At 45.0% G+C, this 138,421-nt stretch overlaps 38 protein-coding genes across 38 annotated transcripts in view; 22 read left to right on the top strand and 16 right to left on the bottom strand.

Moving 5' to 3' along the window:
- AOL_s00110g310 (uncharacterized protein) overlaps positions 1-1,191 on the top strand; it is a gene marked incomplete at both ends in the record, with an annotated part of 2,089 nt that extends 898 nt beyond the window's left edge. Inside the window, 2 exons of the mRNA XM_011127000.1 lie at positions 1-1,012; positions 1,079-1,191. The exon at positions 1-1,012 is cut by the window's left edge and continues 126 nt beyond it. Coding sequence (XP_011125302.1) covers positions 1-1,012; positions 1,079-1,191 — 1,125 coding nt within the window. The remainder of the gene's footprint in view (positions 1,013-1,078) is intronic.
- A 4,460-nt stretch (positions 1,192-5,651) lies between these two features.
- AOL_s00110g309 (uncharacterized protein) lies at positions 5,652-6,740 on the top strand (the record flags this gene model as incomplete). Its single annotated transcript, XM_011126999.1, has 1 exon — positions 5,652-6,740. One exon carries the CDS (start codon positions 5,652-5,654, stop codon positions 6,738-6,740), a length of 1,089 nt encoding a protein of 362 aa, XP_011125301.1.
- A 448-nt stretch (positions 6,741-7,188) lies between these two features.
- On the bottom strand, positions 7,189-8,882 carry AOL_s00110g308 (uncharacterized protein; the record flags this gene model as incomplete). The annotated part of the gene is made up of 11 exons (XM_011126998.1): positions 7,189-7,219; positions 7,284-7,703; positions 7,760-7,888; positions 7,946-7,957; positions 8,016-8,053; positions 8,107-8,129; positions 8,189-8,327; positions 8,385-8,407; positions 8,469-8,554; positions 8,650-8,690; positions 8,802-8,882. 11 exons carry the CDS (start codon positions 8,880-8,882, stop codon positions 7,189-7,191), a joined length of 1,023 nt encoding a protein of 340 aa, XP_011125300.1.
- A 3,672-nt stretch (positions 8,883-12,554) lies between these two features.
- On the bottom strand, positions 12,555-14,030 carry AOL_s00110g307 (uncharacterized protein; the record flags this gene model as incomplete). The annotated part of the gene is made up of 5 exons (XM_011126997.1): positions 12,555-13,009; positions 13,084-13,617; positions 13,680-13,716; positions 13,773-13,792; positions 13,853-14,030. 5 exons carry the CDS (start codon positions 14,028-14,030, stop codon positions 12,555-12,557), a joined length of 1,224 nt encoding a protein of 407 aa, XP_011125299.1.
- A 2,936-nt stretch (positions 14,031-16,966) lies between these two features.
- On the top strand, positions 16,967-17,875 carry AOL_s00110g306 (uncharacterized protein; the record flags this gene model as incomplete). The annotated part of the gene is made up of 1 exon (XM_011126996.1): positions 16,967-17,875. One exon carries the CDS (start codon positions 16,967-16,969, stop codon positions 17,873-17,875), a length of 909 nt encoding a protein of 302 aa, XP_011125298.1.
- Positions 17,876-18,811: 936 nt separating this feature from the next.
- Positions 18,812-19,540, top strand: AOL_s00110g305 (uncharacterized protein; the record flags this gene model as incomplete). The annotated part of the gene is made up of 1 exon (XM_011126995.1): positions 18,812-19,540. One exon carries the CDS (start codon positions 18,812-18,814, stop codon positions 19,538-19,540), a length of 729 nt encoding a protein of 242 aa, XP_011125297.1.
- A 563-nt stretch (positions 19,541-20,103) lies between these two features.
- AOL_s00110g304 (uncharacterized protein) lies at positions 20,104-21,108 on the bottom strand (the record flags this gene model as incomplete). Its single annotated transcript, XM_011126994.1, has 4 exons — positions 20,104-20,160; positions 20,287-20,525; positions 20,617-20,985; positions 21,045-21,108. The coding sequence occupies 4 exons, from the start codon at positions 21,106-21,108 to the stop codon at positions 20,104-20,106; spliced, it is 729 nt and encodes a 242-aa protein (XP_011125296.1).
- A 2,942-nt stretch (positions 21,109-24,050) lies between these two features.
- On the bottom strand, positions 24,051-26,120 carry AOL_s00110g303 (uncharacterized protein; the record flags this gene model as incomplete). Its single annotated transcript, XM_011126993.1, has 1 exon — positions 24,051-26,120. One exon carries the CDS (start codon positions 26,118-26,120, stop codon positions 24,051-24,053), a length of 2,070 nt encoding a protein of 689 aa, XP_011125295.1.
- A 2,430-nt stretch (positions 26,121-28,550) lies between these two features.
- Positions 28,551-31,775, top strand: AOL_s00110g302 (uncharacterized protein; the record flags this gene model as incomplete). Its single annotated transcript, XM_011126992.1, has 1 exon — positions 28,551-31,775. The coding sequence occupies one exon, from the start codon at positions 28,551-28,553 to the stop codon at positions 31,773-31,775; it is 3,225 nt and encodes a 1,074-aa protein (XP_011125294.1).
- Positions 31,776-31,874: 99 nt separating this feature from the next.
- Positions 31,875-32,957, top strand: AOL_s00110g301 (uncharacterized protein; the record flags this gene model as incomplete). The annotated part of the gene is made up of 1 exon (XM_011126991.1): positions 31,875-32,957. The coding sequence occupies one exon, from the start codon at positions 31,875-31,877 to the stop codon at positions 32,955-32,957; it is 1,083 nt and encodes a 360-aa protein (XP_011125293.1).
- Positions 32,958-34,952: 1,995 nt separating this feature from the next.
- AOL_s00110g300 (uncharacterized protein) lies at positions 34,953-35,508 on the top strand (the record flags this gene model as incomplete). Its single annotated transcript, XM_011126990.1, has 2 exons — positions 34,953-34,996; positions 35,052-35,508. 2 exons carry the CDS (start codon positions 34,953-34,955, stop codon positions 35,506-35,508), a joined length of 501 nt encoding a protein of 166 aa, XP_011125292.1.
- Positions 35,509-36,286: 778 nt separating this feature from the next.
- Positions 36,287-37,228, bottom strand: AOL_s00110g299 (uncharacterized protein; the record flags this gene model as incomplete). Its single annotated transcript, XM_011126989.1, has 1 exon — positions 36,287-37,228. The coding sequence occupies one exon, from the start codon at positions 37,226-37,228 to the stop codon at positions 36,287-36,289; it is 942 nt and encodes a 313-aa protein (XP_011125291.1).
- Positions 37,229-41,431: 4,203 nt separating this feature from the next.
- Positions 41,432-43,633, top strand: AOL_s00110g298 (uncharacterized protein; the record flags this gene model as incomplete). The annotated part of the gene is made up of 1 exon (XM_011126988.1): positions 41,432-43,633. One exon carries the CDS (start codon positions 41,432-41,434, stop codon positions 43,631-43,633), a length of 2,202 nt encoding a protein of 733 aa, XP_011125290.1.
- Positions 43,634-43,894: 261 nt separating this feature from the next.
- AOL_s00110g297 (uncharacterized protein) lies at positions 43,895-45,396 on the bottom strand (the record flags this gene model as incomplete). Its single annotated transcript, XM_011126987.1, has 2 exons — positions 43,895-45,051; positions 45,117-45,396. 2 exons carry the CDS (start codon positions 45,394-45,396, stop codon positions 43,895-43,897), a joined length of 1,437 nt encoding a protein of 478 aa, XP_011125289.1.
- Positions 45,397-45,871: 475 nt separating this feature from the next.
- On the top strand, positions 45,872-53,105 carry AOL_s00110g296 (uncharacterized protein; the record flags this gene model as incomplete). Its single annotated transcript, XM_011126986.1, has 4 exons — positions 45,872-47,339; positions 47,400-48,836; positions 48,935-49,271; positions 49,325-53,105. The coding sequence occupies 4 exons, from the start codon at positions 45,872-45,874 to the stop codon at positions 53,103-53,105; spliced, it is 7,023 nt and encodes a 2,340-aa protein (XP_011125288.1).
- An 862-nt stretch (positions 53,106-53,967) lies between these two features.
- Positions 53,968-56,987, top strand: AOL_s00110g295 (uncharacterized protein; the record flags this gene model as incomplete). Its single annotated transcript, XM_011126985.1, has 2 exons — positions 53,968-54,113; positions 54,185-56,987. The coding sequence occupies 2 exons, from the start codon at positions 53,968-53,970 to the stop codon at positions 56,985-56,987; spliced, it is 2,949 nt and encodes a 982-aa protein (XP_011125287.1).
- Positions 56,988-57,886: 899 nt separating this feature from the next.
- On the top strand, positions 57,887-59,359 carry AOL_s00110g294 (uncharacterized protein; the record flags this gene model as incomplete). Its single annotated transcript, XM_011126984.1, has 1 exon — positions 57,887-59,359. One exon carries the CDS (start codon positions 57,887-57,889, stop codon positions 59,357-59,359), a length of 1,473 nt encoding a protein of 490 aa, XP_011125286.1.
- Positions 59,360-61,252: 1,893 nt separating this feature from the next.
- On the top strand, positions 61,253-62,587 carry AOL_s00110g293 (uncharacterized protein; the record flags this gene model as incomplete). The annotated part of the gene is made up of 2 exons (XM_011126983.1): positions 61,253-61,867; positions 61,931-62,587. 2 exons carry the CDS (start codon positions 61,253-61,255, stop codon positions 62,585-62,587), a joined length of 1,272 nt encoding a protein of 423 aa, XP_011125285.1.
- A 789-nt stretch (positions 62,588-63,376) lies between these two features.
- Positions 63,377-63,829, bottom strand: AOL_s00110g292 (uncharacterized protein; the record flags this gene model as incomplete). The annotated part of the gene is made up of 1 exon (XM_011126982.1): positions 63,377-63,829. The coding sequence occupies one exon, from the start codon at positions 63,827-63,829 to the stop codon at positions 63,377-63,379; it is 453 nt and encodes a 150-aa protein (XP_011125284.1).
- A 584-nt stretch (positions 63,830-64,413) lies between these two features.
- On the bottom strand, positions 64,414-65,368 carry AOL_s00110g291 (uncharacterized protein; the record flags this gene model as incomplete). Its single annotated transcript, XM_011126981.1, has 2 exons — positions 64,414-65,136; positions 65,204-65,368. The coding sequence occupies 2 exons, from the start codon at positions 65,366-65,368 to the stop codon at positions 64,414-64,416; spliced, it is 888 nt and encodes a 295-aa protein (XP_011125283.1).
- A 3,187-nt stretch (positions 65,369-68,555) lies between these two features.
- AOL_s00110g290 (uncharacterized protein) lies at positions 68,556-69,899 on the top strand (the record flags this gene model as incomplete). Its single annotated transcript, XM_011126980.1, has 4 exons — positions 68,556-68,679; positions 68,813-68,970; positions 69,048-69,641; positions 69,723-69,899. The coding sequence occupies 4 exons, from the start codon at positions 68,556-68,558 to the stop codon at positions 69,897-69,899; spliced, it is 1,053 nt and encodes a 350-aa protein (XP_011125282.1).
- A 974-nt stretch (positions 69,900-70,873) lies between these two features.
- AOL_s00110g289 (uncharacterized protein) lies at positions 70,874-71,905 on the bottom strand (the record flags this gene model as incomplete). Its single annotated transcript, XM_011126979.1, has 1 exon — positions 70,874-71,905. One exon carries the CDS (start codon positions 71,903-71,905, stop codon positions 70,874-70,876), a length of 1,032 nt encoding a protein of 343 aa, XP_011125281.1.
- A 1,210-nt stretch (positions 71,906-73,115) lies between these two features.
- AOL_s00110g288 (uncharacterized protein) lies at positions 73,116-73,832 on the bottom strand (the record flags this gene model as incomplete). The annotated part of the gene is made up of 3 exons (XM_011126978.1): positions 73,116-73,523; positions 73,589-73,747; positions 73,821-73,832. The coding sequence occupies 3 exons, from the start codon at positions 73,830-73,832 to the stop codon at positions 73,116-73,118; spliced, it is 579 nt and encodes a 192-aa protein (XP_011125280.1).
- Positions 73,833-79,249: 5,417 nt separating this feature from the next.
- AOL_s00110g287 (uncharacterized protein) lies at positions 79,250-80,000 on the bottom strand (the record flags this gene model as incomplete). The annotated part of the gene is made up of 3 exons (XM_011126977.1): positions 79,250-79,612; positions 79,673-79,837; positions 79,905-80,000. 3 exons carry the CDS (start codon positions 79,998-80,000, stop codon positions 79,250-79,252), a joined length of 624 nt encoding a protein of 207 aa, XP_011125279.1.
- A 6,750-nt stretch (positions 80,001-86,750) lies between these two features.
- AOL_s00110g286 (uncharacterized protein) lies at positions 86,751-87,410 on the top strand (the record flags this gene model as incomplete). The annotated part of the gene is made up of 1 exon (XM_011126976.1): positions 86,751-87,410. The coding sequence occupies one exon, from the start codon at positions 86,751-86,753 to the stop codon at positions 87,408-87,410; it is 660 nt and encodes a 219-aa protein (XP_011125278.1).
- A 415-nt stretch (positions 87,411-87,825) lies between these two features.
- On the bottom strand, positions 87,826-88,155 carry AOL_s00110g285 (uncharacterized protein; the record flags this gene model as incomplete). The annotated part of the gene is made up of 1 exon (XM_011126975.1): positions 87,826-88,155. One exon carries the CDS (start codon positions 88,153-88,155, stop codon positions 87,826-87,828), a length of 330 nt encoding a protein of 109 aa, XP_011125277.1.
- A 1,735-nt stretch (positions 88,156-89,890) lies between these two features.
- Positions 89,891-91,279, bottom strand: AOL_s00110g284 (uncharacterized protein; the record flags this gene model as incomplete). The annotated part of the gene is made up of 5 exons (XM_011126974.1): positions 89,891-89,950; positions 90,023-90,720; positions 90,785-90,904; positions 90,963-91,018; positions 91,170-91,279. 5 exons carry the CDS (start codon positions 91,277-91,279, stop codon positions 89,891-89,893), a joined length of 1,044 nt encoding a protein of 347 aa, XP_011125276.1.
- A 2,308-nt stretch (positions 91,280-93,587) lies between these two features.
- On the top strand, positions 93,588-98,586 carry AOL_s00110g283 (uncharacterized protein; the record flags this gene model as incomplete). Its single annotated transcript, XM_011126973.1, has 5 exons — positions 93,588-93,598; positions 93,654-93,773; positions 93,840-95,005; positions 95,088-96,300; positions 96,966-98,586. The coding sequence occupies 5 exons, from the start codon at positions 93,588-93,590 to the stop codon at positions 98,584-98,586; spliced, it is 4,131 nt and encodes a 1,376-aa protein (XP_011125275.1).
- A 1,480-nt stretch (positions 98,587-100,066) lies between these two features.
- Positions 100,067-101,191, top strand: AOL_s00110g282 (uncharacterized protein; the record flags this gene model as incomplete). Its single annotated transcript, XM_011126972.1, has 2 exons — positions 100,067-100,573; positions 100,652-101,191. The coding sequence occupies 2 exons, from the start codon at positions 100,067-100,069 to the stop codon at positions 101,189-101,191; spliced, it is 1,047 nt and encodes a 348-aa protein (XP_011125274.1).
- Positions 101,192-102,014: 823 nt separating this feature from the next.
- Positions 102,015-103,428, top strand: AOL_s00110g281 (uncharacterized protein; the record flags this gene model as incomplete). Its single annotated transcript, XM_011126971.1, has 2 exons — positions 102,015-102,584; positions 102,664-103,428. The coding sequence occupies 2 exons, from the start codon at positions 102,015-102,017 to the stop codon at positions 103,426-103,428; spliced, it is 1,335 nt and encodes a 444-aa protein (XP_011125273.1).
- A 523-nt stretch (positions 103,429-103,951) lies between these two features.
- AOL_s00110g280 (uncharacterized protein) lies at positions 103,952-104,967 on the top strand (the record flags this gene model as incomplete). The annotated part of the gene is made up of 2 exons (XM_011126970.1): positions 103,952-104,806; positions 104,881-104,967. 2 exons carry the CDS (start codon positions 103,952-103,954, stop codon positions 104,965-104,967), a joined length of 942 nt encoding a protein of 313 aa, XP_011125272.1.
- Positions 104,968-105,945: 978 nt separating this feature from the next.
- Positions 105,946-106,975, top strand: AOL_s00110g279 (uncharacterized protein; the record flags this gene model as incomplete). The annotated part of the gene is made up of 3 exons (XM_011126969.1): positions 105,946-106,134; positions 106,205-106,795; positions 106,916-106,975. The coding sequence occupies 3 exons, from the start codon at positions 105,946-105,948 to the stop codon at positions 106,973-106,975; spliced, it is 840 nt and encodes a 279-aa protein (XP_011125271.1).
- Positions 106,976-107,607: 632 nt separating this feature from the next.
- AOL_s00110g278 (uncharacterized protein) lies at positions 107,608-111,487 on the bottom strand (the record flags this gene model as incomplete). The annotated part of the gene is made up of 6 exons (XM_011126968.1): positions 107,608-109,174; positions 109,225-110,830; positions 110,888-111,061; positions 111,116-111,252; positions 111,317-111,391; positions 111,450-111,487. The coding sequence occupies 6 exons, from the start codon at positions 111,485-111,487 to the stop codon at positions 107,608-107,610; spliced, it is 3,597 nt and encodes a 1,198-aa protein (XP_011125270.1).
- Positions 111,488-113,393: 1,906 nt separating this feature from the next.
- On the bottom strand, positions 113,394-115,154 carry AOL_s00110g277 (uncharacterized protein; the record flags this gene model as incomplete). Its single annotated transcript, XM_011126967.1, has 5 exons — positions 113,394-114,123; positions 114,193-114,408; positions 114,479-114,551; positions 114,604-114,763; positions 114,834-115,154. The coding sequence occupies 5 exons, from the start codon at positions 115,152-115,154 to the stop codon at positions 113,394-113,396; spliced, it is 1,500 nt and encodes a 499-aa protein (XP_011125269.1).
- A 1,228-nt stretch (positions 115,155-116,382) lies between these two features.
- On the top strand, positions 116,383-118,803 carry AOL_s00110g276 (uncharacterized protein; the record flags this gene model as incomplete). Its single annotated transcript, XM_011126966.1, has 1 exon — positions 116,383-118,803. The coding sequence occupies one exon, from the start codon at positions 116,383-116,385 to the stop codon at positions 118,801-118,803; it is 2,421 nt and encodes an 806-aa protein (XP_011125268.1).
- A 311-nt stretch (positions 118,804-119,114) lies between these two features.
- AOL_s00110g275 (uncharacterized protein) lies at positions 119,115-121,692 on the bottom strand (the record flags this gene model as incomplete). The annotated part of the gene is made up of 4 exons (XM_011126965.1): positions 119,115-119,231; positions 119,297-119,392; positions 120,432-120,796; positions 120,861-121,692. The coding sequence occupies 4 exons, from the start codon at positions 121,690-121,692 to the stop codon at positions 119,115-119,117; spliced, it is 1,410 nt and encodes a 469-aa protein (XP_011125267.1).
- Positions 121,693-122,208: 516 nt separating this feature from the next.
- AOL_s00110g274 (uncharacterized protein) lies at positions 122,209-122,544 on the top strand (the record flags this gene model as incomplete). The annotated part of the gene is made up of 2 exons (XM_011126964.1): positions 122,209-122,238; positions 122,305-122,544. 2 exons carry the CDS (start codon positions 122,209-122,211, stop codon positions 122,542-122,544), a joined length of 270 nt encoding a protein of 89 aa, XP_011125266.1.
- A 6,742-nt stretch (positions 122,545-129,286) lies between these two features.
- AOL_s00110g273 (uncharacterized protein) lies at positions 129,287-129,602 on the top strand (the record flags this gene model as incomplete). Its single annotated transcript, XM_011126963.1, has 2 exons — positions 129,287-129,346; positions 129,417-129,602. 2 exons carry the CDS (start codon positions 129,287-129,289, stop codon positions 129,600-129,602), a joined length of 246 nt encoding a protein of 81 aa, XP_011125265.1.
- Between the last annotated feature and the right edge of the window lie 8,819 nt (positions 129,603-138,421).

Raw genomic sequence — 138,421 nt, 5'->3', positions numbered from 1 at the left:
GTTATCACCTCCAACGGTCGCGCGACAGGTGTAGAATGCATTCCAAATATATGCGTTCAAACAATAACACCAGCAACCGAGGCTCTCGCAAATCCCAAAATTATCAAAGCCCGGAAATACGTTGTCGTATCTGCGGGCTCGCTAAGTACTCCCTGCATCCTCGAGCGATCGGGTATCGGCTCCAAATCAGTTCTTGATAAGGCTGGTATACCCGTTGTAGCTGAAGTCCCCGGCGTCGGTACGAATTACATGGACCATAATCTCTATCTTATGGCATACGATTCCACCCTAAAAGAGGGAGAGTCTTTCGACCCATTCCTCGACGGCCGCCGCAGTTTTGACGCCGAAATTGATGCATTCTCCAAACCCGGATGTTCAAACCAAATCGCCTGGTCAGCCATGGATGTTGCCGCTAAAGTGCGCCCTAGCGAGGCGGAAATTGCGTCTGCGCCCGAGTCCTTCAAGAAGCTGTGGAGACGTGATTATGAATCTCGTCCCGAACGTCCACTCATGGTTGCAGTGTTTGGCCCAATACACTTCGGCGACCACTCAGTTCTTCCTGTATCACAATACATGACATCTGCTATCTTCCTTTCGTATCCTTACGGTAGAGGATACATCCATGTAACTGGTCCAAATGTTGATGATGAAAGAGATTTTGACTCTGGAATACTTAGTGATGACTGGGATCTCGATGCTCTAGTAATTGGGTATAAACGCCAACGCGAGATCGTCCGTCGTATGAAGTCGTTTGTTGGAGGAGCTGAGAATGTTATTTTGGGGCCAAAGTTTAGAGAAGGTAGCAAGGGTAGCAAATGGGATTACCCTACCGCTAATGGTGCGGTGACACAATATGACGCGGAAGATGATGAAGCGATCAAGAACTTTATTCGAGACACCGTAGCGACGACATGGCATAGCTGCGGTACCTGCGCTATGAAGCCACTTAAGGATGGTGGTGTCGTAGACGGGAAGCTAAACGTATATGGCATTGAGGGGTTGAAAGTCGCGGGTAAGTTTTGCGCCGCCCTTTAACTTATCACTATTCCATTCCTAACGAAGTTTCGCAAAACAATAGATCTTTCCATCATGCCATCGAACATATCCGGCAATACTTATGCAACTGCATTACTCGTAGGAGAGAAGGCAGCGACTATCCTCGCCGAAGAATTGGGGATCCAAAATTTTTAATTTAATGAATATGTGTTAGCTAGGAGGTGTCGTAATTTGGAAGCGGTCAAGAATGGGGACTTGACAGGCTGGGGTCTTTGGTTTTGTTTGGGGATAATGTGTTTTATCATCAACCTTAAGAGTTGATCAATTGATTAATAGGTTGAAAACCAATTACCAATGCATCCACCCTCTGACGAATTTTCAGCCCTTGCTACCCATCTTAGATCCCACATAGTAGCTAAAATCTCAGCTGAACAATTGATTAGTTTCAGGTGACTGCCCCAAAAAATAAGGTTTGTGAATTCAATGGAATCTCCATTTCGTGGAGCTATACCATGTCGAGGGCTAGCGTCGCGCGCAGCTAGCAGCATAAAGCCTTGGCGCCGACTCGGAAAGTTCGAAAACCGACACATGTACTCCGTACATGCACACCATAATATTCCTGGGTTCCAAAAATCCTTTTTACCCATGGTTTCAAGTCTTCGGCTAGTTCGACCTACGCATATGAAAAAAAATCTCCAAAGCAAAGCAAAACAAGCGTGAATCTCGTAGGGTTATCTTAGAAAGTGATTTGACGAGCACGGATTAATCAATATTCTCTTAGGAGCAATGGAGGAAGGGCCAGCTGCTAAGTTCTCGGGTATATCCGAATATATTTTCCCCAAGTTGATGAATCCAGCAAAGACATGGACGCGTATTTGGATAGCAGGCGCCTCAATATATCAATATATTCAGAAGGCATTTGTCTATACATTAACCTAGCCGATTGTAAAACTTATCCTAAGGAAAATGCGATATCTAAATATTAAGCTTGTATCTATGTACAACTGTAAGTTTCACAAAATCGAACAACTCCTCTTACAAAACCAACCCGAAACTACACATGACAAAGAACTTTTTATGCCGAAAGCGGTCGTGTATATGGCGAGATCGAGATGATGTCATGTATTAATAATAGGAGTCTCAGTTACAGACCTTTCGCATATCGTAGGAGGATCATTATAGCTATAAAATAGTAACAGCAGTCTATTGCGGCCTTCCGACCATGGTTTTTTTTACCATCATGGATGTTCGCTAAACCTAATAAAATGCTGGTGACAGAATGGCCTTGATCTCCAAGCTAGATAATAGCTTCATCGATGGCTAACATGTTCGTCGGAAATTCGTTAAATTATAATCCAAACGCAGTCTCGCTTTTTTTTTTTTGCCCCGCCTACCCTCAGTTCTTAAGGTGTATTGTAGAAGTATTCGGAGGAGTCTTCCATGTGCAATTTTCGTTGGTAGAAATTTCAATCTGAGCGAGTCATAGTCTCACAAGCTCATATGATGGCTGGGTATGCTGGTAGTCATTACCCAGCATCCTGCGGCCAAAGTCCCAAACCACCGATATGTCTTCATACCGATGTCAGTTCCTTTCAAATCAGCACTTTGTATCATTTCGCTCCCAATCATATGAGTATCACAATCCGTCTATATGTCTCAGCCAACCAGAATCGCAAAACCACCCACCGGCAGCCACAATACCCGCCATACATCCCATTTCCAAACCGCCTCCAGTGTTTAACACCGTCCCCCTGTCAAAAGAACTAAGACACCGCCTTTTATGCATGTCTCGGAAAAGCAGGTCTGAGACAGACAGTAATGCTTACGCACGGGTCATATGTGGAGTGATGTCTGACTTCTGAGATATTGCCTAGACAGGTGTGTATTGGAATGAACAGTACGGGGTATACACCGTGTATTACAGGACAAGAGAGGATCGGTAGATCTTTTAGTCCAATGAAAGTGTTCTAGACTTCGTATGCACGTCTTGATGAGAGTGCATATGTCGATGTCTTGCAGCGCCGTTATTTCATCGATCGGCAGTGTCAATTGGCCATAGGACCATATAAATATGAGTTAGGGAATTGGGAACCGAGGACAGCTGGAACGTACAGAGACATCTTGGCCAGTAAATTCTCATTCTTGGTGAAATCTAAACATCGAAAGTCACAAATATTAAATTTTAGCGATCGATGGAATTGAATATGGTGCACTTAATATCCTTGATGGTCTTTACGGGGAATCCAGCAGATTCAGCTTCGGCTGCAACGCTTTTGTCGCGATAGTTTACAGATAACATTCCGTTCACTCTTTCAAATTTACTAAACCTCATCCGGACCGTTCAGAGGACTCCACAAAAGTACTCCTACGACAAGCGAAACACTCGAATACCAAGTCCGACTCGGTAGTCCTTTCTCCGAATAATCATACCAATTGAATCAAAACAAATCATCCGTAACAAAACGTATGTCCATACACCTTCGAACCACAAATGAGGCGTAAAGTCTCATATGCAGCTCTGCCGCGCCTATGTATGTGTAATTCCGTTAACCGACCGCATGATGTATTGCAGGTAGAATGTATGTATGTACATGTGTATAGACCTTACTTTCTTTCTAATGCTTTGAATTCTAAGACTCTAATTGTAAATAATACTTCTAAGCTTGCATTCCACGCATGTTTAATCCCATCCAATAGGCTAATTTCCACAAGAGTTGAAGAGTAAAGGGGGCTAGGGAAAAAAGATTGAGAACACAACTAAATCACCAATGTCTCAGATTCTCGATCACAGGAGTGGTGAACCAAGCGAGTGCCCATGTTCCTTAAAAACGGCACGGAAAAAAAAGAAAAAGCACGGACTCAATCAAAAGGAACCAAGTTCGTCATCCTACATTTCCAACTTAGGTATTTTAGAACTAACTTTCCTTCTTACCTATACGTACATCGTAGAGGAAAATCCTAGTCTTCTTTGATGACGTGCTACTAGAAGCTTGTATTTTCCATCATAAGCTGACGTGAATTCGAAGGGTCGCATAAAATGCTCCGTATTTACAAGCTGATTCCGGGTTCTAGCTCCGACACACAAGCGATATCGATACCAACGGCTGTTAGGAACCGGCTACGTAGACATCCATTTGAAGATGTGGCTAGATTAGACATTCGTGATCCGCATACTGCCGAAACGTCACACTCTTTCCAGTTACAAAGTCCCTCAGTCTAATCATGAACCCCAGCAAGGCGGCCTCTCAATTGATCAAATCTGCGTTGTCCTCGCCAATATCCAACATTCGAATTCTCGTAACATACGATTCTCATCATGATCACAATAACAACATTACAATCCTCCTGAGCTCTGGAAGGAAAAAAAGAATTTAAAGACAAGTTGACTGTCTCCACCAACGTCCCATCATCATCGGCTGCACGCCCCCGACTTTGTATTGGTTTTATATTGTCGAGTTCCCCACTTACCCAAGAAAAAAGAATCTGGAAGAACGAACCGAAGAAGCAGAAAAATGTCTTAGCCGTGGTCTCGGCTGTCTCAAAAAGTAAAAACTGTCTCAGATTGACGGTGTCACTTCTTGCCGAAAACAGGCTGGATCCGCTGGTGGGTGTCTCAGATTCACGTGGACGAGAGCTATCTTAACTTATTTGCATGCGCAGGACCTTTTCATATGGCTGGAATCTTTCAATCTGTTATTTGCTAGATCGCGATCGAGATGCCTCTTTCGATATAGGATTCAAAGATTCTGGGATGGGAATAACTATCGGAATTTAAACCTTCATATGCAAGCCATGATATATATCTCCAACCTCAAGTTGATTCTATATACCCAGGCACTTAGCCATATCGATCCACTTAACAGTGAAGTGTCTAGAACAGATCCCAAACAGTCAATTAAAGCTCAAGAGTTCTCCGCATCCAGCAAACAAACCCAATGTCTCACATCAAACACTTGCATCAAAACCCAACTCCACAATGAATTACCCCCCAGCCAGCAACTGGCAGAAAGCCAGCTGTATGTATGTCTAAGATCCAAAAAATAAGAAAAAATCCAAAATGTCTCGCCTGAACCCCATTTACCATTTAAGACGCAATCTAACGGAAATGCCCACTTCCATATGCTAACCACCCCCCAGTCTATAAGGCAGAGACCACCACTTAGGTACCTTCAAAAGACATAAAGACTAGCCCTATATCAGCATCTGCGAAAGGGAAAAAAATTAATCAATTGCACATCTTGTTTTCTATCCAACATCAATCCCAACATCCTGTTGGAGTTGTCTTTTTTTCTTCCTGTTTGTTAGATGAAGCGCTTTTCGAGCTTGTGACCTTTCTTCCACGCCACCAAAAAGTTCAAGGGACTTGGGGACTAGGTTTAAATGGTCATGGGAGATATATACCCTTCCTATTCCCTCCTTCTCTTAATATAATATTCAGCTTCTTTTTCTTCTTCTTCTTCTACTTCACCATCTTCACAATTACTTCGACTACATTGAATTCAAAAAATTCTTCAAGCAAGAATGAGGGGTCAATAACATAACGCCAACCAACAATCACCGTATCCTCATCCCGACTCCGACAAGCCAAACCTCAACCAAACCGCCCAACCCAACCCGACTTTAAAATACCACACCACCAACACAGAACCGCGAAAATGCCAACTCTCTCAACCCTCATAACTCCTCTAGCCCTTCTCTCCCTCTCCCTTCCCTCTCTCATTCTCTCCGAGTCCCGGGCTATCTATTTGGGTTCCGCAATTTTCAAACTGACAGCGTCCAGCGCCTTCGTCTGGCGTTCTCTCCTCTCCTCTCCCTCATCAACCCCCCTCGACCCATCAGTACTTGCCGCAAAATGGTGGATCACATTTTCCTTAATCTCAGGCCTGATCGGTGACTTCTGCCTCATCCCTTCTAAGAAATCCTACTACAACCCTTCGGGAGGTCACGAAGGTGATTCTATCTGGTTCAAACTCGGAATGTTGGCGTTTATGATCAACCACGCTGGATACATCGGTGCCTTTTTACAATTTATCAAGGGAGGAGTAATGGAAAACATCGACTGGAAGATCTTTGGCGGGGTTTTCATCGTTTGCATTATTTTGGGAGATTTATGTGGTATGCCGGTACCATGGAGAGATGATGCATCGTCTCCTCTTCAGAGTACCGCTGGGAATGGAGAAGGAAGGACAAGAAGTGGTTCACCGAGATTACCAACATCATCGGCGGATACAAAACCCCTTCCAGATCTTTCGAACCAAAAGGCCTTTAAGAAAGGCCCTAGGCATACTCGTTCCGACTCTGGTGTTACCGATCTATCGATTTCAATCCCTTCGACTCCAAAATCCGGTTCTAACAATAACTCACCTACGACCTCAACACCTCTACTCTCTTCTACCACCACCTCATCCACAACTATCGGAGGTATAATCCCTAAGATGGCGATCCCATCGGATATGAAACCTCTGATTATAATTTACCAATTAATCATTACAACCATGGTCGCATCTGCAGCCGGGACTCGAGGAGCTTTGTCGGAACGTCTGTTAGGTGCTTTTATGTTTATGGTTTCAGATGTTATGGTTGCTTGGGATACATTTGGGATTAAACCTGTTACTCCAGTGTCAGCCTCCACTAAGGCCGAGGAGAGGGTGGTGAAGTCAAGGCAAGGGTGGAAGAGCAGAGGATTCGGATGGGTTTTGTATTTCGGTGGGCAGTATATTTTGGCTGCATATGGTGCAAAATAAAGTTGAGGTTGTAACAGTTAATAGTGGAGGAGATACCCGATTTTCTATTTTGTCTGTCTTTTTCTATTACATCATCGATATATATATATACCCGTTGCCTTTTCTTAGGTATAGCACATGAATTACGAATTTTCTATCTCTTTTTGCATCTTTCGGTCTTTATTTCTATAAATGAACGTGGCATGGGTGATAACGATATGAATGGCATTATACAATGTATTGGTTCTATTAAAATGAACTATATCAAATTAGAAACATACATGATGGCTAAGTAGGAATGAATTCAATTCATGAAACGTATGTCGCACGTAAAGTCTTTTAGGAAAATAATAACAGTGTAAGAAAAAGCCAGGTCATTCCATCGCTCAATAGCCTTCAATCGTGAAAAAAAAAGTCGCCTCAAATCATTCTTTCTAGTGTGGAAGATAAAGAATGCTTAAGAGCCATCCTACTCTGGCTTGCGGCCATAAACACGGTGCCTATATTCAAATTTTGTTAGCTGAACCTTTCCCCCCATAACGAGAAATCATGGATGGAGCATACAAGTCATAATAAGTATGATAGTTCCTATTCTTCAAGTCCTTCCTAACATCCACGAGCATCAACTGGCACTCCTCCGGTGACAGCTTCAAGACGCCAGTGAACAACCTCAACGTCAATCCTTCCAACGCCTCTAGAAAGCTAGCCATATGGTACGCCCCGACTTCCTTAAGGTACTTATCCTTAGGCCAGGGGGAATTGGGGAGCTTGAAGATGTCTTCGTGGATATCAACGAATCCGGCCTCAACCATCCAAGTTTTGTGTTTCGGAGCGGCAACGAGGGAGCGGCCAGCCTTTTCGACGGCCTCGATGAAGAGATTATTCCATTTTCGGAGGATGCAGTCCTCGGGGAGGGAGCCGTCGTCACAAAGGATGAAGGAGCTAGGTTCGAAGATTTCGAGGTAGCCGCCGGGTTTAATGGCCCTATTTGCTCCGATTAGCATTGGCTGACTCATTCGGATATAATTAAGTAGACTAACTGGTAAGCTTGTCCTATGAGCTTTGGCCAATCGGCGATGCTACCGAGCATGTAACGAGCATAGACAAAGTCGAAGGAGTTGTCTGGATGGGTCCATTGGCTTTCTGCATCATCGATTTCGAATTTGACGCTAAATATCCGGTTTAGTTAAGGATCGGTCGAAAGCTATGACAATTGGCATACGCACTTTGGGGGAACCCTATACCGTTGATTATTAATATAATGAATTTCTTTGAATCAATTTCAGAAGGACATACCAGGTGGGTTGGATTGGACTTAGGTCGTTGCCAATGACCTACGATGATCAGCTTCCAATCACGTGCCTTCCATACCAAAAATATTACTTACGACAGCGGATGGGTATTTGTCGGCTATGCAAACGTCAGTAAACCGGCATTTCAATTCCCGGGGTAAAAAGTATTTTACTAACCCATTTCAATTGCCCAAATACCAGTTCCAGTGCCGATATCCAAGACCTGCTGCGGCGCATCCAATGGGGCACCATGCAGCTCTCCCTTCTGGACAATCGTCAACATGTGATGGTGCATGTCCAAACGATCTTGTTCAGTCTAGTTTCATCGTTAGAAACCTCCCCAGCCAAAACCCAAATACCCGTTGCCTCATACCTCATCATTAGGGAATGCATATTCTGATTGGTCTCATTAGCATGCGACACATCGATTGGATTGTGTTGAGTGGTTGCGACTTACGTCCTTCGCGGAACTTATGGTAACGGCGACCGTTTTCATATTGATAGTCGAAGGCTGAATCCGACAAGCTAGTCGTGTAGGTCTCTCTGCGGATATGTAAATCGCATTAGCCAACCTCTGTTCCCAAGATATGATGTCCAGAATCGGCTCCAGGAATTCCCGCGAAAGGGTAGAAACATACAGGTCAGAATCACTATATGACGAATCGACGTCGCTGGCGCTCTGCATGGTCGCATAACCTCGTCAGAATTCCACTTTTCAAACTCTCCCAAGACTTATTTATATACTATCGGAAGAGATCAAGGGAAAGAGAGGAAGACAAGGCATAGTTACATCAGCTTCGATTTCAGGATGATGTGTCGTCGTGATCTGGCCTTCAACGACCACATTCGGCGGGGAACCTGTGGTCGCCATTGCGTGTGCGATATGGGATGGTTGTCGTGGTTGTCGTGGTGGTGGTTGCGGTGGGAAGCTGGTTCGGGAAGTAGCTAAAGGGAGGTTGGGGGGGTGATGGAGGTTTGTGGTCCTGTCGTAGGTCTTTCACCGGTTTGAGAAGTTAAAATTATCGTGCTCAGGGCGTACAGGCCTAAAGTTCGGTAAGTTGACTGAGTAGTGAATGCTGGTCGATAGTCAGCTGGGGATGATGTCGGGTATCTGATGTCGGACCGAAGGAAAGAAGAAGGTCGTTAACTATCCTCCAGCTGGCACTTGGCACTCGGTTTGGGTTTATCGGTGATGTCGTGGGAGTCGATGATGTGAGCGATGGAGGAAAATATAAATTCAACTGAGCTGTAGCAGAAAAATCTCCTTTCAAACTTACTCCCCAGAAATATTATGCAGCACACGGACCTATTTAAATTAAGCACTTCTTGAAGGATGTTTAAATCCAACAGACCTGCACCGCACTGGCCGGCTTGTTGGTCAATCAGAAAAAAGCCCACTTCTGGCTTGCGCGATGGCACATGGCACGGTGGGCATGGGCAGGACAGGGCAGGTAAGGCGGCTGGAGGGTCCTCAAACAACCACACCCGGGCCACGTACTTGCATGGTTTCCGTCTTCCCTGCAACAGGAACTGTGCACTCATGATCTCGCCCTCTATCGATGCACAAAATCGGCATGGGGTTTGAGTACAAGTGGCGTTAGGTACAGTCCTGCTTAAAGAAAAACCCGCGCATGTTCCTCTCCCCCCTTTAGCAAATGCTGGGGAATGTCCGCAACTTAACTAACTGGTATCGTATCTAGAGACTTTAATTGTGGAGCGAGTTTGACAAACCGGTGCATCTTTCTAACGGAAATGAGAATCCCAAGCGTAAGTCGCAAAGCTTGGGCGAAAGCTGATTGGGAGATCACAAGCGAAGGGCAGCATTGTGGCATGATTGATGACAATGGCGGCCTCTCTGTCTACGGGAAACCACCAAAACTACCGCCCCTCCACAGAAATGAGTGCCGACGTGCGTCTCGCAAGATTTTCTCCTCCATGCAAGAGCCTTTTCACGCCGGTTACTTATCTTGCTTCTTCGTGATAACGTGTCAGGAAAGCAACTTGCAAAAAGGAAAGGCTGTTGGGGGCCCTTGTTTCCAGTTGGCGCTAGACGGGCTCATAACTTGCGAAAGAAAGAAAAAGAGACGAGAAGGCATGGTCGCCGCTGCAGGTATGTACTCTGTAGTAAGGCTATAAGACCCATGAACCTCGCAAAAATGAGGCAAATACACAGTATACTGAATCAATATTCTCTTTTCGTTGAACTGCAGTTGCAAGAAAAAAATGCTGTCGATGCACCAACAGCATTATATGTAGATGGACCCGAAGCTTTGGTCGACCCAGTTTCAAAAGCTGCACGAGCTCTGTCGGTTTTTTTGCAAGTGTTCAGTTGGATACCACCCTCAAGCGAACAAACTTTGCTAAAGTTGGGGAAGTAAATTCTGGCCCCACCTTAGTTCGAGTCCAGCCCCGTTTGCTTGGAAGCCCGGATTCGCCCAAGGGCTCTCGGAGCTGTTTGGATCGAATGCAGGCAGATTGGGCAATGCATGTCGGGCCTGCCTAATGGTAATGCCAGCACAACAAAAACTATATCCATATCTGGCCGATATACCTTCGTTTTCAATCTCCAATATTCGACTCGGAGTTGATACTCAAAAGAGGCCCTTAGTCGTATAGAACAGAGCATTATCATGTCAAAGCCGGAAGCTCAGACGGATTCCTGGTGGAGTCGGGGATGATAGCAATGCATCCGAATCCACACCAGGGTTCAGGTTCAAGGGAACAGCTCCACTGGACCCGTTCCGCCAGCCTAGCTCCAAGACCCAGCTAGCTTGGTCCCGACAGAAACAAAAAAGCTCATTATTGTGATTCCCAATATCTGGGATGCATGAGATGTGATAGATATAACCACACAATGGAAGCAACCTTGCTTAGCTTAGGCCTCTCTGTAGGCGATCGGCTGGGGCGGTGTGGATTCGTGTGTGCAACCCTAGGTCTCTCCTGGGAAAGAATCACCGTCAGGCCAATTAGCCGACCAATCGTAAGCTGACCCGGCGAAGTGATAGCTTCGTTCTCTGCGTGGGGAGAGCTCCAGATTTCGTGAAGTCATCCCCATTCCTAAGCAACTGCTGTGGGGGTCCGCGAATCGAATCGAAAACAATGACAGATTGGCGATATCGCTAGTTTGCGGAATCTGCCGTCTTTTGACAGCGGGAAATCTATTGGCGTAGAATTGAGGAGTGATCATGCAATTTCCTCGGAGTCGCCAGCCTTGAGACCGAGATCGAGATGCCCTCACAAATGGGGAAATTGAATGAGGTAAAACTTTCGGCGTCCGCATTCGAACCGGTCTCGACTCCCGCCAAGCCAACAGCAACGCTTTCTCTTCGATGCCTAAGAATTCAGAACTTCATGAGCTGCAATGCGCTGCAAGAAGCTATAGGAATCTAAGCTACAGCTATGATCCCTAGGTCTTAGGACATATAGGTAACTTTCGGTTCCGAGTATCTAAAATATAATTCCAGCTCCGCAATCGATGCTCAGACATACGCTAGCTGGTTCACGAATCCATTTCCCGAGCTGCGCCAACTGGCCAATTGCATCTGCAACCCATCTGAGACCTCGATCTAAATCTAACCTAGATCCCAACCCGGACAAGGCCCTTAACTTGCCCTCAAATCTAGCTTTCTCCGGCCATAATTGAATTTTCAAAATCTAGAGGAGGATTATAGCAATTTATGAAAAAGCCCATTAGTTTATAATATGACTAGTACTAGTGTATAAACATCTTAGGATCTTCTGTAGACTAGCCTGCACTCTCCGATCGTGTATGTTTTAAATGGGCTTCGAAACTTATAGCTTATCCGTTTCCGAAGTCGGCCGGTGTATGAATGTGATATAGTAAACAACTTAAAAGTCTGAATTTGTATTTATTCTCGCAGGAATTCGGCTAGCCAACTGCTAATAATTAACTTCATGACCAGCCGGAAGCCCCCTGCCTCACGCGTCCGATCCTATCGAATCCGCAGAATTTTAGGATCGCGATCGATTGATTTACGATACGTAACTAGGCATCTGCGAACACCAGAAACCACCTTCCACTATACAAAAGCTCATAATTAAATAATCTCGAGCTCCCATCCGTACAATCATTATCCTAGCCCGAAATTAGGGTATATACATTAATCTTAAAGGGAAAGGAAAGGAAAATGAAGGAAAAGGAAAGGAAAATGACGGAAAAGGAGTAAAGCTCGAAAGAGAAGAAAACCTTGAAAACATTAAAATAAAAGACCACCCAAGGGTATAAAGAGATATAATTACGTACAATGAGAAAGAAAAGGGTATAAGAAATAAAGCCACGAATTCTCGGGCTAGCCAATTGGCTAACAGACGTATTCTAGCGGCCTGTCTATCCAGTCGCCCGACTAGAGTCTTTTGTAGAGAGGAAATTAAGAAGGAAGAAAAAAATTAAAAGAAGAAAGGAATATAATAACCAGCTGACCACGGTGCAAAACTGACAGGATGTCCGGGCCCTTGAAAATAGAACCTGCACCGGTGCACCTCGTTAACAGGATTAGAGAAATTCAAGGACCTCGTAGACGTATTAAGTAGTCTTAACCCTCTCCGGCTCTACCGGCATCTCCATATCAACCATATCAATCACCTCGCCCTCCTGAACGCCCTTCTCAACATCAATATCCCTCCCCACCAGCTCCAACTCTCTCACACTACCCACCTCACTCCCGCCCTCCAAGTCATCTACCATCCCTGCTTCATAAGGATGTACACAACCCGAAGAGCCTCCCAATGTCGTCGATCCATACCTTGTAAAAGTAATCCTTCGACTTTCACCAGGACTTACACCGTTTCTAACGGCATAAGAACTTCGGTCGTATTTACTAGTACAATCTGGATCCGAACCTCCGGCACAGCAGAGGAAGTGAGAGATTACGGGGATTGGATGACGTGTAAAGATCGTACGGATTGCGGGGCAGGAGGCACAGATCAGTGCTATATTGACCTCTATTACTGACCAGAAAAGAGAGTTTGCCGTCGTATCTATTCTAGTATTTAGTATGATCATATCATGGCTATATATTTTTGAAAATTAAGGTGGAGGGGAAACCACTCACAAGTAATGTCTAAATCCTGTAATGTCCTCAAACTCACCATCCGAATAATACTGCTCGCGCATGAAAAGCCGCCAACTAAAAACAACAGACAAACCGCAATTTTTTTCCTCCTTGGTAATCTCAACCTCGTAATCGGGACAATAGGTAAAACTACCACAATCCCATCCGTAAAAATATTCACTGCAGTGCTAGCATACAAGTAAGCCTGCATATCCACACAACTACTCCTCCCGAGATACATGATTCGAAAACTCCAAGCTCCATCAATAGGATTACACTGAAAAACACTTATAAAGATTGTGAGAATAAACATTGTCCAGCAAACTGATAGAATGCACCACATTGTCCGACGGAACCAGGGGTGTGCGTCAAAAATGCGATTGTACAGGATTATTATGGAGGTTTTAGCGAAAGAGAGGGAGAAAGAGTGGAGTATATTGCAGACTATTAGTTCTTTGATGATCTTTTCGGAACGTTGGATCATGGTGGAGAAGGGGCCGTCCCAGAGATGCTTGCCGTAGCCACTTCCTATCACTAAAATGTGGTGTTAGTAACACTCGAGTATTCTTCTCAGTAGAGATGAATGAGAAACCTACTATGTAGCGCGACGGAAGAGAGGGCGAGAGATCCTGCCTACTCAACGTCAGTATCCAGTCCTCATCCATCGAACTCGACTACGATGCGCTTACGGTTCCAATAATAGCAGCCACTATCAAAAGTATCAGTCTTAATATAGTCCCAAATCTCAACAATTCACAAAGCGACATACCATCATCACTCTCCAGTTTCCTAAACACGGAAATCTTCGAATACAACCTCAACCCCAACGCTATGAAGATCAATACCATAAATACGATATTGACTACAAGCACCGGTTCCTGGAAGACTGTCTTATCCTGCCAATCGACATTCTGGTATCTAATCCAGCGAGCAGCGTCGGATGACATTTTGGGTCGATAGTCGTGAAGTACATCCAACAGGCGCTTTCCCCCCAGTTCAAAATCGAACTGTTTTAAAGAAATGTTCTATTTTTTGACTTGTTCAGGATTAGTAAGATCTCATGGCTGGCGTTTAAATATATAATCAAACGTTTTTTCAAAAGGGAAACGGACGATGTAACGACGGTCGATAGAAGATACCTACGACCGGGCTAATAGACGGCTCGATCTGAGACGTCCAGTTGGGAGCTTTGGAGGGGTAAGGGTGGGGTATACGGAGTGTACCGATATGTTCCATGGATGGTAGTAGTACTTTACTTTGGTAAAGGTATTCTAAGAGATCGAGGGGGAGGGGTAGTGTTAAGTTCGACTTCGGCAATCGAGTCGATTGAGTTTTTTCGGTTGAATTTAAGTGGCGAGAAATTAAGGTAGGTTGAAAAAAAGAGAGAGAATATATTTTTCCCATATAAAAATGTAAAAGAAACAAAGTTTTGGAAGCTTTTGATACTTTTTTTTGTTCTTTGGAAAGTGAGATAGTGTCGACGGCGATAATGGAGCTAGTAGTTAGTTCTGTCTCTTGCGGGTACACCGGCTTGTATATGTAACCCTTCTGGACCAGTAGACGTTGGGAATAGGTTCCTTGTAGAACCTAAGAAGAAAAAAATATATTCAACGGTCGACGGGTAGAAATTGAGGCCAAAAAAGAGTTTCCAGGATCCAGTCCATGGATCCGACTAGTCGGCAGGTACTTGTCTTCCCCTGGCATATATATAGATGCCGCCGACAGGTACTAGTATACTCATAAACCTGCAGAAAATTCACGCGGAAAGGTCCATTCAAACGGGTTGTATAACAAACAAAGCATCAGCCCGTCGAACGGCTGGTACTGAGACCTTATTTGTTGATTTCAAGTCCGTGATCACGCTAGTGGCTGGTTATCTGGGCGCTCGGGCGCTCAAAGGAAAAAAGAGGGTTACGGGATAAACCGTCATTACCTGCACTGACGGCTGTGGCGACACGATCAATATCCAAGTGGGAACCCTCAAATTTTACCTTGGCAATTTCCTTTAAGATGTTTTCGCCTTTTGAAATTGATGCTGATTTGAAATTCGAAATCGAAATGCAGAAAACTTTAGCACTAACCGTAGTAACGCATCTATGGCGCTCAAGCGGCTGAATTTTTATATCTCGAATCGCTCGGGCCATCCTGACTAGATTTGAAGCCTTTGCAAAAACCATTCAACCTGGATTATCTCTCATATCTGCATATGTGGCTGCATGGCGATGTGAAACCTGCAGTATCAAGGACAGCTCTGGATGTTCACCGGCAACAGGCGAGCCGCCTTCTGTAGACGCGAAAAGCCACCCATCCACGATGCTCACCCTACACCGTGCTCCCGATGTAACACTACAGAATTTAACATCTTATCTTACAGGATTCACAAGAACTTCGACGAACCGAAGATTTTGTGGCTCGCCGGCCAACTGACATGGCTTGAACAAAAGTGGGGCCAGACCTTCTCAACGCATCCAAATCCGGTAACGGCCTTAATCGGGTTAGGGAAGCGGAAGACACCGTGTAACCGACAGCGACAGTGGGTTTCTCCAGACCCTTCGAATATAATGGGAAATATATTGGGCTAGTGGAAGAAATTGCATCTAGGGTCAATGGCTGCTATGTTTTGATTTCTCATCATGATGGGGCAAATATCATTCATTGATTTCTTCACTCTTGACTCTTGAGTAAAAAATTTTTATTTTTTTTTGGCTTCCAGTTTTGGTCTCGTTGGGAAGGATTATGACACCATCTTGCGGAGGTGCTTGTCATTTGGCGATTACGTCTAACAACCTCGTTTCGACACTGAATTCTCCGACGATATCCATGTTTTCATATTGACAATCATCTCCATAGACGAAGATATTTTGGCCGCTATAAAAAATACTTTCCGGAAATAACAACAACATGTTTCTAAATGGAAAATGTTCTATTGAAAATACCATAATATTGTGAAGCTAAGAAGGAAAAGGATGACGATGTTCTGCCGGCATCCGTTATCCGTCCGTCAGATGTGAACTAACCAGCCCAGTGAATTTCGCATGCATCCCAAACATATTCACCAAACAAGCTTCAAATCGTCGCATTCCATAGCGGGACAAAAAAATAAAAATCACTGCAAACCAGAAAATGAGGTCACGTTTTTTTTTTTTCGTTCTGAGAAACAGTATGCACATGCTACACGCAAGCGACATGAAGAAAGGGAGAGAAAAAGTACTTTTAACATTCCTGGCAATTTCCACATACGGCAACCCTTACCTTCTCGCCTAAAAGAATGAAAAAAGTATGAACAATTACGATGAACAATGTTCCTAACCCGGTCTAAGTTAATACTATGCTATCAATACTACGCAATCGCTGAAAACATTAGAGAATCGAATATCTGAATGGAAGGAAGCTCATGAAGCTACCTTGGCTCGGGATGCTCGGAAAGTGAATGCGTCCAGGAATATTGTCATTTTACGGAATATGGCGAGCTTTGATTTCGAAGCACGAAGGATTCGATCAGGAGCTATGGAAATGAAGCGCATTTGGGGGGGGGGTGGGACTAAGCGACTAAGACCGTGATGTGTAAGTATGTGCATACTTTGAGCACGAGGCCGTATGTACTGTACATTGATGAATGCTTAGCTATCTCTGAATATGACGCTACGAGTATTCTCAAGATCAATGAATAGCGAGAAGTTGGAGCATAAATAGACGCCTCAGTCCCACTTCTCAACAGTTTTTTTTTCTCCATCATCATCAGCATCTCCATCCTCAAGGACTAAAGAGCTCTGAACGATCATACAAATACCTTTTAGTATTTGCACCACATTCGCTTCCGCCCTTCAATCATATAAAATATAAAAACAGCCTTCGCACGAAGCAGAACAGTCAATCGCCCATCATGCTTCGCAAATTTGTTGTTCTCACCGCCAGTATGGCCGCCCTTTCTGGGGTCTCCGCCAACCCGGTTGCGAACCCCGAACCCGTTGCTGAGCCCGAAGCTGTCGCTGAGGCTAACTACGGATACTATCAACCTCCTCCACCTCCAAAGTACTGGCAACCACCAAAGGAGGAGTACAAGCCAAAGTATGACGAGTACAAGCCAAAGCCATATGAGCGCAAGCCGGAGCCATACAAGCCCAAGTATGAGCCGCCAAAGTACGAACCACCAAAGTACGAGCCAAAATATGAACCACCAAAGTACGAGCCAAAGTATGAACCGCCAAAGCCAAAGTACGAGCCAAAGCCCTACGAGCGCAAGCCGGAATACGATGAGTGGAAACCGGCACCATATGATGAATGGAAGCCAAAGCCCTACCAGGTCAAGGCATATAAGCACAAGCCCAAGTATGATGATCACAAGCCCAAGTACGATGACCACAGGCCCAAGTACGATGACCACAGGCCCAAGTACGACGACCACAAACCCAAGTACGACGACCATAAGCCCAAGTACGACGACCATAAGCCCAAGTACGACAACAAGCCAAAGTATGAACCACCAAAGTACGACAATAAGCCAAAGTACCAACCACCACGAAAGGAGTACAAGCCAAAGTACAACGACTATAAGCCAAAGCACAACGACTATAAGCCAAAGCACAACGACTATAAGCCAAAGTATGACGACCATAAGCCAAAGTACGATAACAAGCCAAAGTACGAGCCACCAAAGTACGACAACAAGCCAAAGTACGAAGCACCAAAGTATGAGGCACCAAAATACGAGCCACCAAAGTATGAGGCACCAAAGTACGAACCACCAAAGTACGAGCCAAAGCCATACAGGCCCCCAACCTACTACGACTAGACGGTTTTACCGCCTATCAATAATAATGATTCTCGGTCAAAAGACGATTGGGTAGGCAGCAGATTGAAAGAGAACGAGTAGTACGCACGCAAAAAATTTCAGAAGGATGATGGAAATGACTTTCTATAGTATAATCATTTACTATCTCCATAATTCTAACTATCCTTAATGTAATTTTAATACTAATACCAGGGGCGTCTCGAAGCATCTTTTTGCATGAGAGATCCTCTTTTTTTTTTCCCGGTTTGATTTGGATACATGCGAGGAAAAGTGGTTTAAAACTCGGAGCTTGTAGTTTTAAATAGTTGCTTATAATTAGTTAATGGAAAATGCAAAACCGCAGTGTCGTTAGTCAATATCTCTTCTCCATTCTTGATAGCCCGTGAGATCCCGTCGCTTCATCAGGCGCTTAATCATCCCTGTGAACCTTAATACATATGGGATGTTTTCCAGCCCGAAGGGGGTGACTCGACTGTAGTATTTTATGTGTTGCTGAGCCTCAAATGAGGTTATACCCATTATTGGTATATATTCCTCCTAATCTGGACGACCCTTCTTGCGTTTGTTACTCTATTCATTATAACTACTTAAGTACTAAGTAGTAGATTCAACTAGTATGTAAATACCGAAGTAGATATAGATTAGTAGTTATTAACTCGATCAACGTGCAATGGGCAATATGACGATAGGTGCTGGCAAGAGAGGTTTTATGTTAAAGATATTGAAGATAGTAAGAGCCTAGTACCTAAGCTAAGTTAGCTAGGATACGCACTTAAATACATCTTAGGCGTTATATCGTGGTCTTCTAGCCACTATTTAATTCCCACCTCATCACATCAACAGAACCCCATCTTCATCTCTATCTTCGTCCTAATAATTCTTCTCGTCTAATCTTTCCCTCCCAGGATATCTGGATCCTTTGGCATCTTTGTCGCTATGGATCCAATGAAGGGTCGCACCCCACCACCCCCTCATTCTTCCTCCCCTCACAACCCTTCCTCTTCTCCTTCCCAAATCGCCTGCTCACCGACCAGTTTCCCATCACCTCAACCGCCTTCGATGCAAAACTCCATCCTCGCCTCTCCTCCTCACAACTCCTCATTCCGTCAACAAACCCCATCAATTTCTGTCCACGAAGCTTTGGGCCTAGAAGAAGAAGACGGACACGAAACCGAAACCGACACCGATACAGAAATCCAAACAGGTAGTAACGGACATATGGACTACATCATGACTCCATCTCCGACTCCGTCTTCTCGCGATATAGGCAGACTCAGCGTTCCTCCAAGCAGCAGTATTGGGAATGCTCATACTAGATCATTCGTTAGGTCTACTGGAGCTCCTTCACCGTCCCCAAATGCTTATCCCATGTATGCGAGTTCTTTCTGTGGTGCATCTGACGATGGAGAAGAGACATACAAATTTTCTCACAAGGGAGATGGGTCTGATGAGAGTGATGGTGCTGTTGATGGCATTAGAGGTATTTGCTATGATCTAAATATGTTTGAAAAGGTTTATGGGGATTATATTAATCGTTTCGATGGTGTAGATATGATACGTTTGAAGAAGTCACAGATTCGAAAGTTGGAAGAAGAGGTGAAGTATTTGGAGAAGGTTTGTGAAATGGCTGAGAAAAAGAAGAAGAACGGGGTGTCTATCAACTAGATGACCTTTTATCCAGTTCTTCTCGTTACTTCGCTTCTTTTCCAGGATAGGGTTTCCTACTCATGGCAAAACTATCCAACGTATCCTATATTTTCCTATAGGAGACTTATTCATACTATTCTTTCTCGATCATAGAATCTATGTTCATAGAGGATCATGGTTTAAATTTCGTACCCCACGATTCGTTAAGCGATATCTATGTTTCCAAATGATATTGATAACATCGATACAAGATGGTTTAAATGCAAAATATGTACTTCTAATGCAAAATGCAAATATTTACAGGTTCTCTCTATAATCTCTCTCCCCTTCCAAACTCTCTTCGAAATCTTCTTTACCGTAACTACGCGGAACGTTACAACTATCCAGTTGCAAGTCGACTGCCAGGACCTTGCAACTAGCCAAGGCGAACAACACAAACTTCCTCAAAAATCCAACAAGGTGTTCGGAATTGCCCGTTCGAACCTCTCTGTTAGGAATGTAAGATCACCGATGTATACCCTCAAAGGTATACAAGGAGGAATGTGACGACCACACGCCCGCGCATACCTCACCCCTCACCGCTATAGTCCACAACTCCATACCGGTGGTCCAGGAACTTCGTATTCTTCAGGCAGCGTCTACTCAACTGCGTTAGCATCATCAGATATTCACTATAGTACTATACTAGTCTCTTGAGAGCTCTCTTTTTCTGGAGAAAAGATCGAAAGATCAACAGAAGATCGGAAAAAATTGAAGGAGCTCACCCAATTTCTATGTATATCCAGGAATAATCCAGGATCATTGGAGCTGTAGGCTCCAGGGAACGAAGTATAAGGCCCTGGAACTCCATTTCCGCCATTGACAACTTTCAACTGCGCACATGCTCCAAAGAATTCATGTTGTCCTTCCTCAAAAGCGATGTGGAGTGCAATATGCTCTACTCTGAGTAGATAGTCACCTGTTGATAGACATGGTGGGATTTGAATGTGAACTTCTGCCGCGTCTGTTTCGGATTGATAATACCATATATTAGCGTCCTAAAATATCGATCGATCGACCTCGGAAAAAAAGACCCGGGGGGGCGGGGGTATTACTATAATATGGCCATTTGTATAGTTCCAATTCCTCAGGAACATTAGTAATCACTGGTTTTGTCTCGTTAATCTTAACCCAAACCGCCCCAGCGCCTGTCATACTAGCGGCCGTTTGTCTAAAGCCTGCTTTCGCCATATAAAAGAGTAGAGGACCTTCGTGTATTATTCTCCCGCTGACCTTGAAACCTACTGTGTCGCCTGCTGATACAGTTAAAGTACCGGGATTGGGGAAGCTGCCGTTTGTGAAGCATTGGAGGACGGGTGAGGTTAAGTCGAAGAGGGGGTAGTAGTTTTGGTAATTCCAGGTGCGACGGATGTAGGTATAGTCTGGGTATTGGGTGCCCTTATACAGAAGGTTTGGGAATGTGTCTAGATAAAGGTGTTAGGTGGGGCTGGCCGTGGTGGGGTGGAATTATTTGGGGACATACAGTGGGCTGTTGTGGTGGAAATTATAGTTGCGAATGCAACTGTCAGGGCAAGGAAGGACAGCATTGTGACGTCGGACCAATTGAAGGAAAATAAGACCAACAAGCAGCACCTGGCCGGTAGTAAACTAAAGATGTACAGTGAAGAAAAGAAATCGCTTTATTCTGTTCTTACATATGAATTCAAGTCGAAGAGTTGGGTTATATACCATCGGTCGTAGCCGTACGATATAGCCGCATCGATCCCAACGGCGGGGTTTCAAAAACACGCATACAAAGCCGGTCCATGCTCATAAGCCTTGAAACTCGTGGCCAGAAAGGAAAAGGTTCCGGAAATCGGAAGACCTGCAACAAGGGAGGCTCTACGGTCCGGAGAGAGCATTTTTACAACAGGGTTGTGTGTATATACCACTAAATCTCCAGATTGAATATCTGCAAATATATGTAGGGTTTTGCATATATGGATAGTATCGGTCGGAGTTCCCACGAAGATTATGATGTAGTCTGACACGGATATATATTAATAATGAGGGAACTTGAGAAGGTATAGCCTTATGTCGGCTAGAGGCTTCCCTGTCAATTAATATAATCTATATTAGCCTACTCAGTTAAAAGCCCTTGTGTATACATGTAGATTTATACGATTACTGGGCTCTTAAAAGATTCCCCGCCATAGAATACGTAGCCACATCTACCCGGCCGGCATAAAACATCGGAAATATAAATCGGCATATAGATTAAAAGTTATACGATCGTCGAGCTAGGGCTAAGCTAGTATTTTATATGTTTATGTGGAGCTGGATACATAAGCCTTTCCCCGCGATATTATGGTCCGGGGTAGGGATTGTTAATTTTTTTGGAGTTTTAAAACGTTTTTAGCGGAAGCTAGGACCTTTGAGCCGTCGGCGTTGTCGCATGTTTATCGATAGACGGGGAACCTAACTTGAAGGCTCGTAAAAGGATCTCTTAGTTCGCCGACGTCATCTTACAAGGAAGTAATAACTTGGTTTTACATAGAGTCTTTGGAGTGGAATATATCAGAGACCAGAACGTCAGCTGATTCTGACGGAAAGAAGAAAAGATTTTCTGAGATTTATACCTTTTGGAAAGGGTAAAAAAGAAACCGGGTAGGTCAGTTTAGGATATATTAGGATCAGCGTTTTGTGAAGTCTAGAAATTCTGGAAGGCCGTTGAGGGTTCCGACCGGCAAAAAGCCAAGCATTCGGATCGACGAGCCAAGACCCGTGATGAATTTAGAAATACATGGATTAGTTAGCCGGGATGAAGCGGAGGGGTGGGGAATCGATAGGATCTGATAGCATCAAGATTTGAGGTCTGTGCGTCAATGTATTAGTCAGAGGGAATTATGGGACCATGGGCTGGCAGTCAACACCGAAAATATAATGACGCTGTAAATGCAGCTATGAAAGTCAGATAAATACTCAGATCTGCAGAGGGAAAAGTATAGAAAAGTTATCAGGCCCAATGTACCCATTCGCCGTACAATCTTCCTGCATCTGATCCACAGTCGAGGAGTCTGGCGACGAGACAACATCTGATCCTATGATCCTTGCGGCCTCGCCATATGTGCCATATGTGCCATATAATCCGGTATGTCGTCCGCAAACCGTCACTTCTAATGGCTCTTGCTGTTAACTTCCAAGACTATCCTACTCTAATCTCTTACACCCTTGCTATGCCTCTGTACCCCGAATGAGATGTGCTGAGTTAGATTAGGTTAGGATAGTCAAGCTAGTTTTGATTTTAAAAAAGGGAATTTTACAATCGTGTGCCTATGACTTGGCCTCGAATCCGGGCGCGCTGGTAATCGCATATGTAGGAATATTGCATATACGCATACATTGAGAGAGGTATTAATACATATTGGCGGATATCTAGATTTTGGAGGATATATCTTGGCCTCGAGAGGTATTTTTCTTGCATCCTTATCTCCGTAGTAGTCACGGGAAGGCAGTTCGTTCAACTTTATGGTGGATATGCGTCTGTGGCTGGTCCTTTGAATTGAAAATTTGGCCAATAGTACCATAGTTAACAGGCTGCAATGTTCGGCCGTTGCCCACATATTCACACCTAAGCTTCCTCTGCATGTACATACATAAATCGGTACCGACTTCGTTAACAAACCATACGTGCATACGCATATCCTATCCTGCTGCGGATATGTTGGTGACACCACGCTTGCATACAAACTAATTCCATTTGACTTGAGGAGTTAACCACGACGGCACCAAAAATTTTCTCCATAGAGGTCGTCGAAGTAATGTTAGTGGCCGTTTTCGAAATTTTCAATCTGGCGGCATTAGTAGGCTGGAGTACCCTTGGTAAGGGTATCTTTTTAATTTAACACCCGCGCGATCAATCGGGTATTTGCACGATGCCATGTATACTAGTCGTGGGCCAAGCCATCTGCTATTCTGGACTCTGCGCAGATATTCAATTATATTGGATCTGAATCCTACAGTTATATCGATAACTTCAGCTCAACTGGGTCAATGTACAAACGTTATCTTACTAGGTGGTTAGTACCTTAGGGCCTTGTGAGCTTCTAGATCTACAGGGCTTCCTTCGTCTCACAACTAGACGAACTAGGCGAGTGATCATATTTCAGGTTTATCGGTCCATATTTCTCTCTGTGCTGTGGATTTACAGGCCCTCTTACCCAGAGTTCCCAGGCTCTTTTCCGTCTCTCATATCTCGAAAAAAGTGAAAATTGAATGAATTGTATTTAATTGAGGTTGAGTTCTGAGTTCCAAAAAAAAAGATTATGATAATATAGTGCGTAAGTTTTCATCCACTATATATAGCGATCGCGAGATTGTTCCAAGAGGACGCCCATAAGACCCCGCGGGCAGGTTACTCAATCTCAACCCCGAACAAATTGCCGTATAGCGATCCAAGGCCAATTGTCTGCAGTGACACGTATACTTTGCATTTGCATTGAATATTGGGTTCGTCCTTTGATCTTGTTCAAGGATCCTTAGACTCCCTCTAAGATCTGTGTTTGGGCGTTTCCACGATGCATGAAGCCGTGTCCCACCCCGTAGGGATGTACGCAGATATAGACACCTTCCGCGATTTGGGGAGCATCATAGATTCTTGTAAGACCTCGAGCGCATTCTTTGGCTTCATGTTATTTGCACGGCCCAGTTTCCCCTCATCAAGTTCCGGGAGCTCCAGCCACCGGAAACTGGTAGGATCAGTTGTTACAAAGACTTTTATAGTGTCGATAAGGCCGGTTGCACCATCAGGTACCGTCAGTTGTAAGGGAAGGTATAGAACTTCATCGGATGCCAGTGGCTGGTAGATCACGCCAGGGGCGTAGGGGTATATTTGATCTATCGCCCAAGACCGGTCAAGATCCATGACTGTGATGTATAGTTCTTTCCTTGATGTGTTCTTCGCCTTAAGCAATAGCCACTCATCGTTTGTTGTTTCGCAAGTTTTCGAATATGGGAAAGTAGCTGGGCCTGATTTATCCTTGGCCAGTCGCGGTTTTTCTGGGAACGAACGGCGCTTTTTCTCCAAGCTGAGAGAGAACCACTCGTCGGGTATGCTTCTTTCCGCATTGGATAACTGGAGTATATTATAGTACCTTGTCAAGTGAATTATACGACGGGCTAGTGTTTCTGCCGCACGGTCGACGTCTATGGCAAGTGGTGGTACTGGGTTTCGAAGTTGTTGGTCTTGACCACTTAATATCACGTAGTTGCCATTTTTCACATGAACTCGGAAGGAAGTATCGGCTGTATTATCCGATAAGAGGATTCCGTGCTGATGAAAAGCCTCTTGTGCTTTTGTTATGGCATCCTGGTAAGCGCCGAGAGGTTCGGGGCGGACCAATTGCACATTCATTCGCGGTACCACATGCGGCCGAGCTAGAAACCCAGATTGTAACGGGAGCTTCGGAGTTCCATAATGTTCTGTTACCTCGGCCTTTAGCGCGCTGTTTTCAACTTCCGTTACCCTAAGTAATGCTAGTCGTTCCGAAGGCTTAAAATCGAAGCATGACGAAGGCCATACATCTATTCCGGCACCTTCAAGGATCCCTTGCGCTGCTCCGACTTTCATTTCCACAATGGTCCCCTGTTTGGTTTCGGTGACTTTCGTTATGGGTACCACGTAAAAAAGTTCGCGGCGGCCAGATGCGAAAAACAACCGGTCTGCTTCACCACCCAGTATCACATTCTGCTCGTCATTATGCTCACGGACCTTCATAGCGACGAGGTTCCACAATTCATAGTATGTGAGATGTGATGGGCTGTTTTTGAGCGCGTCTATCATGGTATGGGTGAGCAGCCCTTGTGCTTTGCCGTCGAATATATGCTCCGCTGCATACTCGTGCGCGCGGCACGCGGCGATGAAGGTATATCTCCGAGTTTCCAACAACCAATGGTTCTCCACTCTAACAGTGCGTCCACCACCGGCTCTAGACTTTCTCCAAGCTTCTTTCAGCTCTTCTTGTGAAGCCAATAAGGACTTATCGGATTCAAGCTTGTTATTGTCCACCTTTTTAATTCCTCTTACAAGACCAGAAGAACCGCGGTTCGCCCCACCAGAATGGCAGCAATCCAGCACTAGTGTAACGATGAGACCTTTATCCGCCATTGCTTCAAGCAGATATGCGATTTCTACGTCTCGAAGATAACGTCCGGTGGAGGAAATATCGGTGGGTACGAGAGCTTCGTCGATTTCGTTGGGTTTGAACTCTTTAAAGGCGGTTTCAACCTGCGCACCATGCCCTGAGTAGTGGATATAGACTAAATCATTGGGCTTCGCTTTCTTCGTTACTTCTTGGATCTTATTGATGATATTCTCGTACGTAGGCCATTCTGACTGATCCTCTTGAGGTTCTTCCTGCTTACCGCTAGGACCAGGACTTGTGGCTGTTAGTCGATAAATGAAAGGCTCCTTCAAGCCGAAAGACGTACGGAGTAGCTCTTCGACTCGACGTACACCCTCCACGCAGCCGTTCAGTGGAGTAAAGTTCATTCCTGGTCTGGCATTGCCGCTGCTGTAAAAGTTCACTCCGATCAATATAGCCCACTTGTTTGCCTCCATTGCTGCGTTCAGGGCTCTGTAGGTTTGTAATTTTGGGGGATCAATGATTGATGACCTCGATAAGAAATAAAATAAAGAAGATATCGAACGGATTATTGAGAGATTTATTGAGAGTCCTGCTGGTTTTTCAGATTGATAGACTTGACGGCCTGAAGCCTGTAATAGGGAATTTTGCGGGGCACTGCATGATTTCAATTGGCCGGGCCAGCAGTTCTCGTGTCAAGATCGGATTGATAATTCTGGCAAATTTTATTGTTACGTTCGTGAGGTCGTATTATAGGCTTGACTTTGCAGAGATAGTTCTCGAATAATAGTGCTGCAGGATCCCTCGAGATTATTTCTGGAGCGCCTCGCAGGTACCATATCCTAGCATATGCATATGGCATTTGTGGAGGAAGCCACCGTGAAGAGAGCAGCAAGTTCGCTGCTCCAGCGGGGTATTGAATTAAGGACCGTCATGGTTTGTGTTTGTTCTCTCATTGGGAAGTAGTCTGCTGAATTCTGATCTTGATCCTAGCTTCTATCCTACGTGAGATCAGTTTTTGCGGATAATATACTCAAGGATATCCCACGGTTGATAGAGAAGGCTGCACGCCTCAGCTGCAACAAAACTGCGCTTTTGGTTTATTTTTTCACCTAATATGCAATGGTAACTTGCTTAACAAACGAGACAAATAGCTAGCACATGCACCCAGATTCGAAAGTTTGCGCCTGTGTTGATGATGTTGCAAACTTTATCAGGTCGACTTTGGTTACGTTTTGGAAGTTTTCGTTCGATGTCAGTCGGAACGATTACCGTCCAGATCATGCACTCAGGTGATCCGAGGTTCAGAAGGTCTGGATATGAGAGAGAAAAGTACATGTATAAATGCACCTAAGTCGTTATTCTGTAGCTATTACGGTCGTCGGACAATAAACTAACTCCCTAGGATTTCATGCATCTAGCATCTATATTTATCATCGGTAATAATGCAATCTGCCTTCCATGATCACTCCATAATGTTTGATAATGATCTATCTTTCATAAACCGTTATAGCCTCCTGTGGATAATTCCTAGATTTTCGAGTTCGCCTTCTGTAAGTGCGGCACAATTAACTAACCCTAAGCACATATTTTTCTTCGCTGACACCCGACTCCGAATTTCTTAAGTCGGAAATACGCGAGGCCCTTGTTTTACTGTCTAAAATCCAGGGTTTTGCTTCGGGATGAACGAAGTATCTGGTGAACGTGCTTGTGTACATATACCTACATTGTTTTTGCATTGTGCGTACTGGCACGATCGTTTACAATTTTGAGTCTGGTTCTGACTGAGGAATTTGATCCTCACATATTCTGGGAACTCAAAGCTATATTCCTGGCTGTAGCCATGGCTTGATCCTGCATGCGCATGCCGTTCCTAGAAGTTTTAAAATTTCGATGCAGGATTTTCTGCAGCTGCGAGCCTACTACATTATCTGATATCATGATCTAGAGCCACCAGCCAGTTAAACCGCACCAAACCTCGTGAAAAGCCGTGTAACCTGCCGTGTCTTTCCAATGATAGCTGATAATGCGCCACCTTAAGCTTCTGCACTCCAGGATATCCTGACGCGGATAGTTACCTGGTTTGTGAATATGCTTTTAAATTTCTGCAAACGCGAGACAACTATAATCCTGTTATACGTCGAGTTAACGCTGAATTGCGTTGCATTTCCATAACCAGTTAGATGGCAACACGTCATGGTTACACTGCACAGACAATTATAATTATATGTATATTACAAAGCGCTGTTGAGATAGAGTGGAGGTTAACTTAACTTTTGCGATCCTTCACAGAGTGCTATTGTCGATTCCAGGATACCTGTAGAACTGGAGTGCATGCATGTAAAGTTGGGGCTTGGTAATACCCTCTGACTTTGGTTTTGCGCCACTTCGTCCGCGTCCTGGCTTCCCCGGTACTTCGGTCCCTTTTATAAATATGGGTGCTCAAGCTTCCTGATAATTTTATTAACACAAATAATAAACTTCATCGTGTAGATACACAACACATTCATTTTGGTGGCCCTCGGTCGCCCGTCTAAACTAGACTAATCGTGTACCTAAGCTGACAGTCGGATACATCTTGTTCTATCATGCGAAAATATAGTTTTTGATATATCTCATCTCTTATATATACGGATCGATTCTCTCATACATTACTTTGATTCCGGCATCGGCACAAAGATCGGGGCTCGGTGCCAATCTAGAGCGGCCCCAAATACAAAGATCTTGACCTCTTCTTTATAGAGTGTTAGGCTCTAGGCTAGTAAATTGGGGTGCTATAGTTAGTAGCGCTACTAAGGCAAGCGTAAGGTATGTCCAATATCTATTTTAAGTGGGACAAGATTATATTAGCCCACTCAGCGACCAGATTGACTAAATTTTAAAATTTGTAGACTGGTAGGCTCAAGATGTCATCAGCTCAATATGTGGGCGGGAAGGAGCTCCATGTATCGGCACAAACGACGAGAATTAGGGACCTCGAACACGAATTAGAAGAAGTAAAAAATGACCAAAAGATCAGGGAGCTGCAGTACCAAGCGGAAACAGTCAAAGCTGCATGGAAAATCAAAGATATCGAATACAAACTGCAAAAGCTGAAGGAGCTCGAGATCGAAGAGGCGAAAAATTGGAAGGCGGAAACAGAAAGGGAAGGAGAGGGACTCGTCTTTACGCCAGCTGAGAGTACCGAGAGTTTGAGCTCCATGGTGGAAGAGGTGTCCGAAGCACATCGTGAGGCTCACTTTGATGAAGCGAAAGTCTTGATTCCTACGATAACCAACGTTGATGCTTCGGGCGAGACACGCATTTTCAATGCTCTTGGGGAAGCTTCCGAGATTAGTGCTTCTATCGACGTAAGTCAGAGTGGGAGCACCGAAAAAAAGACTGGCGTGGCAAAAGAGATGGCTCAAGAGATCGAAGGAGTAAATCACAGCCAAATAGCATCTTTGATCCAACCTAATTCGAAGCCTGGCCGGACCAATCCTTCATCAGACCCCTTTCTCCCAGCGTCGAGCACTCTAGAAGACGGTAGTCCGGAGATCGACCTCTCGCTACAATACTACGGAGACTTGGATTTCCCCGAGGACGCGATTGAGATGTCATTTTTAGACATGGATCTAGAACAGCTTTATGAAGTTGCAAGCGATGTAGAAGCGGCTCTGGAATCGGACGTCGAAGTGGACCTAAAAACTGATGCTCAATGTGATCAGCTCAGCCTACTCGGCAATATCCACTATTTCATCTTTTCGAGAACTGGCGCAGTAGACGACATCGAAAATGCAATTAGAAACAGCGAGGGGGCAGTAGATGGTGCAAATACCGATGGTCCGAAATATGCGCCCCGTTTAAGAAATCTGATTACGATGCTGATGAAAAAGTATGAATGTACGAATTTGTTGGCCGATCTCGATCAAGCTGTGCTCCGAGCCGAAACGATGGCGACATTGGGTCGCCCTGACTGGCGAGCTCAATTTCTCGACCTAGCTAGAATGAAGGGCAGAAAATGCTTGCGGATGGGCTCAAGGGAGGAGATGGAAGAACTGATGGTCATGTATGAGATGATGGGCCAACCCAACCCAGTTCGGCTGTCAACACACGACATGGAAGAGAAAGTAAGAACCCTCAACAGACTTACTGAGAACATTAACAACGCGAACGAGTCCGGGGAATCTCACAATTTTGATGAACTAGACACGGCCTTAAAACTATGCGAAGAACTTGTGGCATCAATAAACGACCCCCTTAAAAAATCAGCCTTACTCTGCGGTCTATTCCAAATCCTTCTGGTTAGATACCGCCAATCTCACGATCTCGATGATATAAACAAAGCTATGAAAATAGGCGAGGAAGCTCTGGTGATAATACCTGATGATCATCCGAGCAAAGCAAAGCTCCTCAGAAACTTAGCAGAGTGTTTTGACACTAGATTCGAGAAAACAGACAACCTTGAGGACTTAAACATGGCTATCGAATTAGGCGAAAAGGGTGCAATAGCAGCTTGCAAAAGTGGCCCTGAAGAAGAAGAAGAAACATTGCGTTTCTTGGCATCAGCTTTTTTCCAAAAATATAAGCGGACTGAAAATCTCGAGTATTTGCGAAAAGCTACTGAATCAAATCAGAAAGCCCTCAAAATGCTGGAAATTCTGCCCAGAGACGATTCAAAAATATTCAGCGCATTGTACAACCTAGCAAGCTGTTATGGTGTTAGATTCGATCGCGCTCGCAACCTCGATAATTTACATGCGGCTATCCAAGCGAGTACAGAAGCTCTAGAGTTAGCACCCCACAACGGCACTTACAGGGCAGACTTGTTGGCAAATATGGCCGAATATTTTCATTCAAAGTTCGAAGAAAGTGGCAATCTCCACGATTTACATATTGCCATCAAAAAAGCAAAAGAATTTCTAAAATCAGCTGGTCTTGATCATCCGGAGAAGGAAACAACCATAGCCAATTTGACTGGCTACCTTGTGAAAAGATTCGAATTAACCGGGAACCTCGATGATTTACAACTTTCTATCGAGGCGAGCCGAGGAGCCGTGTCTAATGGAAGTTTTGGAAATCTGGCGGTAGCCCTTATTGAAAGATTCCAGCGAACCGGTAACTTTGATGATCTGAATTCAGCCATTGGCGCTACTGAGGAAGCCATCAAAATGACATCAAACGACATCGTTAAGGAAGTAGCTCTTCTAGTTAATCTTGGTTCATATTTGTCAAACAAATTCGCCACAACACAGGATATAACCGATCTTAATAAGTCCATCGAAACCTATAAGCAAGCTCTGGAAATGCTGCCTCAACACGCCAAGGACAGGCCAACAGTGCTGACCAATTTGAGCGGCGCGTACCACCATAGATTCGACAAAACCAAAAATATAGATGATTTCCAACTGGCTATACAGACAGGCGAAGAGGCGTTGGCAGAAATTCCTCACAGTCATCCACACAGGGCAATCATCCTGCTCAACCTAGCTACGTCTCAAGCAATTAAATTCCGGCACTCTAATTCAATTCATGATCTCGAAAAATCACTTGCCTTTTCCGAAGAAGCATCAAGATTTTTGCATGCGCCGCTACCTATTCGAATGTCGGCGGCACAATCTACGTTCAGGCTCCAAACCAGCAACGAAATGTGGATCGAAGCAGCTTGCACGGCAGAATTTTCAATAAACCTTCTTCCGCTACTTGCTCCACGCCAGTTGAAACAGAGAGATCAACAGCATGTGTTGGAAGAATTTGCTGGTTTGGCCTCAGATGGCGCCGCTACAATTTTAAAAGCGGAGAAGGATGTACATCGGGCCCTACAATTGCTCGAGCTAGGTCGAGGCGTCATTACAGGCCTGCGGTTTGGTGCTCGGACGGACTTATCTGAGCTTAGGCTGCAGTATCCAGAGCTGGCGGGAAGGTTTGAACAACTCCGGAGTATACTAGATTCTGGGACGGCTGCTAGCGCTCTAGTTTCTCTCGAAGAGATAGATGTCAGCTATGATGCAAATATTGAGTTCGAGAAAATCATTGATAGCATTCGCTCGCTACCTAACTTTGAAAATTTCTTGCTGCCTCCAGGAGTCGATGAACTAATGGACGCCGCATGCCAAGGACCCATCGTTGTTATTAACGTCAGCGCCTTTTGATGCGATGCATTTCTCATTGAAAGTTCCGTCATTCGATCCTTACGTCTTCCTAATTTGCGAAAAAAAGATATCGACAAAAATGTCGAATTCATGAAATCAATGCGCTCCATTCATGCGTTGCCCCTCGATGTTATTCGCCAGTTGTCCCGCATGCTAGAGTGGCTATGGGACGTAGCCGTCAACCCTATCTTGAATGAATTGAAGTTTTCGGCCCCTCCACTAAATGATAACTGGCCTCGTGTCTGGTGGATCCCAACCGGTCAGCTAAGCTTGCTCCCTCTACACGCAGCAGGGTACCACGCCCAGGAGGCTATCAGTGGATCTGGTCCGACGCCCGGCAAATACAATACAACGCTTGACAGGGTCGTATCGTCATATAGCTCCTCCATCAAAGCGCTTCTATATAGTCGGCAAAATTCACAAGCTTCTAAACTCGGTCTAGATGAGGCACTGCTCGTTTCAATGGACAGAACACCGGGACACCCCGATCTTGAATATGCTGCGGAGGAGGTGAACGCCCTAGTGAGCCTTCTCTCGAGCCAGATTACAACAACAAAATTGGAACGGCCATCCAAACAAGCTATCCTAGACAGCTTAAAGTCATGCTCAATCTTTCATTTCGCCGGACACGGCGAATCAAACCCGTCAGACCCGTCAAAGAGCTCTTTACTCGTCAGCGATTGGCAAGAAAACCCATTAACCGTTGACGACCTCATTGAGTCAGACTTTAGACAGCAATCTCCTCTACTTGCATACCTTTCAGCATGCTCAACAAGCAACAACAGCGCAAAGAAACTACAGGACGAAGCCATACATTTGGTAACTGCGTGTCAACTCGCCGGTTTCAAGCATGTGGTAGGATCATTGTGGGAGGTTTCCGACAAATACTGCGTTGTAGCTGCGGAAGAGATTTACAAAATGATAATAGAAGACGGCGTCATAAATGGCGACAAAACCGCGTTAGGTGTGCACAAGGCTACAAGACGCATAAGAGAGATTACGAGGGGTAGGGGTGAAGACAGCCCCACAAATCCTCCGTTAACCGAAGGTCTATCGAACGAGGAATCTGGTGCGAGAGGTCCAAGGAGTGCTAGGCCCGCCGGATACCAGAATCGAATTGATACTAATAGCGAGCTAGGTAACCCGCTTATTTGGGCAGCCTATATCCACGTCGGGCCGTAGGGAGTGGTTTTTGGTGACATTGTGTATAGGGATTAGACTTGACATCTTCTATTGGGGTATAATATTTCCTTCAGTTAACCTCTTTTGTGGAATCATATGTGTCGGCCAAATATATCTGGGTTGGAGGTGCAATATGTGTTTTCTTGGTGATGTTATGCATGGCGGGGCGTGTATAGTGCTTAAGGGTTTTCTAGGGTGAGGTTGTCTGATTGTCGGGTTTTAGCTTACATCTTAGCTCTGTTTCTTTTGCATTCTAATTGCCCTCATACCAATATTGTTTGTTGAATACTTCTACCCTTTTCTTAGTTTGAATTCATGGCCCCGTCGCCTCCAGACCAGGTTTATCTTTGACCAGGTCCCGTCATGTCTTGATATAATTTATAATGTCATCTCGCCAAAGAATGTTGTTGTTAGTGTTGCAAAAATATAGAGAGTCGGATTTACTGCTTAAGCCCGAGAAGACCACCCCAATTAGGCAATCTTACCTTTCAGGAACCCCTGCTCGGTTTGGGTGCGCAGGTTTTCTAGCATTCTGCGATCTATCAAATCATACCGATAGATCAAGTACATACGCCGGCCAGGATTGTATTATTATCAAATCGAAGATATAGAATCTAACTTTAACTAGGATGCAGGATTCCCACGTTGCCCCTATGCCTAGTTAGTAGCCAAACAGTCAGGCGTGACCTGCCTACCATCTTCAATCTCGAGATCTCTAGTAACTACTTGGCAGACTTCATGGTCACGTAAATGTATAAACCTATGTGTTAGCATGCGCAGGTGTCCACCAAAATCTTGGAAGTCGTCTCGGCGCTCATATCCCTGAATGTGGAGCTTAGTTCGTTTTATTCTTCCGGCCATCTACTTGCATTGTATGCTTCTCTAAATGTAAACCGTCTGAAAAAATCTGAAAAAATCTTTATCTTGATATAGATCTCGCATAAGACAAAGAAGCTTAAACAGCACGAGTATCTCAAATTAAAAGACAACAGAGAACGGATAGGATCCAGATTTCAGCACTCTCTGAATATCCACGAATGACTTTTCGTGACATTACAGCTGGCGGATATCCGGATAGCGCACAAAATACACACTGTATCCAGTATATTAGTTAGAATATCCTGTCGCATGCGAACTGCACGCCCATTCTGCAATAAAAACCAGCGCTAGTCTAGAACGGAGGCTAGCTCGTGCCCAGATTGTGAAAACGCCACTCTTGAGGCCGCTGCGAGAAGGTGCATGCCTCATAGTTTGCTACTCCAAAAATACAACACGTTAAGGTATTCCTTAATTAATGAAACCCGAAGGTAGATACAAGCCGCCCCATGCACCGGCCCTACCAGCCGACGGGAGAGGCAAAGTTCCCGTACAACTTGCGCATGGTACCTGACCAAGGCAGTCCCAAAACTCGCCTAGATCTCAAAATGATTGGTACCCAATTGCCAACCGGTTAGCGAAAAGCCCCCTTGGTTAAAACCTGGGGTATAGTATCGCATTACGAAGGACATCGAGATTTGAGGGAATTTTGTGTTACCGTCTTCTGAAGCATAGAAAAAAAGTCGCATATTAGCCGGTAAAGGCCGGCCGGCTTCGCTAAGATCAGTTTTCGTTTCACCGGCCTAGCCTAATATAATATCCAAAGATATACTTCCCGCAGCCCGCTTTCTAGCTTGGCTTGGTATTGCAGCTGGGAGGATTCCGACTCCGTTGCGTTTATCTAGCTTATGAGCTTTTGGCTTCTCGTTATGACAAAGGGAAAAAACGAAAGATAGTGTAACGATAAGCTGTGTGCGAACAGCTTATGTTATCTTTACGGCTGAAAGGTTCCGTGGATAATTTATGATTAGAAGTGCAGATGTTTCGTTTATAAAAGGGTGAAGTCGTGCGCAGATGAAATCGAAGTAGTTGACAATTGATATCTTCAAAATCTTCAAGTACAAGTAATATACCCTAGATTTTTCGATACCAAGTTTAAAATCAAAAAGAACAGACAAGATGAAGATAACTGCTTTATTTACTACTCTAACCCTCGCGGCTTGGTAAAGTCTCCTATCATACCCAATTTATCACTGTATATATACTAACCCCTCACAGCATCTCCGCTCAAGCCGTCGACCCAGCAGAACCCATCCTCCCTACCATAGTCACCATAAAGCCAATAACCAGATCCCTCACTCTCGTAACAATCTCCCCACGCCCAACCCTAGTCACCACACGTACACCCCTTCCCACCAAAGACTGCGGACCCTGTCCGATCTCGACCACTTCAACCGTAACACTCATCTACAAACGACCACCAATCTGTCCGGAATACCTTTGTTATCCATGTAACTACAGCCTCCTCGAACTCGAGAAGCGTGAGGCCGAAGCCGTGGAGAAGAGACAGTTACCGACTACGACGGTGTTGGCGCCATGTTGTTGTGCGACTTTGCCGCCGAGTACGACTACTATTACGAAGGATCCTTGTCCGAATCCGTGCGCTTGTACGATTACTACGACGGCGGTTCCGACGACTTGTTTGAGGCCTAGTGTTACTCCTTTTTACGGGTAAACGGCCTGATATCATATTGGGAGGACGTTGGTTTGGGATAGTAGCATGAGGTCTCTCGGATCTAACTCTTGTCATTTATAAGATTCATGAATTTATTTGATTATAGTTTATGAGTATCGTGGATGTAGTCGCCATGACTCCAGAGAGATCATTTTCTAGGGGCCCATATGGCTAGTATGTATAAACAGTCGCTGATAATAGCATATACTTTTATATAAGTCACGATGAATAAGGTGAAGAATCATAGGCCAAATTTATAAATGCTCAGAAGCCATAGGCCCAATTAATTAAATATTTCCACTGAGCCGGATCCGGGGATAAAACAGCGCAGTAGCAATATTAGTCTCGAGGCTAGACACTAGCATACCGGGAGGTAAGCTGCTCGCACGATCACCCATCGTTCTTGATCGTTGGGTGAAAGCCTGACCTCGAGACTGTAGCAATATATAGATCAGGTATAATTCGGGAAATAATATATTGCAACGCTGAATAATAATATAAAGTTGCGCATGTGCGCACGCCTCCCTTAGTAAACATTGGCTGCGTGGAAATGTGCTAGGAAAGTACAACGCTCGCCAATAAAAGATCGATTCCTACGTATGAGGTTAGAAAAAGTTAGTTCATTTATCCGTAGTATATACCTTTAGGTTCTGCTAGGATAATTACCTACTATATATACTACCTAAGTATGTTATATACCTTCGCGCATAAGACTTTGAATGCATCATAAAATAGCTGATCTAAGTCATCAACCATGTTCCGTACCATTGTAAAAAAATCATGTTCTGCGACACAACAATAACGCCCCTTCAACGCCCTCCCAAACCAACTCTTCCCCTTTCCCTACCCCAACGCCTCTCAAAACCTCCTCAACACCTCTTCTCATCTTTCTAACAACATCCTCCTCAGTCCTGACTTTCTCCTTGTTCGCCTCTCTCCATCTAACAACCGCACTCCAAGTCCCCAACATCATCTCCATAGAATCTAAGCTCTGCGGTTTATGTTCCGCAAGAAATTCGTTCCCGGGGAGGGCACTAGGAGTGCCCGTCCCCCATTTCACCCGTCCGAAATGGCGTTTCTTGAAAGCCATCACAGGCTTCTCTAACATCCACGGCATCCGAAGGTCAACGTACAAGCCGACATTAACTTTATTCCCTAATGTCTCGTAGGGATTCAGCTCTTGCATCATCTTCTGCATGACCTTCGTAACCTCTTCATATCGTGGCGTCGGTGGTGCAGCCTTTAAATCGCATGCACCAGTCCAAATCGCCACTGTGCCACCAGGTTTCAACAATCTTGCCGCCTGTGTCCAGAAAACGTTCATATCGAACCAGTGCGCCGCTGTGGCGACGGTGATAACGTCAACCGAACCGTCAGGTAGGTTGAGATTTTTTCCAAAGTCCATGGAGACTTCGAATCGAATGAGTTCTGACGTCGATGTTTTGCCGCCTAATGATTTGGCGGTTGCGATCATACCTTCTGATGCATCGATCCCGATCGCGTGCTTGAAGGATTTGGCGAAGGTGCGGACGGCGATGCCGGGGCCGCAACCTATATCTAGGAGGGTGTTTAGCTCCCCATGCTTTGAGGTGTGATAATCAACGATCTCGTGATAGAGGGAGGGATGATAGTCGCGACGATATTTGGCGTAGTCGGATCCTTGTGAGTTTGTGAAAGCACGGAATGTGGTTTCCGGCTGGGTGGTTGAGGGAGAAGACATGGTTGAGGGTGTTTGAGGATGTTTTGGAGATGGGTGGAAAAGAAGATCTTGATGTCAAGAAAGAACGAGGGAGAAGATACTAATGAAGCGTTTGGAGAATATAAATTGAATAATTGAACTAACAAAGGACCTTTAATTAGGCAATAGCTTTGAGGAAGCTCGTGGAGATGGGAAGATGGTTTGGAATGATGGGATGAAATACAAGAAATGGAACAAGAGCTTCCAATTGAGGGGATTATATACCCCTGCTAGGATTTTACGAGGGTTTGAAGCTACATTCATGATATTCCTTCTTCGGAAAGTTTCAGTAGGTGCGTACAAAAAGTTTTCACGATTCCTACCCGTCTTTGAGGGTTTGTGGGGCAAAAATCACGGGATTTGAAGATTCGTGCAATGGAACTTCAAAGCGAGCAAGGTGAGTGTTGGGGCTGTTGCATTCTGGTTGCTTCGATCAGCTCGCATGGAATAGTTCTCTATGACTGTCTATTGGAGATTCCCCAGGAGCGTGTAGAAATTTCACGTGAGTTCCACCTTTTCTGAGGTAGGATGGTCCAAGGGACCTCGCAAATCCACGCCACAAGACTTCAAGAGAAAGAGGGGTTCGCTGTATGTCCCGTTTCGAAGATGCTAGCTCTTGCGGATTAGTACTAGACTCGACAGCGCTACTAACTAGCCAAAGGCAAATTAATTCCTCAACGCTAAATAGGGCTTCTCAATGCTATGGGCTTTCTCTCTTCTGGGTTAAATGATGAGGTTAAATCAAACCAATAGATTTGTCTCGAGAGTTACTAAGAACAACATTTTGCGATTTGATTTTCACTATCACCGCGCGATAGCAGTTAGCCGGCCGAACTCGGTTACTTTCGGCCAGTGTAGAATCACTGTGTGGAATCACTACGTAGAAACAGTGCTACAGGCAACAATTCTCAAGATCAACAGGTTATCTTCATAATAATATGTCCCCTAGCTGATGATTCAGTACCTAGTTTATGCACGCAGGTATACTATACCAAAATGTTAATTATTCCTTGAGTATTACTATTATCATTATCACGTCCTCAATATCGCTTCTCTCGTTCTCGAGTTTGTTCTCATTGCCATCCGGCGCTAGATATCAAAGAAGTATGAAGGGTCGGCCCTCCAGCTAGATATACAATGAGGGCTAAAAATGACGATAATGAATTAAGATAAAAGTATTGGTTAGATCAATGCTATCGCCAGGCGCTTCGTCCCCTTTTGCAAACCGTTTCGATGCTACCAATTTTTTATGATAATAACATGTAATTAAGTTTTTGTTGCACCCACGCAAGAGCTACGATGAGCATATACATGTATGCATCGTACAAGCGGGGTCGAACTGACGACCTCGTATACTCTGAGAGCCAAAGTCCTTCATACGCGCTCTACCAACTGAGCCACAGTGCTAAGTAGCCTTGGACTTCCTTTTTTCTCTGACCGAGTTCTGATTTTGCCATACGAACATCTATAGCTAAGGTCGAAATTTTAGCTATGCTTGAGGCTAAATTAGTTGTAGCAATAATTATATAGACTTTTACCCCTGTTCTATTAACACAATTGGTACCCATCCCAGCAGTCAAGAAACGGGGCCTCGAAACTGGGATATGATCATTTTATTAAGCCCTTTTGACTTGTCTCGTACCCAGCCCCACGCCAAAAAATCTCCTTCTGACTTGATTCTGATAGGGTCTGTTTTTTAATCCCCGACGTCATTGATCAGCATGGACTAAGGAAATTATTAGTAGGTTTTTAGAAAGAAAATAACGGCCTGTAAAGGGAACCAAGTGCCCGGAAACTTACTGGTTGATCAATGTAATAGGGGAGAAGGCGGAGAGAACTGGAAAGGAGGGTGGCGCGAGAAGTGATGAAGGGGGTGGGAGAGACGAGAGACGGACAAGACGATAGACGATAGACGAACGAGATTTTTGATTATGATTTTGATAGTGATATTATTGATGGATGGATGGTTAGATGGTTGTAACCTCGAATCCAGGCTCTGGGTACGAGGCTAATATGCACACAGACTCGTCCAAGTTAGCAACAACACAAACTAGTCGACCCCAACGAGCTATTTATTAGCTCTTTTTAGTGGAATTCGATCGATCAGGGGCTTGCCTTAATTAATTTGTATCTAAAAGACGACCGATCGTTCAACGGTTCTACCGAATCCAGCGGTGTATATGGACATCGCTGGACTTCAGGATGATTGTACATCGACTCACCGAATACGAGAGGCGTCACGTTTGTATCGATCAGCAGCTTGCCAAATTTCTAGTCGTAAGCATGTCTGTGCATGCCTGTTCGTCTGTGAAGAGTGGAGAAAGTGAAACATATAGTTAGGAAGAAGGAAGAGGAGGATGTAAGGAGGGCGGAGGAGTCAAATAAGGGAAATATTGTATGTTATAGCACACATAACATGTGGACTAGACTTACTAGTATACTAGTATACTAAGGTATTTATGTAGCTATATCCGTACGTAGTACTTACTCATATAGCTATGCAAAATAGATCAGCAAACCACCCCAAGTTTACTCAATCTAAAATTTGATTGAATTATTTCAGATAGTCTTTCTATGTTTGAGTTTCCAAAGAATAGGTCGATCGCATATGCCGCTTAGGCGATTTATATCTAGTACTAGTTCATGGATTCGATTTTGATTCGAAACGAAGACATTCCACCACAAATAAGTTTACAACAATAGAAGTTTACGGGATGCTTTAAGGTAGCTACGTAGTTCCTACCTAGAGGGATATTTACACGACTAGGCGCCTTAAGTGGCTAGCTAAGTAGATCTAGATATCGACATAATTATAAGTGGGTATACGTTTTTACCCAGGTAATTATAGCTAGTACGTAAGTAATTATATTAGAGAATGGTTAACCTTCGGCCCGTTCTACCTGCATACCTATGTAGACTAACCACTAAATTATAGGAATAATCCAACGACACTAGAACAATATATGATCACAGGAATCTCTGTGTTTTATTTACGTAGAGTTTGTACTACGCCGACCCTAATAAGCATACGTGCACGATCGTTCGGTTTATCTAGATCTACGAGGGAGTCCTCCACAATATATTAATAAAAACAACACATAAAATACAACAAACCCGTCTTCTCTTTGCCTTCCTATTCCATCCACGCACCGACACCCTAAATCCTTGAGGTTTTCAAAACCTCCCTTTTTGAGGTCAAAAGTTGAGAATGATAGGCAATGTAGGTGAACTAGACTAATTAGATTAACCTGCTTTCTCCCGCAGCGTTTGGGGGGGAGAGGCTGTGTTTGAGTTAGGTTGCCCATTTTTTAATATGTTCCCTTGTCCTTTGTATTTTTGATTCTGTCGGCCGGAGTCGAGGGTAAATTCTGAAGGCTGCTAGATGTTATCTTTTTGATGGGCGGGGTTTAATGCATGTGTACATGCATGATGCACATGTCAGGCACCCTATCGAGATTCTTAGAATTCCCACGCACGCGGGGAGTTTTTACACGCAGCTATTCAAAGTTAGTATACCGATAAAATTACACAGGCAAATTCTATGGAAGAAGCTTTTCGCGCATAAATCTCTTGATCGATTGGTCCAAAATCTCATTTTCTACAAAAGGATCGACCACTAAGCTATCAACTATCGATAACTCCCCACCCCTGTCAAAACCAATCCACCCCCCAGGCACCACCCCGGGTTCATCCAACCTCCCACATCTGGCCAATAAATCAATGCGTTTTATCCCACCGTTACTTTCGAATTAAAATACCATAACTGGTTCATTGGATGCAACCGAGCAATCACGTACCCTCAGTTATCAAGGATACTTTTTTGAGACGTTAGAGGGGATGCCAAGGTTGGTATAGCGATTATCGCAGGTGTGTAGCGTGTGGTTGACTTAAAAGGCTTGGAGTTGGTGAATGTTATGCTTTTTTTGGGAGGTGTGTATTTTATGGATTTTTGGGGGGAAGTGCGGGGTGGGATCTTTTTGGGGGAGCGTATAAAATATTCAATTGTTCCCGTTTAATGTTCATCTTTTGAAGCATTGAGGATTGAATAATTGGTAATTGTCTGACTGGGATCGGGCAGGTGGTTGTTTTGATACCTTTGCTCTTCTTATATATATACTATATGCTGGCATATCTTCATCCTCAATAACAGTAGTACTATTGTTCAATCACAACCAAACCGCCAAAATGCGGTCCTTAATTCCATTTCTCATCTCAACAGCCACTGCTCTGGTCGCCGTCCCCCGTCCACCGCTTTCGGATATCAAAGATCTGGATTTCTACTCCCTCTACGATAAACGGTCCACCAATGTCTCTACCGCCCGTGGTCTCGGCACCTCAGCCGACATGTACATTTTCAACGACTGGTCCACCCCAATAACCTTCTCCTCATACTCTCACTCTCGAATGTCAAAGTCACCGCCTGGCTCAGTTCCATTATCCACCTTTTCAGCAAGCTCGGGATATGCAATCGAAGCTAGCGGGTGGATTCCCTTACAATCTTCATTTCAATATTCATTTTCTACACCTTCTACTGAAAAGGGAGAGGTGAAAGTAGATATCGGGATGGCACCTTGGAAGACCGGGTATTCAATTAATAGCGGGAAAGAGTTCGAGACTGGGGTGTTATTAGCCCCCGCGAAGATCTTGGCAAAGGGGAGGGACTTTGATTTTTATTTCTTCAGTGGACCGGGTGTTATGGGACCTTTGATTAATAGCGTTTTGGACGCGAACCTCGGGGCATTTTTTGCGGGTATTAAGAAGAATCCGCAGAAGGTGGCGGTGAATGGGGATATTGATCTTACTATTAAGGAATTTTTGAATCCGGCGGTTAGATGCAAATATTCCTCTGTTACACCCGGGACCGGGGCGAATTTGTGGACTGTAAATGCCATTCTTGATATTACTTCAGAAGTCAAGATGAAGGTTCGGTATAAAAAAGTTAACCAAGACGCAGTTTTGAAGTTGAAGAATCTGTCGATCTTGGTTAGCGCGAATATGGACTTCAGCGGGCTTTCTTCCGCCAATCTTGCGAATGTGGCGAATATCAAATTGAGCGTTACGAGGTTTCAAACATCGGTTGAGGGGATTGATGTTGATGGAGATATTTTGGTTGATATTGTTGGAGTGTTATATCCGGTTTTTGCGCCGGTATTGAGGTTACCGTATAAATTGGCTTCGATTGTTAATACGAGTGAGAATAAGAATATTTTGGGGATGATAAATGCTGCTATTAGCAGTCTCGGACTACGACAGACCACTATCGCAGGAAAACGGTGGACGCTTCCTGAACTCCCAGGTTTACATCTCAAAGGACTTTTCAAACGGTTTATTTCGGCTTTGTCGACAAAGAAGACTATTCGGTCGATAGAGAATATCTCGACTTGGATGTCTAATCCAAAGATCCAGGAGTTAGCCTTATCGTCACTTTATATACCCGGAACCCACGACTCACACGCTTACGACTTCGATCACGTTTTGTCGTCAATGAAGTACTCTGATATCGCTTTCCTATGGGATTTTGATTACTTCCTACCTGCTCCGTCTGATGGATCGTTCAATCCTTTGACAATGACACCGATACATTTGGGACCGGTGTTGGGACAGTACACCATGAATTCCGTTGCTCATATCGCAAAGGCGCAAGGTAGTGATATCCTATCACAACTACACGGCGGAGTCAGACATTTTGACCTGAGAATCTACTACGACCCTACCGCGGATACATTTTATTCCCAACACGGTCTTCGTGCTAAACCTACGTTGGTTGACCTATTGACGCAAGTTCAAACGTTTTTGGAAGCGAATCCTTCGGCTGCAGAACTGATAATCTTGGATATCTCGCATACAAATTTCAATCAAGATTTTACGCTAGAAGACGAGACGGTAATACCTTCTGTTGAAGTACAATTCAAGTATTTGGGAATAATCCGTCAACTGGAGTCATGGGCGTACATGCCCATCAACGCCCGTGGTACCAGGAAATTCAACTTCCAGACGTTAAAGGATACCAAACTCTCTCAGATCACGCAGGGGTCTAATAAAGTTCTGTTCATCAACCCCGATATTGTATTACCGGAGATATCGGTCAATACTGATGGGTGGATGTATGTTCCATCGTCTGGGGTTATGCCAAAGGGAGGATTATATGAGATTAGTACTGCGGCGGCGTTGACACCTGGGGAGATATTGGGGAATGTATTGAATGGATTGAGTGGGCAGGGGGAGAAGGATATGTTGAAGGTTAAAGCGGAGGAAGGGAATGGGAAGGTGGTGGAGATGGTTAAGAGACTGGAGGGACAGAAGGGGACGAAGGTACAGTTGGTCAGTGTGGATTGGTGGGATGTGGGAGGGGTTGTGGACGGCGTCGTTGGGTTGAATTATAGTTAAAAGTATGTTAAGGAGCGATTAATTGTAAATACTGTATATACCCGATTGGAGTATCTATCTAAATACTTATAAACGCGCGTAGTTCTGGAGGTTGTTCCGGAGCAGTGGGCGCCATTGAACTAAGCATATTATCTTAACATCATGACTAGTCTCTATACGATTTCTTCCAGAAATAAAACCATTGCTAGATTGTCAATTTACACAAACAGCCGATTATTATGACAGACATTGTGACGGGCTACAGCCAAGAAACCCGCTGTTTCAGTAAGTGCATCTCCCGCAGTACCCACAGTCATCCGCAGAACAAGCTGTGAAATCTTTGGCGTCATCATCGTCGGAATCACTGTCGAGATTGTAGTTGTAGTAACCACGGGGTAGGTGAACCCCTTCGCTCTCTTGCAATGACTCTTGATCGGAGTCGGGCTCGTCCGCGACTTGTAAACCTGCATTTTCCCATTCCTGTCTTAAAGACAAGGGCAATACATGCGACTCATCCCCATGCTGCTTGCGAATCTCAAGATAATCAAGGGAAGGGCGATAAATCTCGAGCCGTCCGCACTCATCCATCTTTACAACCTCGATGATCTTGCGTAGGAGAACAGAAAATCTTTCCAATGCAGACTTGTTGTCAATTTCCCACTGCCGGATTTTCTTCTCATAGTTCTCAACTTTGATGTCTTTTGTCGGAAAAAGACCAGCGCCATTGTGGTACGCGACGATAAAGTTGGGAATTTGCTTGAGGTAAAGTAGAGGGAGGATCTGTTCCATATCTATTGATTGAGCATGCTTTCCTGAACGAGTCTTGAGGTCGAAAATCGAAGACTGGGGAACTTCGGACCCGCCGGTTTTGATGTTGAGAGTGTTATTCTGCTTTGGGAGGGACTGACTGACTGATACCGCTTTCAAGGCTTGAGCTAGGTCGTCATCCCCCTTACGGATTGATTTTCGCGGTCGGGCGGTATTAAAATAACCATCGCATTCGAAGCGCAGTAAGAATCCGAGTCCGCCGAATTTGTATTGCACAATTCGTTGATGCGTCTCAGAACCCTTGACATCCGACTCCCAAGTCGTATACGCCTCCGGGAACGTATGTCCGAATCCTCGCACCCCGGTGATAAGTTCAGTTGGGGATCCCTCTTTACGGACGAAGAAGACAGTGTTTCCGATCAGCTCAACCGTGAAGCGGAAGGGTTTATCATCATGTCGAGCGAAACGAAGGAGGTTGCCCAGGGTACTACCACAGGCGAAGACGTCAATCTCGGATGTTGAAAAAGCAGTGTCGACTCTGAATATAGCCTGAACGGCGGGTTCAATGGGATACGATGGAAACCTAGCAGCATTTGGATCTCGGTAGAAATCGCCACTGTCTTCATCTAACTGACGCGGCACCGAGAGAGGTGTCCACAATGGAGGTTTTCCTTTTGAGGAAGTCAGCTGTCAGCTTGTCTTTTTGTTCGTGTTCGCCATTAACTTCAATTCGTACCAGGTGCCATGATAGTTGAAGCGCTCTCATTCATCCAATTGTAGGATGCAACATATTCACAATCGGTGATAACAGCGGTCGCAGAAAGGGTATCACCTGAAGCGGTAAGATCGATATCTTTACTAGTGATTTTAGCAACCAAATTCCCAAGAGGATGCTTGACAATATCGGGCTGTGGAGCACTCTGCCGTCCGCCTCGTCCGCTTCGACCACCACCTCGACCACCTCGAGGCGCGAAGCCAGCCCTACCGCTAGAGGAAGCACCTCTCCAGGTCGACATTTGAAGCTTTTTATAAACTAGACTAGCTTTTTATGTAAATTTTCAAGAGGAGTTCAGAATTGAGATAGAGTAAGAAGAGATATGATACAAAGCTGAGGTCCAGTAGATGACCAGTCGACAGTCAAGCGAATTAAGTGGTGGGGTGTTGCTGGTGGCACAGCATTCAGCTGATAGGCCTCAAATGATGCCTGAAGATGAATTGATGACATTCCAACAGATGCAAGTAGCAGATACTTAATTAACAAACCGGTCTTAGAAGTTGCATCAAGTCCTGGTTACGAGACTGCGTCAAGTCCTTTCTACCCCTCCTACCCCTCCCTCACACCTCTCATACCTCATACACGCACTCTCTCTTTCACATACATTCTCTTTTTCACACGCTCTACTATTATACATACTAGTATTTGTTGACCCGACTCTGTTCAGGACTCTCTCGCACTACAAAAAAAGTCTGGTCACGAGACTGCTCGCACTAATGGGTGATCAAGAGGACTCCGCCAAGCGACTGGTGAGGCAAACGAAGCTCTTCAATGCCACCATACACGGACATCGTGAGCTCAAGACTGCCGCAGATGGAAGCCGCTTTTTGGAGTCGTTGTGTGCCCAGGAAGACGTGGGGAAATGCGTTGAGAGTGTTGTCGCCGCAACGGGCGGAATCAATGCTGTTGCCAAGTCTTTTCGCTTTTCCCGGGAAAGCGTCTTCCTCAACGGGGTGGCGGCCTTAGTTCTCCACCGCCTGGCTGATCCATCGCTCAAGCAGCTCTACGCCGGAGAATTCCTCAATCGCATTCTCGAGGCCATTGTTGAGCCACCGACGTTCTGGAACACGCTTGTCGAGGCCCACCAGGCCCAGATCCTCAATGATACAGCCACCCACGCGTTCGCTTGGCTTTTACTTGAAGTTCTCTCCTCCCGTTCTTCTGAGAGGCTGCCAGATGTGCGGGGTGTCGCTGAACGTGTAACGGGGAACGAGTCCTTGATCAATGGCTCCTCGCTCGAGATTCGCAACCTGGGCCAGAAGATCAAGCACCTTCTCAGTAGCACTTCCTCGAACGGGGTTGAAGAAGGCCCCGGTGGACGCCATGATAACGACTTTGTTGACTATCGTAAGGTCAAATTGCTACCTACCCCGGATGAATTCGCCTCCCGCGAGCGACCCTTCTATCGCCGGGCTGATGCCGTGGAATCCGTGGACGATCCAAGCAAAAGCCTCGTACATCTGGACAATCAATTTCGTCTCTTGCGTGAAGATTTCCTCGGCGAGCTACGCGATGATTTCCACATCGCCATCGGCCAGAAGAAGGGAAAACGTAGATTCATCCTTGAAGGCTTGGAATTCAACGGTGTTGATTGCGGAACCATTAAGAAGCGTAAACTCTGCTCTGTAAAGCTACGGTGCAACGGTCATATTCCTCAACTGAAGGGCCTCAAAGGTGTGACTACCCGGAAGGACTTTCTTCGCGAGAACAAAAAATTCATCAAGCATGATTCCTTCGGATGTCTCATCAATGGTGATGAGATCGTTGCTTTTGCAAACGTCGACCGCGATGAAGATCTGCTTGCCCAAGAAAAACCGGTCATTGTTCTTCGCATCGAGGATGAGCAATCTTTCAACAAGGTTCTTTACATGTCAAAAACCTCCAGTGAGCTCAAATTTGTCCAGGTTGACACAGCATTCTTTGCCTACAGTCCAATTCTAAAACGGCTTCAATCGATGAACGAAATCCCATTGCGAGACCAACTTCTTGGCCTCGGCCCCGGTTCAAACGAAGTCCTCTCTGGTATTATGCCTACAAGTGTCGTCAACAGCATTCGGATCAATTTTGAGGACGACCTTCAAAGTATTCTTGGAACGAGAAAAAGCGTAAAGCTTGATGTTGCTCAAGCCAAATCGCTTCTCGCTGGATTGAGGAAGAAAGTAAGCTTGATCCAGGGGCCTCCGGGTAAGTTGATGATGATATCTCTACGATCTTTCGGTAGTGAAGTTGACTAGACTCTTGCAGGTACTGGGAAATCCTTCATTGGTGCATTGATCGCGAAAGCACTTCACGACCACACCACGGAAACAATCCTTGTGCAAACATACACAAATCATGCGCTTGATCAGTTTCTCGAGGATTTGATAAATATAGGCATCCCAATTGATTCTATCGTTCGACTTGGCTCGAAGTCTACCGCCAGTACGAAAGCTTTGAGCCTTTTCGAACAACAGAACACCTATAAAGAAAGTGGGCCCACATACAGGATGAGGCAAGATCAGAAGGCACAAGCGGAAAGCTATCACGATTCTCTGATTAATAAGGTCAACCAATATATGACATTTCGACCGACGGAGAAGATTTTGCTCGATTACCTTGAGTTCTCAGATCATTCCGAATTCTTCGATGCCTTCGTAGTTCCAGAAAACGAAGAAGGTATGACCATGATCGGGGGCAAGGGCAAGAAGATTACCGCAAATTATCTACTCCAGCGCTGGATTTCTGGACATGATGCTGGCGTGTTCCATCACAGTGCGAAGCAACAATTTCCGACCGTATGGGCCATGGACACCGGCGTACGTGCGACCCATTGGAAGAAATGGATTCGAGAGGTTTTTGAAGAGCAGACTTCTGAGATTGGCAACTTAATGCGCAAATACAATGAATGCCAGGAGCAACTTAAACGGATACGCCAGCTTCAAGATACTCACATCATCGAAAAGAAGCGCATCATTGGGTGCACCACAACAGCAGCCGCGATGCACACGGACCAGTTACAGAAAGCTTCGCCTGGAGTTGTACTGGTCGAGGAAGCTGGCGAGATTCTCGAGAGCCACATTCTCACAGCCATGACGCCGAACACGAAGCAACTAGTTCTCATTGGCGATCACAAACAACTTCGCCCTAAAGTTAACAATCATGCATTGACGATTGAGAAAGGCGATGGTTATAACTTGAATCAATCACTTTTTGAAAGACTTGTACTTTCTGGAGTGCCTCACATTACCCTCAATCGACAACACAGGATGCGTCCCGAGATTTCATCGCTTGTCAGGAATCTCACGTATCCCGAACTTGAAGACGCTGAAGGGACCAATGGGAGGCCCCGATTGCGCGGCTTCCAAGACAGCGTCATATTCGTCTCTCACAATTGTCCTGAACTCAACGCTACACGAATTGCCGACCGTCGTGATGATGGATCAAATTTGAGCAAGGAGAACAAATACGAAGCTGAAATCATCATCAAATGCGTTCGCTACCTTGGCCAACAGGGTTACGGTACTAACAATCTTGTCGTGTTAACTCCATATCTTGGCCAGCTATGCGTGCTGCGCGAGACCTTGTCTAAGGACAATGATCCTGTCCTGAACGATCTGGATTCGTTTGAACTAACACGGGCTGGATTGTTGTCGCCCGCGGGAGCAGGCGTAGGGAAAAGGCAGATCAAAATCTCAACCATCGGTAAGATAGAAACCAATTCGCTTTGACTTGTGGCAAAATGCCGCCTAGACGTGGCAGCTCGGCATTAATGGTGCTGTTGGCGACTGACTCTGGCGTAGATAATTACCAAGGCGAGGAGAGCGACATCGTCATCGTGTCTTTGACAAGAAGTAATAGTATTGGCGACATTGGCTTCATGGCTTCTCCCCAGCGTGTCAACGTTTTATTGTCAAGAGCGAGAAATGCCTTGATCATGATTGGTAACGCCGATACTTTCATGAATAGCCGTAAGGGCAAAGATGTCTGGATTCCGTTGATGGAGCAGCTGAAGAAGGACGGGCATGTCTATGATGGGTTCCCCGTTCAATGCGAACAGCATCCTGAAAAGAAGGTACTGCTGAAAGACAAGGAAGAATTCGAAATAGCATGCCCTGATGGAGGCTGCTCTGAGCCCTGGTAAGAACGTGACCGCCTACCCTATTTTTACAATACCTCTAACACCTAGAAAGTGGAATACTACTCAATTGTGGGCAACACAAGTGTCCTCATCGTTGTCACCAACTCCAAGATCATTCGAAGATGGAATGCCCTGCGGTTATCAAGTCGAGGTGCTCCCGGAAGAAGCACAACATCTCGAGGGAGTGCCACGATAAAGCCGCTGCATCCTGCAGAAAATGCGAGGCCGAAGACCGGGATCAAGAGAGACGACAGCAGCGAGATCACAAACTTGACCAGGAGCGCCTGGCAAAACAAGTCGCGTATGCACGGAAGCTAGCTGAGATTGAAGATGAAATCGATCATCAGAAGCGCTTGCTCAGGGAGAGGGGGGACGATCGTGACCGAGAGAACGGTTTATCACAGAAGCAACAAGACTTAGCAAGCTTGAAGACACAAGTTAAAAGACTTTCTGAAAGGGGCGATTCCGGCGCTTCGTCTAGCGGCCGAGCGACTTCTTCTATCACTACTGCAAATACTCAACCCGCACCTCAAACCAAACCAACCACACCTCAAACCAAACCAACCACACCTCAAACCAAACCAACCGCACCTCAAACCAAACCAACTGCACCCCAACCAGGCCAAACTTCTATGAAAGGGCCGGAGAACAATGAAGACCACAGCGAATGGGAAATCGGCGAATCGAAAGATGATTGGGCATGGCAAAAAGAGTTTGAGGGCGCTGAGAACGAGGCTCTCGATTCTTTGATGGACATGATTGGTCTAGAATCAGTTAAGCAGGAATTCCTTGGGATCAAAGCCAAGGTTGACGCCGTGGTCCGACAGAATGCGTCTCTCAAGGACGAGAGGTTCGGAGCCGCATTATTGGGAAATCCAGGCACTGGAAAGACCACAGTGGCACGGCTCTATGCAAAATTTCTGGTAAAAGTCGGTGCACTGCCTGGCAGTTACTTTCACGAATCATCCGGATCTTCATTAGCCAACGATGGCGTCTCCGCGTGTCAAAAGCATATTGAGAAGATTCTAGAAGAGGGCGGAGGCGTTTTCTTCATCGATGAGGCATATCAGCTCGTGTCTGGTAACAGTTATGGCGGCAAGGCAGTGCTTGATTACCTCTTAGCCGAAATCGAAAACCTCACAGGCAAAATCGTCTTCATCCTCGCAGGCTACCATAAGCAAATGGAGGCTTTCTTCGCGCACAACCCTGGGATTCCTAGCCGCATTCCAAAGCGTATGGAGTTCCAGGACTACAACGACAAAGAGCTACAGACGATCTTTTGCCATTATCTCAAATCCAAGTACAAAGGAAACATGAGCGTCGAAAATGGCATGGCCGGACTATATGTTCGAATCGTAGCCCGACGAATTGGTCGAGGACGTGGACGCGACGGATTCGGGAATGCCCGCGAGGTCCAAAATAGGCTCGCCCAAATTACAGAGCGTCAAGCCAAGCGTCTTCGGAAGGAAAGAAGAAAAGGACTCAAGCCGGATGACAATCTATTAACTAAGGAAGACCTTATTGGACCAGAACCTTCAGCAGTTCTTAAGAACAACACCGCGTGGGCTAAGCTGCAAAAGTTGATCGGGTTGAAGGCTGTCAAGACCACAATCCGTGTCCTTTTGGACGGCATTCAGTTCAACTATCAACGCGAATTGGATGAAAAGCCTCTCGTTCAGTATTCGCTCAACCGCTGCTTCATCGGATCACCAGGCACTGGCAAGACATCCGTTGCGAAACTTTATGGGCGCATATTGGCAGATATCGGCCTTCTTTCTGATGGAGAAGTGGTCGTCAAAAATCCAGCGGACTTTGTTGGAAGCGTGCTCGGAGCCTCAGAAGCGAACACGAAGGCCATCTTAGCCTCGACAGTCGGCAAAGTTCTCATCATTGATGAAGCATATATGCTAGCAGGTGGTGCTGATCCATACAAGACGGCCGTCATCGACACGATCGTTGCTGAGGTACAGAGTACGCCGGGTGAGGATCGTTGTGTGCTCCTCCTTGGGTACAAAGATCAGATGGAAGAGATGTTTCGGGATGTCAATCCCGGTCTTGCTCGACGTTTCCCGTTAGAGTCGGCTTTTGTGTTCGAGGACTTCAGCGACGATGAGCTACGCCGGATCCTGGATCTTAAACTCAAAGAAATAGGCTTTGGCGCTACTGATCAGGCTAAGAATATTGCAATTGAAGTGCTCAGTCGCGCGCGAAACCGACCGAATTTTGGAAACGCTGGCGAAGTTGACATTCTTCTAGACCGAGCCAAGGCGTTGCACCAGAAACATCTGTCAGCGGGGGAAACAAAGAATTCAGATATATTCGATGCTGTCGATTTTGATCCAGACTTTGACAGAGGTACACGAGCTGCTACTAACCTTGTACAGCTATTCCAAGACGTTGTCGGATGCGAAAATGTAATCAAGCAATTTGAGGGTTACCAAACCACCGCCGCAAATATGAAAGCGCTCGGGATGGATCCACGAGAACAGATACCATTCAACTTTCTATTCAAAGGGCCTCCAGGCACCGGCAAGACAACAACAGCTCAAAAGATGGGCAAGGTCTTCTACGACATGGGTTTCCTTGCTCACGCGAAAGTAGAACAATGCTCCACCACTGATATGATCGGAGAATATGTTGGACATACCGGACCAAAAGTCAAGAAGCTATTGGAGAAGGCTATGGGCAAAGTTCTGTTCATAGACGAAGCTTATCGCCTTGCTGAAGGAGGATTCGCAACCGAGGCAATGGACGAGCTTGTTTCCTCTCTTACGGACCCCAAGTATGCTCAAAAGCTTATCGTCATTCTTGCCGGCTACGACGAAGACATTGACCGCTTAATGTCAATCAACCCGGGTTTAACCAGTCGATTTCCAGAATCTGTCGTTTTCAACCATATGGAACCCGGATCCTGCCTTGAATTGCTCATCAAAATCTTAGACGACCTGAAGAAGAAAAATAAGGCACCGCTTGATCTCTCGGTGCTTGAATCTCCAACCGCAGAGCTCCGTGAGACTATACTGCGCCTCTTCAGAGACCTGTCGCAACTAAAGTCCTGGGGCAACGCGCGAGACGTGAAATCTCTCGCTAAGAATATGTTCAGAGAGCTCATTTCTCAAGTAACTGAGCCTATCACCAATCTGGTACTCACGGAAGATATCATAATCAAGGTCATGGGATCCATGTTGGCAGAGCGTGTTCGCCGAACTGAAGCTGCAGGAACTACACGGCACGGACCGAATCACACAACCCCATTTCCTCGGCCCATGAAACAGAATGTGCCAAATCAGCGTGCAAAGGAGACGAACATCACCGCTTCATCTTCTGCTCAGAATGGTAGCAACGAGGAAAATGGGCCGTCGCCGAGTGGTCCTCCTCTAAATATTGAAGAGAAAGCGGCCGATCCCTGGGATTCAGCACGCCAGCCAGGACGCGACGCGGGGGTATCTGATGAAGTATGGAATCAGCTCGAACTCGACAAGAAAGCCGCTATCGCGCGCGAAGAGGAATATCAACGCCTCCAGAAAGAAAAAGTTGAAGAAGAAAAGCGGATCGAAGAGATGAAGAAAGCAGAGCTACGGGCTCTTGTTGACGGAGAGAGGCGGAAGCTTGAGCAAGAGCGTATTCAGATGGAGTTGGCTAGGAGAGAAAGAGAGCGGATTTTGGCTGCTTTGGAGGAACAGCGGCGGAAAGACATGGAGACGCAGAAAAAATTGAGAACAATGGGACCATGTCCAGCAGGCTACCACTGGATCAAGCAGGCTGGGGGGTACCGTTGCGCTGGAGGAAGCCATTTCCTATCCGATGGGGACGTCGATCGCTTCTGTGTCTAAGTCCCTTTGCTAATTATTTTTTGGGGTGTGTTGAATATTTACTATAGGTGCACTTGAGTATTCTTGAAAAGTATTCTGAGATTGAAGTTTAGTATTTAGAATTATTTGGGCAAAAGTTTCATATTAACTTGAGTACAGTCTGTTCCAGTCCGCTCATGTAGTATGCCCGACTGAAAGGAAGGGTCTTTAATGGTCCTCCCCGTGTCCGTGCCCCGCCCCTCCCAGCAGAATTTGGTGGGTGGGCCTCTCAATTTTCTATATAAAAAAATGTGTTGTTTTTTCTCGGCGTGGTATGGCGTTCTTGGCTTAGTCTCGGCACCAACGAGAAAGAAACTTTTTTGCTGATAATTGAGTTATTTATTTAATTAAACATATACTTTGTTTTTGAGTTTCAGATTCTGAATTGAGGGAAATTTAACTTTGTGTTATTGATGTTGTATTCTGAAAGATATTGATGTTGAGAGTTCTTTCTTGTTTCAGTCGGGTTTAAGTGCGACCGGAGGAAGCCTCAAGTTTATTATATTAGATCAAAAAATGTGTTGCTAATTTGACCGACTTTTGAAGTTTAAAATTGTCACGTGATATATACAAACAGCGATGTGTTGCTAAACGTGTTATTCCCAAACGGGAATTTGGCGACAACACGTTAGCTTGATTGAACATTCGCGATCTCCCAAATAGACTGTGCTAGCTCTTCTTCTTCGCTTCAACTTCATCCTCATCCTCACCTTCACCTTCATATTCATCGGATCACCTACATCGTCTCCATCACCATCCCTAATATACCCACTATAATTGTCTACAGCCTAATCTATAGCTGGTAGACAAGAGGGCATAAGCATGATACCATAAGAGCCACACCATGTTCCAATTCATCCCTCTGCTGGGTGCCCAGTCCGCCTCACGCGCCTCGGCATCTCTCCTGCTCCTCGACAATGGCATCAAAATCCTCGTAGACTGCGGTTGGTCCGAACCGTTCAACGTCGATGACCTCCAGCAGATCGAGAAGTATTATTCCTCATCTCTCTGGTTTGTTTTGTAAAGAGCTCTTGTTAATATGATACAAACGTATAATGTAGACACGCACCAACCATCTCCCTCATCCTCTTAACCCATCCGACTCTCTCCCACATCGGCTCGTACGCTCACTGCTGCGCCCACATCCCTCATTTCTCTCGTATCCCCGTCTACTGCACCTATCCTGTCGCTAATCTCGGTCGCTCCCTCTTGCAAGACGCATACCTGTCCACCCCTCTCATCACCTCAACCTACCCCCCCACCTCCGATCTATCGCCCTTAGTCCTACGCAATCCTCCGTCATCTGATGATATAGACCGATACTTCGACTCATTCAGCTCATTAAAATACTCCCAGCCATTCACATTCCCTTCTCCACCTCTAGCGGGACTCACGATCACGGCATACAGAGCTGGTCATACACTCGGTGGAACAATATGGAGGATCCAACATTCGCATTCTTCGGAGAATATATTGTACGCGGTATCTTGGAATCATCTGCGTGATGCGCATTTATCATCTGCATCTTTTTTACCGGGCCCTACGGGTGTTTCTGAGGAGTTCTTGAATCCGACAGCCTTGATATGTTCGCCCTATAATTGTTTGCCGGGACAAGTTTCCACGCCTAGGAAGAAAAGAGATGAATTGCTACTTTCAGCGATCAGGAAAGCGGCTTTCGCAGGCGGGACGGTATTGATTCCCACCGACTCCTCAGCAAGGATTCTGGAATTGGCGTATCTGCTAGAACACGACTTTCGTTCGAAATCCTCAAACTGGGGTTCCTCGGGTGCCACAATATCTCTTGCAGTTCGTACTGCCGGTCGAACATTCCGTTACGTCCGAGCTTTACTAGAATGGATGGATGAAAGCATGGTAAAGGAATTCGAATCGGTAACTCATAACAACAACCCTTCATCCCGTCGAAAACCGAAATCTTCAAATACAGGAGCTGGTGATAAGGAGGACGATAAACTATACGGACCCTTCGATTTCCGACATTTAAAACTGGTGGAACATAAACACCAGTTAACCAAGATCCTGTCCCGAAAGGGCGGAAAAGTCGTGATTACGAGTGATAAGTCGCTAGAATGGGGATTCTCAACGGAGGTTGTTAAATCCATCGCCGATGACGAACGAAACCTCATCGTTCTAACAGAAAGAGGAAGTGAAGGCACTGCCGGCGGCTATCTCTACAAAAAATGGCGAGAACTCTGTCTTCCCGTCTCCAAAAAGGAAGAAATAGGCGACGCGAGCATCATGGGACAAGTCGTCAAACTCGATAACGTTCTACTAGACATGAACGTTGGCCTCAAAATTCCATTGAACGAATCTGAACTCCAAGCACACAATGAATTCCTAAAACAGCAACAACTATCTCACGACATCAAAGACGCCGAAATTTCTCTTTTGGAAACAGCAGAGAATATAGCTGGCGCCGTGAACGCCGATGACGATGACGATATTGCCGGCGTTAGCTCCTCAAGTGACGAAGAAGATGAAGATGAAGATCCAACGTTACAAGGGAAATCACTATCTACTGGTATTCAGGCTCGGAAAGCCGTCGGCGGCGGGGGGATAGTGGATGAAGGTATCAACGTACTTATGAAAGGGAAAGGGGTTCACGATTGGGACGTCAGACATGCGAAAGGTAGAAACAGAATGTTTCCTTTCTCCGTTCAAAGACGAAAATTCGATGACTATGGTGAAGTCGTCAGAGTAGAAGACTTTGTCAAAGCAGAGGAAGACGTTGCAACGGGTGGTGGTACTACCGGTGTTAAAGGCGAGAAAATTGAGTTCTTGGGAGGAAGAGGTAGTGGAGTCGTTTTACCGGGTACGGACGAGGAAGGCGGTATAGGAAGGAAACGAAAATGGGATAAAGTCTCCACTACAGCCAACAAACGTGGTGGTAACATTCACGCATCAAAGAAGTTGAAGCAGGGACGAAGAGGGAGGGAAAGGAGTCTTAGCGTCGAATCTGAGGATGGGCAAATATCCGAAAGCGATGAAAGCGATGACTATGAACCTGAGGATGTTACTAGTACGACAAGCGGGGTTTGTAAATTGGTCATCAACACCACAACAGTGATGTTGAAGAACAATCTAGTCTTCATAGACTACTCCGGTCTTAGCGACGGACGAAGTTTGAGGATGCTGCTACCTCAGTTGAAACCCAAGAAGGTTGTGTTAATCGGGGGGACTATAGAAGAAACCGAAGTATTAGGAAAAGAAGTCGAGGGAATGATGGAGAAAGAAAGAAGAAAGTTGAGAGTTGATAACGATGATGGCGAGGAAGAACGGGAAAGGGAGGTGTTCATGCCAAAGATCGGAGAGGCCGTGAATGTGGGTGGAGAGACAGAAGTATGGAGCTTGAAGCTCAGCGATGGATTAGTCAAAATGTTGAAATGGCAGAGCGTGGGTGGATTAGGAGTTGTCCACGTCGTCGGCCGAGTAACCGTCGATACCTCCACCGACCTCATAAAAGCAGAAAACATCAAGGACGAAGACACAGCGATGAAAACAGAAGAAGAAGAGCCCGACAAGAAGCGACAGCTGGTTTTGGACATCTTACCAACAACGACAAATACACCTGTCAAATCGGCGAAACCTATTCATGTTGGGGATATAAAACTGCCGGAGTTGAGAAGGGTATTGCTGGATGCGGGACACACTGCTGAACTTACCGGCGAGGGAAGGCTGTTGTGCGATGGAGTGGTGAGCGTGGTCAAGGAAGGGGTAGGAAGGGTGACCATCGAGGATGTGGGAGGCAGTGGAGGGTTGTTGAGCGGTAGAGGCAAAGGGAAGGGGAGGTTTTGGGAGGTTCGGAGATTGGTCTATGAGGGGTTGGCGAGGGTTTCCGGGAATTAATCTGCATATGGGCGTAAATTCACATCTGTCATATATCTATGTCGACTTCTATATTTTCATCTTCATTTGCATCCGCATCTATCTGACGCGGATCTCAAAATTTCGATATTCAATTCAAGAACTTGTGATTTGTTTCGACTCACGTATCGCTCGCTGCAATACTTCTTGTTTGTTTTTACACACCAAGCCATAATGAGGCGAAGGCACCCACGCATAATGTGGCTTCCTCACAAGCAGAAGCAGGGGTGGGCTTAAAAGAAGGGTGGTTTCAGAGCAGATATGATACAGGAACACCGTCGAACAACGGAGTCTCTGAGACTAAACTATGAATAGTAAGGTAGACTACCCCAACTAGTTTAGCTTGAAGTATGGAACTACCAATTTGAGGTTTTCAATGCACGCCATAATTTCGAATTTTCTGTGCGGCGTTATTTGGACTTTTTTTGACGGCCGTAACATATAAAATCTTTGGATTGCAATTGCAATTGGCAGGGTAAGCCACCGCGAAGTTGAAAGGATTCAAGACGCCGTATAGCTGTACCTGCATACACTTTCACTAACCCGTAATTGTGCTCAGCTTTTAACGTGAATGAAACTGCCATGGCCTTAAGGAGTCTAGAATAGTCCTTGAACTAGAATAGATGATTATTTAATAACTAGCCGTACCCCGAAGAACTAACAGCGAAGTCTAAGGTCTTCAGGACTTACCCTCACCCACGATCCTTTCATTACAATTCTACAACAAAAACAACTCTCAGGTAGAGTTTGTGTATAGCAGTTTCCCTTCTATTGTCACTTTCATTTTATATATTTTTATATCGCAGTGCGATTCATTCTACGATCCTGCCGTTTTCTCTTACTATCCTTTAATAAAAGCTATCAAGTCAGATATCATCAAGATGAAGTCATTAACCCTCCTTACCACTTCCCTCCTCCTCACCACCACCCTCTCCGCTCCCGCAACCCCATCTCAATCAGAAGACGAATACATCGTCCTCCTAGCCTCTGATAACAAAGACTCCTGGTCTTCAATCTTCTCCTCAATGGGTTACAACCGTACAACCCGTCACGTTTCTGCCCACAATACCTACGGCGTGCGTACCCTCGGTGCCACATTCCTCACAAGCCACGGGATCAACATCCAAACCTTCGGCAATGGTGAAAATTTTCGAGGGTTTACGATGAAGATGCCAAGAACGCATAGTGTTAATGTCGCTGGGATGGAAGGGATAGCGATTGTGGAGAAGAACCATAGGAGAGGGAAACAGATGCCTAAAGTTTCTTTGACGCATTCCGTACGGAATATTAAACATTCTCCACCTTCTTCTTCCTCTCCTTCTTCATATTCTTCTCAGGGAGTTTATAGAAGATATCTTCACCGTAGACAACAGCAACCGGCTACGAACCCGAATTCTACGACAGGGTTTACGACGGAATTAATCCAACAATCTACCGCACCATGGGGTCTTCAACGAATCTCTTCTCAACCCCCAATACCCGCGGATGGTCGTAACATCACGGAATTAACTTACAAACACCGTTTCGACCGAACCGCAGGAACAGGGGTTGACATCTACATCGTTGACTCCGGTATCAAAATTGACCATTCCGACTTCAACGGTCGTGCCAAAGTTCTATTTTCCGCGTTTAACGACAGCGGAGATGATAAAGACGGTCACGGAACGCATGTTGCAGGAACAGCGGGGAGTTTACATTACGGAGTTGCCAAAAACTCGAATTTGTGGGGGGTTAAGGTGTTGGATGATAATGGTGGTGGGAGTGATTCTGGGATCGCGGCAGGTATTGACGCTGTTTTGGCGGCGCATAATAAAAGGAAAGGAGAAAAAGAGTTTGCGGGGTCGGTGATTAATATGTCACTTGGTGCGCCCGAGACTTCACAGATTATATTTACGGCTATTAAACGGGCTGTGGAAGCTGGTATTCATTTTACGATCGCACCTGGGAATGATAATAAGGATTCTTGTACAGATTTCCCGGCGGGGTTTGTTACACAATTACCATCGTTGATAACGGTTGGAGCAACGGATATTGATGATAATCGCGCGGATTTTTCTGATTTTGGAAAATGCGTGGATATTCATGCTCCAGGGGTTATGATTGTTAGTACTACTAATGATGGGAATATTGCGGATAAAGATGGGACTTCGATGGCTACGCCTGCTGTTGCTGGTGTTGTTGCGGATCTGTTGGCGCAGAATGAACGGTTTAAGTTGGATCCGATGGGGATGAAGAAGTTTTTGCTGGAGAGGTCGTTGAAGGGGGTTATTAAGTTGAAGGCTGGGGATAGGGCTACTGATGGGGGTACTGAGAGGGTGTTGTTGAATACTGGTGTCGGGGGCGTTCCGAAGTAGATTGTATTTTTGTATTCATTAAGATTTTATGACAGGTAGATTGGTTCAGCTCCTTGCAATGTAATATATCTGTTTACAGGGTTAGGATGTTATGGGAATCGTTCGGAATGTAATACCGTCGGTATAAACTCAGTGAATTCCATCTGTGAGTGTAGAGGGGATCTAGAAGTAGTGTTTTAACTTTCCTTTCATGGTTGGAAGTCAAGCCATCAAGAGACTTGGTATTTAAATTTATCCTCACGTCCTGTCAGCCTTACGTTATGGGAAGACATTCGATGGGGTATTGATAATAGCTTAACAACTCAGAAAGAGGGAAGCTCTCCAATAACCGGAATAACTATACATCTTGGGGGGGTTTGATATTATGACGAGTTATAGGGGTTATTGGACTGTGCTTTTCCCTTTTCTACCTTTCGACTTTTATGCGAGAAGCCGCATGATACCACGGTGAGCGTAGATTTGATCCCATATCTGGTTTATAACGTTGGCTATATTATGACTTAACGATTGATATATCATGATATGATATTAACCGGCGTGCGCGTGCATACCGGCCTGTTATCCTACCCCACAATCTTAATCATCCGATTACAATCGAACACAAGTTTAATTCCGTTCATACCACTCGAAGATTGATATATCTATGCAGCGGCATATTCCCGGGCGCTATGGATTCAGGCGGCCTATGACCGTACAAGCCACATGACCTAAAAAGATGTCTTTGAAGAATCGCATTTCTCCGAGAAACTTTCGAGTAAGGCAGACTTACAAGGCCTGGGGTTTTAATGGCCATTTCGAGTTAAGGTGTTGCATGGTGTTGCATTTCTTGGACAGTTCAGCAGACTCAATGTTACAGAATTGAGCGCCTCAAGAGAAAAAGCTCCACCGAGGCAAATGCTTGAAGATGCTTATGAAAGCCTCCCAAGACGCTTAAAAACCAACTAGTCAAGATGGATGATAGGATAAACTCCCATAAAACCATGTAAGTAATTACTACATGTTCCCAACCTCCTTGACATGATTCGTGGTGGTTATAACTTTTTGTTTTAAGGTTCTTCTAGAAGCCTTCCTTCCCTCGCTTTTGTTTCCAAAAGTCTGACCACCGACGGATAAATATCCTTGTCCATAACTACAGCATTTGGGGAGGGGAAAAAGTTACTCCACAACTTTAAGCAATCCTTGTCCCATCGGCACTCCGGGTGTGGATGCAGCTTTTAGCTCTATTTCCCTGGTACCAATCCCAGTTCTGGAGTTGCGGGCCTTTAACCCGACAGCCCAATCCGAGATCATGACATCGTTACCAAACCCCAGATTTTTGTATCGGTGTGTCTGGTGCTTGGACTCGTGCATGGATATATCCCTACATTGCACAAGATATTTTACATACTTTTGTAGATGGGTATGAACAGGGAGACGCGTGGTTCTCGGACAAACTTTCTGGAAGGGAAATAGAAGATCCTTACGATATTCAGGTGTTTTGTTTCTTATTATTCATATGCGCCTGCCAGATTCATTGGATCGAACTCCACCAGTGGTGCTTTAGCGATCGGTAGGAGTACCTCCGATACCGATGGCGGCTATATACAAATACTTCGTATAGATTGATAATGGACATTGGCGTTTGCATTGGCATTCTTTTGGATCTTTTTCCCCCTTTACCCCCGCGCGCGATCAAGGCCCGCTAGCTAACTAGCTACTAGCTTCGGAGAAAAAAGGCTGGGGTAGGGACTTATACGGATATTCCTCCAGCTTCGAATGCATATATAAGTCCACGCGAACGAAGGTTGTCTTTTTTTCCCCCTCTCTTTCTTTCTTTGTGAGATCATCAGTTCCTTCTAGAATTGTTCCTCTACATATCCTCCCTCCGTCAACGAAAGAGAAATATAGTTCACGATGGCACCCGCAATTCCAACTATCATCTGTTCCCTCCTCCTCGGCCTCGCGTCCGCTCAAGGACTTGCCGGAAAAACTAAGGAGAAGCACCCAAAGCTCGAAACCTACAAGTGCACCAAGAAGGGCGGTTGCAAGAAACAAACCAACTATGTCGTCCTCGACTCCTCGACTCATCCAATCTACCAGAAGGCTAACCCAAGCCTTGGATGCGGTGATTGGGGTAACGCACCAAATGCCACCGTGTGCCCCAACGAGAAGGATTGTGCTAAGAACTGCTTGATCGATGGTATCAACGACTACTCCAAGTATGGTGTTACCACTTCTGGTGATAACCTCTTCTTGGATATGTTGAAGGATAGCGATGGGTCTGTTCTCAGCCCCAGAGTTTATCTTTTGGCTAAGGATAAGCATAAGTACGAGATGCTCAAGTTGACCGGACAGGAGTTCTCGTTCGATGTTGATGTTTCCAAGTTGCCATGCGGTATGAACGGTGCTTTGTACCTTTCTGAGATGCACAAGTATGGTGGAAATCACCACTTGAACAAGGCTGGTGCCGAGCTTGGTGCTGGTTATTGTGATGCTCAATGTTATACCTTCCCATTCGTGGATGGTGTCGTAAGTTCTCACCCCTCCTCTAATAACTATACAAAAACTGTCGGGTACTGATAAACATATTAGGGAAACATCAAAGGAAAGGGTGCCTGCTGCCCAGAGATGGACATCTGGGAAGCCAACCGCATGGCTCAACAATACGCCCCCCACCCTTGCAACATCACTGGTCCTTACAAGTGTACCGGCGAGGAGTGCGGCTGGAGTGGAGTCTGCGATGAGTGGGGTTGCGGTCAAAACACCTACCTCAACGGAGACCCAATGTTCTACGGTCCCGGCCCAGCCTACACCCTCAACACCCTCAAGCCATTCACCGTCGTTACCCAATTCGAGTCCAACAAGCGCAACAAGCTCATCTCTTACCACCGATTCTATATCCAGAATAACAAGAGAATTGACCCTCCTAATGCTACTAAGGAGCACTTGCCTGCTGTTAACCATATGGATGATGCTTATTGTGCTACTACTGGTGGTGCTGAGAGGTACCTTGCTCTCGGTGCTACTGAGGAGATGGGTGATGCTCTTACCCGCGGTATGGTCCTTGCTATGTCCATCTGGTGGGATGAGGGTGGTCATATGCAATGGTTGGACGGCGGTAACTCTGGTCCTTGCAACCCTGAGGAAGGTGCTCCATCTGTTATCAGGGCCAACCAGTTCGATACCAATGTTAGATTCAGCAAGATCAAGTGGGGTGATATTGGATCTACTAACCCTAAGTTCTGTTAAAGAATTTTAGAAGGGGGGATTTTCTATCTTGTATTCTAGACAAAACTTGTATATTATAGAAGACGGATAGAGGAAGGGAGTTCTGTACTATAGTCTTTTTTGTAGAGGCAGTAACTCACTTTTTTGTATATAAACCTTTTGGATTCTGATAATTGATACTGGGCACGAGTGGTTTGGTAGAGTTACATTGATATTCTTGTTCTTACATAAATAGGTCACTTATGGGAGTGCGCGAGAGATTAGGTTGCCTGAGATAGCTACGTATGGAAGAATATCATAAAACTGTCGATCTCGATTTGGAATTTCGGCGGTAAGGGGTACCGGTTACTGAAAGACCTCTAGAGCGTGGTAAAATCGAACTCTTATTTTCATCGTTTGATTATAAACTTGCACCGCATACGTATACATTAGCCATGGCCCACTTAGAAGCTTCCCGGCGTATTTACATTCAGCCTTTTGGTTCGAACTCAGCTAGATTCATTCCGGCAAAACTACGGATGTCTACGAAAACTACGGATGTTTACGATTGGAACTATTGTTATGACTAGAAACCCAGATCTTATATTGAAATTTGTATTGAATGACGGCTTAAAGTTAACGATTTAAGAAAGCAGCTAGCCTTGAAACACTACGCAGTTTTCTTTGCTTTATGCGTGCGTCTTTTAGATATATTCTAGTCTCTGATCTAGAAGCATATCTCTGTAGCTTTCCAAAAAAAAAAGAAAAAAGAAAAAAGCGAACAAAAACAAATGGGAAAAAAATTACAGATGTGAAATCAATCCCTCGCGCTCACATAATTCCGCATTTCTCTTTTTGTGGTTCCTTCCCAAGGGAACCTTCAGACGAGGTTCCACCAAGGGACCCCATAGACGAAAACTTCCCAGACGACCCACCACTCCCAGAACTACCATCACTCTCTTTCTTCTTCTTCTTCTTCTTATTGTCATTCAATCCGTAGTTAATCTCCATACCCCCAGTACACGGGACAACTTCGATTTCACACTCTCGAGGTCCGTCTACGGTTTCAACTTTCTCGTGGGACATGATAACGGTTCTACGTTTCTTCATGGCCAACATATCGCGTTCAACATCCTTTGTTCCATGCTTGCAATTGGTACACTTCTCTGGGATAGTGTATTGTTTCTTGAGGAAGGTTTTGCATTTCCTGGGAGTCGGGCATCCGGTACGGACGTCGACGACTTTGTGACCGCAGAGAAACTTTCCGGAGTGTGTCTTACACATTTTGGGAGGGCTTTTTTGATGAGTATTATAGAGGTAGATGATGGTTGGTATATAATACTGTGGTTGATATATTAGATTGGGTTTTGGGGGAAATGGCGTGGAAGGGAATGGGCAAGAGGCTTAGTAGTATGATTATTTCGATGGAGGCTATATGGTTTGATGATGCTGGTAGATGGATCAAGATCTAGATGAAGTGTAGTGAAAAATAAAAAAAGGAAGTGGAGATGATAGGTGGTGGAGTTTATATTTAACCCTCAGCAAGTAGGGATCAATCTAATAGTTTGGCCGATCAGTTTAGTTATCGAGTTAAGTTGAAATAATTTGTTTGAATCCGTATGGAAGAATATACGACACTTCATACCAAACTTCGTGAATTCGATTGTTGTCAACGGAACTCGATTATATCATAAGAACCTTTAACATACATAATATTGATCTCAATTTAGTCTAACTTAATATTTCATCGGGTGATATCTTTTAATTCATGTACATAAAAGGACTATTTACACGCCGGATTCATCTAGGAAGTCGATATGATATTGGCGATAATCGACGGGAGATACATATTCACCTCGAGGATTACACTATGGGATTCCAAAGAAAGCCAGCAACCTGCTTTCCCAGAACGGAGTCAAATGGTCGACTCCAGCGATCAGATATCCAACAAGCTTATTCCCAGTACCATAGATACTTTCCGTATACCCCTGCCCCGGCTGATTGGTATTCGTGGCTGTCAAACTAAGTCCGAGTACATTACTCCACTGCTTCAGCTGCTCCTGGTAATTCTGAGGATTGATAATAGTATCTAAACCACCGTTCGTAATCTGAAGTCGTGGACGGCGGCCAGTATATCCTCCAGGATAAGCATTCCTCGCAAAATCACCCCACTCTTGTGGAGTCTTGATGATACCCCCGCTTGCACATGTATTATTAGTCGTAGGTTGGAACTGCGTAGAAGCTCCAGCTCCGGCAAAACATCCAGCAGGGGTGCCACCGTATGCCGCACCGGCTTCGAAGAGATCTGGATAAGTAGCCGCAAGATTATTTACCATAATTCCGCCGGAGGACCATCCGAAAACATAGACTCGATTTGGATCCCCGTTGTAAGTTGAAAGAGCATATTGAACCTGTTGGGCAAGACTTTGGGTGTCTCCTCCCCCATTGCGAGTAAGACTTTGAGGACTGTGGTTGTCCCAACAGTAGCCATTGCTGGAGGGGAAGATTAGAATGTAGCCGTATCGGTTGGCCCAATAGGGGAGACTGGTTACACCGTAGAATTGTTGGCCACTGCCTCCGCATTGGTGAAGCTTTGAACGTGTGATTTGTTAGTGCATGTAGACATTTAATCAAACTCAAATGATACATGATACTCACACCAAGGATAATAGCAGGCTTAGCTGGTAATGTATCCGGGACGTAAATGTTCATTTGGATTCCTGCGGGGTTTGAGCCCCATCCGGTAACGGTAGTCAGGGATGCTCCATGAGCAGTTGCACTGAGGCCAACTATGATACTGCCGACCAGAGTAGATAGTTGCATTTTAAATTTTAGATATATATAGTAGGCAATTCTTCAAATCAAAGCGTACGCCTTCAAGTGAATGTCTTGGTGGGTAAAGTAACTAATAAGGGCAGAAACTTGTTCAAAGTATCCTGTTTCTTCAAGATATCTTCTACTCCAAACTCAATATTAAAGGCGGAGATTTCGACATCTTTATAGACATTTGTTTCTTAGTTTTGCCCTCCCATAAGTTTACTCTCAGTATACGGTCAATATCACCTCATTAATTTATAGCAAATCATCCTATTCGCTCTATACCAAGCTATATATCTACAGTCAAGAACCTCTCATTTGCATATATATGCAAGTTTTGACACTACGAAACATTAATAATTATTATCAAAGCAGCTTTTATGATGTTTACTAAACCATATTGGCCCCACAAGTTTCGGGTTTTATACAAAGCCATATCCGAAAGGGTGGGGACAGACTGCGGGGAAGAATCACGTCTTTTTGTTTATAGAACATGGCTATATGGTATGTCTATAGTCGCTATTGGTTCGCTATTCGGAAGGTGGCTAAATTGTCAGCGATCGATCGCGGTCCGCGAAGGTAGCGGAACATGCATGTGCGGTTGACTTGATCCCCTGACTAACTAAAGTTATTATTTAGGGCTTGGTAGAAAAGTCGTCCGTTCAGTCTAAATCGAAGGTTAGTCAGCCGAATGACTTCCTCTTCCCTGGGTTTTATTACCCTAATACTCTTGTAGAATCAAAAGCTTGACGCAATTGTCCCAAGCGACCTCCATGGATCAGTTTGCGCCATCATTATAACTTTAAATTCTCATATATCTTCAAGTGCAGGGCAATGATATCTCAACCTCTATTTTTAAATGAATTTATGGGAAACAAAATATTGATGCACAAGTAAGAGTTTCTGTACTATTCGTTGCAGTGGTAGTAGCTACGTAGACAGTCGACGGGATACTCAAGAAGTTCCCCGTTTAGGCTAAAGATTGAGGTGTATATGTCGCTCAAAAAGCAGGGTTGTCAGCGAAGGTGTAGGTGCCGAAGAACCGTGATCGTTGACATTATTTTCGGACCATTTCCGAGAACTCGAGAGGATATAACGGTAAACGGCTATAAAATAGGTTATATCCTTCGAAATATGAACTTGTAAATTTAACAATTTGATGCCTTTTATATACACATTACAACATTAGCATCTATTATAGTTTTAACCACGTAAACGCGCAGATATATTTTGCCGATACGCGATGATAATATGGTCGAAACCTGCGGCCAAAAACTTGTGATATAACATTAACCACCTGGCGGTTATATATGAGCGAGCAAAAGCTAGATCTAGGGATTTATATAACTGTTCAACACTTTGAAAGTTTCTAGCACATAACCATGATTGAATTTATGGACGAGCAAAGTCCGTTTTGGTGTTTTTAGCACCTGTCTAACACCTAGACTAGCGATAATCTATAGACAAAAATTAAGAATGAGGTTATCAAAAACACTCCGACATGATCAGACATAGCAAACAGGCACACCGCACACAGGAGGACCGATTATATTAGTAATAAGCTAGCTTATTTACCAGTTCTAGAAAAGATCAAACGGACAAGCACCAAGTCAATGCAATTATATTTATAAAGTAGCAGCAGTCCTAGCAGAAGTTCATCTCAAGGCCCGGCAGATGTAAACGTGAATGAGTTGGGTATATGAAGCTAAACACCAACGTAGTTACATCACCGTCACCCGGCCCCTGTCTTAACGTTAGTCTCTAGTGATTCCATCACAAGCTATCCCGACCACATGGTGACGAGCAATCCCCCAAGATTCTTTAGACGCTCCTATCAATCATCTACGGTGTCCATTTGGAATCAAATGACACTTTTGGGCAAAAGAAGACAACACAAAATACTTTTTGGGGTTGTAAACTAGTAAAATCAAGTCGAACGAGAGAGTTCGAATCATCAATAACTTCATGAATACACTAGATGATTCGATTTTGAAAGCTGAAATAGAGAGAAAAAAGGCAGAGGGAGACGTTAAAATTAAGAAGTGCGGATAATTTGGTGGTGTGGTTCGTTGGTTGAGAGTAGTTACAAAGGGAGCCTCGTCTTTGACGTGGGTTGCATATGAATTCAGCCATGGCCAGGGTAGTTCTATGTTGCATCGCCGTGTATGTACGCATGTTCATGTACCTGCATCACGGCACCAGTGCCACCGAAGTTTGAAAGTGGCAGTCTGACAAGTAGGCATCCCGGCCAGGAGAAACCTGGAAAGTTCAAAAACCTATCATGATATTAACCTAGCTAGTAGGTCTTGATATACATATATACGCTATGAGGGTTGTGAATCTGGGGGAGTTATCCCTAGAAATTTCGAAATGAGAGAAAAGCAGGTCTCTACTAGAACTGAAACATCGTTTATAGCCTTCGGAATGCCCTTACGAGTTTCCAGCTTAGACTTGGTAGACAAAATAAGCTCCAGCCCAGTACTTGCTCCCCGACTCCCATTCGCTTAAGTTTAAAACTAGGGTTGTTCCTTTAACCGCGGAAACAGACACTTGGCACTCTCGATCCTGGGGAACTGATATTAACTTCCTGATGTTACAGTGAGAATCCGGGATTTCTATCGGACCGACCACCCATTTCTATGGTTGGTATTGCAGCTTATCAGAGCCTGAGTAATACTATACTGTTTAGGGGTGCCCGCCCCTGCTGAAAATACCAAGGGCGTATAGAAAACCACGCGTTGACGGCCGAAAGCGAGATTTCGAATATGCATGCCATGGTATGCTAGCCAGCGAACTAAAACCGAAGGATTTGATACACCATATTAATATTCTCGTATCAAGAACCTCAAACAGCATATTAAATTGTAGGCAGTCTACGCACTTTAAGCACGGATAAAAATCGCGCATCTCCGCTTAAGCGCTTCCGTACGTGAGACATTACGACGCAATGCTGCAGCCTGAGGCTTTCATTCATCTTGCTTCAACCTAGTAAATCTAAACAGTATTATCAGTCTATACACGTACACACTATAGAGAATTTCACAACATTTGGCGGGAAGACATCCATCCGCGCAGCCTAGATGATTAGAATAAATGACTATAAATACAGGTCTTTGCTGGTGAAACTTCAAGTCATTTAGTATCCTCAAGGCGTCCCCCTAAAACTTAAAACATTTTAGATTGTGTTTGAAAGATGAAGTTCTCGTTGATTTCCCTGGCGGCATTAGCTACTCCCACCCTCGCAAAGGTTTTCTACGCTGGTGTTGCTGAGAGTGGTGGCGAGTTTGGTGTCTGGACGGATAATGGCGTTGGCCGTGGTATGTATCCCTAGGCTCCTAGCGTTATTGTTCTTTGCCTCGAAACCAGTATCGTTCTCGTGTTTCGTTTCGATTGTTCCACAAAGCCTAAAGATAGACACCTATCTGATAGCTGATTTTTGTGTCATATAAGGCCTGCCTGGGAGATTTGGATCCGACTACGCTTTCATCAACAAGACCGCCATAGATGTCATGATAAAAGATGACAAGATCAATCTCTTTCGTATCGCTTTTCTATTAGAGCGTATGTGCCCACCTTCAATTGGCCTCGGAGAAGTCTTCAATGAGACGGTAAATATATATTTATTCTCCATGACAGTCTAGAAATGATTGCGGCTACATACTGACACGCCTTCTTTTAAATTCAGTACTTCGACCTCTTTTACGACGCTGTTCAATATGTCACGGTTCGGAAGAGACGATATGTTATCCTTGATCCCCATAACTATATGCGTTACAATGACCCCTTTGCGCAACCTTACTCAGGCAGCATAATTGGCGATGCCAGTGACCCAAACTCCGCCACTACTCAAGACTTCAAGATCTTCTTCACCGAACTCGCGAAGCGCTTTCGCCACAATACCCGTGTCATCTTTGGTATTATGAACGAGCCCCATGACATGCCCACTTCATTGGTCCTCAAGAATAACCAAGCTGCCATCGATGGCATCCGTTCTACTGGTGCCAAGCAGATGATTTTGGCTCCTGCTAACGCTTGGTCTGGTGGCCACGCCTTCACCACTGGAAACGGCAATGAACCGTCATCTGATTACCTTCATTTGATGAGAGATCCACTCAATAACACTGCTATCGAAATCCATGAGTATCTTGACGACAACTATAGCGGAAGCGGAGCCAATTGTACCCAGCCCGTCACCCGCCTCGATGGTGTTACTAACTGGCTTAAGCAACACGGAATGAAAGCTATGATCACCGAGTTCGGCGGCGGTGTTAATCCAGGCGTAAGTGCTTAATGATTGGGAAATCTTCCACTTAACCGTACCCGAAGACCTTTTCCTTATACTGATAGATATCTATAACAGTGCGCCCAGGCTCTTAAAGACTATATCAATTATCTCGAGGACAAGGAGGTTTGGATTGGATGGACTGCATGGGCTGCTGGCCCACTTTGGGGACATTGGTCTCCTTGCTGTCAAAGCGGTCAGACTTTAGGTAGTTTTGAACCTGGGAGTCGAGCTGGAGATGGTGGCCCAGGGTAAGTACCTAGCTTTGGCTTCAGTCTCGAGACTCGGTGATCGGACTTAAGCCAGCACAGCTTAATAATCCAACGTCTGCAACACAAAACTAGCGAATCTGTTCAAGATTCAACGGCTATAGTCCTTTCGCCAGGCCTTCAACCGCCGAGCTTCCTATAGACCGAAGATGTTTGTGCCTAACGAACCGAAAGAAGGTTTCGTTGGCAACAACTAGGATTCGATCCGATTTAAAACTACACCAGCAAGCGGGTGTCGGGAGCTCCTACGGGGCACTATTTCGAGTTCACGTCAAACGTGGTCACTCGGTTCTTCGTTTTTCTTTCTTTCTTTCTTTCTTTCTTTCTTTCTTTCTTTCTTTCTTTCTTTCTTTCTTTCTTTCTTTCTTTCTTTCTTTCTTCTCTTCCGAAGATCGAAAAGTGGGAGAGATTTATGCTAATGTCAGTTTCTGTGTAGATTGTATGATCTCCTTTGGGTTCCTGTCATCCGCCCCCTTGTTCCCAAGAACTTGGGGACCCACGGAATATCCAGCGTCAATGGAACAACGGATTAGTATATACTCAACGCAGCCGACGCTAGATCCAACGCGGGCTGAACAGACCGCTGACCAGTCCGCAAAATGGAGAGGAGGGGATGGGTCTAGACCAATTTCATTTCTCTTCGATTTCAAGCTTCATTTCAAACTTTGTACAGCTGTGAGAATAAAATTAACACTACCTAAATACATTTCGCCATGTGCATGCCAACCAAAGCTAGAAAGCAGTACTATTTCAAGTGCAACAAACCCAACACGAACAAATAAACATCAGCCCGGATGCTAACATAAACATTATATAATCTCACAGATTATGCCATAGTAATAACTTTTCATCCCATTATGCTTCGTTAACGTTCTTGACACTCCAGTTCTCCTTAGCGCCGGCGGAAAGTGGTCCTCAGAACTTTGGAGTCTCCCTGAGCTACCTTGGAGGACATGTGTACTACTGGCGCCCCTTTGACCACCCACCTGCACCAGCTTCAGCAAGCGCAATCCCCCCAGTATTGTCCGGAAGATCTTGTATCCCACCAATATGGCTATCATTGTTTTGGTGTTGCTTGTAAGGGCCGGACAGATCCCCAAAGCCTCCATTCTGCTGTCTACTCCTTTTCCGCTTCCAGGAGAATAGAAAGTACCCTGCCACCGCAAGGACTATCACCACGCTAACAGTGACACCGACTGCAATGGCAATAGTTCCGGTACGTCCTTCATCAGGAGTCTCACCTCCACCAGTTTCGGATGGCATTGCGTCGGTTCCCGTCCTCGAGCTAGTACCAGCACCAGAGCTAGTTTGCCTAGGGCCCGTCTCTGTGGCAATAGTGACCAAACCACTACGGATATACGGTTCGAGATCGCCCAGGAACTCTTCTGGTAAATCTGTTGCAACTGGCTGAGCGTCGAGAGGGAACTGGGAAAAGTCCGATGCTTGATATTTGACTCTAATGGGGAAATGTACAGCCGAATGACCCTTTCGTAGGTCGGTGGTATGTACCTCACCGTTCAGCTCTCGAAACTCAACAACGATCCCAGTTGGAAGAGGTTGGTAGCACATTGCCTTGGTGTAGTCGTTGTCGGTGAACAGAGATTGGGCTAATGTCTTAGGTATAAAGTTTAAGGATCCTTCTTCTGGAAGGAGTGTGTAACCCTCCATGCAACAATATGCATACATGGTCCGACTGACATACATCAGTGAACCCGTTGTATAGCTTAAGGGGCATATCCCAGGACTATAGAATGTTTGTGTTCCCCTTCCTCCCACATGAACGATACTATAATTTTCGGGCCAACATTCCTTTAAGGCAGAAGTAACGCCCGGTGGTGGGCCATTTGCCTGTACTGCGTCTGGTGTAAAAGTCCCAAAAACTCCATACCAATACTGGGTTGAACAGGTTTTCGGTGGGATAAATTGTGTTGTGAGAGGGTATGATGTGGTGGGGGTTGGTCTCGAGCTACTGGTTGTTGTTCTGCCGGCCATGTCCTTTGTCGCGATACTCTATATAATTCTAGAATAAAAGTATTCTTGCGTGCACCGTGGTTTGAAAGACAACTGCAAAAAAGTGTGTTAATTTTTTGACAGATGTTGAAGGGAAGCATCCTCCTTTTGAAGCTGCTACTATAAAATTTCAGGAGTTTTCTAACGTTATGGTCGCAAAGTCATGATGATCCGCATCCTGGTTAGCCTCGGGCTGCAGCCAATTGGGAGACTTGATCGCTTTCGGTTGACCAGGGCATCCCAGGCCGTTACTTGTCATGAAACTTGGCCTGAGCCGCTATAAAGATTCACAACAGCGAAGGCGAGCCTGCTTTGTGAAAGGATCTTAAATCCCTTGGATGTAGACGTCTAGACATAGAAATTTCAAAATTAATCTCGCTCCTCTCTAAATCGGGGAAAGTATCTTCTACAGGCGTTGAAGAAAATTAAACTTGTCAACTTAAGAAACCCTAGTTCATTCTTGTTACCAAAATGGAAAAATCTTGAAAACAACTCAATAACGTTATAATCAGATTCGAGGGAGCCGGAGTTTCATTTGAGACCCACACGATATCCTGCGTCATGAAAATTCCATAAGTATCCTCGTAAGCAAGTGGGGTTTTTGAATGACCATATCATATAGATTTTTGACTAAATAGAATATGACATGATGCGTGACAACGCGATATGAGATCCTCGCTGCCAGTGGTTGTTGTATTTTTTGCGTTGGTATTTGTGTTTTAGGTACCACTACAAATGAGGTTATTTCGAGATCAATTCTGAACTATACGATCATATGACCTTTGAGTATTAGATATATAGTCAAGTGGATTTGGTATTGCAATAAATAAAACAAATTTTGTATATAAGCTAATTTCAACGTCAAAGGAACTTTGTAAAGGTGTTTTAGAATACAAGAGCCTTCCTGAGGCCAACGTAAGAAATAGAAAAATATCCAATAAAACAATAAAACCGCTAGCAAAACAATGAACTAAAAGAAAAACCGGATTTTAAAAAAAAAGAGATTGGGGGAAATTTAGAATAGATAAAAGACCATGAATATAATTTGAAACTTCAAGACGCTGCAATGCAGGACCGCTAATGTTGAAAGGCTGGTATATATAGACGCTAAAACTTGGCTTTTGTGTTTGACGGCCGTTAAATTCGTAAAATCCGCACTCGAACGAACCAAGTAGCCATGCCGGTCTAGTTTCTAGTAGCCGTTATAGCCGTACTGGGGTTGGCCATAGGGATGACCATTTGGTTGGCTGTATGACGCTTGGTGGTAGCTTTCCTGTACATAGCCTGCATCTGGATATTGGTTGTGTTGACTGTACCCCTCACAATAACCCTCAAAATGTTGATGAACAGAAGGACCGGCTTGATAGTTGTATCCCTCCTGGTATCCAGCCTCTTCTTCGTCAAAGGGATCATAATCTGGAGAGTTCGAATCCCCTTCAGTGAAATCGTCGCCTTGCGATCCACCCGAAGATCCTCCTCCACTGCCGGAGCCTTTCTTTTGCCTTGGCAAGTGCTTTTTACTCGTCCGGGCAGAGCATGGTAAGTCCTTCCTCACACATCGCGCACAGCGCACCGGGTCAATTTCAGTTTGTAAGACACACTGCATGAATGGGTTAGAATTCTCTCTTCTCATGTTAAATAACCAGCGTCTTTGATGGAGTGTACCTTTTGGCGGGCATCACGGCAATAAGAACATTTGTAGAAGTCTAAAATTCTACCCTGCCTCTCCCCTTCGGTGGGCTCGGCGAGCGTGCAAGTGTATTTGTACCTCTTGCAACGTTCACAGGTGGCAGCCGCAACGGGATCATAAAGATCACGAACGCACTATAATTTTCGGCCTTTGGTTAGATTTTCATAGTTGAAGATGAGATAGTTATATATAGCAAAACCCATATACGAGTAATTTCATTGCATTGGGAAAACTCACGCCTTGGCGGTCGTGACGGCAGCGCCAACACGTTGTGTTGTTTCTTGGAGGCATTATAATAACCTTGAGGGGCGAATCTCGAGATGACTTTGGAAATAAAAGATGAACGAAGATTGGAGGGGAGAGAATGTGAATATGAAGTGTAGGCCTTAGAGCTTAAGAGGTAATTGTTCTTTGTTGTTCTTCTTGGTTCTTGCTGATATCTCCATTTTATCGTGATGCTAAATCGTCCCTTATATACGGAACTTAGCGCGCTGCGGAATTGAGGTCTATATGAGCGAGGATTGAGCCCGCAGCATTCAGACATTGTGAGGATAGACTAATCAAGCGATTTACGCTGATTAGGAATGCGGCTGCCAGCTTTCCGAAGCTACGAAAAAGGTTTGGAGTGGACGGGCTGGTACCCTTCGTGACATAGTGCGGGAACAGTCCCCGCCAAACAGGTATTCGGTTTGTTCAGGAAACATCTACGTCTGCCACCACAAGCTGAGCGGGGAGCTGCACTAGCCGGATGAGTAACCCAGCACATCAGGTACACCAGGAACTTTCATCATGTTGTGGGTCCCGGATCCCCTTCACAGAGGAGGTTGACCACCTCATGCTAGCTTCTCCTGTAAGCGAAAACCAATGGTCGGTTGAAAGTTGGTCGGTCCTAAATGCCCTCCAACAGGGTGGCGCTTTCTGGTATGATCGAGCTAGCTCAAAGCTCCACACTTCCGACACTGAAAAAGGAAAGAGCCATAATGCGATCGCGAAAGCTCAAAAATGTGAGCCGTGTAAAGCGGAGTCCGCAGTCGAAACATGGGAAACTTGATGCTAAACTGGCGCAATATTCGGAAAAATATGGTAGGTTTCCCTGCAAGGAAGTTTGACATGGGTGAGGCTGACCACTTACATAACGAAACTTGTACCGCGCCGCCTTATCAGGGGCCGTAGGGCAGCCACTATGCCACAAGTGGCTTGAAGCTAGTCAATCACAGCCGCATGCAGCAATTACCAGTCAACGGCCGGCCATGGGTTGGATGTCACACAGATTTGCGGGTTGAGGGTGCCGCACTTACTTGTTTCCTCGCTGGATTCCAATAAGTCTGGTTCGTCAAAAGTTTCCCACATCGATTCACCAATTGGTTTCTTTTATACATGAGTAATAACAAACTTTCGACCTCAATATCAAATTTATTCATGGAAAACTTTTCAGCCACACATGCACATGGAGCGCTAGGGTGACTAGTGCTTCGATGCTGTGTGGCGTCCATTTATCTTTGACTGGTATCAGCCTTAGCCCAAGTCTCTAACAAGATCCTAGAACCTTGACCATGTATGCCGCATCGCAAACCGGAACCGGTGGGGTCATGTACATGTGTATACCGCCAGCGCCTCCCGAATTAGCTTGACGTTTGATCCTGTCTATCATTTGAGGCTTTACTTTCATATGTCGGCTGCTGGAAAAGATTTCCTGCAAGGTCTTGACTTGTTTCAAGAAGTCAACGGAGACTTACAGAACCTTAGATGATTGGTCTTAGGTGCTTAAACTTGCCGTCTGTTCCTGTATACGTTCCTGCATAGTCGATCATCTACGTTTAAGGCTTAAATTATTCTTGACTAAAAGCCGCACAACGGGGACAAGGGTCAGTAGTATAACAGCCATCTACTATTCGCCGTTGAATCATGCATCGCCAACAAAGCAATGGCGATATTCAGTAGTTCAATATAATCCGATGTGATGTGATCCAATTGAATTTCAATTCAGCCTACAAGTTCGTCTGCACATCTAGAATTGTACATACAGCCGAACATAGGAGCCTTCGCTTCGGTTGCATGAACACTTCGAAAGAATTCCGAAGCGCATATGCGCATGAGGTATATTAGTCTATGAGCTCAAGAGAATAAGCGAACCAAGTCATTATCACCAGATCTTTGACCCATAACCTGCATCATATCCTATGTGCTCGAGACCAAGATTACACATCTAATGTGGGTTATATGTATGCTTGTACTTACTGGCAGCTGGGATATGAATGGTCAGCTGAAAACGGATGTGCAATGCCTGTCTCTGGAGTGTAACTTCAACCAGTGTTCTTGTTCAGTTATTGGACCTGGTGTAACCGTCCGGACATTACAAATAATGAAACTTCAAGTCTAGACTTCATTAAATCACAACAGGACTGCCTGGTACCGATGCGAGATGCTTCACTACCGAGAATAGGAAAGATATACCCGGGACTAATTGACAGGGTATTACCGAATCATAGCCGTGTCGCACCGAGGGTGACTCCAAACGAGCTCAGATTGATGCGTTCTAACAACCAAAGCCCGCATAAAGAGCTGATAGAAATGGTCATATGGGTAACTAATGTAACTTGGAAGCGAGCCCGTAGTGAAATCATATCAGGTGGGGCACACGAGTGGGTACTCAGCTAATTCTAGATCATATTCCGAGAGTCAACTTCAAGAAGGTTCGATATTGTGGTGAAATCAAAACATTGGGGCTGTTCCATTGCATTCTTACTAAGGGGGTTTCTACAAGCAGGATTTCAGTCACCATAGCCTCGATACGTGCCCAAATGCAACCGAATTAAAACTTGTAAATTAATCAATATATGGAGTCGTGCATAGCCTGAAAGACTAGCGAAGCGAAAGAATTCTCGGAGAGGAAACTATGGCCGGGAATTAAAGCCGGAAGAAGTGTAGCCCTTCCCAGACAGCGGAATAATTGCTTTATTCGTCGCGCGATCATGGCTTGAATCAAGCTCGGGAGCGGATCAGCTAGTAACCTTTCAAAAAGTATTGTTGCACGAATGCACGAATGCAGTTTACGGTCGAAAATAGAGTAGACTAATTCAAATAATAGGCATGATAGTAGAAGTAATAAGGTAGCTCTCAGCCCCTCGGGGAGCCTTAAGGGTCGTGGCAGCAGTATTGACGACCGTTTGCATTGTGGGGCTCTAACCTCGCGCAAAGTTGCCGAATATAATATTCGACATCGCGAAGTGAGTTTTCGGCATGCCCGTCGAGGATACGGTGCATATTCACCTTGCATTCTGTCGCGTCTGTTCCGATTTCAGCAAAACAGTCATTGGTTAACTAGGATATGCAGGACTATTGTGCTTAGTTAATGCTTGTTGGGACAAACCACACTTGACCCGAAATCTTGAAAGTAATACCTTAATTGATGTCATTTACCTTAATTTTTAGCCCAACAAATACCCGTTTTTGTGTCATTTCTTAATGGAGAATTTCGAAAACTCACAGCTGCATTTCCCGGCTATAGCTGGGCTGCATGCTGCAGCGGATTGTCTCCAGCTTGGAACGGTCGCAACCTGCAAGACGATACAGAGAGTCACGTACACGGGACAGGACTACCGGCTAAGACGGGACTTCCCCTCTGGCGTCATAATCCCTCACGAAAAGTCTATTCCGGGGGCAGTTTTGCTCTTCTTCAGGGAAAGATAGTCGGTTTCGAGCTGAATGGCGTTGTACTAGCAGGGTGGGTCTATTCCGAAGCGCGCCACCAATCATCTTTGCGAAATCCCACTTTTTTTGGAGGCTTTACGCTTGGCAACATATACCATCCCTTCTTCTACTTGGAATGCCTAAAAATCCCCACCATTCTCATGTCTGGTACTGAGGGTTGGGCTTCAGAAGCTGCGAAAATAATCCATTCTTAGAGGCTAGCCTTCGTGGCTTAGAGAATCTTTTTCCAGAACCCAGGTGGATCGTGCCCACTGATCCACCATTCGACTAGATTATCACCGCATGGACCATGAGAACACGAGCTCGAGCTCGAGCTCCAGCCCTGATGGCGGCGGCTCATACTCAGGTTCCACACGTTGCATTGAACGCGCACGATTGCGTAAAATCAATAACCTATCCTTAGAGCTATGGCTGCAAGCGCCCATCAAAAGCTCGGTGATTTCTCTAGCTTCTGAGCATTCGCTACACAATCAGCCACCCAAGCCGACAATACCCATTCTGGATACAAGAGCGAAGAGGCTGAAAATTCCACATGATCATGCATACGAGAAGTGGTTGGCAACACAATACCACGACTTTGAATTAATTGAGCTGAACAGAAGTTTTCCGGGTCAAATGAACCCCGATATCGAAGGTATTTTCGGCGACGCTCGATCTACGAATCAATGGCGAGGACAACTTTCGCCGGGGTCTTTCAGTCGGCATGGAAAATTAGTTGTGATATTAGAACTCTGATATATCTATATCTGCGTGCCTGCTTCCTTTCGATAGGTTATGCTAACCATAAGTAAACTATATATATAATAAATAATACGATAAATTGGAAATCAGTTCTGCGCTCACATCCGATTACGGGAGCCGAATAAGGTAATTTCCTTGGCTAGCTGCAAGATCCCTCGATAACCGGTAAGTTGGGCTCATTAAACGAGGAACCGTGCAGGGGGGGACGCATGGTGCCGTTCCTTATTGGCAAATACAACAGTGGATACCTATGGGTACCTCTGAAGCTGGAAAGAATGCGTGCTTGCGGAGGCTAGCCACGCTACCTCGTGAGTATCTCAGCTCGATTAGATGATTGGTTCATCGACTTAATAGCATATAACGCTGGAAAGCTTGGTAATCCTGTAGAAGGCCCCACAATGCCACGGTGTGTGTCGGTAAAACGTGGCCCGAGTGTCGCCAACAATCTCTGGATCGCACTCGGAACAAACCCTTAAAATTTTAGAAAACAAGGGGCGTGTTTCGGAGACATGCTTGGTCCTGTACAAGCTACCCTCGAAACTCCTGTGTTGGTATCGCTTCGGACCAGAAATATATCCTAATATTTACGACATGGGAGCTTAAAAGCTGTCTCGCAGCGGACATTCTAGTGTAGGTTAAGGATCTGGAATGCATATGAACTAGTGTAGCAAGGCCAGGAAGTGGCAAACTTTAGGAGCGGGAACAACAAATGGAAATGCTCAACCAGAGAGAACTAAATAATACAAAAGAATAGCAATGCCCTGCACGAAGAAAGATGTACCTTTCACCCATGGTCCGTCTACATGGGTGGTGCCACATTGGCCACCTGTGGAAATGATTCGACGCCCAGAAATTATAAAACGAGGCCAAATAATACATTGAGAAGAAAAGACGCTGACAAAGGAAAAGAACACAAAACAGAAAACGCTAGACTCGCTAGTCAAAGAATCAAAGCTAGAAGATTAAAAATGCAAGATGCAAATCCTTTTCCGTCCCAGTCGGTATTATCCCTTGTAAAATATTCCAGCAAATCCGCAGTCCAACCAACCGCTTTCTATCCATATCCAAATCACAAACTCCGAGCCAATGTATGGTGCAGGAGACCCAAGGAAAAATGAGGTTTTAACAAAAAATATGTGTGGGTACCCAGCTATTGAGGGCTCTCGGTGGCGGGAAAATCCCGTCTAATGGCGCATGAACAAAGGGCTGTCAGAATAATCTGAACTTCCGGAATCGGGTGAAAAGGGGGAGGTGTAGTTCATGTGGTACATTGGATGTGAGTAGTGATCTTGCCATTGGGCGTTTGATTCAGCTCCCCAGTCATAGACGTCTTCTTCGTAGCCGGTAGTGTATTCGTACTCAGCCGTATATTCCGCATATTCGCCGCAATCAGCAATCGAAGAATGGCAATCGCTTCCGCTGTCGTGTGTCGAGGCTCCTCTGCTGTTACGGACGCGGGAGGGTCTTGTTGGAGCTGAGCACTGGCTTCCAGCTGTTCGGGCGCATCGGTCGCATGGGTTAGGCCAGGGACCGTAAGAGAATGTACACTATTCGTTATTTTGATCAGCCTCGAGATACCAACAGTGCTAAGATTCCCCAAAGCTTACAGTCTTGTGGTCCCGACGACATTTATCACACTTCAAATCGTTGAGAACTCTTTTTTTACGCTCCATTGGTTGAACCGAGGGGTCTGTAGAGCAGTGGCTGTAGTTGTATTTCTCGCATCGGATGCAAACCATGCTCCCATCGATATCGTCAGGTTGTCTCAGACACTAAATTCATAACATATTAACCTCCATTCAGAATTAACTTTCGACTTTTTTTAATGTGCCAAGTTACCTTCTGCTTATCTCTCCTACAATTGTTACAAATGAGGGTATCCCGTCTTCCACGCATATCGGGCCTGGATCCAGACGCTTGAGAGTATGAAGACATATAGAATATTTGGAAGATGAAATGTAGAAACTGAAGGTCTGTGAAGGTCTGGTATCGAAAACTCGGTATATAACTGAGCTATTTAAATGCGGCTTTGGTGTGGATGGTGGTGGCTTAATACTGGAGTTATGCTCGCGTATCGGGATATCTTATTGAATTAGAAGGCTCGCTTGTTGAAGATGGTTGTGATGATGTTGAAATTAATTGAAACCGAGATAGCGGGATGGATACTTATAAAGATTATTTTTCGCCTCATGGTTCGCACACAGGACCTATCCGGCCCGCATTTCTGGGATTTAGCTTCCGTCGAAGCTGTCAAGCTGGCGTATAGCGCCCAACGTTGAACGGGGTCGTGGTTCCTGCATACTTTGAAGGTGACTGGCTCGCTTGTCAACCTGTTTGACTAGCATAAGGCGAACTACAGCAAGTCACAACCTAAAGTTCTGAAAAGTAGCCTCGACACTACCCGAATCTCTCCCGCATTTTAGAGCCACAATTCAGGTCGCACCATGAATGAGCCCGGTGTAAAAGACCAAGGGTTCAATACTCGTAAATTCCCCGATTGCGACGCATGTCTTATAGCCTTGCAGAATGTGATAAGTCCCAATAACGTGGGTTAGAAAAATTTTCTGGAACCGGGCATGCTACTAGCTCTGTGCGCGTCATAAGTAACTTCCTAATAATCCTAGGCTTCAGGTTCAGAGTATCGGTGTAGAGGGGGTTTTCTGACCTGGTGGTAGGCTGAGCTACCTTGTTGTGCAGATACCAGTGCATCCGGGCCTTGGCTCGATTTGGTCTTGATCCGACCCCACGAACACTCCTCGACAATTTCGTGCACGAGCAAGGCTGTCCCTGCAACGCTCAGCCCTAGACATATGGAAGGGTATCGGGAAAGGTTTCAAACATTACGTTAGGTCAAAAAGTCTCAGCTTCAATTTGCCAGATCGTCGACGACAATCTCCAACCTCGATGACTGGGGACCTTTCATTTCTTGTGGTATGCAGATCCGAACCATATACCAATACCTACTGGGTTGGTTTGTCATTCAGGCTTTAGTCACCACCAGACTGGCCTTATCGGATGGGTCAAACCAGAATTTTGGTCCAAGCCTCTTGGTAGAAATGCCGCAGACCGTAAAAATCAACCGAACACGCTTTCATGGCAGGAAAGACTAACCGATAAGACTTGTTCTTTGCATAGTTGGCGCACTAATAATCCGCTTTTAGTCAATCAGAGCCCTGGATCACCAATCAGTCCTGCAATGTTCGGTTGGTTTCGGACTTGCGTTCCCTGTTCTGGGAAATTTACCGAGTTTTAGTGCTGGTGTCAACAGCAAGGGTGGGACGAGCAAGCAGCAAGCGCTGCATTTCTGCAGCAGCTCAGCTAAGGAGTTCAAATACTCAGCTCACCCAGTGAATTTATCCTGCGCCAGTAATGTCGGCATTGTTGATCACGCTATTGATTGTGCTAGTTCGACGCTAAACCTTGGATCTGATTGACCTTTCCAGTCTGTTTCCTAACGTCTACTAGGACGCTATAGGCAGTACATATGGCCTGATAATTTAGGCTGGAATGGCTTTGACTCGTGTCGGGGCTTGCAGTATGTAGGACGGAGGAACTTCCGAACGCGAGCTTCGAAACTAGAATAGAAACCGCAGCTGCTTGTTATACAGAATGCTGAGCTTGGTGTTTTTTGTAACTGAAATGAGATAATATCGCTATCATGTTAGGGATATCTAATATGTATGTTTGATGTCATATGGCTCAGATTTCAGCTGCGGAAGATTGTTCCGGCGGGTGTTTGAGGCAACTCAAACGGCGACCGGGTATGGTCTTATTGGCCGTACTACCGAGCCACACTAGCGGCTCTTGTGAGGCTAATATGTGGCACATCAGATTGGGTGCCACATCTGCCGCCACGGTGAGGCGCATGCATGCATGCATAAAAATGCAAAATGCCTTCCAAGGCGGAAACACTCGAAAATAGTATGTTTGAAGCTCTTTACATATGTGGTATGCAAGCTGTCGCGGTTCGGATCTCTCTTATCTAATCATTTCTGCAGAATATTGGGAATCAGGCGAGTTTTCGGCGAAAATTACTACTCTTGTTGTGCGGGAGATCATCCACGACCAAGGTCATCCAATAGTCAATCAACCCGCAATGCGATCCCTGAGTTCAATGCCAGGCTGCCCTATAGTCGTACATTATGTGCCTTACAGTTAACCAGCTGCATACTGTGGTGGGGCCAGGCCTAAAGAAAGTGGATAACAGGTCAGTAGGTACATCATGCATTAAGCTTGGACTTTTATGTGGAGTTGAACTTTGTGTTGTCCCACCGGATTGATGTTGGAGCAACGCAAAAAAAGCAACAGTCCTAATTTGGCAAGTCACACATTGATCTTCTGGCCAATCATGTTGGTGGATAGGACAAGCTGGGCTTTGAGGATCCTAGTTAGGATCCTTAATTGTGGGCTATTATTCTGGAGTTGGGCCTCGCCCCTGGATTACCGGGTCTAGGAAGCCGTAAATTAGGTTGGCGGCATCGATCCACCGGCGTGTTCGACTTGGTGCACGTAGGCGGTTCGCCTGGCACCGTGCTAATCTCGACGCCGCGAGATTACATGTACATGGATGCGCATGTACATATGTACGCCCCATCAGACATCAGCTATCCCGCCTAGTATAGGCCTATACAGGATCCATACCTTCATAACCAATCTTAAGGCATCAAAGATGCTAGATTGTGTTAAATAATGTCGGGTATATTGCCGGTTTCGCTGATTTACACCAACCAGAGGCCGGACTTTGGAGTGGCTTCATTCGGATGAGTTATGTAGATTAGGCCCATGCATAAATGGCGTGATATCATTGAAAGCTTTATATCCCTCAACCTTGGCCTATAAAGTAGGAATCAGGAAAATAATATATGCGTACTACGAACGTTAACCTGTCATATTGTCTCGGAAATCTGAGATTATAATTTGCCTCCCTAGTTGTTGTATTGATAATTAGGGAGGAGGTATGAACCTAGCCTGTACCCATTACGACAGAACCGAAAGATCGATTTTAGTTATGGAGGATCAGCAGTTGACAAATGATTGGACGCACCAATATTCCAACGATTTGGTCGTTGTCTCTCCGCGCATAATGATTACAAGCGGAGGTAGCTCTCTAGTATAGACCAGTGACTTCAAGCTAGCCCAAGGGCCCTGATTAGAAGCCAAAACTCCCTGTGTGACTAGTGCCAAGGCAGAGGTGAGCATCCCAGACTAGTGTGTCTGTGTAGGAATCGAAGACAGCAGGACGTATCTCGACCTAAACTTGATGCCAAACAGTGTGTCACTCTAGTAATAATCGAATCTCCGGTCGATCAGCCGGTTGCCCCTTGAACTTCACCCCATTATCAAAATCTAGGCTACTAAATCAGCCATTTTACTGAGTACTTACGTTTAAGGTGGGGTAGTTAAGATGTACTATTGGAAATTGTTTTCATCCAATCAAACAGTGGGGGTCTTTGTGAAACGATCTAGCAGTTCGATTGAAAACACATTGAGATCCTCCAGGTTAAAAGAGTGCACCGCAGCATTCTTGGTTGGTCCCGTTCTGGGGCCTCCTAGCGTTCCATTCCTTTTTCCAATTGTTTTTTAACACCCATCAAGATCTTAAGTTCGTTCATATGGATTTGTTTATATTAATAAAGGACACCCTAAAGTCAGTAACAAGAGTCTTACCTCAGGTCATACACATAGATTCACCTACCTTTTCTGGATACTCATTCTCCATTAAGACTAAAGGAAAATATCTGAAGGGACACACCTGGAAATTATTCGCTGTATCAAGTAGATCTATTCGGCAGGCTTTACAAATAGTTTCAGCGTTGACATAAAAGCGGTATATACACTTCAAGGAATGGATCCATACGCTAAAAGCTGCCAAAGGCAAGTTCCACTAATCTTTGAGAGACCTGCGTAGGCCGCCCGTTAGAATCTAGACTCCTGATGGGATATACCTAATATTACCACCACTGGCGCCTAGTATTCAAATCCATGGCCTGATTTGTGGCTCCTCGATTTAGATCCGCGAAATTTAAAATTACGAAATTCCCTAGCGATCGATCTGTACTTGTCCCACTCGGGTACCCTAGCCTGTCCTAACACATTCTATGCATATATAGTCAATGCCACCAGTGCTAGTGCTCGATATAAACGCACTTATATGTATTCGTGCATATAACTTTAAGCTTGGAGTGCAGTACGCTTCTGATTTGTTACAAAAGATTAGAAAAAGGTCGGGAAGGACGCCATGTACCCCGATTGGAGTATGTACTTGGAATTAAACTAATGCAGGAGGATATCCTAAATTACCTGGCAACTGCAGGGGGCTATGATCATATGAGTAGCAGTCGGGGTCCACCACTGCCACTCACAGGCCGCAATTGAGCCGTGCTGCATTTGTTATGCGGACACCTGCGGTTTCGTATTGACCCCCTCCCCTCCCCTCCCCTCCAATGAAAAATAGAACCTTATACTTTGGCTGTTGAACTACTAGTTGTTTCGTCAAAGGATATACCTGGTTAGAGCCATTTTAATTTGACTAGTTTAATTCAAAGCTGCCCATTCCAAGGTCTTTAGTAGATTGGGTCGAGTTTTTTCGTCCACAATTTATTATCTTTCGTTGTATTGTAAGCGGGCAAACTTCGATTGGTCATCCGTAGCTTCTCATTAGATTGGCTCAATGGCATATCCGTATCCGTATACGAGACCGCCTACCGGGCAAAGGGTTGTTCATCCTATAAGAGTGTTCAATTTCCCCTCACATGCAGATTATGGTTTTAGTGCCCAATTTTGATAGGGAGCTTTCTATTTTTCGTATGTCTAGTCCCTGCCCACGACTCGTGGCTCTGGACATCGAAATTTCCTGATAAAATCGTTTTAATGGGAACCTCTACAAAGTGTACGCATTCATAGTGCTTTTGAGTCTGAACCATGATTTAGTCAGTATACAAATCGTCAATTGGTTCTATCTTTATTGCTAGTGAAGATGGGCGATGGAGTTAATTTTACATAACGCCCGACCAAATGCCATGGGCCAGCACACTACCAATTGACCAATTGATTTTGTTGCTGTTATTGGCGTCAGAAGAGCCAGGCGGAAGTGAACAAACCTAGTAAGCCTTACGAGAAAAGAAGCGAGCCAAGTTTGCAAATACGGGCTAGTATATTCGCCTTATAATGGGCTAAGTCCAGTTCCTTGGCCCTATTATATCTTTTAGAGGTATGACGTCTAATTAAATATTTGAACCGTCTACCAGGTCAGTATCGATTCAGCTACAGTCAGCGCGGGTCCGCGGACGAGGCATCTGCTTTGTAGAGAACTATAGATGAGGAATACCCAGCGACTCTAGTGTGCGGGAATAACATGCATGCATTAAGGAGCTCACTAAGATCGCAGTCGGGCCGGCCAAAGGTCCCACTAATATATCACATCTGGCTAGTCATTGGCTTGGCTGGTGCAAAGATATGAAATCAGAGAGAAAAAACTGAATTGCGAAAACGATTCACCATTTAAACATTCATCAATCTATAGGTCACTAAATATTTGGTGGGCAACTTATCTTCCAGGGGCTCGATACCTTCAGCTTGGTAAGGTGATTGTCTTTGCAATTTAATTGGTTGCTCAGGGCATGATAAGATAGTCAGCGCAAAGTTTCAGCAATTGGGTCCCCCGGCTCAAGCTGGAAAAAAGGCCGACAGAAGGGGGATCACACGGCGCATGGCAACATGCACATCTTCACATGTATCCGTATACGCCTTGCATACAAGTATATAATAGGAGGGATGTCGAATGCCCAATCTACCAAACCCTTTATGACACAGACTTAGAAGCTACTTATTCGTCGTATATCTCGTATAGAAATGCTACAGAAAGGAGAAAATACTTTTTTATATATGAATCTTTGCGGCTATAGTCTAGTCCGGACGTCTTCAATTTTACTACGAGCATGGGTTCTCCAGTGCTCTTCGGGCGAATTCGGTTTTTATATCCAACAACTGCAACGCAGTTACACAGATCTTCGGTCTTGTGTGACCTTTCCGAAAACATTATTTGGACTGTTGCGAAGCGCATTAATTTCAGAGAAAAGGCCTAGACCTACTGAGTGGGCGAATATACCATCTTCAAGCATGCTAGCAGCTGGGGATTCTCTGAAACGACATGTGGCTGGACAGCGTTGGGAGTAAAAACTTGCAGCATCGGTCGGCGTGGTCGGTGTATGAGATTGGCAACACTTCTCTGGTGTTGTCCTGGCTTTGTAGTATCTTGCGTCAGCCGTCGGTGGGACTAGCTTCAAATGGTTCATATTGACGGCAAAAACCCGAATCCCAAGCCTGTCTAAATACGAAGATTTTAACTTATTAGGGGCGTGAGCTGATATGGGAATGTGATGTTGATGGTACTGCAAGTTAAGTTACATTTCGCTTTCAGCACAAAATCTCGCAAACCCTAAATGCTTCTTGGGAAGATCTTACGCTTATGGATAAAAAGGCAAAGAGATGCATCATGAATCTAGATCTATTAGAGTTTTGGGTGTCGGTTCTTGACGAAATTTCTGTCAAACGTGGAATTGGTGATTCCGATATCCCTCTATTAACAAAAATCGAGTACAGGCATCATTCGAGACCGGTGGATATTTTCTTTGGACATTAGTGCGACTTGTTAGGCCCGACAATTCTCTTAAACATATCTCCGGAATGCCGCTGCTTATACTACTACTATTTGTGGCCCAAGTTTGGCCCCACGAAACGAACATTGTTCTCACGGACTCCCTTGACTCTGTCACTTGTAAACTCCCCGCCTTTCGATTTTTCCAAAACACCACCCTCGTTTTAAACGAACTAATTCCTACGGTTACCGATTTCTCCACTTGCTCATGGCACGATGACATTATCAGTGCGGCTGAGATGTGTGGGGCTGATGGCATTCCTTACCAATGCGCCATATACACCGATAATACCTGTGGGAACGGAAATATCGAACATACCAACGAAACGATACACAGCACCATCATACCTGACATTAGCAATGTTTACAAAATCGTCTTCTCGGATCCAGATGACCAATGGGTGAAGGCTTCGTGGGATGGTGATGATCGACAGCAGACTATTAGATCGTATCATTGCAATTCCAGCACGGCTTCCGAATACCGGGCGTTTATGAAAGACGGAGCTAATACAGACACTACGGGAACTACGAGTACTACGAGCACCATGGATACTACGGGTGGGGGTGTGGATAGTGGGGCTAGTGCTACAACAGAGATAGCTAATGGTGCCTCTGAAACTGCGACTGTGAGCCCTATCCCGTTACTACTTAATATGCTATCAGCTACAATTAGTTTAGAATGCCGCTAATCAGATCTTGGCGAGAAGGATACACCGAGCGAAAGCTCGTCACAAATAGAGGCACGATTGGTGGGTGCATTGGCGGGTGCAGGGTTCGTATTAATGGTTTTATATATATAATCTACAGTTCCTAGAGCTCACTTGTGCAAGCCCCAGGCTCTTGGAGTTAAGGTTACCATATTACCTCTGTAAACATTTCTGCATAGATGACAAAGTAGAGATTTTTATTAGAGTAAAAGGAAAGACAAGAAGGAGCTCCTATTTCCTAAGCTTCTAAAATTACAAGGCAACAATATTTATAGTACCTCAAGGCAGTTATATGTTAGGAACTTAGTATACATTTCGATATTTCTCCAACATTTTCTTTAGAGCCTGCTCATCCTAGATTTCACAAGGCTGGAAGTATAGCCAATTTGAAGCCCCTCTAGCAGTTGTAATAGCACCTAGCGCTGTTGTAGGTAGCGCCCAACTGATAAGCTTTCTCGTTCTTATTATTGTCCGAGTACAAAGTAATATATCCGCCTGAACAGTCGCCGCTTTGATAAACTGAGCAGCTAGTGAACTTTCCACTGCTGCCATAAAGCTTGGCAGAAACGGCGCCACTGGTGAATGGGAGACAGGTGCCTTTGCAATTCGGGTTTCCGTCCTTAACAACGAGGTTGTAACCGGTATCGTGGTAAAAGGCGTACCAGGCAGCGGATGCACTGTTAGCCAAGATGGCGACGAGGGCAATGGATGGGAGCTGGAAATGCATTTTGAAGCTTCGGGGTAGCTTTGTTAGATATCTAGATATTTTTTTAGACTAAATTTATAAAAAGTATCTATGTATAGCATCATATAACTTAAATATCTATAGACCTACTCACTTTAGGTGGGATATTATCCGATTGATCTCGAAAAGAAATTGTAATTATAGTTGGAAGCTAGTTGATTTATTGTGGGACTGTCCGCTTAACTGTAAATGTTATTGCTGTTGAACTGATATTTGGATTCGAGGATAATGGAATTTAAGAGGTTTATATACAATTTGGTGCTTGAGGATTTCTTTTGATAGCGCTTTGGTACATGTACTATATAGCAAGACGGAGAACCATACTTCAATGATTTCGAAGAAAGAACAAAGTTTTTCGTACCGATGACTCCGCTCTTCTCAGATCATCCCTGATTCTATAGATCACGATATTACTTTGCACCGGCGCCTGTAGTAGCATTCCGAGTTGAAGTTGTTGGTGTTACAAATTCCAACAATACCTTCAGGGGTCTGGAGCTCCAAGACCCCTGTAAATTTACAGGTATTATGCACAACCAGCCAAGATTAAGACACTCGTAGACAAGTGCTTACGGGGCTCGCAATTTTTTCCTTTCCACGTGTAAAGGTGAGTGTGAGTTTTTTTTTTGGAGGTTGAGAAAAATTAAATGGTCAATATGGTGGTTGCCGGAGTGAACCGAAAGCGAAAACCGTGCACTGGGTAACTGGGTAGTGCCTGTTATGCGGATGCGGATGCGGCTTCCTTCGACATTCCATCCACTAAAAAGAGGGCGTAGGAAGCCTTCAGATGTGTGTTGCTTACTGCTGGTGTTCCAATGCATAAGAGAATAAGGATGGGATCTGACACCGACTTCAATCGGCTTCTGTAGAACCCAAGGAGTTTTAATTAATCTAAAAAAGCTTGTAACCTCATACCACATGATTGTATAAACGATAAGTAATCAAGGTTACAACACTTAGGCGAGAGCCCATTCCCTAGTCAGGAACACTTATTGCTAGACCGACTATGTGGGGTTTAGAATCGATCAATCTAATTGAACTTTAGATTTCATGAATAAATTTTCGCGTACAGTATAGTGCGACTCGAAGTTTCTACATATGCCTCTAGGTGTACGAACTAATTAAGTTTTTGATCTAGCAAATGATATCAGGAGGATATGCGCCAAGGTTGGGGACATTTTGAGTAGCTTCATGAGGTCGGGTTTAAAGGTTGTGGTGCATGCGTATGTATTGGTGTGTTTACAACAGCGAAAAGTCTAGTCTAGTCATAGTTGTTTGCTTCGTATGGATGCCCTTTTGATGCCCGCATCTCCGCGCACCGAAAAAGAATTGCGAGGGTCTGAGCTTCTCAGTCGTTGTTTGGTTGATTTTTAAGCCTCAGTGGTTCTCTAGGCCGGATTACTCAACCGATAGGCCTAGGCGTCCCGTCTATAGATTTTACCTACTTTCATTAATAATATTCGGGTGAAACCGATGGCAGTCGGAAGCCGGAAGGGATGCAGTTTCGCTTTGCGATTCCAACACATGGCTAACGAGCTAAATGCATGGTCTAGCAGAGCGGGTATAATTAGGGAAATCTCGGAAGTCGGAACACTCAAAGAATGTAAGATTGCGAATAAAAAAATATATCAACGTGCTTAAATCTTGTTACATCTCGAAGAAACAGTCCGTGGAAATGAGAAGGATGTATATGACGTTGCTCTTACGAATCGCGCTCTGTTCATGATAAGTCTAGAACAACTCTACCTTGCAACTTGCCTTCTTCCATCTCCTTGAAGATCTTCTTGATTTGTCAGTACATATTTTTTCGATTCTAAAGAGCTTACGCCCAGAGGAGTTCAATGCTACCTACCTCGCCTAGTTTTTCCATTTTTTCAATCCTGACTTCAACCTTTGCTTCTCCCCTCTCCGCTGCTTGCAGGCATTCCAATGTTTCTTCTCGACTTCCTACTGCGGACCCAATAATCTGCTTCTGAGATGTAGCAATATGGCTTGCGGTCGCCCCGCTGATAGGACTATCCACTCCGTCCGGAATGCCAACGCATACCATCTTTCCACCAGGCCTTAAAAGAGCGATTCCTTGATCATAGCTCTTCTGCGATCCTGTAGTGACGAGGACTACATGTGCTCCAGCTCCACCGGAGGCTTTCTTTATGGCCTCAGCAAGTTCTTCGTCTGAGTGAGTTTTAAAGTCGAGGAACACGTCCGCCCCAAGACCTTTACAAAACGACTCCTTGCTACCGGCGTCAATGGCAATGACGTTCGCTTTGTAGCTGTTCTTCACAAACTGTACGGCGAGGTGACCGAGACCACCACCTGCACCTGGGATGGCGACCCATTGCTTTGGTTGTAAGGATGCTTTTTTGAGGGCTGACCAGACAGTCATACCACCACAGAGTAGCGGGGCGGCGGATGCTGAGGAGAGGTTCGCGGGAATCGGAGTTACGTAGTTGGCAGCTGCAAGTGTATACTGCTGAAAGGTTCCTGGCGTATAGTAGCCGCTCACTGTGACTTTAGGGCAGGACGCATCGAGAGAGGAGAGGCAGAATTCTATTGAGGAAATCAAATATGTAAGCCTACAGTACTGAGATGGGAAAGAAGCAGTCTAACCCACCACATTCCGTGCAAGCTGAGTTGAGCCATTTGATTCCAACTCGAGAGCCTATTATGGAGCTGGGAACATCTGCCCCTGCTGAAACGACTTCACCGATACCTTCGTGGCCGCCGACTTGGTCTATTTTTCTTGCGTTAATGCTTACGTCATAGATTTGAAGCCATATGCAAGGACTTACTAGGCAGTGTCGGATACGGCAGATAACTCCATGCATTTTTACAGACAGCAAGGTCACTATGGCATACTGTGGTGAGCAGTAAGAATCTTGTCAATCACGGTGTCATCGAGAAGGAAGAGGGAGTAATCATGCCTCCCGAGTGCGATCTTTGTCATTCGGATTAGAATATTTATCAATGGAAATTGTCATGTGGTACAAGTAGCTTACAGCTTGACTAAGACCTGGCCGGGCCCTGGTTCAGGGATCTCTAAGTCTAAAATTTTGATTTCGGTCGTGCCGGGGTTGGCATAAACAGCGGCCTTGTTCGTCTTTGTCATAGCTGAAGCAATAAAATGAGTTGAAATTGTGGTATATCTTTTGATAAGTTTTTGTAGTAGCGAGTATTGAGGACGACAGTTGTCTCGGTTCAGACTGCACTGACTGTTAAGATCTCTAGGAATAGGGTCTTATATATAGTACATCTAGCAAAGGCAATTACTTTGGTGGTACTAAGTAACTGATCGTCTTCTTGTGATCCCACACATCCGAGGGCCGATATCTATGATCAACCCCTCCTTAAGCTCTCTAAGAGACTGATCTTAGATGCGTATTAAGCCACGGCTAGATAGTGCTCTACGTGGTACACATATTCTGACCAAAAATGATCGGAAGGCCTTTGATCCGGTTTCTTTTGTGTTACGAGGGACGACATCGTCATGTTTGGGGTAGCAACAGGGATCTTGTACTTAGGTCGAGCTCGGCTTCCCCGCATTTCGCTTGCAGCTTGGCCGACTAGTGTTTCGGGCCCACCGGCCGGCATGCGGGTTTCGAATGGAGCTGCCTACATATTTAGTTTCGTATTTCGTGGTACCTAATACGACGGCCGAACGGATGCACCAATGCAATCTATCTTTCTTTTTTGAAGGAAAATTTGAGCCATGGCTAAGTGCTCACTTAGTTGCATATTCATGGATTGTTTTTCCGGGAATCGGGCGGTGTAACATAGAGGATGGAGGGGTTCCCACCGGCAATAGCAGGAGGCAAATGCATGGGAATATATGTACATACGCATGCAATATCAAAAAGATTGAAAAGTGGCCGTAGTACTGCGTGCATGCATATTGGTCTCGGACTTGGGTGTATGAAAATTGTACAGCAAGGCTTGGCTTGGGCTTGGCTTGGGCTCTATCGCCTAGTTTGGTGCATCAATGGCCATTCCTGCATATTCGATCGGTGTCGAGGATCTGGTGACAACATAACTTAGCCGACTTCGAGATTGCTCCAAGAACAGTTTGCAACTCAAAGAATACAACGCTCTCCGAAAACCCAATGGCTAAGGCGAATATTAGGCTACGTTATTTAGCGATGTTACTAACATGCCCTAATAGACGATACGGCGGTTAGTTTGATCTCGAAAAAATTCAGTAGAAGTAGCCATTTGACTTCTCTGTGGTTTTTTTGCGGATTCTGCTTAGCGCCGAAGGTCAAGAGCAGATTATCTTAAACAAGTATAAAACGTTTAAACAAACTCAAGAAAGTGTTACACCGGAAATCTAACGTATGCAATATTAGCTTAACTGTTTAATACCAATCTTATTACCGATGACAGTGAAGGGGCAAAAAGAAGGGAGATAGGGAGAATCACAATTGTGCAAAGGCGTCCCCAAATTTGTTAAAACGAAATTTGACCTACCACTTCTAAATATAAACGGTTCCCTTTTAATTCCTTGCTGAGGTGATTGATAATAATGATCAACTCACCCAAGATACAGAACCCTCATCGAATTTGGCGTATCAACTGGAATTCTAAAGCGCCTTCAGGGCCGTTTTTGTACTGTTAGATGTAGTAAAGTGCTTTTACAACCTCTGCGTTGTATTGGAAGATACTGTAAGACGTAGATGCTCAAGTATGAACCCTCCCGGATGTGCATTCTACCGGTGAAAGACAATTCGATGATCGAGTCTGATAGATAACGGAGCATCTAATGTGAGAAACTGTATATAGCGTGACTGGTGGTATACATCTTTGAAGGGCACCGACTACCTCTCGTGATGAAAGCGGGCTTTCCTGAGTCGCTCTATTGTACCGGGACACTACCACCTCCTGTAGCAACAGAATAGTGCCGTTGTAGATTCCCTCGCCATGCCAACCTCCTCATCGAGCGTAAACGTAAACCGCACGCAAATAACCCTTAATAGGCACGTACTTCTCGGCAAACATCTTGTCTGTCAAAGTTTCCCTCATGTGTTCTAGGACTGTTATAAAAGCTCCAGACACCTTCTACTCCTTATCCAGCTCCTCTTTTCCATTCATCACTTCTCTATACAGTCAGCAGCATTCCCATTGTATCTTAAAGATCGTGCATTTCGTATTCTCCAATAATCAACCAGGCTCTATCCTGATCTCTCTTCTCTCTTCTCCTTTCGCCTCTTTCGTATCCTTTCTTGTCATATAATCCCAATAGTCCGAATTATTGTTGGGGAGTGGCTTTGAGGGTTGCTTGGCTTGTTCTTTGTTCTGTCTCCCTCTGTTTCTTCTCTATTCCCTCCGAACCGACGTCTCCTTTAGATTCCACGCGTTTGGATAACGTTCTCGATATCTCTTTGGCATCGAAATACGCTACTGAAACGAACATTTTTTCTGTGATGCTTCCACCGTAAGTGTTTGTGCTTGTTGAGGCCGGTAGCTATGTGCCGCTGACGGACCTTTAGGCAAGTTATTAGGGGACCGGCCCCTCGAGGCGTTTGCTGGGCCTGGCGTAAAGGTTTCTGCGCCAGAGGCCCGGATTGTATCTACCGACACGAAGAAACCTCACATACTCGGTCCGACAAGTAAGTCCTATCCTTATCTTCCTCCCTCTTCACCTCCCAGGATCTAATGCTCCTGTTTCGTGTTAGCCGAATATGTCGATGGGAATACGCCACGAGGTGCCACTCACGCGGAGGTTGTGGCCAGAAACACCTCCAGCTCACCGTTTCTGGAGTTGCAGCGAGGCTAGACTACTTCAGGTCCTTTGGTCGGAGTGGAAAGGACTTGACGCAGCGAGATCTTGCTGAATTGCTTCGTGTTGCCATGGGGCTGTTCGTTGATGGTGATCAGGAACTCCGGTTCCTTGTCGTCTCGACTCTCTCATTTGGGTGGCATTTGGAACAAATGAAGCTTTGTTTACACCCAAGCTTCTTGTTCCAGCCCTATCCTCCACAGATTAGCTGGCAGGATCATGTCGTCCCTCTCTTGCGGATTATGTCAGACCCAGTCAACACAATCCATGAACCTAGCATGGAGAGTCTTCGAAATCTGTACAGAGTCGCTCTTGATCCTAGGCGTCATGCCTTCTGGAACCGTGTCATGAAATTCATCGAAGACTCGTTGAGACTATATCCGTTTCGTGTTGCTTCTCAGATCACCGGTGTCATCACGATCATGCTCCTAGCCATCAAGTTTGATGAGCAGAACTTGAAAAACCCGATTGTCCGGGAGTCCGTTCCTTTGCTCGTGCGAAACCTTGAGGCTTTGCGGGATATCTATCAACATGGATATCTTGCTCCAGTTCTGTCTGAAGCACTTAACACCCTGAAGCTTACAGTTGCCGGGAGGCTCCCAATTGTTAAGGCTATGATTACCGTCACCAATCAAATTCGTCGAGGTGATCGACCTCGTGGCTCTAGGGGTCTCGCACCAGATGGACCTGAGATAGCAGATACTTTTGGTAAACAGAAGAGTTCTAAGTTGCCTGTGGAGCCACTTGAACAGCGGCTTTTAGCTCTCGCGACGGATAACTTGATGGCAGGCTACTTACGAGGCCTCTCAGGGCACACTGTTAATGGTGGCTTGATCGCCGGGATGGGGTTCGTCGACAATGATGATGTTGATAATCAACAGATTGGGACGGAAGACCTAGAAAAAGAGCAAGTATATTCTTGGTTGATGAAATCAGAGAGGTTGGCCGCTAATATGATTGCTTCTGGTAGGCTTGAGAAGATTCCATACTCACATGGACGTCACGGCGACATCGATATCCGGCCGAACCCCGGCGGCATATTCAGTATCGGGACTCGTAAAGGTAAGATCCAATGTTTGGCCCCTAGCACAATTTTTGATACCCATTAGCGAAAAACCTCGTTTTGACATTCATGATGGTGTAGATGCAGCGAAGCCAATGGTTTTTACCAACGACGCCGGCGACGCTTTGTTTCAGCGCTGGAAAGAAAGGGCTGCCGATCCCGCAAAGCTGAACCTCGACTGGGGAAAACATGCCAACGCCAACTCCATGAAAGATTTCCTTCAGTTGACTTTAACACTTTTTGTATCTGCTTCCACAGAGACTCGACTCCAGTTTATCTCGGAGTGTCTTTTAAAAGACGAGTATCTGGGGAAACTATGGGAGTGCCTCAATGTCAAGTTGCCAACAGACGGCATCAACCACCCCTCTCCAAAATACAGCGACCACGTCTCGACCGTTATTTGTATAATGTCGCACCCAGATGTTGTCGGTCGTCGTGAGTTCCATGCTGTTAGAAAGGAGCTGTCAGGGATGTTTGTTTCCATTCCTAATTACCTTTACGGTATCTTGGAATACATGAAACTTCACTCCAGAAGCAAATCTAAGAACACAGAAATGATTGAAGCGTGCGTCAAAGGCATTGTTCTCATTCTTGAAGGTGTTTTCAAGTTGACTGATCCCCGGAATATTCCCATGGAGTTTCGCTATGAGGCCAAGGAGTTCGTGAAGTTTGCGATCTCTGTAGAGAATATTATTCCTTGGGCTAACAGGACCGATTCATTGACAACTGAAGCAGTCCAGAGTTTCATGAGAGCGGATGAAAAGCTCTTCCCTGAGTCGAACCCACCTAAAATTTGCAGTGATCGCCAAAGGGATCGAGCCCGAGAACAAGCTCTTATTGATAGAGGGACTAAGAGGGGAGATATAACTGCAAACGAGATAAACGAGAAAGTCAACGATCGCGTCAAATCTGGGCACATTGTAATACCAGTGGACTCGTACCTTGATGAGAACAAAGAGGCGGTTAAGAAAGTTTCTCGGCAAGAAAGACAGCTCAACAGTCGCCAGAAAGATCACGAAGAGGGCTGGGATGATGGAACACCCATTATCCATCGAACCGAACATGATCCTCAAGATAGAAAAGTACCCACTGGGGAGGTAAAAGAGGAGTTTGAGAAAGAAGCACAACCTATGAATGATACCGAAGCTTTGCAGTATCTTCAGAAGATTAAATGGGGATCTGAAAAAGAGAAGGTGCTGGAGGCCGAATCCAGGACCCTACTTCATGATCGTGCTCCTCTCAGAGAAAGGGGCTTCGCGGTTGTCGACCAAACTGACAATGTTAACACTTTTGAGTAAGTACCCTTTTGAGTTTTGATATTCTTATCCTTTTGGTTCAGTGGTGTGCATCGAATGTTGAAGTTCTTTTTGCTTCTTAATTTCTTTGTTTGCGCCGCAAGTGCTAGCTGAGCGGTGCTACTATTGATGGAATGCCGTTGCGGAAGTTGTTGGGTTGCTTAGTGGAGTCTACACGATGCCGATGTTGATTCGAGACTGGTACTAATACGAGTGTCTTCTCGGCGTACAACTGGTACCGGATTGATTTCAAAGACTTCACACGGCTCGGCGTAGTATGGGAGGCTTATAAATACCCTTCTATTCCCATCATTCTCCCTTCTCTCTTTACCAAACCTCCTCGCCTTCTTGATCCCTCCATACCATCGCCAACAATTCTGTCACATTATTCTGGGAGTCACAACTACCCGTTCGTCGGAATCCAAAATAGGATCTCCTGCTCTTCATACCCCTAGCCCAGTCTCGGACTCAGCTAGTATCCCCTCTTCCTACGACGGTGCTTTTGGCTACTCTGATAGCTTGGCAACGAATGTTCCGGCGCGTGGGACTTGAAGGCATCGTAGTCTTAATTTATCTTCGGGCTCCGGCCCTTGAGTTCGAACAAGTGCTCAAATCATCTGCTTCTCTAGCAAGGAACAAATGCTAATGAGGTCTTTTCCTGTAGGAAACAAAAGAAACAGCGATCAGTCATGGATGAACAGCCCTTCCGTAATAACGGGGGCTCGGTCCTTGATGGAAACCAGCCCGCTGGTGTGAAAACATGCTCTCGGTTCCCAAAACAAGGTCCGAGCCAAGAACCCAGGGACGATAAATGCTCTGGCGACTCTGATTTCTCAGGGTCGCCACCAAACTGTGGGTCGGTGTTGACTTACATGTCAAAACGGGGGACATCAGTCCCGCTAGATGAATCCGTCCTTCAACGACTCTACGAGTTCCAAACCGCAGTTCAAATAATCCCGCAAGAGGCTGAAAACCAAGATTTGGAGCGTGGTAGGTACGCTGAAGAAGCTGCGTCGTTGCGGAATAACGCACATGCGCATCAAACAGATCTTTGGGAAGAGGCTGGAACTGAGTCGCAGCCGCGATCTACTGAGTCTGTAGAGATTGAATCAGGCGGAGAATATATCAGCGTCTCAGAGCCATTAGCTCCACACGCGAATGGTGTGAAGTTTGGCCCCCGTCCCCGAGATAAGGCTACTGCCGACTATTATCGGGCTATCCACGGGACTGGGTATCCCAAGTTCCATCTTGATGATCCCAACAAAACCTCAAAGCCAGCCACAATAAATCCCTCGCCAAGAACACAAACTGAGGGTGATGGTCAAGAAAAGGACAGAAAATATCATGGGTGTCGGATCGACATGCAAGTGCCTGGCACGCACCATAAAAGCTTGTCCCCACGAGTACATCGAGGTTCTAGTGAGGCGCATCATGCCCACTCAGCCGAGGAGCATTTGGCAGAAAATGGAAGCCAGGTCCAAAGCTTAGATGTAGAGCAAATGATGAGTCCACCAGCTGAAGCAGAACATACCGCTGATTGCCAGAAAAGAATTGGAAGAGAGCTAGCGGAGAATCAGTCGGCTGGTGCAGAAAAAAAGGAGCTTCAGCCAACGCTCGTGGATATTAAGCATCCCAAAATAGGGTCTGCAACGGCACCACCAGTTGGGACCACTCCCAAACAAGAAATTTCCCAGGGTAAAAATAATAACGGTTCCGCCATCCTGAATTGCGACGACAATTGGGTTTCTTTGCCACCCCGTCCACTAGCGACAAGCAACAAGGATCAAATTGTTTGGCCAAACCCTCAGCTGGAAGCCGCGGAAGCGGAGCGCGGGCGACCCATTGGTCGTCTCACTAGCCACCACGACCAGGACTTTCTCCCTCGTCGTTTGTCAGAGATACGAAATCCGAATGAACTCAAAGAATACCTTCCTTGTGGTCATACCCGAGGTTTGAACCGCAATGAAAGCTACTGCAACGAGAGGGTTAGCAAGAAAACACCCTACTGTGGCCACGAAGCTAACGTGGAGTGTTCAAATCCGATGAGGCGTTGGCAATGCAAGACTGTTTGTGGAGCACCTCTCCCTTGCTCCCATTATTGCAAAAGGGAGTGTTTTCAGTGCCTCTATGAAATCAAGATCGACAATACTCCAGTCTGGAATCACAACCCTTGCCAGACTTGCATGAAGATTCATGCTGCAGAGGAGAAAAGAAGGAGGCTAGGAGGGAACAGGAAGAAAACCAACGCGACCAACGTCGCTGACCGTGCGCAAGCATTAGAATAATGCTTGACGTTGACTTGCTATTGAAGGCTCAGATGGCGTCCCTTCTGATTGATATTATTTTCCTTTTCTGCGAGCCTTCTACTAGGCCTCAGCAGCGACGCCTAGGGTCTATACTACTTATTTGCCGTTATTTATTTGTACTAAGCATCGAAATTCTCTCAGCCGTACGTGTAAGTACTATGTAAAGAATAATGCTTTCTCTTTCCTGCTCGCATCTATTGGTGCTAACCACAACTTCCCTATGAATAGGTTACGGCGGGAGCTTTTGGAACACCGGCTGGCCTCGGGGCTTATTCAATCAATCTCATTTCGCATTTAGTTTTATGTTGCGGATGCTGTTCGCTTTCCACCTCGAATGAACTGAGCTAAGCTGGTTTAGTGTCGAGACTGAATGAATCCTGCTAGTAATAATTTCAAAATTTTCCATGGAGCGAATATAGCCATTCTCGCTGTATTTCTGTGATTCTTTGATCAGCGTAGCAGCTCCAGGGCCGTTCTGTCAATTATTCCCTTCATACCAACATTACTTTCCCTCCCCGTTTGTTCTCTTCGCACCATGAACTCGCTTTTTACATTAAACCCAAGGATATCCTTTCTCTCTTATTTCCCCATGCTTTTAATTTTAAATAAACCCTACATTACTTCCACGTACATACTTTAGCTAAATTCTATTCCCAAAGCTAGTCTATGTGAACACCAGATTTCCAATTACGCGAAGAAGAAAAAACGCTTTAGATCTTCCAGGTCTGGGTACGAGACAAGCTTTAGATCTATATAGATTAAATTATACTTCCCTCGAAGCTGGATGAGACGGCTAAAGATCTTAAGAAAGAGATCATGGGAATTCCACTTCTTGGGTTATCTCATAGGACTAGCACACCTAAGTACGTCCACTTCTAAAGCAGATAATTTGCATCGCTTATGGCATATGCTCTCGTTGTTTCATCATATCCTAGCTATAGAATATAGAATAAACCAATATGTGGAAGTTCGAAGTCAGACTTTATCTCGTACAAATTCAATGCTTTCAGTTATGTGATGTGCTCTTAATTTTGTTATGAGACCGATAAACCTCCATTTTAGGAAATAAACAAACGGGCAAACCATGAAATGCCACACAACACATCTTAATAGTCCTCGCAACAGTGAAGAGAAAGCTGATAGTTAAGACTGAAGTCCTGGAAGATGCACTGTGTCTTATAATATAGTCCGATTTATACCTAGCATAATCCTGAGGTCTATCTCGCCACTGACTGGTATGTTTCGACTATGAAAGCGCGTGGAAGCCGTATTGTGGTGGTTTTCCAAAGTATGCCTGATCTTTTGGGGTGGCCAGGTTACGTTGTAACTCATCACTGGATTCCTCCTTTGGACAACCAACCCAACCTATCACCAACCCACCACCATCATCACCGCTCCACTGTATCGTCTAACATAGAACTTCTTTCCATACCAGAGATCCTTCGTTACTCTTCACAAGATGCCTCTCACGCTTCTTACCCTATTAGACCCTAGTCAACCAATTTTCTACACGGGAATCTTTGACCATCTAAACGTGATGGATACCATCAGTCTACTCTCAACATGCCGTCAAACCATGGCACTCAAGAGACACATTTTCAACGTCAACGCGTTGTTACGACCATTCTTCAAGGATCCTGTCCAATTCCGTCAGATCATGGCCGACAATGATTTGATTGTTGGAGGTAGTGTGGCTCTTCGGCTTTTCAGTCGCGAACACTGGGCTTCAAATGATCTTGATGTCTATACCGAGTCTCACGAAGCAGTACCAATTGTCGCTGCGTTTCTTGAGAAAAAAGGATACCGCTTTGAACCTTACTTCTGGCAAACAGAAAGCCTCAGCGAATCACTCAGCAGAAGGAATAGGGTTAGGCCAGATGTTAATGGGACTTATCAACTTAGTAACGCGCACAACTTTATTGCTGGAGCTAGGGGATCCCCCTATGGGATTGAGCAAATCAAGGATGTTAGTGGAATGAATAAGCCATAGCTAGTGGCTCTGGTACCCATTTTCTAATGCGAATGCTAATCAACTATTACATAGATCTATGCTTTTGTCAACAAAGGGACGAAAAAGAAAGTCGAGGTAGTCCTGACCAGGGGTAGCGTTTTAGAACTGATCTTTTCATACTACGCTACTTTTCTGATGAACTTCTTCACTTATCGTACTGCATTCTCCCTTTTCCCATGGCCGACTTTCCGAGACAAGACGGGCTTCTTCGTACCTCCACAAACGGGACTCAAGGAAAAGACGATGAAGGGTGTTCGGAAGTATCGCGATAGAGGGTATGAGATCCAACTAGTATGGGATGTCCATCATACCCAAGTGAATCATTTGCGTATTCGAACCGTTGGAGATAGTGATACATGGTCTTTGCCTCTTGGCACGGATGGGATTAAGATACCGTCTCGCGAAAGAAGGCTATCGGGCAAAACGTTCAGCCTAATCTTTCAATGTGGCATTTGGTCGGGTCAAACTTTCAGGTTTCGATTTGCTAGAATTCATAAGCAATCACTTGAGGAACAATTGCGTGAGGCCGATCGCCTAACGCTAGAGGTGCCTAAATATCGAAGAGTCGTTTAAGTAGTACCCTCATGCGCCTATCTTCGGCGAGTGTTACCAAACTGTTTCCTCAACCCTTTCTACCAAAATGTGTTGTTTGCTGAACCACACCAAACGATATTTGGAGATGAAGTGAAGATGGGTGCAGTCAAGTTTAGCAGATGCAAGAGGCATATCTCAAATATACTTATCGACGAGGAGGCGGTCAAGATCTATTATTCAGCATTTACTTTACACTGATAGTCCAGGGCATTCCTCAATTTCACCTCACCCTTAGGCTAAGGCACCCTTCGGCGCCTTTCATTTCTTTAACTTCGAGAAGCCTTTCTTTTTTCCCGAAAGTTCTACGGGTAAATATATCCACTAGGCTGTGAATATTCCAGTGCGTTGTTTTTGTGGGAGACGTTTCCAAGGTTTTCTATCGTCGTGACGTTGAGATTCATCCTTTTCTCTCCCGTTCACACTCCCACTCTCCCAAACTCCTGTGACCATTACTGTACTCACCATAGATATCCTACACCCAGGCAGATAGATCCTGCGGCTAATTAATCGACGATACTTTTGTTTTTCAAGTCGTCAGAGGGGGGCTTCAGTCTCAACGTTATAGGGTCTCGGTCTCTATAGCTCTATCGTGATAGCTTGGATCTGGTAGCTGGTAGATAAGGTGCCTGATATCTTAGCGGGGAAGTTTGTGAAGGTAACACGAAACGAACTGCTAATTTTGGCCAAGAAAGACTCCCTTCCAACACATCCAGACGTTGCATCTTGCGCAGCGCTCGACGGAACCTCCATCCGCCTTCCAACATACTAAATTACCTGGACACCTAGGTAATTCGTAGTTCAAATGGCGCCCCTCGGGTTTAGAATGGAACATTCAGTTCTAGAGCAAAGATCAAAGAAGAAAACGGCTCCCACAATCCTCGACATCCTAAACGCAAACCTTGAGCCATGTTACTCTAGAATCCTAGACCACCTAGAAATCCCAGACATGCTGCATCTCTTCTCAACCTGCAAGACAATCCACAGCATAACTTACTGCATCTTCAACATCGACACCCATCTCCGTCCCTTTTTCGAAAATCCTCTAGTGTTCCGTCAAGCGATGGCGGATAATAATCTCATAGTAAGCGGCAGTACGGCTTTGAAATTATTTACCACGGAGAGGTGGGTTTCGAAGGATTTGGACGTTTATACGAACTCTAGGGCGGCGTTGAAACAGACAGCTAATGTGGTTGAGAAGGAAGGGTATAAGTTTGTGCCATTTTGTTGGCAGTCTAAGAGTCTTGAGGCTTCGATTGTGAACACTCGAACGACTACTTTGAAGAAGGAGATGGAGCAGAATGCGGAACTTCAGGATAGGAGGGTTATTCGGGAGGCATCTAATTATACATATGATGGGGCTCAGATACAAGACGTGAGTTGCCTTTCTCTTCTTGATAACTATATTAGTAACTTAATAGTGGACTAAATATTAATATGGCGTATCGATTTAGGTCTTCCGCTTTAGTAAAGAGCCTGAGAATATCCATATCGACATCATTCTAACACAAGGGCCCGCATTACTTTCCATCCTAGAAGGTTATTACTCAACCTACATAATGAACTTCTTCACCTACAACCGAGCCTATAACCTGTTTCCCTACCACACGATCCTCAAAAGGGAAGGTTTCAAAACCCTGACAGAAGTTTCTCAAAAGCGAGAAGAAGCTATGCAAAAATACCAGAAACGTGGTTATAAGATTGTAGAATACGGAAACTATCATTCTTGCAAAATGCAATGTCCACTTCGCCCCCACCGAAGAGTGGGCGACATGTTTACATGGACAATCGATCTACCCATTAACAACATTAGAATCCCGACTAACTCCATCCCAGTTGAAAATTACACCTTTCATATCGTGGGCCATTTAAGTGACAGAAACGAGAAGGGAGTCAGGAGTTTCCACACCTTACCGAATCTCAGTCTTATGATGGAGGTATTCCAGCATCCGAATTTGGAGTTCCCGTTGTTGGTGGATAAAATGGCGTCGGCGGGGAGTTGGAGGGAGTTTTTACAGTCTATGCTGGCGAGGGTGGCAGCGCAGGAGTTGGTGCAGTTTGACATGTTACTAGCAGATCCTTTGTTACAACGGGATGCGATTATTAATGGGAGGCAGAAGTATTTTGATAAAGATGTTGAAGGGTATTATCGGTTTTGGTATCAGTATCTTATGCCTAGAGAGACCTTGTGGCTTGGGCAGTGTCCGATGTTGGAGTAGCCGTGGGGCTAAAGCGTGTGTGTTCCAGTGTTTATATCTGAAGCAATATCCTTAAATACTATCTATACTACACTTAAAAAAGATATTACAGTTGCTATTGTATTTTGAACCTCAAGATTATATCTCAGGTCAATCGCTATTCTGTAGACAATTCTAAGAGTCTCCCGTGTGTTCGTTACGTCGAAAAATGTCATAAGCTTTCTATGTGTGGAAATCTATGGTGGCCATTTGCAATATTAGGTATCTAGCACCCTACGCCCATATCTCTAAATATGTTCCACGGCATCCACATAACCTGCCATCCTCACAGCCTACCATCGCCAGCCTTGTCTACTAGACAATCGACACCTCCTTACCATCGTTCATTATCGCCCATTGCTCCCATACAGAGTCTTTTATCCTTATTTCTTAGATTAAAAAAACTTGTTGAGTCATTTAGGTAGCTCTACAAAGTCCCTTGTAATTATTGGAGATTGTGCCATCACTAACAATACAAAGCTAGTACCAACCACTACTACCAAAAATGCCTCTTGACGCCCTTCCAGTCCACCTCCACCGTCACATCCTCTCCTTCCTCCCCTGGCAATCCCACATCCCCGTCTCAGCCACCTGTCACTTCTGGAATAAAATCCTCCAAGAAGAAGAATTCAAGTCCAAACGCTACGGAACCTTCAAACCCAATGACCTCCTCATGCACCAGGTCCTCGTCAACCCTGCCGTTGGGTTTAAAATGAGCTTTTACGAATGTGGTGCCAGGGGTGCGTTAGTCGGTATGGATTTCTTTACCACCGAATTCGCGAAGGGGAAGGAGACGTCGGCTATCCTTCGAGCTATGGCAAATACTCAACTGAGGGAGTATAATTGTATACTCTACGATCCATTGTTCCTCAAACCCCAAGAAGAACAGGGACAAAACAAGACCACAGATATGGTCGTAAAGTCCACCATGAAACTTAAACGTTCGAAGAAAAAACCACTCTTCTTCCACGAAAACAACAATAACACGACTAGATGGCCAATGAGCATCAGAATCGGTATCATCAACGAACCAAATGAGTCGGGAGAGGACCTAGTCAATATCAACATCGCAGAGGGCTCAAAGAACAGAGATTTGACTGTCGGAGAGCTTCTTGAGGGTATCGCTGAGGCCGTTACCGCTACAGGGCCACGCAAAAAGTTGGACTACATCTCTTTCGAACTTGAGATGTGGCAATGGCTTCCGCAGCACCACTTTGGGATTATTAGGAAGACTAATGATCCCTTCATTCATCATCCTTTGATGAAGGTACTGCGACCATTGATTAGAAGTGGTTGGCGTGGTAAACGTGCCCGTCTCGCTTGGAGGCTCAAGCGTGCTGCCAAGAAGTTCTTGGAGATGGTAAGCATATCTATATTAATCCTCAAATCACCGCTTGGCTCGCAAAGTTAACTTGTTATTTCTGGTTCGTATAGCAGCAGTGGAATGACGCAAATGAAGATGAGACGAATAAAGAAATCATCAGACACGTCAAATCTATTCGTGTGGGAAAGAAACATTGAGTATATTAACGAAAACAGCTATGATAGTATAGACTGATTGCAGGCTATTGTATTGGGTGATTATAAAAATTTCCCAGTATACTGACTACTTGAATACATGTCGCGACAGGTGTTATATTGGATAATCCCGATTTCTTTTTAGCCATCCTCTTGGAAGCCATACCATTTCTAACACTTAATTTAGAATGGTAATTGGCTAACTTCAGATTAACCTCAAGCCGTTTATCTAATAGACCTCTACCAAAACCTCCCAAGATATTCCTAAGAATCACTATCCCTCACCATCCCACGTCTCTAAAACCCTCTCCAAATCCTCGTTTTCCAACATCACAGCCCCAAAATCTCACCCACTTACTAATACAAGGCCCCCAGTCCACCAAAACCGGTCCCCGGCCCGCCAAATTTAGCCGAAACCTCCACCTGAACTGGGGAACCGATGTAACGAACCCCAAACTATATTCCAACGTCCTCTCTCTCCACTCCAAAGCAAGCCTAGCATTGACACCACACTCAAAGACCCAACCACGTGAACCCAAACTTTCCCATGTTGTCATCCACAGGGAGGGGATAGAATAAGCATATGCAAGATATATGCAGGTGCGCTTGTTTCAATTTTTTGAGCAAACATTATAGTAGCGAAGTGATATGCATATGCCCCGTAGCTAGTTTATTCTAACTACCGAATACCTGGGTTTTGGTCAACCTTAATTGGCCGGTATTACGAAAGGTCAACCCTGCATCAGCGGTGACGATATAACGTTACTTTCAATATTTAAAGGCCGACGGAGTATTTCTATTACTTATCGGCCGGTATTTGACTCGATGTGGCTGGTATATATATCTACTAAGATAAGTATTTAAGTTGGAATCTATCTACATAGACTACAGAAGTAGTATCATATCTAAATCACAATCTCACTCCCCCCCTTCCCTCCATATCAAATCCAATCCAACCGACTGACTACCACCGCCGTCAAAATGCTCTTCTCCAAACCTCCACTAACCCTTCTAACCCTCCTCCTCACAACCGCCGACTTAACCCTCTCTACCTCCTCCCCAAGCCCCTCCCAACTCTCCAACCGTTCCAAGAAGTTCTCAATAGGCATAGTCCTCTTTCCCGGCTTCGAACCCCTCGACGTCATCGGTCCCTTCGAAATCCTCCAATCCGTAAGTTAAATTCCCCCCAAACAAACAAACGAAACGAAAAGACAAACTAACTTTAGATCACAAACCCCAGGTCTCAGCCTACTACCCCCAAACAATCTCCTTCATAGCCTCCCAAACCGGTCCCATAACCTCCCGCTGCCCACCGCACGTCATGGTCCCCGGCCAACCCCCCGTAAACCTCGACCATCTAATCTCCGTCTCCCTAACCGCAACACATACATTCGCCACAGCACCACCGCTCGACATCCTCCTCATCCCCGGAGGAATGGGAAACATGGTATTAGTAGAAAACAACGATACATCGATAGAATCATTCATCAACTCACGTTACAAATCACTTTCTTATCTATTAAGCGTATGCACCGGTAGTGTTTCCCTAGCCAGAAGTGGGGTGTTGAAGAATAAGAAAGCTACTACGAATAAAAGCTTTTGGGGGTGGGTTACACAGTTTGGAAATAATGTTAAGTGGGTCCCCGCGGCGAGGTGGACGCAGGATGGGAAGATTTGGACGAGTTCTGGGGTGGCCGCGGGGATGGATATGACTTATGCGTTTTTGAGTAAAGTGTACGGGAGGGTTGGGGTGGTGGATAATGTTATGAATGCTATTGAGTATGCCCCGCATACGGATCCTAAGTGGGATCCCTTTTCGGTGGTGTGGGATGTGAGTTTATACCCCCCCCCTTATTTGCTTTCTGCTGTCGATGTCTCCACCTTTCGTTTTTACCTTTGTGGTTTTCTCATGATGTTATATCTTTGATATCTAACGAGTTATATTATTTAGGTCCCCGGCGCAGACCCCAAAAGATCTTTGGAGAGCTGTGTTAAACCCGTTGGGTTTTAGTCTAGAATAGTCCAGCGTCTTGTAAAGGATTTATTAAGCCGTTTATAACGCATATAGAGTAGAATATAAACGATTTGTAAAACATACTGTATGATAGAACTCCATGGTATGTTTGTTCAACGTATCAACTATTGTACCTAAAGTACAGATAACAATAAAGAAATTGCGGTAGTAACTTTATGCTCTCATACATAACTCGTCGAACCCTATGGTGACAGGAAAACATATAAGCACCGAATTTAGAACGGTGATACTACAAGGAATTGACGCGGTCTAGTTTAACAGAATCTGGGGAATAAACATTACTATCATACGAAAATTATTGGCATGCTAGTTTAGTAAAAGGTAGCTTCTCGAACGTAAGAGAAAGGATGACTATAAGAATAATACATAAAGCGAAGAGAACGCGAGAATGTAGCCAGCTAAAAAGTTATGGGATGATAAAAGGAGTATTGAGTGAAGGCCCATAGGCCTAAGGAATAAACGCGATAACCCTGAAAATAATCAAGTTGAAAAAAAAAATAGGTGGGATGGATGAGCGACTTTGCGGGTACTTGCCCATAAGACCACTAGTAGCATAACCAGGGACAGAACGGAATGCTGGACGTAAAGTTAGGCCCGAATATTTAACCTTAGATATTTGCAAGATCCATCGGGTCAATAACCGTAGACATGGAACGCCTGCTGATTGCACTCTCATCCCCGGAAGCACTAACAATACTCTCCCTCCGAAGTCGGCTTCGGCTTGTAGTACTGAAGAACACCTCCTCGCCCGTCTCAGTACCCCCGTCGCTATCCGTATCAACACCACTATCACTCTCAAGGCTGCCGCATTCATCTGGGCTGCTTGCATCTTCCGGTTCGTGAGCAAACTGACAATGGACGGCATACTCGCATTGCGATAATTTCTGATCAGGACAAATGAAGCTCGTTGCATGTTTAAACAATGGACGAGGCTGTGGATCACGGCCAACCTCGCCAGGGACCTGCTTGAAAAAGGCAACAAGACCGGTTTTCGCAATGAGAATGTTCATCAAAGCGTGAACCTTACTCCAGCGGTGGTAGCTCTGAGGATCGTGACTAACATGAGCAAGCCCGGTAACACTACTTCCACTGGGCGTGCTTGTACTAGTGTAGTCCGCTCCTGGGTCAGCACGTGCGAGGGCCGGACGGTATTCTTCCGAGAATATTCGGAGGAAACGGAGCAATAGATGTTGGAACAACCCATCGACACGTGGAAGCTGGTTTGCCTTGGCCAAACCAAGCAGGAGACGGAACATGTTCTCAGTGGCTTTTCTGTACAACTTTCGGTACCCCGAGCTAAAGCGAGCTCTCTCTTCGTGAAGGAGGTAGAAGTTGCGAAGTGTATTACGAAAAAATATAACAAATTCTCCAAGACCCCAAAGCTTTTTGAAAAGTGCTCCCATAATATTCTTCCAACCAGCTTCTGCATCCAAGTCGTGCTTGACAAGTTTATGGCAGAGGGTTTCAAGAAACGGGAAAAGGTGTGAAAAAATGCTAATATCCTCCGCCGGATCAGAGGAGAATATATGAAGCTGGTCTTCGGTAAAGAATGCCTTAAGAGTGATGAAAGTACCATTGGCTTCCATTTCAGCAAGGCGGGCAGCTGGACGGACGAGTCCAAACTCGAAAAAGTCAGAAAGCGATTGGATAGCTTCTTCGAGTGCGTGGGATGGGATGTCATCAGATATCGAGCCTGGAGAGGGCCCGCGATCTTCTGGTTGAGATTCCATCCCATCGTCTTCCTCTTCAGGCTTCTCTGCCAAAGCTGACATCTTTTTCTCCGGGAATGCTGCGATAGGTGTAGGCGGTTGATTTGGAATAGTAATTACCGCTAGAGCCTGTCTCGGCGTAATCTCATCGAGTTTATTTGGAAATTTCTCCTTTTCGACGAGCTTTTGCTCAATTTTTGTTGTACTAGTGGCACCCACCCGAATATTCTCTTTTTGACTGTTTGTAAAGTCGATCGGTCCGGACCTAAGCAGTTCCGCCAAATCGGAATTAAGGGGTTGTGGAGCGGTTTGAGAACCGTTGGCGGACTCGGTATCAACAAGATCCACACAAACTGTCTGAGTAGTCAGGATCGGCTGGAAACCCGCAGTTTGCTGGACGACTGGGGTCTGCTGGACGGTAGAAACCTGCTGCACGACTGGAATCTGCTGGACGGTTTTGGTAGTGCTAATAATTCGTTAGTTTCAATCAGGTGCCACGATCACATAGGGACTTACTCCTCTTTAGCGTTCTTACTGTCATCTGAAAAGACCAAGGAGACGCCGTCATCATAGTCAACGACGTCTAGGTCTGGTGCGTCCCTATCAATAAACTCGACACGCTCCTCTAAGAGGTTCTTACGGATGACAAGCCCAAGTCTCTCTGCAACAGCATTCGCCGCGGCCATTTCAATATCGGCGTGGGAACTATGCCAAGCAATAATTCGACATAGTTCGATAATGGCTTTACTAGTCTCCTTATCTAATTTGTTAATGGGGCTGAGGCTGAGCATGAAGCGGGTCATGCCGACAACAAGCTTAGCCGCCTCAATATGAGGCTTTGAGTCAGCTGCGAACTTGAGACCATCTTGAATGTCAGTACTCCAGGCGACGAAAAATTTCTGGTTTTCGACGAATACGTCAGCAATAGTGAAGACTTTACTCTCCTTCTGGTTGTAGGCCTCGAGACGCGGGTCGGCAATAATTGTTGCGAAGGATCTAATGGCATCACAGCTCAGGTCACGACCATCAGGAGTTCGAAGTTTCAATGTCTTCCCAATCAAGAAACTTCCTTCCTTACGCATCAGGGACTCAAAGATGAAATCAACCTTCCCTTCAGTTAGGAACTCCAAAGCTTGGTCCCAATAAGCCGTTAGATCTTGGACGGTAACAATCTCGCGCCGGCTTCCAAACTTCGACCACAGCTCCATTGACTTGAACTTTTTGTCAGATTTCTCGGCATGCTTGTCTACGAGTCTAGGACGATGGGAGAAGAAACACGAATCATCGCTCTCTCCAGCACAAGCTCCAGTTTGAACCCAGAGAGGACACTCCAAACGTTGGATATCGTCTAAGCGGTGACGCTCGCCCTTTAAGTAGCTACTGGGTGGGAAAAAGCGGGACAGGTTGTATAGAGATATTAACTCGGCCAATTCGTCGAAGACAGTCTCTTTCGGGGGCCGCGGGCTCACATTCATAGCGGAGCTTTGAGGGGCGATACGACCATCAAACCAAACATCGCAGGATTGTTCAATGAAACAAATTAGCCAGTAGTCAGAAGCCGAGAATCCGACGGTTTCTTCGTGATTCTTCGAGAACTTGGCCATGTTTAAGAAACAGTGAAGCATGTCAACGAAGAGAGATGGCCAGTCGATATCGTCGTTATCTGAACCCTGGAAACCAATGAAAGAGGCAACTCCGCGAGCAATGAGGTAGATATTGTACAGCTTGGCCGGAAGAATATCATCCAAAAACTTCCTGAATATAGCCTTGACCGCTTCATCGACCCTCCAGTACGATTGACCCAGCAGTCTTGCGAGTGGAACGAACCGCGTGAGAAAGATGATAACGCCAAAAGTATTGCTCCCGCTTTCGTCGGCCATCAAGATGTTGGTGACGTCTAGAAAGTGGGTATGGGCTAAGGGCTCGGACATCTCTCGAACCGCGTATCGCTGGAACTGGGGCTTGTGATGGTTCAGTAACTTGGTCGCGTAGTCCATCATTTGGCGACGCTCCAGGTTCGTCAACTCAAGTGGGCACCTGACTGGGTGCCTAAACAGCGATACCATGTCCCGTTCGGCCTGATTCGAACAGATCGGATCGGGGGCATTCCATCTAGTGATGGCTGTAAAAACCTTTTTGTTAGCTTTTGTACTATATGAACTTGATTGGGAAAGCTTACCGGGTGGCGGTGGCGGTGGTCGTAGTCGTGGCGCCGTTGTTGGTATTGGTGCTTTTGGAATAGCAGCTGTACTCTTTGGTTCCGGCCCTGAGCTAAGAGCCTGGCCACTCGCCGTTTGGCTAACCGGACGGGTGGGTGCGGGGATTGGTTCCACCCGTTGAAGTGATTGTTTATCTGAATAAAGTATCAGTAAGACCTGCCAGCTAGGAGCGGGCTCAGTGGGCTTACCGGCAGCCTGCTGTGGGGCACGATTCCCTGTTTGGCCAGCTTGAAGGGGCTTGCCGTTACCATCACGTTGGTGGCGGTAGCGACAATATGCATTTTTGCAACTGCCGGTCTCTAGCTCACTCGGGCAGACAAACTTGCTAAGACCGCCAATATCAATTAGTTACACCGGGGATAAATTGTAGAAAGAGAGTAAGCCCGTACCGTTTCTCATGCGAGTACATGCAGTTTGGGATTTGGCAGGAACCTCTTGCCCTCATAATGGCGCAAAGCGTCGTCCTATAAGGCTTTAGTATGATTCAGACAATAATGGTGGTATGCGAACTAGAAGACGTACGCCATGGCATTACGAATGTCTCTTGGAACGTGAGACATCGTGTCTAATCGGTTTGTAAAAGTAGTTTAGCAGCTAATCGGTCGTTAGCAATAGCTCGGCCGGTAGCAACGGACGGACGAGAGGGAGCTCACATGGTCAACTGTTGAAAATGCAGAAGAGAAGTACAAAGTACCTAGCAAGTATGTTAGCAACGTAAGTCAGTAAGACTAAATGGGAGAGAATTGATAGAAAGGGATAAGATAATAGAAAGATTGTGGAGAGAATGTAGACGTATAAAAAGGTAGACTTTTGCTCAGCATAGAATCTCTTCCGAAGTAGATGCTAGGAGAAACTTACTTTCAACGTGCGGTTTTCAACGATATCCCAGATCAGTGAGATGAGAAGGGAGGAAGGAGAAAAGAATATTTCGATCGATACGAAGTCCAAAGGATAAAACCCAAGAGATAGTTTTGAAAGTAGTAGTCTATTCAGACTAGCTAATGATGGAAGAGAATACAGGAAGTCCTTCAAGTCTAGAAGGTTGGAGAACGAGAAGCAGGCGAAGAGAAGAGTAGGAAGTGACGCTAAAGAGCAGCGCAGCTAGATGGCCGAAGTCGGTAGCTGGACGAAAATACCGCTTAGGTTGCTTGGGACGATAACAAGGATTCAACTCTGTTTTGATGGTTCGTTGCAGGACGTAAGGGCATAGGAAGGGAGTTTGTGGTGATGCTGATGATGGTGGTTATGGGGAGAAGAAAGAGCAAGAATATATGTAGAAGAGACGATGTAGAAGAAGATGAGAGGAGAGGAAGAGGAAGATGAAGATGAAGAAGAGAAAGAGCTTAAGAAGAAAGAAAGAAGAGATCTTTAAGTACCCACCAGAAGGACCAATGAGGGAAAAGTTTCCCTAGCAGCAGGACCCGACCTGACGGGACCACACGCCGTTGCGATGCAAGGGACGTCGCAACGATCCCAACTGAGAGCACGCTTATAGCGGGGCAACCTAACTCCACGCCACGCCACGCCACCCTGGAGGAGCTTTCAGGATACAAATCAGTGCTCTTACTGACTCCTTCCAGGCACTTGCCGTAAGAAAGCAAGCTAGTAGCGATGGCGTAAGGGGTGGGGATGTCAGGTTAATAATTGGAGAGTTGAATATCTTTGTGGTCGGTTAGAATACTTGAAGGTGTAGGATAAGGTGGTTGATGAAAGAGGAGAGATGGAAGTTGGCCTTTTAGTTCGAGGAATACCTCTTCAGCTTCCCCGCAATATTATTCAGCAGCCACAATTGTTCGAGTCTAGCCTTGTGTTACTGAACACCTTGAATTGAACTTCATCCATATCACAACAAAGATAATTTAAACTTGAATTCTTCATTACCAGACCCAGAAGAGAAATATGCCGCTGACTGACAGGTTATTCGTTCCATTACTACTCAGGACCTACCAAGATAGATGCACTCTCTCCAAACTACGAAACAAAATAGATCATGCATATCCTATTATTCCCAAATCCCGGTCGACCTTAAGTTCTTTAGCAAGACTCCATTGACTATAGAAAACGGCGCTAGCGATATATACTAGTAGTATGTATAGATTGTGAGAGAATGGGAGAACTCAGGAGACTATCCCTATAACATAAATTACGTACTTCTAGATCTAGAGTATCGCTTTGGCCTACGTAGCTGTAGGCTACGCACACATATAGATACATATTATCGAGCTCAGTAAGTGCTCCAAGTGAAATGCGTTACTGGATCGAATATTCCATACGTGAGTGCAGTTATATATCATAGGTATAAAATGTAAAAGGATGCTCAAATTGGCGATATATATCGATAGCTATAAGTTAAAGATAGCCAGATTGGCGCAGCCACCGGCTGATGAAATAGTGGCACGCAAACATGGCCAGATATTGTTTATCCTTAGCCACTTAAAAAGATAACCCATATGTCAGGGTACAGAGTTAAAGCACACTCTTAATCTCCCCCCTAATGAATAAACTCTGCACATTACACCACCCAGCCAAGCCCTCCTTCCCATTCTCCACTCCAATTCCGCTCCCCTTCCACCCTCCGAACGGCGCCACGCCCGTCCCACCCAGATGTTGATTAATCCAAACGCTTCCCGCCTCAATCTGCCTCGCAATCCTCTCAGCCCTTTCCAAATCTTTCCCCCAAACTGATGCTCCAAGTCCCATGTCTGTATCATTAGCACGCCTAATAACCTCCTCATCATTGTCCCAGGTTACAACCGGTAATACCGGTCCGAACGGTTCTTCCCTCATAATCTTACTGTTTTCGTCGGGATTAAAAACAATAGTAGGATCGATAAAATACCCGCTCCGTCCTTCTTGATCTTCGGCTTTGTATCTGAACCTCTTAGTGTCGCCACCTAGGATTATATCTCCGCTGGTCTTTTTGATATCCTCGATGAAACCTAGGACTTTTTCGTATTGCATGCTGTTATTCACTGGGCCCATGAACATGCCTTCTTTCATCCCATCCCCGACTTTTAGACCCTTGACGACAGATACAAGGGCGGTTGTAAATTCCTTAGCGATTGAGGAGTGGACGTATATTCTCTTTGTAGCGATACAGATCTGCCCGCTGTTGAAGAAGGAATAGAACGCTATCTGCGCTGCAACGAGTGGGACATCAACGTCTGGAAGAATAATGGCGGGGTCTTTTCCTCCTCTATATAAATGAGTATAAAGCAATTAGCACGGTATTCCCAAAATGTGCAGAGATAAGGAGGAGACTTACAATTCAAGAGTAACTCTTTTCAAAGTCTTACTACAACTCTCCATAACCTTCCTTCCAGTAGCAGAACTTCCAGTGAAAGAAATCTTATCAATCCCCGGATGTGAAGTCATCCAAGGTCCAAGATTATCGTCGCCTGAAAGAACATTGACCACACCAGGTGGGAAGAACTGTTGCGCAAGTTCAACGACCTTTAACCCAGTGTATGGTGTAAATGGCCTACTCCGTTACAATCAGTATATAGTAAATATACAAAAGAATGGAAAAAAAAGAAGAAAGAAGAACTTACGAAGGCTTACAAACGACCGTATTGCCCGTTAACACCGCATGGCCGATCTTCTGCAACATAATCGCCAGGGGAACTAAACCAGTCAGTTAATGCGCAGGTTAAAGTTTGCAGATACAATTACTCACAATTCCATGGAACAATAGCCCCGCCAACCCCTATTGGTACATAACGTCTAATAACCTTCCTTCCACCTTCTTCAACAATAACCTCATCTTCAAGTTTAATGGTCATCAAAGCTTGTACCTCTCTGGCTCCAGCCGCCACCTCCGATAATGCAAACATCAACTAGAAAAAAACAAAAAAAAGGTCAGCTCCCGGTATGAAGTATTACATAGAAGAAGAAGGGTAGATATACCGGCTTCCCCTGCTCCTGCACCAACAACTTCGCAAACTCCTCTTTCTTCTCTACAACCGCATTCAGAAGCTTCAACAACGCATCCTTCCTCTCATCCCAGGGCGTAGCAGCCCACCCCTTCAACGCCCTTCTAGCGGCACTAACAGCAAGATCTAAATCCTCTTTTGTAGACACTGGAACCGGTGCATTTGACTCTCCCGTAGACGGATTAATAGAAAACCGCGTTTCAAGTGTCGTCGTGGGTTTACCATCGATGATATTTCTGAAGTGTCGGAATGTGAACCCCTGTTCCCTGTCATCTACTGGACCCCGGTTAGACATTTTTCTTGGAAATTCAAGATGTGTGTTTTTGATTTTTTGGGATCAATGGAATGTTTGGAGTGGTATGTGCAGGTGACGATAGAGTTATAAATCCGGGGGGTGGTCCACCTATAAATACCCCGCATTCCTAAAGTCTAGGGTTAAGTTCAAAATAGGGGTGGTGGCACAAGATTGCACCAGATCTGCCGGAGTCGGAATTAACCCGCCCGTCGTTAATTGAGACTCTTTTTCCTTACTCTTTCAATCCCGAATAGATATTTTTTCAGAGAGGAATAAGGTGGAATAGTCTATGACCTCAAGATGTTAGTACGAGCATGTGAGTGGGCGGGTAGGGGCCACCGCCATCGACCCAGCAACCTCTCTGCAAGGCATCAGACTAATTGAGCCTGTATATTCGATCAAAATGGCGGATAGGAGTTCTCCCGAATCATTCGGCTGACCCGAGATAGTTCGAATTTATCTGTTGTCTAACATTTTTGACGGCTGTACTCAATCAAAGTTGAAAAGAAATTGAGCCGGGGTGATCCATGACGTCAGTTTAAACCGCGGCTTGAGAGTCAAACACTCCGGATCTGGTAAATTGACAAATCAGGAATTCGATCGCTATTTTTGGTTAGTCATTGTGTTGGATTTTAATGATGACAACGCAAAGTCTTTTTTGTGACAGTGTTTGTCCGGGTTTGGAAGGGATCTGTGAAAAATTGCAACATGACAACTCCATCTCTTTCTGATTGAGCTACAAATTTTTAATCGAGGGAATTCTGGAATTCCGGAAATGAATAGATTAGAACAGGTTATAAAACTGCTAAATAGAAGAACATAATTAGTACCTAAAACTACTACTAGATAGTATTTGTAACTAATATATTATGCTCCGCCTGAAGGTAAATTTCTATTATTTCGATAGCCGTGGTATACTGTCGTATCAAAAATGGTTTCACGATCTCAACTCCACGATCGAGAAACGGTAGATCCCAATATGTATCCAATATCCAATACTCCATAGTATTGGTCAAGTGAACTTTCAGCTGTTAATATCCTAGATACTCATAATCCGCAAAACTAGATCGCCATTTCTATCACGATTTCTGAATTCCACTCTGGTATCAACGAGACCACCGGTCAGAACTCTAGTCTCGGGGCCAGGCGTTAGCGCGCCGTGTACACAACTCATATTATTGTAGAGGTCACAATTTGAGCCACTGATAGGTGATAAGATATATATAAAATGTTCGCGTTACTGTGCACCCTCATCGTCTTCCTCCACTACCACATCTCTCTCCTCCTCCAACCAACCTCCCTCCAACAAACCATCAGATCACTCCTCCGCAAAAGACTTCCTCGCAATCAAAACAACCCACATCACCATCTCCACAACCGTCAAAATCAGCCTCCAGATCCTCCACCGATCCCACCTCCAGACGCTATAGACGTCCCATCGATCTACGAAGCTACAGAACAATCACGAGTTCGACGTCAAACCGTTCCAATACCTCCAAGAACGCGTATCAATATGGCCAGAAGATTTATGCCATGGGATGGCTCCCTTCCGACGCGAATGCTCCATTCGCAAGAAGTCTTCGACGAAGCCGATCACGAACTTCCTAAAGTAAAACACTGGCTACACAAATCTTCTCATCGTCCCGTCATCAAAAACCCGTTTGGACCAGGGTATCAAGACTCCGAACAACCACCGTTCGAGTTTCCACATCCATACCCTCAAGCACTTCGTCACGATGTCTCAGGGTTCCGTCGAATCCTACCATTATCGGCCCTCTTTCAAACCCAACTGGGAACCATCGTCATCCCACGACATCATAACACCGCCGATTTTCTCTTGATAGTCACTCACACGGACACCTCCACGATCCCACCAACGGGTCCGTCGGCGCTTCTCGCCAGATTCTTAGTTTGTTCAAGAACAGTCCTTCACTACATCCCCTCAATCAGGGGTCAAGCATCCCATCAATCCAACTTCCATGACGGCCAAAGACTTAACCTTCCAGACGGTACAAACCGTATCTACCCATTCTTCCTCTTCAAAATGCCACAAACGGATCTAACATCCCTTTGGATAATCCTCACAATCATCCATCAACGATTCCCAACAGCTTGGTCAACCCTAGACCTCCCACTCCCACTTCTATTTAACATCTGCAAAACAATGGATATCCTGGAAATATCGGGTACAAGCACGGTCAATCTACTTCGCCAAAAACTCTTATACACTCTCAACCGTCACGCAGAGTTATTCCATCCGCAAGCTTCAAACACTCCAGATGTAGCAATGTGGGTTTACATCGCGAAAACATTTTCAATCCCCACAAACTTCTCGGCACTGTGGGCTCACCTGATAATCTCGACCTGGCGCTTCACTTCCTCATCTCATGCCGTGGACCGCTATACGCCTCCACCACCACATCACACTTCCACAAACTTTAAATATGGGAATTGGTACTGGATTTCCCATCTCCCAGAATCGCTCCGTGCGGCGCTCCAAGAGGATCGTACGCGATTTCTAAACAAGATGTTAACGCCATGGTCTAACTTCCGCTCTATCTACCACTTACCCTCCCAATCAGCCGCATCAGCGGCTACAATCTTAACTTTAAACAGTGACATCGACGGATCAGCATTGGACCTCAAGGACCATATTCTAGGCTACGCGGACCAGGTCCTAGCATACCACAATACGCGTAGTCTAATGATGAACCACCCAAATAGACCGCTAAACCCGCGAATAATGTCCGACATAACAAGATTGAAGTCTACGGTCCAAGATTGTTTCTCTCAAATCCCTACGAGGGATATAAACAACAACCTCATAACAATCTCCCACCAAGACCTAGAACTCCCGGGGAACTTCCAAGCACCACTATACCCACCCCTCCAAACGCCACCAGAACTGGACGACCTCTCCTCCCGCCTCGAACCCACAATCTTCACCTACCAATCCGGCGCAAACTACAATTTAATCTACTGGCGCAACTCCCCCCCTTCGAGCTCCCTCCTCCCGGGCAAAACCAGATTGTTTGGGTATACCATCCCAACAATCTGGATCTTTGGGTTACTAACCCAATTCTACATCGAACTCTCTTCCCTCTTTGCCTCCCTCCGATTCGCATCTCTGGATCTAAGATCCACCCTCTGGCTCCTCCTCTGCGTCTACTACCTCCACCGCTCCACCATAATGGCCTACCACGCCATCCGCCAAAGATCAGCACAACGACAAAGGGACGACGAAGTCCTGGAGTCGTTTGCTGAAAACTACAATTGGTCGATGGACGACTCCTTCTCCGCCCCGGGATCCGTGAATCCCAAGGGCACTCCCGCAAGGATAGGTCCGGATTGGAGGAGGTTTACTCCTCTGGAAAACTTTCCGGACAACACCTACCTTGCGGTGAGGAAGGAGATGGTTGTCAACCAGTTTAGGGCGGAGAGGGCAAGGAGGTGGGCGAAGGAGGGGAGGGATAGGTGGGGACGGTTACCAACCGATGAGGGGTTTGGTGTACCTCCCCCTGGCCCTGGGGATGGTAAGGAGGAGGGTTCTGGCGAGGGAGGGGATAACCCTGCCCAAGAGGAGGAGGAGGAGGAGGAGTTCCAGACGAGTGGCTGGAACAGGGAGGGGGGGTATGGGCTATTTGACTAGGTAGAGAAATACAATGTGAAGAAGTTTAAATACGATGAGAATGTAACAGTCTTGAAGTGGGAAGTAGGAGTGATGAATAGGACTTTAAAATCCAACCATGTGTATTGTATTAATACCTTCCGCCCGGAAGATCACTAAGAAGTAACAGAAAAGAACACAAAGCTCTTCACTATCCGTGATCTCGCCGCCCTCCTAAAACAAAATTGAAGCAATAAAAAAAAGCTCCATCAAATACAGAGGATAATAAAAATATCTGTAAACCCAAAAGAAACAAGAGAGAAAATAGTCAAAAGAATCCCGAGATTCAAAGTCTATTTCCCAGCATCTCCCTTAACATCACCAGGCTTGGCGTTTTGAATACCACAGTCACAGATGCCATGGAGTGGATTGACAGGACGTCCACAAGCCATGCAGTGGGAACGATAGCACTACAAATATCTCCATTAGCTTATCATCACAAGAAGAAATTAAGTCGAGAGGCAGAATAACTTACATCGACGAGGCCCAACTCAGCCTGGACGTTGGTAGACTTGATTTGGCCCTTTGGGGTGGTTGAAAGGCCAGAGGAAGTAGTGTGGATGGTAGTTCCCTGGATTTCATTAGTATCTACTTATTCAACATTGATAGAAAGAAGAAGAGAAGTAAAGTAGGGTAGTAATGGAAAACTTACGTGCATCTTGAAGAATCAGGTGTTTTTTAGAAGAAACGTTAAAGTTGACTTAGCTTTGTAGGGAGGTATCTAGCTCGTGACACGTTCACTCAATCAGCCCCATTCCTGGCAGAGAACCTCGTGGAACGCTTCTAAAAACGTAATAGGCTTTAGAAGACAACATACCTAGTCTCAAAAGAGCTCAAGATCAGTAATAGAAGGTAGAAGCTTGAAGGGTTCGAAAAAGTTTGCTTGCTGGTATGTCGGTGAGGTGATTAAAGAAAGGGAGGAGAAGGGCTTGTTAGAAGACAACGCTGTTTAAATAACCACCACTTTTTTGTGAGGGAATCTTGAGTATATGCTTCTATGAGTTCGCAATTATCTTGAAGCTTTATATCTTGTGAACAACCTCGCCAAAAGGGCTGGGAATAGATTCAGTCAATTTGTTAAAGCAATGGCTATGAGAGTATCCATATGGTATATCCACTAGATGGTTGGATCGGTTGTAATTAATTTTTTATACGAACAGAGAAGCATTTGTGCGTAAGGAAGGCCTCAACAACCTCATTGACATCTACGTCATTGCCTCTAATATAGCCACATCGGTGTGTGAGATATGAAACATCAACTTCGAAGCCTCAGACATGGGGACATATACCTACGATCACAAGTTCATGGCTTCAAAACTAAAAAGACTACTAGTACGGCAATTTTACAAACAAAAAATTCATTATTAAAAATCGTAAAGTTAAGTAAAGAAAAGTAAAATTAGGCCAAGGCCTTCTCCAACCTCCCCACCCCCTCAAAAGCATCTTAAACCCCGCCCACGCCACCATCCCCACCCCCATCCCCACAAACCCCGTGCACAAAACCCCCACCCCCACCTGCCCCATCGTCCAGGGCAGGACCATCTCCTTCCGGCAGATCTCCCTGATCCCGAACTTCTCCTCCCCCCCCCTCGAAGTCCACCCCCCCTCACCCCCTCCAACACACCGTCGATGTCCCTGACCAGCTTTGCCATGCCCTCGTAGACATGGCAATCGCTGTCGGACGCCATACCCCCCAATATCCCTCGCTGCAATCTTATTTCGAGGGGCTGGAAGAGTAGGCGGAGGGATACGAGGCTCCGTTCCTCGTCATCCCCGGAATGGTGTTTGGAGGGGATGAGCCCCTGCTGCTTCAAGGTTGATGACAGCTCTTTAGCTGCCATCACGCACTCCCCGCCTGGGGAGCAGGTGCAAGTAAACTTCCTGCTGGTCCTTAGGTGGACCATGTACGCGTGCCAGGTGGTGATCAACCCCGTGATCGAGGTTTTGAGGCGGGCGTGCTCCTTCCTCATGTGTTCTACTCTTTAGTTAGTATACCTACGTATATACATAAAGAAGGTGCGTAGGCAATCAATACATACCGAAGATGGGGTCTGGCCCCCACATCTCCAAAAGCTCCACCTTCTCCTCATCGGGCCCCACCCGCCTCGGCCCCTCCAAGATGACCTTCTTGGTCCCCGTCCACTCCCACCCCTTAAACTCCAAGATGATTCTAGCTACCAGCTTGGCGTACCCTTCCTTATCGCCAAAAACCTTTCCGGCGATCAACCATCCTTCGTATCCGTCCTCCATCATCTTTTCCTTGAAATGCATGTAGTAAACATCAAACCACGGCAACAAATTGACCTCAAAGTATTCCATCGTGGCACACAACTGCCAGAAAGTCTCAAATGAAAGCTCCTCGGGCTTTGGAAAGGCAGTAGGGACATGGTTAAAAACCTTTAGCAGGAGGACGAGGGCATCGATGTGATACCAGATAATTGAGACATAGTTGATTGGCTCACTAGTCGGAGAATGTCTGACTGTGCTCACAAAAGAGGAGCTTGTGCAGTACTTCGCGAGAACTGGGGAGGTATGCATTACCGAGGATTTGTGAATCCAGATTTTGACTCGCATACGTGTAACTGATGTGACCAGAAGACAGGTATCTGGATTGGGGGCGATGAAGTAGACGTCACCTACTGAGGTTGGTTCAGGACTATGAGGAGAACCACCTGGATTCGCGTGAATTGGGTAGACTGGAATCATTCCTTCTGATCCGTCTGTCGTAGTGATTTCTTGTGGGTCTGATTCTGATTCAGATGATTCAGATGATGATGGTGAACCGGACTCGGAGTCGCGTAGTTCTTGTAGTCGGCCAGCGGAGTGAACTCCGAGGCTCGCAAGAAACTCCTTAAACTCGTTATTGTTCATGATGAATTATTTTGACTGAAGGGGTGCAATTAAGAATAGTCTTTTGCAGCTCGTGATAGTTAAATATTGGTTATGATGGTGAGAGTGAGAGAGGTTGATGGTGGATGGAATGTTGATGGTGGATGGAGGTTGATGAGAGACTTGATGGGAGGTGAATGTGATGTTGGTGGGCAAGAAAGAAAGAAAAAATATATTGTGGGCTGGAGCTATTCAGAAGCAACGCGTCGAATGTCTGCCATTCAGACTGTGAGTTGAATGCATTTGTTGTTGATGCCGTTGCTATCCATTGAAATTATCGTCAACATCGTCGTCAACGGCATCATCAACACCAGCTTCAACATTTACATCTACACAACATATACAACCTACATCATCAACCATCAACTCTCACTGTCATACAAATTAAATTACACTCTATCTACTCTCATTGTACAATCCAAGTAAGAATCCTTCCTGTTATTATATTAAGTTTCCTCAACTAACCATCTTCTAGCTAGAGCCTGCTGACCCTGCAAAATGTGCTGGAACCTCTGGACCTTCCCTAAGGTAGTACTCTTGAGTCCATCTAATCAAACAACCTAGATGGCTAGAGTGCTAACACGATTCTAAAAGTGTTCCCATAAACAAGCAGAACTAACCCAATGTGGTCGCCGCACACTCCTCTGCCGTACTTTGAACCGCGATGCCACAGTTCTAGACAATCTCTGTTATAACTGTACTCTCCACGATAAAAAGGAAATGACAGATTCTAAATGGAAAAGAGAGGTCAGCAAGGCTGAGGAACTATATTGGTATGTCAAGGGGATTGGGGGAGCTGTTGGAATGAGGAGTGGGGATTATTGGAGGCTCTGAGTGACCCTACATCCTCTATGAATGTGCTCAGGGTACTTAGGTACTTGAGTGGTTAGAATGGAAGTGGATGGAAGGCTGGAGATGGTGGATGGAATGTTGGAGAATGATATCTCTGGATAAGGATTGAGGGCGGAGCTGCCAGAAAGATGAAGAAAGAACTTGAAGATATCCAATATATGAAAGCCATTTTCTGCCCTCCCACTTTGTCCTTTCTATCTCTCTCTCCCTTCTCACTACACTAAACATCCTAGCTGGAAAAAAAACTACTCTACCTGCAGCAACCTCGTATCGACCGACGAAACTCCTAATGTATAAGTATATATATAAGACAACCAGTCACGTTCAACCACTCTATCCCGGAAAGTACCAAAAAGTTATTTAATACCATAACAAGAGATCTCACAGTTGCAAACCACAGAGTCAACTAACATTATGGCAATATCCTGACGTTAAAGCGTCAAGAGCAAAAGACCCTTACTGACGATATTGAATATCTATCAAATAAAGAAATAAGATATCTGTTGTAAGAGAAGGAAAGCTTCATTCTCCAAGGCGATGGAGTCGGAATGCTCGTGGGGGCTATATTAACGTATAATTTATCCTGCAAAAGACGTTCTAGTCTGCGCAAGTTCATGTACCATCTCAATATCTTCAAGGACTGTGGCCGCCACGATGACTCTTGGGGGTAGAGCTTACTCAGAGAGTATACCCTTCAATTTATTAGAGGTATGCTAGCATATTAAGAAAAGCCGATACGCGAGGCGTATATTCATCCGTATGGATATCTCCTATACAGCTACTCTTTAGCAGCTTTCAAATGAGGTTCAGTCAAAAGAATGTAAGCTATGTAAGAATATCCTTCCCAAACCTCAAAACCAAACCACGCTAATGTAATATATACAGCTTGATGATTCTATCTTCAGCTCTACAACTTGGGCAATGCCCTGATCGTTGAGTTTATACAATATTGAGTCGTTCCCATACGTACTTGCTCAACATGGGTACAATCTTGATGCATATAAATTAAGGTATGATGAACGAGGAATATACTCTGAAAATGAGTCTCTAACAAATCATGCTAGCTAAAGGAAATTCTGGCTCTGTTGGCAGAAGAAAGGGCATCACTAAGGTCATACGAAAGAGATACAAGATCCGATATGAGCCCAGTATCATCGAGGGCATGAGGTTTCGGTAGCGGTCGATCACGTTAACCATACCGTACCTAATAATGGATCATAGATCCTCAACACAGTTGAGGAGTCTGGCATCGAGACAAAAACTTTGCCACATAGCCTAACCGCAAATCCGGGGCCGACTTTACCAAAAATACAACATGGCCTGAGGATCATGAGCCGCCAATAGCGAAGGATATCCTAAATAATCATGGTAAGAGCCCTCAGATTCACTTTTAAGGGACAAATAGCTGATATTTACTAAGAGTAACCAACAAACTGAAGTGTTATGCATACGCTTTTCGACATCGACAAAATCTCACGTAGGGTATAACGAAGAGAAATGATAGTACCCACCAACCACTCACTGTTGAAGTCGACTTAAAGATGACTTCAATCAGCATAATTTCATCAACTAGATATGGAGCTCGATCCAAAACGCTATCAAATCACTCAAAAAATGCGGTGGCGCGCTGGCATTTCTCTCGCCATGGCCTCTAGAAAAGGTACAGCGGGTGTTAGACGACTATGACGCTGGAGAGTGTTAAAAACGGAAAGCCCAAAAGCCATGGGTTCGGGAGTAACGAGGCCTATATATCTCCACAGTTGAGGAGTCTGGCGACGAGACAATATATCTACACAACCGTATGACAAGTTTAGTAGATGAAATATCGGAACTCTCAACGTTGTCCTTGGATTTACCTGGGCTGTTAATAGTTGATGAGCTAACTCATTCAAATTTCCATGTCAACCTACTCTGCGGAAAGTCTACCTTTGAAAGTCCACCTTTCGATCATAGCTCACAGTCCCATATGTCATTCTATATGATATCGGGTCTATCTATATGGATATAGACCCGATATCCTATAGAATGCAATAGATCCTGTTCGCTAGCTCCAGTTTCTGATCCAGAGTCTTTTACATTCAGGGTAAAATCACTGCAGATAAAATGGGAAGGTCAACCTCATCAAAAGTTCATAATCTTATGAATCAACACAAAATTAAATACGACTTTAAAGTGTTAAACAATTTACCAAACCTAATCATTTTCCCAAACTATAGAATAAATCATCTATAATTTTAAATATTACTTAAAGCGATTGTGGTGGTACTGGGTTTCCCGCTAATCTTTTTCCCGTCAAAAAAGCGGCAGCTATAAACGAATTAAACTCTTTCATCCCAATCACAAAGTTTAACAAGTCGTTAAAGCGCCTAGTCCTCGTATTACACGAATTCGGTGAGGCATCCCATTTGGTCTTACTTTACTATCTGGCTTAAATACTTACACATATTTAATCATCCCTAATGTGTTTTCAAAACAGGACATTCAATTCCTGGAAAATGCTAAAAATAAATCTTTATAGCCGCTGAAGATTCTAGTCTAAATTGTGGACCAGAGATACAAAGCAAGCCCCCAGAAGTAAATATGGCTAAAGAGCACACCGAAGATGGTATTCAGCCTCTATTCTCGAGCCTGTACATATAAATATACTACCCATGGCTGTGTACGTGCGCGGTATAAAACAATATACCCCCAAAAACGTACCGAAGAGATCCCCCGCTCCCTTTAAACGACATAAGTCGTAGGGTACCGCAGATATTTACCCCTACCGCGCAAGCCCAATTGCCATGTCTTCCGCGAATCGATTGCATATATATAAACCACGGGCTATCAAATCTGCTTATTTTGGCTAGTATGTCTCGGTATGATAAGTTGACATAGTTCGTTGGACATTTAAGTTTTGAATACAGCGCTCGAAAAGCGAATGAAGAGATTATGTTTCAGAGCCTGATTTATTTTCAGCGCCGTGGCGTCAGGCTATTCCACCAAGCCACCCTTTAGTCTCCATTTCTATTACATTATTCAACTATCTTGACGCGCATGTCGTATTCCCGCGTTTTCTCAACATTCCGCGAAGGAAAGTATTCCTCCTTATAATAGCAATCCCTGGGCGAACTATTGCATTGGGCGTGCTATGCCTTTTCGAGATTTCCTAAAACACCCGGTATCACCCGAAAACCGGTCTTCGGAGCTTCACCAAAACCGAAACGCGTACCTATATCTATTAGCCGACAATTAAATGATATTCGAACATCTCTTATCAGAACCATGGAAGACAAATCTTCCTAAGACTACACGGTTTCTCCGGGATATACCCATATCGAAGATAGAGATATGGAGAGATTCGAGGGCAGCTCTTAGAATAAGTTGTTCTTCTGCTCGGGAGCCTAGGGCACGATCTTTCTGGAGCAAAATCGCTGCAGATTAAAGTAAGGCCAATAATATTTATCGAGGGTGGTAAGTTAAGGTCGCGGCAGCTCCTAATAAGGAACTTACGAAGTTAATATATTCCGGAGTAGCAAACCAAAGAGCTTCACCAGCCCTCAAATGTGCACAATGGATACATCTTCCCGAGCGGCATTATGGACAAAGTCACTACTCCCACTATCTCTGTCGGCAGTTCTAAAGAAAGCCTCATAAGAGTCTACTTCATTGAATCAAGTGATCCAATATGGCGCATACTCGGTAGGTCGGGAGTTCTATCGAGGATTATCTACGGGATGTGTACAGCCACATGAGCGTTACTTCTGTCAGTGGTTGTGGGTGCCAGGACCTATGTCACGTGCACCACCCATTAATTACTCTACTATAGAACCGACTCCGTAATTTACTATCAATCAACATCATTACAACCCACCATAACATCAGATTATGAGCCCACAGCACTTACCAACAAGCCAATGATGCAAACTTCCTAAATTGTTACCGATTGACTTTGTATCTATTATTAGAATAATAGATTCCATCCTTCACATCATCACCTCTCTCGTCTCGTCTTCAACATCAATTTCGACGTTTTGTCGTCCGCATCAGAAACTGCAACACCTTTACAGTCGTGTGGATATGGATACAATTCCAAAAAGTTGACTTCTAGACCCTAGGTCCGTGGCCATCTTACGGTTATATCTACTCCCACACGTCAGTACTAACCATCATCTTCTCTATGGACTAGACCCTCGCACATGCACCTACACATCATCACAGGGCTCAGGAGGCTCTTTATTAACTTATACAATTGGCAACATATACTTGATGCCAACTCCTCATAGGAACACTAGCTTCGAAGTAGTATTTGGAGGACTGTGGTGTGAGCTTTACTTTTGGCCTTACACATATACAATGCCTGTCAGTTAACTTCTTGGTAAGTTAATCCTTCTTCCAAACTATTCGGCGTCAAAGATTGAGTTTGAGGCTAGATAAATTAACTAATCTGATCCCGTGTAGATAACTATATCTGCATTGGATTTCCGACAACGAGACCTATATGGAGAGGAAGCGCCCTCGTTACTTGAAGCATCGAGCTGTATGGTAACAGGAAAAATATTTCCGGATATATATGGCCCAGAACGAAGATTCCGTGCGGCAAAGATTGGAAAGAATGGATAGCTCGATATCCAAAATTAAGATACCACCAACATAGTAAATAAAACAAATTATTTCAATAATAAATCCACGGTCAGCTATGCCCCCGCTATAAGATAGTGAAAATATTCCACACGAATTGATATTTCGGGTAAATTTGGAGCGTGGCAATCTTTTAGCGGGATATATTACTTTACCAGACCTTTAAAATGTGATAAATATTCACGCCTTAAACTTAGTCTCGTATCGCGTCTGTAATATGAGACTACCTTAAACTAAGACATATATAGCACGTGCTCTAGTTCACACCTATGCATTCCATCCAAAAAGAGGGATCTATCCTGCAAGACTCATAAATAGACGCGAAAACGCCCAGAACGTGCGACTGATTATCTATATATATATATATATATATAGATCATCAAAACAGACAAGACACATACACTTGCTTAGGTCGTCTAAGGTTTTAAGACCCCCAAGTCTTCCGCCTTGGGGGGCGGATAAGGTTTATAGTTATCGTTATTACACCCCGTAAGTCCGGCCGTGGTGTGTTCCCTTAAGCGTTATTTATTCTGATGCAATATTAACAATATCCTTTATTCTATCGGCCTATCACCCAGGGATTTATATTTGCCGTCCCTAGACAAACATAACTTTATAATTTCTGACAGGTCTAAGTGCGTTCTTCTTCTCGCAAACATTCTTACAGATTGGACGAATATCAAGTTAAACGAGATTTCAGCCTAAATTTAATAAAGATCTGACAGATCAACACTCTCCTTAGTGTGTGTGGATCTGTGCTATGTATCCATGGGGATCACATGATGTCACTGAGGGAAATAGAGTTAAATAAACTTAGGATAGAAGAGATAGAGAATGGAAAATCATCAATTCCCAAATATACGTTCCACACCCGTAGATTTCTCAGGTTATGAGCCAGCGCACCGAAAAAGTTTAAAAACGAGAGGAGAATATACAGAATAGGGGTTTTTACGAGTTTTTACGTACCGAAAAGTCAACAATGCCACCAAGACGTCGTCCAGCTCCAGACCCGTAGATTTCTCAAGATCGACGTGCAAGATGATGACTGTTATGTATGTCACTGCACTTTGAGTCCGAGATGAAATTCTGTCTTATGACGCTTAACGGCCCTGTTTTCACTGCACGGCAGTATACTTATATATATAGGTATATACCTAGGTAATGTACCACATTGATTAGACTTTTAATTGGCACGGTCTTTCGGTTATGCGAGAGGCGCTCGAGGCTAGCTTTGTGAATTGTTCGCCCTGAGTCCAGCGACAAATAGTTTGTAAATTTATGCTCGGTTCATGTTTTCCAAGCGAATTGCTTGCGGACGATCTATTCTTTGCCTATGTGTACGGACCGAAGGATATACATAATTCGCCTTGGGATGGCTCGATTGGCAACTGTGACTAGTATTATAATTTGTAACTCGATATTAAGCTTTGGCTTTTATGTTCTAAATATTCCTATTGGTTCGATGGGACTCGGGTGATCGGTCCTATAAGTGTAATCAATTCTTTCAAATAATACACCTTCGAATAGAAGGTTGTAGTTGGAAGTTATTCGCCGAGTTCTGTGGATCAATAATAGTGATTATCGCCTTGTATTTCAAAATGAAAGCATATATACTCTACGGGAATATATATATCCGAACTATTCTTCCCAGAGCTTTCGAATCCCTTCTCATCTAACAATAGCTTTCACTCTTAGCCTTCTCATGAACTCACACGAAGACAACAATACCTCCATTCGACTTTTTCAGACCAACTTTGTGATTACCCTTGTCATGAACTCAGTATACAAGACTTCTATTAAAACAATCTAATCTGAATTAATAAAATATGTGCCTCATAACCCACAAATACCAGGTACCTTCCCCTTTTATCCACCCCATCGTCTTACCTTAAAACCATCTAATGGTAGAAACCCACCATAGTCCTGTTCTCACCAACAAATCCTTCTCATATCTACTGGACCTTCCTTTCAAACGGAAGCAAGCACATGTCCCTGTCCTACGCTTCAAAGTCGTCTACAGCCTGTGGGACTGTGTCCTCCCTGCAAACTATACCACACAGACGCGAGCTTCTATCGCAAAAAATGGGAGAGAGCTATCGGTGAAATGGAAGCGGAGTACTGGAGAGTACTACAGCAAATTGTTAGAATGGGAGGAGCGGGAAAGGTATTTATTTTACCATTTCCACTGAAATTCCAGTTACATTGAAGCTAATATATACGGTATGGATGAGTAGGAAGATACAAAACTTGAAGAGATAGATATCAACGAGATGAGAGTGTTGAGTGAAAGTACTAGCCCTCCCAAGATTAGATTGGAGGAAAACGACTTCGAAGAATTATATAGAGTAGAGAATGGGCCGTTGATTCCTTGGGAGGACGGGTTTGAAACTGGGGCTCCGCTTACGGGATCGGAGGTGTAGGAGCACCAAAAGATCACGATGAACGAGAATATGGGACGCCAATCGCTTGAAACATTACGAAATATATATGAAGCAGAAATCTTCTAAAGATTGGAGCGTGTGCTGGGAAAAAGGTATGTTTCAACTGGAAGTAAACCACCTATCCGGTCTTTACCTAGTAGATCAAAGCTAATTCTTTCTTCAAGCACGAGGGGTTTATACAGAGAAAATCAGAACCGATTTAATCTAAGGATGGAAAACCACCCATGGCCCACACATCTAAAATGTGACCAGCTTGAATTCTCATTCTTGTATTTTAAATATCTAATTTATTTGATGATAACAATAAACCTTTCACTACTATTATTATTTTACACCACAATATTAGCGTCAGCTTGAGTTTTTTTTACGTTTATGTATATAGCTACGGACCTAGACGATTTATTGCGTGCGAGTTCCACTTAGACTCGATATATAGCTAGGCTTGATGCAGGAGACAGCCATTCATGCGGTGCGGGAGAATCATATTTATATTATCTAAAACGAGATTCGGCTAGATTGTGGAGAGCGTTTAACTTGAAGATACCTTGCCGCGATGTTACCGAAGGTGTATATGATCATATTAGCTAACGCCAGCGAGCGGCGCCCTGGTGACGCTAACATCTTTCGACCTCGCCATAAGGACCTATATAGGGGTTAACCGTCCTTTAAAGGTGCTAAACTTGTAATTTCTTTCAATCGTGCGGTGCATAGTAACTATACGAGCGCTCTATCATAGTCATCAATCCTTGTAAATATAGTGGTGACTTCCAGTCGTCTTGCTTCTTTAGAGGTTTGTAGAGTATTCTCTAGTTATGATAACAGCTGTAGTTTAATTAAGATATGGTCAAATCTGAGTAGCTGTAGGTGGGGTTGGGTACTCGAGTGATATTAATGATGTGCGCGTAATTACCGCAGTCATCAGGTACAGACAAAGAATTGTGGGAAGCTATCTTGTATTATGGGCGTTATATAAGTAACTTGACTCAAAAGAAAGTGGATACATAAGGTTTCCAACAATGTTAGACATAATCTTTGTACGTATACTAAGCTCGTTTTTATAATATCGCTAAGAAGGATCCGGAGGCAAATATTCCAAGTTGATCGGTGATTTTCCTTGAAATTCTGATGTAACCAAGACACTCGGGAAGTCTGTGAGATATAGTTTAAGAATTTGTGGATATTTTGATGTTTTATTCAAAAGGACTTTGAAGTTTTGTTTGGTACGTTACATAAAGTGTTTTCCCAGATTGAGTGGAAAGCTGAGAAACGCTATTTTGGCTACATCTAAGGTACAAGCGGTGTAATCGCCGAAGAACCATGATTCCTCCCCTAGGAACTTACAAAAGGCGTAACGACGGGACGCATCATATGGACTACCAGCAAAAGACACTATTTTCGCCACTGCTTCTTCCGTTCGATCATCTTTTGATACCGATCTATACAGTATTAATCGTACAGCGGGTCAAATCGTTCCATTAAGGCCTTCCTCAGCGAGAGAAACGTCAAAACCGAGATAACAGGCTGTATCGCCCGCATTTAATGCTGACGCTAATCTACCCAAGTCGTTAAGGTGGCCACCGCGGCAAGGGAATTGCTGTTTAGATATATAGTTTTTTGAATTCCACTTGAGGTATTGGTTATTGAATTATGTATCCGGTTGATATGAAATGTCCTGTTTCCCTTCCCGCAAAGGGCAGTTGAGAGCCCCTCGCCGCGAGGAGAACATTACTATGTAATGTTTTAAACCTCTAGCCTCTTGCACGGGGAGTCCGTGCTGCTCATAGAGACTTTAGACTCTGTAGTCTCTTCTCGCGAGTGGTCTGGGGCGGGAGTTTGCCATTTGGGCTGCTTCCGCCCCTGTTGATAAAAATATCATTAAAGAACAATAAAATCTAACCCGTCTTCGAAGCTTCGGTAAGCAGGCCAGGGGGCATGATGTAAAAGCCCCCGCTTCCAAATTAGCCCCTCGGGCCATTTAGGCAGTCATGTCTCTGAAGAGGCATTGCATTGTGTAATGTCACCGCCTTTAGTTTTATAGATATATTAAACGGCACTAACACCTGTTGCAACTAGTATCACGGCAGATACCGGCACTATATAATAGTCGGAGGCCTTATCAGCCAGAGTCGGCCGTGATCGTGGTATTGTTTATCTCCCACGTATCGAAATCGTGAGAACCGAAGGCTATATGACGTTCCCAGAACCGATCTCGTGGCGCTTAGTATGCTACGTGCATAATATCCCCGAACCCAGAACCTCGAACGCGACTGGCGACACGAGGCTTTCAACAAAAGCTTTAGCCGCTAATTCGTTCGTGGACATTTTTATTGACCATATACTTGGCTAACCGGCGGTGGGTGTTTGGATTCTTGAGTCTATGGATCCGGGGACAGTCTGTCGAGTCCTTGCGTCTTTGGAGGGCGGTACAGTTCACCGAAGTCCACACAAATTCGAAGAATTCTTTGAACAAATAAACAGAATGGTATACTCTGGAAGGAGTATTGCTGTCAAATCCTCGCACTTCGGAAAGAATATTGATAAATTCGACCTTCACTGCAACATCGTTCGTCGGTGGACTGCGCCGATCACGATATTGTCTGAATGTCGTGAGTTCTGTAAATGGGTAAAACTCTCGAATTATTTGGACTGGGAGAAGCCGAAACCCCGGGACCCCTCTTTTCAAGATCTATCCCACTCTTTGGAATATCGAATCGGTATCTGTTCTTCTGTCCAGCTCCCGAGCACCCAGCTTTGGAGTCGTCTGTGTGACACCATATTTGGGATTGGGTGCACCGGTACAGCAGTTTTTATACATGCGCCGGGACTCCGGGGGGTAACTTCCTTGCGCTGACATATATCTGTCATGATCGTGGTGACGACGGCGACGGCGAACCCCAAGCCTAGATGGTGATAATAATGGCGAGCAGTCGCGGGGCATAAACGCCCATGAAGACCTTCTGGGAAGTTAACTCCAGTAATTGAGTTTTTAATCGGGGTTCATTCTCTTGTCCCCAAATTCACCCCAACAAAATAGGATTTTAATTTTGACGGGTTAATAATTGGGCGTAATATAATAATTGCAATGCTCGCCGTTGGCCCGAGTTAATGTGCAGAATGCGCAGCGGGTGCTCCGAGAGTCCCGTACTTCATGAATTCACAGGACCAAAGAAATCCTTCATGTGTACATGTCCGAATACACTATGTTCCGAATCCACGAGAAATCTGATTTAATTCTCTATGCTGAGTCCGATATTCTGGGAGTCCTCTCGTTTTCTGTCCGGGGCTCCTTTCTCGACGTGGATATATGATTCAGATTGTGAGAGGTGATAGAGAGGTCTCCACGGCGAACCACAACTTCGGACGTTAGCCTTTGTAAGCAACCGTTACTCCCACTTTAAGGTGCAAACGAATGATTTATTGTATCCGGGGAAGCCAATTAGATATCCCAAGCTAACAGGTAAGTCAATGCACTCTTCGTCGTTTCTATCTCAGCGACTCAGTAGATACGTCGCTTTGCAATATCGCATTGTGTCAACTGGTATTCCTAGATACTTCGACGGCTACCAATTGAGCAGCCTGTCCCATCACCAGTATCATATATTCGATTTGGGTTTCCGATGAAATCAGGATACGAGTGCTGGGCCAATGTGGTTTCTATTTGGAAAGTCGAGTTAAGACTTTCAAAGAGGACTAGGAGACAATGCATTAGAGAAATAATAGAAGTTTTCGATCTTCACCGATTGGCGTTTGCTCTAATCCCGGACGTCGAAAATGGCGAAAGTGAGTATCATGCGTCGCAAATCAGGCCTTCCATAGATTGTATATTTTTTCCCGAAAGGAAATGTTGACTCCGTGGTAAAACTCGTTCTAGGTTTCTTCGTCATTGAAGTCATATCGATGGCGCTCCGCTGATTATATATATCCCATCCGAAGCGCTTAAGCACGCACCCCCAGATCTGGGGAGTCTCGCTCACCGTCAATTAATTTTGCCTTAATATCCGGGGTTCGACGCCACCAGCCGTCACCACAGCCAGATCTAGCGTATGTGCGTGGGCAAAATGCTCCGCCATCGCACTCCTTTGGAGCAAGCAATTTCAAGCCGCGGTGAACCAAAGCACCAAGTATTTGATAAGCTAAAGCGCGAAAACCATATCTTCCAATGGTTCACGTATGACAAAAACGCAAACATCAATCAGGGGTTGCCATGAGGAAGAAGAGTCGAGAGAGCACCGGGATCATAGTGGTAGTCGAATATCTCGTGATTGTAGCCCCAAATAAACTTCCCTACCACTCCGTACGTTCTGAGTAAGTGTTTCGAGTACTTTGATGACTTAGGTGCAGATCTGCAGGATGTACTGCTTTCTTCCTTTTCGATACAGCAACAACATAAAGTCGTACCGGTACTCCCGCCGATTTTGTACAGCTAACACTATACATTATTCAAAAGAAATAGATTTTGGCATAAAAGAGAACCACAGAGCCCGTGGGTTTATATCTAGTGACCCTATTTTTCTCTTGTGGGGAAGACATTATCCCGGCAGTATCCCATGCATAGAGTATTATCTGGACGTCATGGAAATATACATATTTTTTTAAGTGGATCTTACTAACTATGCGTTCGAAAATTCGACGCACAAGACCGTAGATTTTCCATGGATTCAGCTTCTGAAAAGGAATCAGTTCGTGGAAGTCATTCGACCTATCGATGTCGCGACATCGATTCTTGGTTCCGTTCTTTCTCCCGATCCTGCGGGTATGCCGTTCTAGCAAATTTGTATTCGTTCGTTGATAAGGCAGCAGTAGAGGCCCAAGCATCGTATCTAGTGATCCTATCTATCCTGACCCATAAGATTGCGTGTTTAGAAATATTTTCCAGTGGAAAACGTGAACTAGGCATCTTGCTAGTCTAATCGTGTTGTCACCAGCCGTCTAGCGGGGATGATAACAGTTGAGTATAAGGCCCCTGAATGACAACTGTCATCTTATCCCTAATTTAACTCGAGTGGGCTAAGGTTCCCGTCAGCGGAGCTCTGATAGCGCTAGCATTTCACCATGCCACAGCATTCGTGTATGCCTGCATGCAGTGAATCACTACTTAAGTAGCGAGTAATTATTGACAACGTTTTATATTGGGTACTTTCGCGGATTTAGAAAAAGTACCCATCTTGGCCTTCTCAATGATGGCCGCAGTGAGATGCTGAAGACGTCGCGGCGAGATATTTCTTACCTGCACACAGGCCAAGCATTATCCTTGGCCGAGTGCAGTAATCGGTTGAGCAGAATTGCGGATGATCGCACCTCCCGCTGTCCACATTTTCTTTTGGCAAGAAATATTCTTGAAATAAAAAGAGAAAATTCTGTACGGTTGCATCGGGTGCCCGGAGAAGTCCACATACGAAGAGTCCTGATTATGGTCGACCACACGACAAATTAATCTTGCGTAGCCTGTGAGAATGAAGTGGTGACACTCCTCTAGAGTTCCACGGTTTAATCCTTTGTGACCGCGAAGTTGTTCCTGTATGTCGATTCTTTTAATATCGAGAGAGGTCTGGCTTCGGTTTTACCAATCTTCTCCCAGTTGACGGCTATATCTCCGTGTTTTTGCCATGAACATTATGTATGTAGGATAATCCTTCGACAGCTGATTTGGCTTATAGAAGCCAGCCAGTTGTTATTAGAGACTAATATAGCCCCGCTTTTAGTAGTGCCAGGGACGATTTCGACAGCGTAAAGGTTTTGAACTGACGAGCCACATATTATTCATTCCATCAAGCATCAAGATTGTTTTGGCTCGTAAAAATCGGAGGCAATCTTGTACCTTGTCCATAGTTCTCCTTTCCACACCCTGACGGATTGGCATTCGCTGACGTAAATGGTCAACTGGGGCCCATGCCGAGAAAGTATTCCCGAATTTGTAAAGTTTCTGTCGTTAAAACAGTCGTAAATGTGTCAAAAAGAAGTCTTATCTGTAGACAAACCCAATGATCGGAGGGCCCCCATGCCACGAGACATAGTCGGCCCATAAATTGTAGTATTTATTGGGAATCCCAAGCTTGATCTGAACGGGTCTTTGTATACTTAAAAAAGAAAATTCTATGATCAACAAATAGAATTTAAGAGTCGACGTCAGGCGCGCGCATACTTTCGAGGCTATACATAAAAAAGTGAACACTTTCTTGGAAAGCATACGCATCGTTTTATGACTTGATTTCTGCATATCGCCCCGAGACCAGGCGCAGATGCGGACAGGATTTCTTTTGGCCGGGCCCCCTGCTTTCGGCAATGGAGTCGATTGAAAATTTGTTTAAAATCCGCGCACATTATTGATCCATTGCGGAGGCTCATTCCAGTGGGATTCGCAGAGTATTCATCTTGAACAAACGAATAAATCGGATAAGGCATGCAAAATTGTGTTCAAGTCGATGGAATATCCTTCCAGCCGTAACTAGTTAACTGTAGCCATAAGACTTCGTTCTGGTTATACCTTCTGTCCAGAGTCATATTCAAGTGAATAAACTTGACACCCTGCTGGCTGGACCGAAGCTGGAAGGAAAACTTCTAGTAGTTAACATAATCTCCGGGGTGGGGTGCCTTTCTGCCGAAGTCAAGCATCTAATATAATGCTGAATTCAGGAAATGCCTATTCGGGATGTATGCGTCGTGTAGTTCGTTGAAAGTGTCGACACTAAGGGGCCTATCGCTATTGGGTGTCGATCAGCCCATCGACGCCGTCCAGCACCAGAAACGGCATCCTAGGCCCTGTAGACCCCTCGAGATTATATTTGTGGTGCCAGACCAGACATGGGTAGATGAGAACAACGACAACCGTTTGTTTGGGGGTCTCCGTGCAACTCCCAGTTCAACCCTAGAGGGTACGGGGATCAACTTGATCCCCCCCCCTCAAGATATATCATGAAAGCGTCACGGCCGGCATGAAGAATTGGTTAAAAAAGAGCAAGATCCGATAATGCCTCATTAATTAGGTCCACGGCACTATTGAATACTTAGGACCGTTCATGGGCGAAGAGCTTTTGGGCTCTTGGAGGTGCTCTGCCGGGGACATACGGAATACTGCCCCTTTGGATATCCGTATATATAGATCTAACCATTAAAATTCTATTGCCCATCAACGAGTGCGGTTGCATTCGTATCGGTGATTCCGGAGCCTCCCCCTTCAAAGAATCTATCAACACCCGCGTGTGCTCTGGTTCCATCTTATAGCAGCTCGAACCATAATCGGCAGGAAACTTTGGCGTTTGTTCTCTGATCGTATAGCCCCATTGTATTATGATAAAGACGTAAATTCTGTGAGCCATGTTTCGCGTATTAGAAGGTTCTATTGGTGATATTATATCAAACTCCAAATGGTCCGTGACATTTGATCTGAATGATTGGCCCCACTTTAAAATTTGATGAGAAACACAAACCATGCATCATAAGATCTGCAGCTTTGTACCACATTATCGAGCATCTCGATTGCAAGAGCCTCGTGCACCGAGTGTTTCCGAAGCACGAAATTAAGATTTTGTACTTCCGAGCCTAGCCCTGACTTTCGAAAAGGCTGAAGTCTGCAGCAGCATACAGAGGTGTATAATCCATGTTGTTACTTGGGATTAGTTTACAACAGTAAAGCATAATTATTTCGGTGCAACGGATTCCGTCATTCCCGAAGTCTATCGCTATGGCTCGTAGTAGTTGCGTTTTGTTGTAGGTCGTCTGGGCACATCCACCGTCTAGCATTTTTGGCACCCTCCTGATATTAACGAGACAAAGCCAAGATAAAGGTGACAAAAGACCCCTTCATTATGTCTCTTTAGCGGATACTTTGAAATAAACCGTAGGTTGAATGCCAAATTCCGCGGCAGAGACGAGGGTAAAGTCGTCAAGACTTTAAACGGACCTAGGGTGTCATTTTCACCGTTTGTCTTGGAGCCTTCTCCAGCAAGAAAGTCGAATTAGTGAGGTTTTAAGCAGCTGCACGCTTGTTCTCAATCTTCCAGAGAGCCAGATACGATAGATGCCTCTTTTTTGGATAGAAGCCGCTTTAAATATTAAAGGCGGATCTTTGCCGTCTGTGATGGTCTTTGAGAAGAACGAAAACGTGTCATCCAGGTCTCTTCTGTGTATTTTCGCCGGTACCAGCTCAAACATCGTACTCTTCTTCCTTAACGACTCTTATAATTGAAAAAAGATATCAAGGAAGATCAAAGGATAGGATTGTATGAAACCCTCGGCTAGTCAGAGGAGAAATCGTAGTCTCGGACGGTGTCCAGCTCAACTTGGACAAATATTGAAGTGTGGAATAAAATAAGAGGATAGACTAGATTAAGAAGAAGAAGTTCGGGAGACCCTGAGCTGGCGGATGCTTATGCATACTAGTACCACGGCTGGTATAGGGTGTATAGACCCAAGGTTAAAGTAAGGAGAATGGAATAAAGTGTATATAATTGAATATTAGATAGTTGTTTAGGACATTGTAGTATTGTCTTGCCCTGCTGCAGTGATATATTCCAGTCGAGCAGAGGGAGAATGGGGTCTTTATATAGACTTTCGAGCCCTAACAGATTGTGAGAAAGGGAATGAATAGTATACCTCCATAGGGTGGGGGCACTAAGCAGAGGAATCGGCCCGAACCCGCACGCTCTTGCTCTTCTGAGGCAGATCCTCTGCCAGCTCATCATATCCTGACGTATCCTCTCCAGCATTCTCTTTCAGTTTGTGTCCACGATATCTGATCGAACGAAGTAACAACGTGACACACAAAACGGTGTGGTGCTGGCCTGCCTGGGTGATACAGA

This window comes from Orbilia oligospora (genome assembly GCF_000225545.1).
Source record: "Orbilia oligospora ATCC 24927 unplaced genomic scaffold scaffold00110, whole genome shotgun sequence".
NCBI lineage: Eukaryota > Fungi > Ascomycota > Orbiliomycetes > Orbiliales > Orbiliaceae > Orbilia > Orbilia oligospora.
Note: the sequence above shows the minus strand (reverse complement) of the source record. Positions and strands in the feature narration are given on the sequence as shown.